Raw genomic sequence first — 144,179 nt, 5'->3', positions numbered from 1 at the left:
AGCACACTTTGTGCATTTAACACTTGGTGCTTTTAACCACAGCTGCCCCAATACTAAATATAAAGGAATGGTATCCTTGATTAAGACAGGCTACATCTGAGTCAATTGGTCTGCTGATCAAAGCAGATAACTTGCTCTGAGTTGGAACAAAAACCAGGCCAGATATATACCATAATCTATGCTTCACTGAAAAATATAGACTATACAGGTAAAAACAAATCTATGCAAGATATTAAGTTACATACATTTAAAACTGCACATGATTACATGAAGGTCTAGATGCAGAGTATAGATGCAGTAAGTAGGATGAGATATTAAGTCACATAATGAGGGATGAAATGAAATAAACAGATGATTAGTCCATATTCATGCAGGATAATACCACTTTTACACCTAAATTCCGGGTCTGACCCTGAGTTGGAACAGGGTTCCAATCTGGGTCAGACCCGGAATTTAGCAGGCACCGACCAAGGATATTTCCGAGTCGGCGCCGTTCACACCGGATCTGGGTCTGCATAGACCCGGCTTTTCCAGCGTTGAAGTGGACGCTTGGTGATGACGTCATCTCCAAGCGCCATTGAAGCCAGACCAATCAGCCAGCATGCGGCGCGCTCCAGGTCATCGTGACCCAGAGCGCGCAGTTCACACTGCATGGTAACGATAGTGGATCACAACCTCTATACACTCCTTCCTATACCTTCTAATATCCTGCCTATACCTTCTAAGGATGACGCTAATTTGCGTACGCAGTCATACAGTAAATAAAGACTTAAGACCTGGAATCTGTGGTTCCAAAGCACAAGTATTATTCAAGCAAAAGTACAGTCAGTTACACGCTATTGATCCAGACACAATTCGGCGCAAAGGAATTATACAGACCCAAGTACAGTATACATACGCAGCGCTTCCGGACCAGATGTTAGGCATCAGCAAGAAACACCTCGTCTATCAGCATTCAGCACGAAGACTAAAGGCCAGTGTTGGAGCACACATATTTATACCCCCCAGGAATAGACAACACAATACGGAAGTTTGTTGCTGATGCTATAGGTTCCCAAGGGGGATCCATCTGTTACAGAGCATTTAACAGGCTGATACAAATAGACACAATCCAGCCTCCAACAACTGAGGGTCCTTAGATTCCCACCACATGCAACATCCTAATAGTTATTCATTTCATATATACATTTTGTTGCTTGAAGTCTCTGAGGTCCATAAGTCGAGAATGTATGATGCGATCTCCCCACCGATAACACCGGAATACTGTGGAAAGAGTACGCATCAGTACAAAACCAAACATGGCTTACTTATCATGTATAAAACCTTAGTTACCAAACAATCTTTATTTCATAGCATTTATACTAAATGAACAAACTTAAATCTTATACCTTAAAGCTTATGAAACCTTGTATGTGAATATGTAATGTGTGAGTATGCTGGGTTTGATATAAAGACTCTAGTTAACTTGGTGCGGATGCATGCGCATTTAGCTACTAAACAGTGTTTTCATATAGGATCTTATGCATTTGCTAATATATGACTAGTTAACAGCGCAATTGTGCGTATTACTGTGTATATGAGAAATGATGAAAGATGCAATCACATGATGCTATTAGTAATATCGCCATATGTACTTAAATGTGAGTTTATCTAAAATGGCGCTTGGGTGGCCATTTGCAAAATGGCATCTTGCGATCTCATTTCCAAGATGGCGTCTTGCGGTCAGTCACAAGATGGCGTCGCCGCGATTAAATTTTAAACTGATCTTGTCTCAGCCAATTATTCAGCTTCGATAGTCCACCCTTTGATAGCAAACAACATGCTATCACAATCTACTCTTTGAGTTTAATTTAGGCTTACATTTACATATTATTTAGTGTTATTGTGGGATGGCACAAGGTGGTTCTTAATCCATCAATAATGTGTCTCTGGGTGGGGACATAAAACTACTATTATATGCACACCGCGGATCTTGGAAGATCATGTGAAATGTGCGGGAATGCACCAGTCTTATAAAAGCAGTCTTGAAGGAGAATTGAGACTTTACATTATCTGAGGTGTTCTAAAAATAACATTTCAATAATACATTCTATGCACGCCTAAATATAATACATCAAATGATGGTATTTCCTAGTTCAGGGTTGTAATGCAGTTCTATATTTACCTCGGTATTCATATTGTCATTACTGACCACAATCATAGTTTCGTTCTTGCGTTTTACTCTATTTTTATATTTTCCACACTTCAACACAATAGGAACACACCGGATGCATATGCCAATTATTATGATGACAATTAGTATAAGGATCAAGAATTTGCCTATGCTAGCGATCACTTCCTGGACCCATTCCCCTAGACCTGAGAACCATTTTACTGGGTTCAGCCATGAAACCCATCCCTCTATCTTTTTCCCTACTTCAGCCACTGAAGCATTATGGTTCTTACGAAACTCCCATTTTAGCTGCAGAATTTCATCCATCTTTCGGTCTATCACCTCCTTGGGGTCACTGGTATCATTGGTGACATAGGTGCAACATTTTACTCCAAATTGGGTGGCCAAAGTTACGCAATACCCTCCATTAACAGCAGTTAAATAATTCAACACTAGCCTGTGTTGCACCAGTTCTTTCTTGTACGCTTGCAATTCTCTCCCTGTATACCTGAATGTGTCATAGTACATCTCGGTGATATTATCTATCAATTTAGCAAGTTCCTGAATATACCTAAAATTTAATGTACCCCGAGCAATCCTGGTGGGATCCAGTGCAACTAAAACTTGAAAGCCAGTTGTCTCACTGATTAACTGAGTGGCTTTATGCACGTCACCAGGTATCATATTTCTTTTGCCTCTGTGTTCATATTGTGTGTGAAGATATGGTGACGGTGTGTTTTTATGTATACCAAGCATTTCAACATGTGTGAGGGTCATAACTTCTGGGACTACTCTTCCCAGGTAACACAAGCCTTCGGAACTCGAGGAGAGCCATTTATACGCTTTTCTTCCACATATGAAATATACATTATCAGGGAGAACATAAGGAATGGTATGCATCATTATCATTAAGCACATTTCCCTTGCAAACAATCCTATTTCTGGGTCTTCCATCTGGTACATGCAAGTTTCTGGCTGTATTATTTTAGCACAATAACCATTTGGCACCTTACCAATAATTTCTTTGGTGGAACTCAATGTATACCGATACCTAAAATGTTTACCACCAGACTTAATTGAGCGTAACAGATCATGGTTTATGGACTCATTATCAGCTCTTTGTGAGAAGGTCATTGTCTGATTATTCCCCGTCACTTCCCAACTCCCGGGTTTATTGGGGTTGGTTATGTTTAAACACAAAAGTGATCTATCTACTTGGAATTGGTTGAGTTTGAAATGAGGTGGTTTGGATGAGAGGAATTTTCCATCCAATGTTTTCCCTTTCTGTAATTCTAAAATTTCTGTGATATTCAGCGGAATTGGCACCAACCCAACGTTATGCTGTCCCTGTGGCACATGTGAACACACCCAGCAATCAGTTTGATTTAACACTTTGCCTACCATGCTATGATAATCCTCTAAAGGATACCCACCCCAGTACGGGTTATATTTAGGTTGGCACCGTTGGATACAGTTCTCATCAACTAGGGACCCACAAAGCTCACAAATACAGGAATCTTCAGACGATAAACCTCCGCACTTTCCCCGAGTATCCGGAATGATAGCTCTCTTAACAATAACAGTACTAAGATTGGTCAGACACTCCCCTGATTGGCATTGCACTCCTCCTGACTCCACTCCATCAGCACTGCCATCAGCTCCCATTTACTCGATCGGTCTCCCATCACAGAAACTGGATATTCCCGAACTGACCAAGATGGTGAACACTCTAAAAGAGAATATGAAAATGAACACAGCAGGCCCGTCCATTGTCACAACAAAACCTGCAAGTTTCTTTTAGTTCAGGTATCTCACTACAACCTTTTCAATCCTCCCGGAACAAGCTCGCGAGCGACAGGTCCACATTATCAGCCTTGTCTCCGACTTGTTTCTCTACCGGTTGATTGACCTTTTTACAGTGAGTGGAATGGACCCAGGTATCTCTCTTGGCCACCTTCAAAGATGTAGTACTTGTCAGCAGCACCTGGTACGGACCATCCCACCGATCAAACAACCTGAACGCAAGAAATTTCTGATCATTACATATTCTCCTGGTTCAACATCATGACAGTTAGTTTCAGGCATATCATGGGACAACAATTTCAGTTTCTGCTGCTGTTGCTTTAACTGCTTACTCATTGATATAAGATACTTTACAGTTACCTCGTTGTTACCCTTCAGGTCTTCCTGTGGACTTATAATCAAATGAGGTTGTCTACCAAACAATATTTCAAATGGGGACAGATTTAGAGGAGGTCTAGGAGTGGTCCTTATGCTATGTAGGACCAAAGGTAACGCTTCTGGCCATCCTAGTCCAGTCTCTGCCATGATTTTACTTAACTTATTTTTAATAGTCCCATTCATCCTCTCTACCTTGGCACTGGCTTGCAGTCGGTAGGGGGTATGAAGTCGGCTATTAATACCCATCAGCTTACACATATTTTGAAAAACATCACCTGTGAAATGAGTACCCCTGTCACTCTCAATGATTTTAGGGATACCGTACCTGCATACAAATTCCTGAACTATTTTCTTAGCAGTAAACGCAGCAGTATTAGTGGCCGCTGGGTAGGCCTCAACCTAGTTAGAAAATACGTCTGTGCACACTAATACATACTTAAGGTTCCTGCAGGGTGGTAATTGGATGAAATCAATTTGTATCACCTGGAAAGGTCCATCAGTCGGTGGAATGTGGGACGGTCCGGTAGGGATCGCTTTCCCTATGTTCTTTCTCAACCAGGTCAGACAGGACATTGCTATCTTTTCTGCTTGTGAAGAAAAACCTGGTGCGCACCACTATGCCCTCACCAACTTGCACATAACTTGTTTACCCAGATGAGTCAGACCGTGTGCTGCCTCAGCCAGGCTGGGGTAATATGCCTTGGGGGCTACTGGATTACCTTGTCCGTCCCTCCAGAGCCCGGGGGACTCTTGCCCACATCCCTTGCACTTCCAAATGGATTTTTCCTGAATTGAACACAAATTTTGCATCTCAATTAATTTCAGCATATCAATTGTTTGGAAAGACAAATTTTTTTCAGTTGGAGAAAACATTTTCAACCCTGCTGCCCATTTTGCAGCTTCATTGGCTCTGTTGTTGCCCAGTGACACCGGATCATCCTCACATGTATGGGCTTTACATTTAATTACTGCCACCGCTTTGGGCAGTTGGATTGCTTCTAAAAGATGTTTTATGTGTCGGGAATGTGCAACTGGTGTGCCTGCTGCTGTCATAAAATTTCTCAGACGCCATAGAGCCCCAAAATCGTGCACCACCCCGAACGCATACCTCGAGTCAGTGTAAATGTTAGCAGATTTGCCTGCTGCCAGTTCACACTCTCTAGTTAGTGCTACTAACTCTGCCACCTGGGCTGAGTGAGGAGGACCAAGAGGCTTAGCTTCTATGATGTCTGTGTCATTTACAACAGCATAACCTGTACATAATTCACCTGTGTCTGTTTGTCTATGACCACTCCCATCCGTATAAAAAGTCACATCCACATTCTCTAAAGGTGTGTCATGTATGTCAGGTCTAGCAGTAAAGGTCTGATTCAGATATGTCATACAATCATGCGTATCATTATGTCTGCTGAACTCACCTAGAGCGGTAGCTGCTACACTTCTCAAACAGGTGGGGAGTGATCTCACCACAGTGTCCAATTGGGCACTGTAGTATACTACGGGCCTACTGGCATCACCAGGTTTTTGTGTAAGGACACCTGCAGCACAACCATCGTCTTCCGTACAATACAAATCAAAAGGTTTTTCATAATCAGGTATTCCCAATGCAGGAGCTTTTGTCAGACTATCCTTAAAATTAAGGAAAGCCTGCTCTGATTCCTCTGTGTGTACGACATGATGGGCTTTGAGGAAGAGACTAATTCCTGTAAAGGTAAGGCCAAAATAGAAAAACCTGGGATCCACATTCTACAGTATCCACACATTCCCAAGAAGGTACGAATTTGCTGTTGATTCTGCGGCAGTGTCATATTTTGTATGGCCTGGATTCTATCCATTGTAAGATGTCGTAAACCCTGGGTTAGGCAGTGTCCCAAATATTTTACTCTGGATTGGCACGGCTGTAGTTTGTCCTTAGCCACCTTGTGTCCTGTATGCGAGAGATGAGGTAACAAAAGTTTAGTATCATTTAAACATGACATAAACGAGTCAGAACATAGCAATAAATCATGCACATATTGAATTAGAACAGATCCATTGGCAGGTTGAAAAGATTGTAAACAGTCATGCAATGCCTGGGAGAAGATACTGGGGCTGTCTATGAAACCTTGGGGTAACCGTGTCCATGTGTATTGTAAACCTCTGTATGTAAATGCGAATAGATACTGACAGTCAGGGTGGAGAGGCACAGAGAAGAAAGCAGAACAGAGGTCAATGACAGTGAAATGGGTTGCATTTGGTGGGATTTGCATCAGAATGACAGCTGGATTTGGCACTACAGGGAATTGGCTCTCTACCACCTTATTAACACCTCTAAGGTCTCGTACCAGCCTATAACCCCTCCCACCACTCTTTTTCACTGGAAAAATGGGACTGTTGGCTATACTAGCTATATGAACTGTTGCAATAATCGCTCAATTATTGGAAAAACTCCTAATTCTACCTCCTGCTTTAGTGGGTACTGGGGAATTTTTGGAGCTTGCCTACCGCCTTTTAAATTTACCATTACAGGGCTTACGTTTGCCATTAACCAGTGTCCTGTCCATCTTTAGTCCAAAGTGAATCTGGAATTTAGGATAACATTTCATCTACCTGGGATGGATTTTCATTTAGACTTGTAGAGTGATACATTATCCTTTGGGGAGTGTTCAATATATCCCGCACCTCGTGTGCAACTCCATCTGGTATATCTAAAAATACACCATCAGGGGTGCAGTATATAACACATCCCATCTTTTTTTTTTTTTAAACTCTTTATTGAACAGCAAAAGAGAAAAGTCACATATTGTATGAACGTACATCTCCACCAATCGGGATTTTACATAAACACATACAAACAATGTTAGTTGTAAAGACAAATACAATAATTACTGTCCCTTTTTTTTTTACAATAGAATGGAAATAGAGGTGATAAAAGTAACCAGAAAATAAGATAATAAAATAAAAGAATAGAAGAAAAATAAAATAAGATCAATAAAATATAATAAAACGACATGTGTATCACATAATAATATTTCGGTTGATACAACAAGGTTTACATTCCTGTGAGAATTAAGTATTTCCAGCAGGGTTATCCGAAAAATTCCCACGCCACGCTCGGGCCAAAACTTATAATATCAGAAAGTGCATTTACAAGTCTAAGCACCTAAACTCTCAAACCAGGCACCTAATCATATAAGAGGTAGAGAGGAAGAAGTGGTGAAAGTGTAATTAAACAGGTATCTAAACAATTTGTCTTCGTAAAAACCAATCCGTATGTTCGAACACCTTCCAGATGTTATCTTGTAAATGATCTGGCAACTGTGCAATATATATTTCCCACTTTTTGGAGAAGATCAGAACACCTCTTTCTATATCATACGTAGCCATCCGCCTCTCGTGATATAACACTTCCAGCATAGCAGACTTCCACTCAGTTAATGTAGGTGCTGAACTAGAAATCCAATGTTTGAGGATCAAATGCTTAGCCACTGTGACCATAACAGTCAACAGGGATTTCCAAGGTTGCAAAGAATGGATAGTCTCCCAAGAGGAGAATTCCGCAAATATGAACGGCGCAGCTGTTTTGGGTAATCGTGCATGTAACATGGAATTTATGTATTCTAATAGTTTATTCCAAAATTTAGCAACTTTACCACAGTGCCAGAAATTGTGCGATAGCGAAGCTTCAGACTGACCACATTTAACACAGTTGCCCGAATCAGAGGGAACAAAATACTTTCTTTGGATAGGAGCTATATAAGTACGGTTTAGGGTACGGATGTGCACTTCCTGTAAACGAGCAGATTTAAGGGCTGGCAAAATCTTGTCTAAACAATTGAGAATGGATTTGAAATCCGGTAAGTCAGTTAATTCTAATTGCCATGCCTGAATGGTGGATGACCACGTATGAGGAGATGCTTCAACCAGATGGGAGTACAGGTGTCTGATACGAAATTTAATTAGTTTACACGAAGACAATATTGATAACAATACATCTGGAGAGCCAAAAGTAATCAGAGGAGAATCCAAGGATTGAATGTAATGGCGATTTGTAAAAACATGAAAAAGTGCGTTTGGGGAATATCATACTTTTCCCGCAAATCTGAAAAGGAAAGGAGATGACCACCTGGGTCAAATACTTTTGATAGACATTATGCCTTTCTGATACCAGGCTCGAAAATTCGGATTAGCGAGGGAGGGGGTGAAAGATGGATTGCCCCAGAAGGGTATATAGGGAGATGAGAAGGGGCACCTCTTTAGACTTTTATTTATGTTAATCCACGCTCTATAGGTGTCCCTAAATAATATATTAGATTTAATCCCTGAGGGGATTTGTGCAATAGGGGTGTGAAGTAGAGCTGCCGGTGCATACGGATGGAAAAGGGCCTCCTCTAGAACAGGATCAGTGAAGTTACTAGTGTGTAACAGCCAATCTGTTATATAACGGAAGAGGGCAGATCTGGCAAACCCCTCAATATGTGGCACCCCGAGTCCACCTCTAGTTTTGGATAAATAAGTACGAGATCGACACATCCTAGGTTTACGATAGTGCCAAATAAATTTAGAAAAGACCTGCGTGCATAATAGAGCATCAGCCTTCGTGATCATAATAGGTAGCATTTGTAGCAGATACGCCAACTTGGGAAATATCATATTTTTAACCACTACCACTCGGCCTAATAATTTAAGGTCTTTCCAGTGTAGTAATTGGGACCGGATTTTTTGAATAACAGGTGAGAAATTATAACTATATAATGATGAAATTGTTTTTGGTATAAAGATACCCAGATATTTAAGTTTATGCGGTACAACTGTAAATAATGAAGCAACATGAGGATGGGAAGTCAGGAAGGAGGGTGCATTAATTGGAAGCAGTTCTGACTTATCTATGTTAATTCGGTAGCCTGCAAAGGAGCCAAACATATCAACAATTTTCAGTATGGCAGGGATAGAGTGTAATGGTCTTGAAATAAAAAGCAACATATCGTCCGCAAATAAGGACAACTTGCATTCCTGGTTTCTGGTTCTTATGCCAGTGAAGTCTTGGCTTTGTCACAAGGCTATGGCCAATGGCTCGAGGGCAGCTGCAAATAAGAGAGGGGAAAGGGGGCACCCCTGTCTCGTACCCCTTTGTATGAGAAAGGAAGGGGATAGGTATTTATTGGTTAAGATTTGCGTTTTAGGGGAAGAGTATACAGAGGAAATTAAATGGATAAAAGCGGAGGGCATGCCGGACCTTTTAAGAGTCTCGAACAGATGATCCCACGTCACCAAGTCAAAAGCTTTTTCAGCATCTAATGAAAGAAGAAACCCGGGATCATCCGTCAGAGAGTCGTGGAGGAACTGCAATACAGCAAGAACTTTCCTGATATTAGTGGCTGAGCTACGGCCCCATATGAAGCCGGTCTGATCCGGGTGTATAATAGAGGGGAGTATAATTTTAAGTCTATCTGCCAATAGTTTAGTAAAGATTTTGTAATGTACATTAAGTAGCGATATGGGCCTGTAGGATGAAGGGAGAAGTAAGTCTCTACCAGGTTTTGGGAGTACTTTCACTATAGCTGAATTAAAATGTTGCGGAAGAGGGTCCCCGGCTAGTAAAGAGTTATAAAAGTCAGTTAACGTTTGTACGATATGCGGACGGAGTATTTTGTAAAACTCCCCACTAAGACCGTCCGGGCCCGGTGACTTCATGGGTTTAAGCATTTTTATAGCTTGATCGACTTCATCAGTAGTGAAATTATTAGTTAAATGCTCCATTTGTGTTAGTGATAACTGCGGAAGAGATACTCCGTTCCAGAAAGATTGTTTCTGCGAATCAGATATGGGTTCCTGAGAATATAACTTCTGATAGTATTTGAAAAAGATATCTGCTATCTTATCTCCTTTGAATTGGGTGTTTGAGTGTTCACCTCTAAGTGCTGCTAACACATCCCATCTTACATAACAAGTCTCTTCCCAGCAGGTTAGTAGGAGCCGCAGCAGCCAGAAGAATGGCTGATATGCAATGGCCCAATAGTAACCTCTGTGGACTTTGTTAAAGGATAATGTTCCACTTTACCTGTTACACCCATTGTTGGTACTGTCTCATTGGTCACCTGTAAATTAACGGGAGATTTTATCACTGACTTGCTCGCCCCTGTGTCTACAAGAAAAGGATATTCAGTACCAGCTACATCAACCATCATGACCGGTTCTTCCCTAGTACTTCCCGTTAACCTGACTATCTGTAGACTACAGGTATGACCTGACCCCTAGCGTTGGCTACCATTCTCCAATAAAGCATTTACGGCCACAATTGGAGCTGGTGCCTGCTGGACATTTGCTGGTCTCTGTGCATATCCCTTATGGGGATATCCAGGTCTTCCCTGACTTGGGGTTCCTACTCTTTTTACTGTACAGTTTCTACTTAAGTGTCCTGTTTGTTTACAGTTAAAACATGTTTGTGGATCGGGTGAAGACATGTGTTGTTGTGAGGTTTGAGCAGAGGGTAAAGGTGGTGGATATGGGTAAGGATAGGGAGGGTAAGGGTATTGTGGGGGATAAGAAGTTTGTGAGTAGTATGAGACCTGTGGTTGTATCGGGTTAGTGGGATAGAGTTGTGTTTGTTGTTGCGTGGGGTTAGTGAGGGCACATACTTGTTCAGATGTAAGTGTGTGTGCAAGTGCAAGTGTGTCTGTTGGCTGTGATGTTACCATCAATCCCTCCAGAGCTTGGATACTGACAGCCATTAGTTTTTCGCTTTGGGCTTCTCTCTTCTTTGAGATGTTTTTATCATGTTTGATGGCGGTTTTTATGAGGGTATCTATTGTGAGTCCCCGCCAGCCAGGCTGTGAGGTCTGAACCCGAGTCTTTAAATAATCTTTCAGACCGTCCATTAGTACCGTGACTATCATTCCCCTGTGGTGAGTGCTATCTTTAATATCTTCTATCCCAGTGTACTGGGTGATAGCCTGCAGAGCCCGATCGCAATAATCTTCTGCAGTTTCACTCTCCTTTTGCTTAATGGTGAAAATTTTATTCCAGTTAACTACTACTGGAAAATATATACCCAATTGAGTTACAATGTGGGAAATGTTACCTTGGTTTACTTGGTCTGTTAAGGGAATGTCACCATCCAATACACAATCCGTGATAAATTTTGTCACGTCGGTATTGCGTGGTAGACAGGCCTTTAACACCACACGCCAATCTTTATTAGTTGACTCATGTGAACTACCCAAATTTCTCAAAAATCTTTGACATTTGGCTAATTCTAGTTCTAGTTCTAGTTCTGCTCTTGTCCAAGGACAATGCATTACCACGTCCCTCGTGGGCACTATATCATTCGCATCTGCATTTCCATTAGGAACGGTTATTGTCCGAATGGGATGCAGACCGGTAGCGCTGCTACCTTTGACCTGGTTACCTGGCTGGGGGTTTAGTCTGCTGCTGCTACGTATGGTATGAACAACTTCCAATACGGGTGCAGCGGGTGTTAACACTTCCCTTGCTGTTACTGATGGAGATGGCGGCACCACTCGTGATTGTGGTGATGCAGCATCTATCATCTGCACAGCATGGGAAATGGAAGACATTACAATAGGCTCATCATCCACATCATAAACATTTTCTTTATGGTTGCTTAAGAGAGGGTACAAATTGCTTGTTACATTTTTATGAGTATTTTTGGTACCTGTACTTGCACCTTCATCCACATAAGGTGGGGGAGGTGAGCATGAACTGCTGGCAATACTCTCCACAACGCTACCTTGTCGCACATGCGCGCCATTTTGCGGCTCGCCCGTATTGCAATGTATTCTCTGGCAATGTGCTCGTGACGCTAGTTTGCGTCGTTTGCACATTTTTAAGCCACGCATCCCCTTCATGCTGCCACAGTTTTAAACATTCATAATATTTTACATTTTTCTCTCGGGAGCGCATCAGACTGATGTGATCCCGGACATTATCTAAAACATTTTTATCAAAACTACCAATTCTGGGAAACGGTCTAACATTCTGCAACGTCATTTTAAACCATACATCACAATACCTTATCGCATAAGTACCGTACTTAGTACGCATAATATGACGAGCCGATCCGATCGGCGCCTCCATTAGCAGCACATCATTGTCTAACATCTCTACTGTTTGCGCGGCTCCCATTCTGAGACAAAATCATACGCTTTTCAATGAAGATTTAAACTGGTGAAATACAATCAAGACACTTTCACTTACCTGTGGACGATTTAAGTCGGCGGCGCCCACACACCTGGATAAGATTTGAAAAAGGCAACTTCCACACCCGGATAAGATTTAGTAAGGCAACTTCCACACCTATGGAAGTTTGTATGTCGGCCACTTTCACGCACCTCTCTACAACAAAGACAACATGTACACCTGCTACTGTGTATAGAACGGTAAAGCAGCTTACCGAGTGACTAGCACTTAGCCCTTAAAGGTCATATGGTACCTTTAACTGTAGGGAACAAGTTACCACTACCAACAAACACTCAATGTTACACACTTTTCCTGCGCAGAAAAATACACGTTAACCCAGATATTGGTAATAATTGAAAAATGTAAACCTCAACGGCTTTATTTAAACATGTGGCAGCACAACCAGAAGTATGTATACGCTATTCTGCGACCAGTCGCATACACAATAATGCGACTACCACACAACCGTATGACAACCTTTTAGCTGCGTACTCAAAAGTGCATCTTTGCTGTGCGCAAACCTGCGACTCAGCCACGTACTTAGTACTGCGGTACCCCTTTAAACGTTAGGTTCTATCAACAGAGGAAAACAAACTTTTTCCTCTCTTGTCCCTGGATTCTAGTCAGCTTCCTTGATTCACACAGAGACGGATAGCGATCTTTCAGCACAAAGTGGTTGCAGGTAAACCCTGCATGTGGCCACTCCACCCTTTGCTGAAATATCGATAGTCGTATGTACCGTGTGAGCAGGTAAGTGACTTCACTACAAGCCCCCAACTAACGATACTGGATCAGAACCTCTATACAGTCCTTCCTATACCTTCTAATATCCTGCCTATACCTTCTAATATCCTGCCTATACCTTCTAAGGATAACACTAATTTGCATACGCAGTCATACAGTAAATAAAGACTTAAGACCTGGAATCTGTGGTTCCAAAGCACAAGTATTATTCAAGCAAAAGTACAGTCAGTTACACGCTATTGATCCAGACACAATTCGGCACAAAGGAATTATACAGACCCAAGTACAGTATACATATGCAGTGCTTCCGGACCAGATATTAGGCATCAGCAAGAAACCCCTCGTCTATCAGCATTCAGCACGAAGACTAAAGACCCAGTGTTGGAGCACACATATTTATACCCCCCAGGAATAGACAACACAATACGGAAATTTGTTGCTGATGCTATAGGTTCCCAAGGGGGATCCATCTGTTACAGAGCATTTAACTCTCCTTCCACCCTTTGTACATCATGTTGTACATATGGTAAATACATTGCTGGATTCAGCGTGCTGCAACGTTTAACAGTAATGTTTGCGGGTGTGATTAGTGCTAGTTCCCATTTGGTAAACCTAGCTGAAGAGACGTGTCTGGTTTGAGCTGAGTTCAACAGAGCAGATACAGCATGGGGAGTGTAGACAATCATATCATGACCCAATACTACGTCCTCACTTTTACTCACCAATAGAGCGGTAGCTGCTACACTTCTCAAACAGGTGGGGTGTGATCTCGCCACAGTGTCCAATTGGGCACTGTAGTATGCTACGGGCCTACTGGCATCACCATGTTTTTGTGTAAGGACACCTGCAGCACAACCATCGCCTTCCATACAATACAAATCAAAAGGTTTTTCATAATCAGGTATTCCCAATGCAGGAGCTTTTGTCAGATTATCCTTAAGATTAAGGAAAGCCTGCTCTGATTCTTCTGTGTGTACGACACGATCGGGCTTTGAGGAAGAGACTAATTCCTGTAAAGGTAAGGCCAAAATAGAAAAACCTGGGATCCACATTCTACAGTATCCACACATTCCCAAAAAGGTACGAATTTGCTGTTGATTCTGCGGCAGTGTCATATTTTGTATGGCCTAGATTCTATCCGTTGTAAGATGTCGTAAACCCTGGGTTAAGCAGTGTCCCAAATATTTGACTCTGGATTGATACTGGGGCTGTCTATGAAACCTTGGGGTAACCGTGTCCATGTGTATTATTAACCTCTGTATGTAAATGCGAATAGATACTGACAGTCAGGGTGGAGAGGCACAGAGAAGAAAGCAGAACAGAGGTCAATGACAGTGAAATGGGTTGCATTTGGTGGGATTTGCATCAGAATGACAGCTGGATTTGGCACTACAGGGAATTGGCTCTCTACCACCTTATTAACACCTCTAAGGTCTTGTACCAGCCTATAACCCCTCCCACCACTCTTTTTCACTGGAAAAACGGGACTGTTAGCTATACTAGCTATATGAACTAAAATTCCCTGTTGCAATAATCGCTCAATTATTGGAAAAACTCCTAATTCTACCTCCAGTGGCACAGGCATTATTTAGAACAGTAGCTATTAATAACAAAATTTAATTGCAGGAACCTGTATGCAGATACTATATCCCTAGAATTATTAAAAATGATAGGGGGACTTATTTTACAGGTGACGTTTTCAAGAACATGTGTAAGATGATGGGTAACAACACTAAGATTATCCCAGACTGTCTTTTCCTTTATTTTCCCCCCTTTGAGATACTGTCCAAACAGGCAGCCTCATGTGAAAAATTGATAATGAGGTTACTGTGCAGGGTCTCACAAAGATGAATGAGAATAACCGAAATTGAAAGTGTTATTAACTCACATGTCTAATGCAACCTGTCATGATGTCAAATCTGGAAGAATTTGTTATGATCCAAAAAATTTTTTAGCTCAGGTTGTTTGACTGATCGGTGGAAAGGTCCGTATCTGACGATACAGCATCCTCAAAGGGTGGCCGGGGAAGATACGTGGGTCCATTCCACTCACTATAGGGACGTTAACCAACCGGTGGAGATACAAAGCAGAGACAAGGCCGATAAAATGGACCTGTCGATTGCGAGCTTGTGCCAGAAGGATTAAAAAGGTGACGGTGAGATATCTGAGCTAAAGAAATGTGTAGATCAGTGCTTCCATCAATGGAGTAGTCTGCTGTGGTCTTACTAGTTCTTTTTCTTTCCAGAGTTTTTTTTTGTCATGATGATCTGCTTGGGGATACTCAGTGTCTGTGATGGGGGACCGATAAAGGAGATGTGAGCTGATGGCGGAGCTGATGGAGTGGAGTCAGGAGGAGAAGTGCAATGCCAATCAGGGGAGTTTCTGACCAATTTTAGTATTGTAATTGTTATGTTATTTGGGAAAAATACTTCCAAAAGTTATGACCCTCACACATGTTGAAATGCTGGGTATAAATAAAAACACACCATCACCATATCTTCACACACAATATGAACACAGAGGCAAGAGAAATATGATACCTGGTGATATGCATAAAGCCGCTCAATTAATCAGTGAGACAACTGGCTTCCAAGTTTTAGTCACCCTGGATCCCACCAGGATTGCTCGGGGTACATTAAATTTTAGATATATCCAGGAACTTGCTAAATTAATAGATAATATCACCGAGATGTAAGATGACACATTCAGGTATACAGGGAGAAAATTGCAAGCGTACAAGAAAGAACTAGTGCAACACAGGCTAGTGTTGAATTATTTAACTGCTGTTACTGGAGGGTATTGCGTAACGTTAGCCACCCAATTTGGAGTAAAATGTTGCACTTATGTCACCAATGATACCAGCGACCCTAAGTAGGTGATAGACCAGAAGATGGATGAGATTCTGCAGCTAAAGTGGGAATTGCGTAAGAACCATAATGCATCAGTGGCTGAAGCAGGGGAAAAGATAGAGGGATGGGTGTCATGGCTGAACCCAGTGAAATGGTTCTCAGGTCTAGGGGAATGGGTCCAGGAAGTGATCGCCAGCATAGGCAAATTCTTGATCCTTATACTGATTGTCCTCATAGTAATTGGCATATGCGTCCGGTGTGTTCCTATTGTGCTGAAGTGTGGAAAATGTAAAAACAGAGTGAAATGAAAGAATGAAACTATGATGGTGGTCAGAAATGATAATGTGTATACCGAGGTAGATACAGAACTGCATTACAACCCTGAGCTAGGAAGTACCATCATTTAAATGTATAATATTTAGAAATGCATAGAATATATTATTGAAATGTTATTTATAGAACACCTCAGACAATGTAAAGTCTCAAATTCCCCTTCAAGACTGCTGTTATAAGACTAGTGCATTCCCACACCTGTCACATGATCTTCCAAGATCTGCGGTGTGCGTATAATAGTAGTTTTATGTTCCCACCTAGAGACACATTATTGATGGATTAAGAACCACCTTGTGCCATCCCATAATAACACTAAATAATATGTAAATGTAAGCCTAAATTAAATTTTAATAGCAGATTGTGATAGCATGCTGTTTGCTATCAAAGTGTGGACTGTCGAAGCTGAATAATTGGCTGAGACAAGTTCAGCTTAAAATTGAATCGCAGCGACACCATCTGGCGACTGGCCGCAAGACGCCATTTTGCGAAATAGCTGCCTAAGCGCCATTTTAGATAAACTCACATTTTAGTACATGTGGCGATAATACCATTAGCATCATGCGAATGCATCTGTGACCATTATCATATGTTACGGTGATTCACTAAAAGCCTATTTCATTACTTTACGTATTATAAAGGATATATTCCAGAAATGGCTTTATAGTATTGATAAGCAAGTGGCCAGCTGACAACTGGCTTGTGTAGATAAGTTTCCTGCATAGTGTTTGCTCACTACGGGTGGTCTGGCTAGAATAAATAAGCAAGCATCCTGCAATTACATGATTTCAAAGGCTGGAGTGTCACTTAGGTCTGTTTCTTGTAGTTGGGATATTTAGCATTTTCACACAAGAGACCGACAGAGGTATTTTCCCTTTGAACACAGGAAAGGTGGGGGGGGCTGCTGACAGGACATGTAGAACTATCTAACCCAGCATGCCACACTGCTAAAATGTTCACTCAGTTAGAGACAAATGCATTCATCTTCATACACACATTAAATATGTCTTTATACCAAACCCCGAATACCCACACATTTCATATTCACACATAAGGTTCCATAAGCTGTAAAGTGTATGATTCAAGAAGGCTCAGTTAGTTTAAATGCTAAGAAATAAAGATATTTGTTAACTAAGGAATTATACAAGATAAACACGTCATTCTTGGAGTTGTTCTGATGCGTACTCTTTCGACAGTTTCCCGGTGCTATCGGTGAGGAGATCGCATCATGTATTCTCGCGTTATGGACCGCAGAACCTACAAGCAACCAAAATGTATATTTTAGATTCAACTGTTAGGATGCTGACGAAGGCGTGAGGAGGAAGACCCCTAGCTGTTAGAGGCAGGGAAAGTCTGTTTGAACCAGCCTGTTAGATGCACTGTAACAGACGCTTCACCTCTGAGAACCAATGACATCAGCAACAGACATACCTTTTGTCTTGTTTATACTGGGGGGGTATAAGTATGGGTGCACGGACACTATTTGGGAGTATTCGTGCTGAATGCTGAATGACGAGGGGTCTCTTGCTGAAGCCTATCTCTGGGTCCAGAAGCGCCTGGGTACGTATACTGTACTTGTGGTCTGTATGATTTACTTTTGCGCCTATATTGTGTCTTGATCAATTGCGTGTAACTGTCTGAATTTTTTTCTGAATATCACTTGTGCTTTGGAACCACAGGTTCTATGTTTAAGTCTTTATTTATGGTGTGACTGCGTACGCAAACTAGCGTCAACCTTAGAAGGTATAGGAAGGTGTGTATAGAGGTTCTGATCCAATATTGTTAGCTGCTACCTTTGACCTGGTTACCTGGCTGGAGGTTTAGTCTGCTGCTGCTACGTATGGTATGAACAACTTCCTCTACGGGTGCAGCGGGTGTTAACACTTCCCTTGCTGTTACCGATGGAGATGGCGGCACCACTCGTGATTGTGGTGATGCAGCATCTATCATCTGCACAGCATGGGAAATGGCAGACATTACAATAGGCTCATCATCCACATCATAAACATTTTCTTTATGGTTGCTTAAGAGAGGGTACAAATTGCTTGTTACATTTTTATGAGTTTTTTTGGTAACTGTACTTGCACCTCCCTCCACATAAGGTGGGGGAGGTGAGCGTGAACTGCTGGCAATACTCTCCACAATGCTACCTTGCCGCACGTGCGCGCCATTTTGCGGCTCGCCCGTATTGCAATTTAGCGTCGCGGATTTATTCTCTGGCAATGTGCTTGTGACGCTAGTTTGCGTCGTTTGCACATTTTTAAGCCACGCATCCCCTTCATGCTGCCATAGTTTTAAACATTCATAATATTTAACCTTTTTCTCTCGTGAGCGCATCAGACTGATGTGATCCCGGACATTATCTAATACATTTTTATCAAAACTACCAATTCTGGGAAACGGTCTAACACTCTTCATCGTCATTTTAAACCATACATCACAATACCTTATCGCATAAGTACCGTACTTAGTATGCATAATACGACGAGCCGATCTGATCGGTGCCTCCATTAGCAGCACATCATTGTCTAACATCTCTACTGTTTGCGCGGCTCCCATTCTGAGACAAAATCCTACGCTTTTCAATGAAGATTTAAACTGGTGAAATACAATCAAGATACTTTCACTTACCTGTGGACGATTTAAGTCGGAGGCGCCCACACACCTGGATAAGATTTGAAAAAGGCAACTTCCACACCCGGATAAGATTTAGTAAGGCAACTTCCACACCTATGGAAGTTTGTATGTCGGCCACTTCCACGCACCTCTCTGCAACAAAGACAACATGTACACCTGCTACTGTGTATAGAACGGTAAAGCTGCTTACCGAGTGACTAGCACTTAGCCCTTAAAGGTCATACGGTACCTTTAACGGTAGGGAACAAGTTACCCCTACCAACAAACACTCACTGTTACACACTTTTTCCTGCGCAGAAAAATACACGTTAACCCAGATATTGGTAATAATTGAAAAATGTAAACCTCAACGGCTTTATTTAAACATGTGGCAGCACAACCAGAAGTACGTATACGCTATTGTGCGACCAGTCGCATACACAATAATGCGACTAACACACAACCGTATGACAACCTTTTAGCTGCGTACACAAAAGTGCATCTTTGCTGTGCACAAACCTGCGACTCAGCTGCGTACTTAGTACTGCGGTACCCCTTTAAACGTTAGGTTCTATCAACAGAGGAAAACAAACTTTTTCCTCTCTTGTCCCTGGATTCTAGTCAGCTTCCTTGATTCACACGGAAACGGATAGCGATCTTTCAGCACAAAGTGGTTGCAGGTAAACCCTGCATGTGGCCACTCCACCCTTTGCTGAAATATCGATAGTCGTATGTACCGTGTGAGCAGGTAAGTGACTTCACTACAAGCCCCCAACTAACGATACTGGATCAGAACCTCTATACAGTCCTTCCTATACCTTCTAATATCCTGCCTATACCTTCTAATATCCTGCCTATACCTTCTAAGGATGATGCTAATTTGCGTACGCAGTCATACAGTAAATAAAGACTTAAGACCTGGAATCTGTGGTTCCAAAGCACAAGTATTATTCAAGCAAAAGTACAGTCAGTTACACGCTATTGATCCAGACACAATTCGGTGCAAAGGAATTATACAGACCCAAGTACAGTATACATACGCAGCGCTTCCGGACCAGATGTTAGGCATCAGCAAGAAACCCCTCGTCTATCAGCATTCAGCACGAAGACTAAAGACCCAGTGTTGGAGCACACATATTTATACCCCCTAGGAATAGACAACACAATAGGGAAGTTTGTTGCTGATGCTATTGGTTCCCAAGGGGGATCCATCTTTTACAGAGCATTTAACAGGCTGATTCAAATAGACACAACCCAGCCTCCAATAACTGAGGGTACCTAGATTCCCACCACATGCAAAATCCTAACAGTTATTCATATCATATACATTTTGTTGCTTGAAGTCTCTGAGGTCCATAAGTCGAGAATGCATGATGCGATCTCCCCACCGATAACACCAGAATACTGTGGAAAGAGTACGCATCAGTACAAAACCAAACATGGCTTACTTATCATGTATGAAACCTTAGCTACCAAACAATCTTTATTCCATAGCATTTATACTAAATGAACAAACTTAAATCTTATACCTTAAAGCTTATGAAACCTTGTATGTGAATATGTAATGTGTGAGTATGCGGGGTTTGATATAAAGACGCTAGTTAACTTGGTGCGGATGCATGCGCATTTAGCTACTAAACGGTGTTTTCATATAGGATCTTATGCATTCGCTAATATGCGACTAGTTAACAGCGCAATTGTGCGTATTACTGTGTATATGAGAAATGATGAAAGATGCAATCACATGATGCTATTAGTAATAACGCCATATGTACTTAAATGTCAGTTTATCTAAAATGGCGCTTGGGCGGCCATTTGCAAAATGGCGTCTTGCAATCTCATTTCCAAGATGGCGTCTTGCGGCCAGTCGCAAGATGGCGTCGCCGCAATTCAATTTTAAACTGATCTTGTCTCAGCCAATTATTCAGCTTCGACAAGGGTTTCACAGGTTATTCCCGTGTTAAACCCTGCTAGTTACCTGGGTTGGATTGCCGGGTCACTCGACCCGGAGATCCAACCCTCTCCCCTTTTACACCAAGGAGCTACCTGGGTTAACCCTGCAATAACCCGGGTTTTAGCTCTGGTGTATAACTGTTTGAACAACTGTTATGTTAGCACACGTTGTGCATTTAACACTGAGCAAGTTAGGCCGGACCAAGGGACTATACCAGCATGCATTGATGAGCCCGGGGGCAGCATTTCATCATCTTATGTGGTGAATACAGAGTAGGAAGGCAGGTCAAGTAAAGTCTCATTCAGAGATACTGTACCTACCCTTTTTTCCTATTTTATCCTGCCCAAACCCAATTACTTTTAAATATTATCATACCATTTTATTTAGAACAGTGGTTCTCAAACTCGGGCCTCAGGACCCCACACAGTTCATGTTTTGCAGGTCACCCAGCAGGTGCACAGGTGTATTCATTAATCACTAACACATTTTAAAAGATCCACAGGTGGAGCTAATTATTTCACTTGCGATTCTGTGAGGAGACCTGGAAAACATGCACTGTTTGGGGTCCTGAGGACCGAGTTTGAGAACCTGTGGTTTAGAACAACCATGCTGATTTCAGGAAACTTTGGTGAAGTGTGTGGACCAACCTTTCAACCCATTACTAATGGTAAGTGTGCTATATGATAAAACAATATTACAGGTTGAGTCTCCCATATCCAAAATGCTTGGGACCAGGGGTATTTTGGATATCGGGATATTCCGTATTTTGGAATATTTGCAGATATATTGTAGATATCCTGGGAATGGGAACCAAATCTAAACACAGAAAGCATTTATGTTTTAAGGTGCATACACACGTAACGATTTTGTAACCAACGATTTTCTGTCAGATATTCTGTCAGATTTTCCCTTTAAAAAGTGAACGTTTTTTTGAAGTGTAATGAACGATTTTTTGAACGATGAACAAATAATGTTCCTTCCCTTAATCAAAATCGTCATGTTGGACAGTCTGAAATGGACGATGAACGATAACTACAAATGGGAGTGCGCATTTGTGATTATCGTTCATTGTTATAACTCATAAACTGAATGATTTTTTTGAATGATTTAACGATAACGGCGTCGTTATAGACAAATCGTTCAAGAAATCGTTACGTGTGTATGTACCTTTATATACACCTTATACAAATTTTAGTCAATTTTATACAATATTTTTAATAATTTTGTGGCTCAAACTAAGGCCCTCATTCAGAGCCACTCGCTAGCGGCAGTACGCTCGTTCCGAGCGATGTTCGCACATCTGCGCATGCGTACGGATCGTTATACGCATGCGCGCACCAGTCAGTGCGGCCGAAATTCATGTGCTCGCAATATAGCGAATGCCTGCTATTTTGAGTGACAGAATGAGGCGTATGTGGGTGGTAACAGGGGAAGGTGCTTGAAAATGGGGAGTGGAGATCCGAACGCAGGCGTGCTTAAAGGTCAAAACGGGCGTTTTATGGGTGTGCATAATTAATACAGCAGCGTCATTGACCACGTCACTGGGTTATTTTATAGCCAGAACTGCTCGCAAGATTGTGGTAGCAAAAACCAACCACAAGAATAGCGAGCAGTTCATACGCTGGTCGATGTACTCGATTAATCTAATAAATAGCGGACATGACGTATGGTGCGAGCGGCCAGGGGGCGTTTTTAACAAATAAACGAGCGTATGTTTTGCTCGCTCGTTCAAACTTAGAGGTGTGAACAGACTGCAATTTGCGAATGGATCATTTGAATAGCCACCCCTTGTTTTTGAACGAACGACCGCAAATAGCGAACGGCTCTGAATCAGGCCCTAAGTTTGTGTACATACATGAAATTAACTTATGTTTCATATAAACCTTATACACAAAGCCTGAAGGTAATTTTATACTTTATTTTTAATAATTTGGTACCTTAAACAAAGAATGTGTACATTGAACCATCAAAAAGCAATTGTTTCACTATCTCAGTCATGCTAAAAATATTCCGTATTTCGAAATATGTGGATATGGGAGACTCAACCTGTACAATGATTTTTTTTGTTAATTGCAATTAAAATGGGTGAATTGTTTCTTTTGATCCACCATAAAATTAAATTGTAAATTACAGAAGTCTTGCAAGCAGCCATACCTATTGTCCCTTGGTCAGCTTGTGGTTGTTGTGGGGGGTTGGTTATGGCTGGGGGGCTGCTTGTGGTTATTGCTGGGGGCTTGTGGCTGTGGATGGGGGGCCGCTTGTGATTATGTTGGTTGGTTAGTTTAATGTGCCACACTCTCACCCAATGTTTCATCAACAGGAGTGTCTTCTGGAATAAAGATTAGAACATCTTGTTTATCCTGTTGTGTTTGCGTTGGCGGCTGATACTTATGTGAAGGACCTACAGTAAGAAAAAAACACATCAATTAACTTTTGATTCTGTTTGTGTCAATAATTCTGAGTAGAAAAAGCAAGAGAGTAAATTAAATGTTTGCTTCTTTTTGAAAGTGAGCTGTAGTTTTTCTTCAATTAATTACACCAACATATGTGAAAAAATGTGGTTATTAAATACAGACTTCTAGCATAAGTACCACTGAGAGTAGGATCCGCAAAAAATGTTGTTAGTTTGTCACATGGTCCCCAAAGTATTCCTGATTTTTAGTAAATAATAGGCCCAATATTTGTGAAATTAGGAAGTAGGCTGTTTATTCACAACTTGGTGACTTGCAGCATGCCTTATTTATCTATACTTATAAGAAAGTTGTATCTGTTTGTTTATTACACGTTGGCACAAAAACTACTCAACTAACTCCAAGAAACAACCTGCACTATGTTTCTCGACAAGTCAAGTTTAAGCTGAGCAATAACAAAAACAAAATTTATTGATATCATCAATGCAAGAGATAGGTGTGGTCCCATGCGCATGGCCGATAAGGGGTGGGGGGAGAGGTGCTTTGGGCCATCTCTCCAAAAATAAACTGGTAGGTTAATTGGCTCCCAACAAAAATCAATCCTAGTTTGTATGAGTGTGTGCCTGTACATGTGATAGGGAATATAGAGTGTAAGCTCCACTGGGGCAGGGACTGATGTGAATGGACAAATATTCTCTGTAAAGCGCTGCGGAATATGTGTGCACTATATAAATAACTGGTAATAAATTAATCTTGTGCAAAGCCGCGGGCAACAGCTACTATGTTAATAATCTTAATGTGTTTCTATTATTTTGATGCTAATGTACTCCTCCCTCCCCCTTTGTTTTTTCTTGTATTACTCCCTGGCTATCTCTCCATCTCGTTCCTAAGATTGGACTCTTGTGGACGCAGCTTTACGCCTTTTTGCAGCAACAGTGAATTGAAACAGTCTAAGAAGCTGAAAATTGTGTATCAAGAGTCTCGTTAAACACCAACAGCAAAATACTATTAACATAAAGGACTACCGTGAATGCTGCAAATTAATAGTCTATGTGAATATCTAACAGCATTTTGTTGCTATGTTATTTGGTGCAAAAGATATGCCTCCAAACAGGCTTCTGTCCACCCCATTACAAGCCAGCACCACTTCTTCGATTTTATGTCATGATACAATTGAAATGTATACGACTGCAATGCTCGTACTTCTGTGTGCCCATTTCTGAGCATTCGCAGTGTGAATTCACGCAAAATTACTGCCACTTTGTTCCAGTTAAACCAAACTTGTCCAAATCTACTGTATGTTAATTTTTGGTTCAGGTAAAAGATTTAATTCATACAATCCTCCAAACTATCCTCCCCCTAACCCCAAAGTACTTCTCACCAGGGCCGTAACTAGGGTGGTGCGACCTGTGCCATGGCACAGGGCACCGCAGGGCAGGGGGTGCTGTTTGGGTCTGTCAATTTTCTGTTTATCATCATTCTCACTTGTAGCTTTATTTTCTTTTATCCCCAGCATCTACTGGCCTCCCCTATCTCTTCCCTGGCTCTTCCCCATGAGGCCATGGACCTTTTTCGGGTGCGTGTCTTATGTCCCTGTTTGAAAAATGGGGAGGGGGCGGCGCCAATGCTCTTTCTGGCACAGGGCACCAAAATGTCTAGTTATGGCTCTGCTTCTAGCTCACTCTTGCTGTTCCCAAGGCGATTCGCTGTTAAACTAAACTATTACAACATGTCATTGGTGCTGTCATCTGCCAGTTAGAGCTACAATTTTCTTAACAGTATTAAACAGACTACCATATATACATCCAATGAAACACATGACAAGCATTAATCTTTCTGTAAAGTATGGTCACTCACTCTAAGGCTGGGGACACACGTAAAGATTTTCTGTCCAACTATCCAACTAGTTGATTGGTTGGAATGGAAATCTGGTAACGTATGGGAGTAAATGATGATCAGCAATTTGCTCCTAAATGCCAGAACACAGAGGAAAATGGTCGTCAGACAAGTTTATTAAATGTTTGAGCTAAACAATTTGTTCAAACAACAGTTTTTGTCCATTTTCCGGCATTTGGGAGCAAATTGCTGATTGTCATTTGCTTTCATACCTTACCAGATTTTCACTCCAACCAACTAGTTGGATGGTTGGACAGAAAGTCTTTACGTGTGTATGCACCTTAAGGTCTCAATGTCTTATGATCAACATCTGAAGGGCTCTCCCCTACACCCAACCTCTATCCTCTTCTCCAAATTCCCCTATGTCCACCTTGGCTGAGGGTTTCCATCATGTCTGTAAATCTGTATTATGACATGTACTTACTGTATCAAGCCTTTTGTTTACTGTCATTGGGAATGAGTACTGTAGTACTCATTCGCAAAAGTACTGTAGCTCTACAACCATCTCACCTTTCTAATTGATAAAAAAAATTTATGTAATACAATACAAACATCCCAATATCCATTGTTTATCCCTTTAAAAATTCAATGAGAACCTTCTTTCGATCAGTTATCTAAAAGGAAAAGAGAAATAAGAATTCTGAATGTATGGGTGTTAGTTTATATAATATAGCCGCAATGGTGGTGAATGAATACCAGTTGTTGGGGTGAGAAGTGGCTATATAGTACTGTGTATGTCATCAGCACCATTTACATTTACACCAGGCCTCCAGTTACTGCAAAAATACTTATCTTACAGAAGGATTTCCACAGCTCTGCACGGTAATGTCCAGACTTTTCTCTTCTTGGGTAAGGGACTCGCTTAATAGTCGAACAGGCTCTCCCAAAAGACAGCTAGTTCAATCCGATTGCTCGTGACTACTTGGATTTGAGAATCAGTCTCTGTTATTGATGATGACATGGAGTTTGAGGCATAAGATTGATCCAAGTGATGTGCATCGGATTTGGGTTTCCTGCCAAAACATTGGAGGAGTAACCTTAAGGTGGTTTCTTATTCTTCTGAGAAATATTATAATGGAGACCACTTCTTCAAGATAGAGCAGGGGAGAGGTATAGCACAAACTCCTCAACACAATACAGGAGCCCACACGATCCTGGGATGTTATGTTGTTACATTTGTATTCATATCATACTTGCTTACTTTTGAACAGCATGTCAGCGACTCCGGGAAAGCAACATCTATGTGTGAAGTGCTGAGAAGAGACAGCTTTGATGTTTCTTTATTTTCAACATTATATAACAGCTACATAACGTGTATAAAGTGCACATGTAGTAAGGGACTGTGCTTTAAATCAAGTATTTGAGTTTTACAAACCATGTGAGAAAGCGGGACACCCCTGTCATTGCTGATTGACTTCGCATGTCCCCTTGATGAGTGAGGTAGGCCACAGCCGTGGGGTTGTTGGACTGTACTTGTACTAGCCTGTTTTTCTGAATATTCTGAGCCAGAATGAGAGCTCTGTAGTTGGCTTGAAGTTCCAGGATGTTGATTGGCAACATTGTCTCGACTGGGGACCATCAGCCCTGGAAGGAGTGTTGGCCGATCACTGCGCCCCACCCTTGGTGGCTTGTGTCCGTGGTGAGGAGAGCCCAGTCTGGGATCCAAAAGGAACGAACTTGGTTCAAATGGGGAGTCTGTAGCCACCAGAGTAGGGACAGGCAAACCTTTGGGGGGAGGTTTCACCTGGAGAGGATCAGGTGTTGCAAGGGCTTGGAGTGAAACTGGGCGAACTCCACCATGTCGAAGGTGGATACCATTGATCCCAAGGCCTGAATTGCAGAGTGAATCGACACTCTGTGATTGTGAAGCAGCCTGCATTGTCTGTACTGTAGTATTGAAATCTTGTCTGTCGTCAGGAATATTCTCTGAACTCGAGAGTCTAGGAGGGCTCCCAAATGTACCATCCTTTGAGAAGGTGTCAGGGAAGACTTCTTCCAGTTGATCAGCCAACCGTGCATTTGCAGAAAGGTAATGGTTATCTGCAGGTGGCGTTGAAAAGTCTCTGGGGAGCTTGCCAACAGCAAAAGATCATCCAATTATGGGAGCAGTCTGAACCCTTGACGATGAAGAGAAGCCACCGTAACTGCCATGATCTTAGTAAGGACCTCAGAGGCCGTTGAGAGGCCAAATGGTAGAGCCTGAAATTGGTAATGGTGCTGTGGTATAGCAAATCGAAGATATTGTTGATGAGAAGGCGCTAGTGATACATGTAGGTAAGCGTCCTGAATGTCCAGAGACACCATGAAATCCCCAGGCTCCATAGCTAGGATAATAAAACGGAGAGTTTTCATACAAAACGTGGGCACCCTGATAAACTTGTTCAGAGATCTGAGATTGAGGATAGGCCGATGAGACCCAATGGGCTTCTGAACTAAGAAAAGGGTAGAACAATAGCACTTGCCCCGTTGGGAGGAGGGGACCCGGATTATTACTCCTGAATTCAGTAAGGACTGAATGGCTTTGTGGAGCAGTAGGGCCTTTGTTGAGTCCGATGGAGGTCCTGTGCAAAAGACCTGTTGGGGGGGTTGCCTCTTGAAGGAGAGCGCGTATCCATGGGAGACTTCTTCTCTTACCAGGCATCCGACGTGGTTTGATGCCAAACCGATGCAAATTGAAGAAGTAGGACTCCCATCCTGGGATACCCCAGGGAGAGGCCCTCCCTGTCAGGCTGCAGGCTTGTCCGTAGACTTGGCTGGTGGATGTCTAGTAGCCCAGGCCTGTTTGGCCGTAGGCTTGGAGGCCTTGGCTGACGCCTGGTGCGTGGAAAAGACTGACCTTTGGCTTTCCTTGAGGGCAAAAGGACCGAAAGGATGATGGCCAAGGCTTTGTATTATATGCAGAGTGCAGGAACGTTATCTTGTTAGCCACCAAGGTGGTCACGATTTTATCTAGCTCTGGACCAAATAGGATGTTCCCCAAATAAGGGAGAGATTCCAGAGCCCGTTTTGAGTCTGAATCTGCTTTCCAGGAACAGAGCCAAATGATACGGTGCACCACTACCAAAGTGGCAGATATCCTAGAGGCCAGGAGAGCCATATCCATAGCTGCCTCACCTAAGTAGGAGGCTGCATCCCTAATGTGAGATACTGTACATTAGAGAGTTGCACTCTTGAAGCATCAGTGGGAAGTGTTTAGGGTTTCTGCCCAACTCTCTATGGCTTTCGCCACCCAGGCCGTAGCACTAGCAGGACGAGTAATAGCTCCTGTAAGAGAGTAAATAGATTTATGACAAGCTTCTATACGTCTATCTGTAGTCTCCTTCAAGGAGGTAGCAGTATGAATGGGTAAGGTGGCATTTTTAACCAAACGAGTTACATGAGAATCCACTGCTGGGGGAACTCCCCATTTAGTGCAATCAATAGCTGGAAGAGGGTAACATGAACTGAATAGTTTTGGAATTTTAAACCTTTTACCAGGCATGATCCATGCTTCACTCATGTTATCAGATAGCTGGTTTGATTGAGGGAACTCTGGTAAAACTACCTTTTGTCATTTAAAAAGTGTATTCTTTTTCTTAGGAGCGGGTTTATCCACTTCTATTTGCAAAATGGATTTTACAGCTCTGACAAGACCAAGTATATCTAGCTTAGAGGGTGGCTCCTCTTCTCCAGAGACGGAGTCAGAGTGAGAGAGGTCTGCGTCTTCTGCGTCCCCAGATGATATGTCAGAAATTGAATCAGATAACTGAGTGGACTGGGAAGAAAACAGAGCACGTTTAGAGGGTTTAGTAGGTAAAGGCTTTTCCTTGTGTAGCATTTGCTGCAAGGCTGTAGAGGTAGTGGCCAAACTCTGTACTGATGTAGACATCATGTCTACCCATGGAGGAGGCAAAGGATTTGCAGGGAGTACCTGCTGTGGCCATCCCATAGGGGGAGCCACTACGGGGACCGCTCTCGGTTCCGTAATTTTTTTCAGCATCTGTGAAAAGGCCGCCCAGGGAGGGTCCTGAGTGAGAGACACTGGGGCTGAGGGACATGGGGCTGTGTAACAATTAGTGCAAAGCCCATCCTGAATAAAGTTCCCCTGGGGCCAAACCCGCTGAGCAGGTTTTACAGGACAACAGAATAGGGGCAGGATCCTGAGGCTGTTTATTATTCTTTCCTCTGCCAGCCATAGTAATCATACACGGTAGTGAACACCCTGCAGTATGGCATAATGTAGTGTGCAAACGCGCTATATATGACTCAATATCATATGAATCAGCGCTAAATATGGCACCATGTAGTATGCAACAGCGCTAAAAATGATAGCATGTAGTATGCAACAACGCTATAAATGGCACAAGGTAATGTGCAACAGCGCAATATACGTATATATACATGTGTATATATTGCACAATATAGTGTGCAACTGCGCTACTGGTGGCCTCCCTGGAGTGACAGTGCTATATATGGCATAAGTTAGTGTGCAGTAGCACTACATATGATACCAGGGAGCGTGCAACCACGTTAGATATGGCACAATGCAGTGTGCAACGCGGTAAGAAGTATGTGATAGCCCTCACAAATGTGAGGTATAATAACCCTCTATACCTTAGTATGACAGGGTATAGTGAAAGAATGGGATAGATATAACTGACAGTATAGAAATAAAACAGAGATTAGCGCTAGCACAAATCACATACAAATCAGAAAGGAATATTACATTTCTGCAATGGGCACTATTATCAACTACACAGACCACAGTGGCTGGTAGGTAAACAGGGAGACTGGACTCAGCGATTCCCGGAGACTGATTGCCTAAAATGGCTACCATGCATCTCTGAGGGGGTGGAGAGTGAGGGAGGAGCAGCCCAGGGAACACCAGGACCAATAGTGGAACGGCGCCCTGAGTTGGGGGAGGGGCTACAGGGAGAGCACCTTTTCCCCTGGCTGACATTAACCACCGGGTCCCCTGATCTTAATAATATGCCTCTGTGCCAGTATGTTATTGTAGTGGAGTAGTGGGCGAGCCAGTGTCGACATCAGTGCCTCCGGTCTGTCTCCTGAGGTAAGACTCCACTATTACGGGGTTCCCCGCGAATGGAGTTCCACCTTTGCCTGTCCCCTGGATTCCGGGATGCAGTCTGGGGGTCCGGGGAGCCTGCTAGCTAGTCCCCTTTGGAGCCCCGCTGGGAGTACTTAGCACAGGCTTGGAGTCACAGCGCCACGGAGGGGTGATGGGTTGGCAGCACTAGGCAGCTTAGGTTGCATAAAGCACCCCGTTATAATGGTGGTCCAGCTCCCGCCGGACACCAACGAAACTGAAGTGCCCTCAGGCTGTGGGTGGTGTATAAAGGGAGTCTCTTTATAAAGGGAGCATCCTGGGATTGAAAAGCTTTGCTGTTGGTGTCCGGTCCTCCAGGTCCCACCTACACCCCCATGTCTACCTGTGGAGCCCTATGGACCCTGAAGAAGAAAAGTGTCTTCCATTGCAAAGTTCAATAATCAGTCTCTGCATGCAAGATTGGCTTGTCAGAATCTTACAAAAATGTAAACGTAGATGCAATAATCACTGAACACCTCATGAGGGCAGCAACACCTCACAGACATTCTGTTTGTACAATAAGTTGGAGCTTTAAGATTTTACCGCAGAAAAGTTTAACAACTGTTGAAGGGCTGAGAGCAGATTCTGGTCACGTGGCCACACTTCAGAGCTGCGGCAGAGAGATGGAACTCCGTATGTTTAGGTAACAGTGGTAAGTGGTCTGGTGCCTTGTTGGAAAAAATGTAAACTGCTAAGTCTCGCCCTCTTTTGAGGAAATTTTCTCTATCCATTGCATTCAAAATAAATTAATGAAAGTTTGGTATGGGGAAGACCAGTAAGAAAAGAGTTGCAATAGTGTGAAGTATATGCATATTCTGGATAGATAAAGGAGGTGGATATAGAGTAGCAAATTCTAAGAGAGCAATTTGATTTTGTAATAGAGAACCAGGATAGGACCGTGTCCTGAAGTGTTTACCCAGCTTTAGCCATACTTGCCAACTCTCCCTCATTGTCAGGGAGACTCCCTGAAATAGCAGCAATCTCCCTGTTTCCCTGAAGAGTCTAGTAATCTCCCTGATTGCACCTTACCTCCATTATGTAGCGGTTATATTTAAAAAAAAACAGAGATATATACATTCAAATGGGATCATTAGTATCATTTCCCTGCATTGGTTATAAGGCACAATGATCCCTATGCATTTTCTGAACAGTATTAAGTGTGTTTTCATCAACAAATAGATCTTACTAACTGCTTTTGGGCTCATTTACATTTGGATGTAAGTCAGGTTTATGACATGCCTCTCAGATGTAGCAGTACACGTCCACTGTAACACGCGCCCATAGGTGTTGCTTTCATAATCTCCATGAAATGCTTTTCCAAAAGTAGGCAAGTATGGCTTTAGGCATACCTCCCAACATATGGGAATATGGAAGCTGGACCTCCTGAGCATACCATCGGCGTGCACCTGAAAAAGGGTTGTGGCCTTGCAACAAGCCCCCATTTTTCTCACGCTGGGGGCATGCGCACGGCAGGATAGTGCCCGAAAAGTAGAACTGTCCCGCCAAACGTTGGACAGTTGGGGGGGAAAGGACTGGGAATGGGAATGAAAAGGTGAGTGTTCACCAGTCATTGGCCACCTTAATAACTTATTATTGCAATTTAACAAATAAATATCAGCTGAACAATGTTCAGCTGCCTCGACAATACTTACCCAGAAAAGTAAGAGTTAACTTGCCACTTTGTTGAACCAGTCATTTGCAAATGTGCTTATACGTAAGCTATCTACCAGTCTCAATAACAGACAGTAGAACTAATGTGGAAAAGAACTAAATAAAAAAAAAATAGATGAAATATTTGCCTAATCTTTCCGAATGTCAGGAAATTTTCCAATCTTCCTGGAGTTCCCCTGCATTACCGAGAGAGTAGATCAGCCTCCCATATGCGACCCAGTTCACTAGTGGGGAAAGTGGGAAATTTGTGTCACCATGGTCCCTCAATATGCATCTTTTTGGCCCACCCCTGTTGCCACAATCTATGGCAGCAACGGTGACACAATTCTCATGAACACTTCCTAAACTGCATAAGTCTCCATCCTGGTCGGAACCACCCAATCTCCCTCCCCACCCCACCACCACTTCTCTGCTTTTCCCTGCCTCCCACCCACTTCATAAGCAAATAAAGTATTTTTAGTTATACTAATCTCCAACATGGGTGTAGCTATAGTGGGTGCAGGAAGTGCCATTGCTATGGGACCCAGAGGCTTAGGGGCCCACCTCTGTCGTCTGACTCAATTGCACCAGGTCAGAAAGCTGTCTACCAGGTTCCTGGATTGCCTCATTAAGCACTGTGTGGCATAAGGGGCACTGTGTGGTATAATGTGAACTAGGGCACTACTATGGGGCATAACATTACCTAGGGCACCACTAGTGTTCATAAAATTAACTAGGACTTGCCTGCCTTTCCGGGGGGGCGAGATTTTCAGGAGGCTCCCGGCCTAATCTTGAGGGTACGCAAGTACTTTTGTAAATTGTACGTGTCAGGGTCATTCTGTATAAAGCAGGAGATATCACTGATATAGTTACAATTCTCCCCTGAGTTTTTCGGAACTTGTGAGTGTTACTGTTACATAATGAATATGCCCCTTGGATAGTATGGTGATAACAGAATAAATGTCGTACTGCCCAATGCTTGTTAAACAGACTTCCCCATGCAAAGGGAAGCTATCAACTGGGAAATGTCACCACTGTTAGGGTTTACCACCAGCAATATTTGCCCTATAGTAAAAAGGCTCCATAGAGTGCTACAGGACATGAAAAGACTGCATATGTACTGTGCATAGCATAATGGCACAGTTGGTACATAGAGGCAGACTCAGAGCTGCGATGACCACTTTAGAGTCTTCTGCTGTAGTCTGCGACTTTATGTTAATGCTAGTATCAGCCCTTCCCCCGGTATACAAGCAAGGACTGAGACGCCCACTTTGCGCCTCTTTAGATGCAACAATCCCGCTTGTTGCGTCCTTAGACGTTGCCATCAGACACATCATCGAAACTTACTTATACCATATGCTAGGTGCAGATTCTCTGTCAGAGTATGGCCTCCAATGCAAGCGATTAAGCATCTGAGTTCACAAGCACTTCTGAGACACACCTGCAACATGTCCATAATTCAGTACATCTCAATGTACATCCTGTACATTCACTACATCTGAATAGCCACCTCCCAGTCACCACCAGGGATGCCCAGCACATTTCCAAGACACTTTAGATATCATGCATACCTCCCAACTGTCCCGCATCCAGCGGGACAGTCCCGTTTTTCTGGGACTGTCCCACCCCCGGGCCGCAGTGTCCCGTGGCAGGGGGGAAGTTGGGGGTAGCACAAACCACTGCTCTGCATAGCAGAGCAGCGGGTGTGCAGGAGAACAGATGCCGTGCGCATGCACATGGCATGTGTTCACTCGTGTAGGGTGAGCCTGGGGAGTGCTGGGTACGCCCCCATAGTTACGAAAACGGGGACAGCTGTGAGGCTCCACCCCGTTTCCATAGGCTAAGCCCATTTTCCAGATGCCACACCCCCTTTTTGGGCGCGCACGCCTTCGGCGCCCAAACTGCCCCTCCCCAGGATGACTAAATGTTGGGAGGTATGCTTTATGTGCTAATGTATGTTGAATGATTTGTAAGTGACTGTCCAGCACTGCTGACTTTTGTGGCATCTTGCAAATAATTGATGATACATTATACAAAAAGACTCAAATGTTGAAAATTGATATGGCCCCTGGATATCATGGACAGTGTCAGTGTCTTTGTAAATGTATGTTGAAATGTTGCTCTACGGGTAAACAAGTAACATTAGTCCTGTGGTCACTCAGCTGATCCTCTGATTCGATGACCAGCTACCCAGGGGTATTTTAGTCTTACTCCAGGAACAGAAAACTGCTGTTCAACTTCGCTGTTCCAGTGACTGTGATAGTCACCAGTGTTGCTCTGTGTTATTCCCTTATTCTCCATTATTTCTTGTATTAGCTTCCATGCTATTGCTCAGTCTGAGACTTTAGCTCTCTTTCTCTCAGAACTCCAGTGTTTTATGTTATTTTTCCTGTGTGTCTTGTAGTGTGCTGCTAGCTCTGCTGCAGCTTCCCTGTGTTACTGAGGTGTCAGGTTTCCTGCTAATTTCTAGTTAGCTCTCAGCTGGATCTATAGCAATCCCCAGTACATGCCTGTCTCCACTTCTCTCTGTGCAAATCAGCACCTGAATCTGTTGCAGTTCCCAGAGCATTTCCCTGTTTTCAAGCAAGCCTGTGACTAGGATCTCTAAAGTCTTAAGTTCATCACCAGTGTTCAAGTATTTCGTTCATCACCAGTGTTCAAGTATTTAGTCCATATCCAGTGTTCGTGTCCAGTGCATTTCCAGTCTTCAAGTATTCTGAGAATCTCCAATATTCAAGTATCCAGCTCATCTTTAGTATTCCAGTATTAGTTTATATACTATTCATTTAATCTAGATCCGGTCTTTCTACCAATCCCAGGTACCTGTCCAGAGGGCCGCGACCTGCCCACTTGGTGCAGCAAAACCCTGACTGGAGTCACTGGTGAAGACCACCAAGTGGGTTAGACTCCGCGCCTCTGGGCAGGTCTAGCCAAACCTGGGTTTGGCCGCAATAGGGAGACCTAGCTGTCACTCACCTTCTTGTTCCCTAGTCATCCGAACCCCCCGGCTCACCGTCCTCCACAGAGGAACTCTTGCACCAGATCGTGACACTTGCCTACTCTCCCGGAACGGCCGGGAGATACGTGTGTGTTTTGTGGTTGTTTTAAATATTTATTTTGCAGGTGAACTAGAGGTACCAGTGAGCCCTTAATGCCATGCATTCTGGTAATTGTGGTTCTCCAAGTACCAAAATGCAGGGGAGGCTTGCTGGGATCTATAGTTCTTCAATAAAAGACAATATTTTTTACAGAATCAACTCGGCTCCCCCATCCCCCACAAGCATAACCAGCCCCTGGCTCTGTTGAAAAATGGGGAAAAATGCATAGGGTTCCCCTGTATTTTAAGAACCAGCACCAGGCTCTGTTGAGCCGATCCTGGTGGAGAAAATACGTGGATGCGTGAGAATACGTGGATGCGTGAGAAAACTTCTGGATGCGTGTTTTATCATTGCGAGTTGCGGGGGTGTGAGAAACATGCGAGTTTGCATAAGGTGAGTTTTATCAATGTGCAGGTATAGCTCTGTACTGGCATATTTTCTAAACTCTGACCCTATTACATTTTGCCCCTGGTTGGGCTATGTATTTTATACTGGGTGGAGGGGACCATTTAGGGGGATGTATTCTGTACTTTGGGCCTGATTCAGAGATGGACGTAAATGCTGGAGCTGCAGCGATCACATATACGCAGACGCTGTGCGAAAATATGTTGTAGCAGCTGGAAATTGTATTGACACTCTTACTAGCGGCGTCTCAGGTCTGATGCTTGCGTTCAAGAACACTACCAACAGATTCACTGCAGTCGATCATCCGACTTCTAAACAACCCTATGGCTGCGTAGAAAGGCCGACAAAACTAAGACGCTGAAGACATAATACCTGTGTATGGGATCACATCGCAGGCTGTGTCACGCCCCCAAAACGGTCACGACATGCTGCGTTTGACTTACCACCTCCCGTTACCAGCCCCTGACTGTCAATCACTTTGTGAATAAATCCACTCTGCGACCACCATTGCCAGACCATTGCGGCACCTGCGCAGTGCGACTCCTATGCATGCGCAGTAGAAAAAACATCGGACATTTGCGAAAACATCGCATTGCGTCCATTTCTGAATCAGGGCCATTGTCTTAATTTTGAACTCTGCAGTAATTGTCTGCTAATGAACTTAGGTCCTGATTCAGGGAAGGATAATAATGTGATCGCAGGTGCGATCTTGTACACAACATAGCTACAAATATATGCTAATGTTTGCAAAGATCACCCGAGCATAAAGACGCCTTCTTCTCTGCGTGCAACGACACATAGCTGCGCAAATATCGGTAACATCGTTGCCTATCTTGTCCAGCCTTAGGAGCTTATCTGACACTCTGTGGCTAATTTATGCAGGCCCACGTAATGGCGTTCAAACGGGCAGACACGCCTGGGTTTTTCAGACCATCCCCCTGTCACCCCCCCAAACGCTAACAACCTGTCACTTACTCTGCAATGGATTCCAAAGTGCTGGGGCTCTGGAATCTGTGCTAGGTGGAAGGATCAGGTTGGGGTAGAGAAGATTATTTGGGGGTCTGTATTCTCTTCTGGATAGAGGGGGTCTGTTGTGGTCTGCATTTGGTTCTAGGTAGATGGGATGAGGTGGGAGTCTGTATTCTGTTCTCAGTAGAGTAAATCACACTAAGGTCTATATACTATACTGTAGGGGAGCCTTTTGGGTATGTATCCAGTATTGGGTGTACGGGATCATATGTGAATCTATATTCTGTTCTTGGTGGAGAGCATCAGGTTTGTGATCTGTATTCTGAACAGACAGGGCAGTATCAGTGGAGGAAATCAGACTGGACATTCTGCACTAAGTGAGGGGGAGCAGGTTCCGACTGTGGGCCTGATTCAGAGCCGGATGCTATTTGCGCTCGCTCGTTCAGAAAAAGTGTTAATTATACACACCCTTAAAACGCCCGTTTTGACCTTTTGGCACGCCTGCGTTCGGATCACCATTCCCCGTTTTCAAGCACCTTCCCCTGTTACCACCCACAAACGCCTCATCCTGTCACTCAAATTAGCAGGCACTCGCTATTTTGCGAGCGCTTGATTTCCGACTGCAATGACTGGTTGGCGCATGCACATTACTACCCATACGCATGCGCAGATGTGCGAACATTGCTCGGAGCAAACGAGCGGCCGCTTACGAGCGGCTCTGAATCAGGCCCTGTATTCTGTTCTGGGTAGAGGGGAATGGGTTGTATTATTTACTGAGTGGAGGGGATCAGTTTGAGATCTGTATTCTGTTTAGGGTTCATGGAATTAGGTTGGTTCTGGAAAAAGTGGGATTGTATTCTGTGCGCAGTGGAAGGGATCAACTCGATGGTCTGTATTCTTTTCTGAGTATAGGGCTTTCCGGTAGGGTATATGTATTACGTTCTTGGTGGGGGGATCCGGTTGAGCTCTGTATTCATTCTATGCAGAGGGGATAAGGTTGGTTGTCTGTATTCTGTACTTAATGGAGGGGATCCGGTCTGTATTCTTTTTAGAGTAGAGGGGAAAAGGTTGTGTATGTGTATTCTGTTCTGTATGGATAGTGTCAGGATCATATGTCTCTATCCTGTTGTGTATAGAGGGGATTTAGGTTGGGGTCTGTATTCTGTACTCAGTGGAGGTAATGACTCTGCACTGTGTGAGAGGGAGCAGAATAGGGGGTCTGTAGAGTGTTATGGGCAGATGGGATCAGGTTTAGTGTCTATTTTTTTCTGAATAGAGGGCATCAAGTTTGGGAGTGGGGGGGAGGTCTCCATCCTGAAGTTTAGATGGGATTAGGACTAGGTTAAGGTATGTGTCTGGGTGGAAAGGATCATTTATTCAGAAGAAATTGCCTCCATCCTTTCTCCATCATAAGAAATCGTAGCACACTAGTCTCTGCAGTCTGCAGCTATCACTCACATCCTGGCCCTTAGTGAAAGGAAGGAAAGGATACAGAAGCACTCTGCATCTTAGCCAATCAACGCCGTGCACGGTGAGAGCGAGGCGCGGCACGCAAGCACGGTCTCCTGCAGGCTGAGTAATCAGGCACCGAGGAGACGGATCGGCCGATCGGAGAGAGATTGGCTATGACTGCTGCTTGTTAGGCGGCCCTTGGCAGAGACCGGAGACACCGGCGGGGCTGCTGGCGGCGGGGACATGAGAAACGGAGGCGGTAAGTTACATCCCGATACACATACTCACGGGCAGACAACCCAATAGCACGTTCTAGAGGTGTCACCCTATGCTGTGCATTGTCTTCCCCTGTGTCCTAGAGGTCCACACAGGTCCTGTCCTATCTGCTCTGGCATCACATGTTGTAGTCAGTCTGTTGTCATGTTACACGTATGTTATTACATGTTTCTGAGTGGCTGAGACGCTGCATGTGTTATAGTTGGGGCCTTATATATGTCATGTTTCTGTGTGATACATACTTTACTTGTATCATGGCCAGGCTCTTATATTCTAATGTTTCATGTCAGTGTCATAGTTCGGATATTCCTTGTGTCTGTGTGTTGTAGAAGCTGTCACCCTCTTCTGGTAACCTGCCTGCATGTTCTTCCCCCAAATGCATCACACACATCCAACATATGAAATGTGACAGTGTTGACATTTTGCATTGTGTATGTGTACCAGGTAACATGCCAGGAATAACTCAGGGGACAGGCACTGATATTTGTTGATCGCTTTTATTGATATTTCAGCCCTGCTAAGGTGTAATATGTTAGCCGATGTGCGTGATATTTATCATTTGAATAGATTCTGCCTTTACACACAAATATATATCCAGGAAGGCGGCACTCAGAGACTTGAAATGTAGAAAAACTCCAGTTTTATTGATCGACGTTTCGGAGGACATACCACCTTTCTCAAGACACTGACATATGTACGTCTTCCGAAACGTTGATCAATAAAACTGGAGTTTTTGTACATTTCAAGTCTCTTGAGTGCCGCCTTCCTGGATCTGTATTTGGGACACGCTGATGTTACCCTATAGGAGGGCACCAGAGCCATTTATGAGTATGTATAGCCTGTGGAGTGCCGGTCTGTGGACTAATATATATATATATATATATATATATATTTCCAGCCATTCAACTGCTTTTTGCTTCCCCACTTCTCTACTGTATCTGTTTGGTGCTGTATGGCTCTCTGGGAGGCTGAAAGTCTATAAAAGAAGCCAAGACCTGGACAACCTATGGCTCTCCAGCTGTTGTGAAACTACAAGTCCCAGCATACCATCCCACCACTCAGCTGGTAAAACATGTTGGGACTTGTATTTTCACAACAGCTGGAGTACCACAGTTTGGTCAGGCCTATATGCTGCCTCAGAGCAGCAGTCCTGAACGAGACGTAGTGCAGATTGCCACTACACATGCATATTGATTATTATTAAAAATTATGTTAATATTGATATTTTTTTAATCTGTATAAATTCCTATATGCCATTCCCATATGCATTTGGAATATTGATAAGGGATCTTCGTTTGGTGATCCCTAGAATAACTCTTGCCAATGTGCTGATATATCTCTGGGTTCAGTCACCCTCTCTGTCATCAGTGGTGTCCAAGGGGGGTAACTGAGCTGCCCTAAGTGTTGTGTTGAACATACACCTATATAACAACAGGAGTTATACACCAATCAGCAATACCATCAAAACAACTGATCAGTGAAGTGAATAACACTGATTAATATGTTACAATGGCATCTGTCTAGGGCAGGGATGGGGAACCTCAGGCCTGGGGGGCGTATAAGGCACCCGGAATCATTTGGTCTGGCCCACTGAGCTTTTTTTTGCTAGCCTGGATAGCAGGGTGTCTATAATGGCACCTTGCAGCCAGAATCTATGCAGCAGTGCCGCCTGGAGCGTCCTTAGGATGCTTGAGATGGTCACACCGCTGCCCTTACAGCTCCCCGGAGCATCCTCCGGATGCTCCAGGCATTGCTATAATCACTGGCAATTATGTCCCCGCCCCGTGTGGCGTCGCACTGAGGGGGCATGGCCTGCACCAGGCCTGCAAATAATGTTACATATATCACAATGGCCCTCGGCAGAAAAAAGGTTCCCCAACCCTGGTCTAGGGGATTTCTATACTAGACAGCAAGTGAAAATTCAGTTCTTGAAGATGATGTGTTGGAAGCAAGACAAATGGGCAAGCATAAGGATTTGATTGACTTTGAGAAGGGCCAAATTGTGATGGCTAGACGACCGGATCAGAGAATCTCCATAACGGCAGTGTTCAAGGTATGCAGTGGTTAGTTACTACCAAGGATGGACAACCAGTGAACCAGCGCCAAGACTCATTGATTCACGTGGGGAGCGAAGGCTAACCCGTCTGATCATATACCACAGAAGAGCTGCTGTTGCAGATATTGCAGAAAAAGTCTATGTTGGCTTTGATAGAAAGGTGTCAGAACACACAGTGCATTGCAGCTTGCTGCGTAGCCGCAGACCGGCCAGTGTGCCAATGCTGATGCCTATCAACCACACACAAGCACCTACAATGGGCACATGTGTGTCAGAACAGGACCATGTAGCAATGTAAGAAGGTGGCCTGGTCTGATGAATCACATTTCTTTTACACTGTGTGTACGGCCAGGTGTGTGTGCATCGTTTGCCTGGGGAAGAGATGGCACTAAGATGCACTGTGGGAAGAAGACAATCGCGGAGGCAGTGCTCTGGGCAATGTCCTGCTGGGAAACCCTGGGTCCTGGCATTCATGGGGATATTACTTTGACACCGCCTACCTAAACATTGTTGCAGACCAAGTACACCCCTTCATGACAACGTTATTCCCTGATGGCAGTGGCATCTTTCGGCGGGATGTGTGCCCTGCTGAACTGCAAAACTTGTTCAGGAATGAGTTTAGGAACATGACAAAGAGTTCAAGGTGTTGACTCTAAATTCCACAGATCTCAATTCGATCAAGCATCTGTGGGATGTGTTGGGAAAACAAGTTTGAGGAGTTAAAGGATTTGCTGGTAACGTCTTGGTGCCAGATACCACAGGACACCTTCAGATGTCTTATGGAGTCCATGACTCGATGGCTCAGAGCTGTTTTGGCAGCACAAGGGGTACCTACACAATATTAGGCAGGTGGTTTTAATGTTATGGCTGATGGGTGTATATGCAACAGATCATGCTGTTTGCCGGCCACGCCAGGCTTGCATGCTGGGTGCCCTGGGCCAGGATGCTTATGCTTGCAATACACCAAAGAGGGTCACTCCCAATAATTGTAATTTATGTATGTACTCATTTTTATTTTACCCACTTCCGTACATGAGTCACTATAAGGAGCACTTATTACTGTACTGTCATATTAAATAAACACGATCAGGAGAATTACTAATTAGCTTTCAATGCTTCATGGGATTGCTACTGGCATTTCCAAATGAACTTCAATCATTTGGCTTTTAAAGTCATTTAACCTGAGATGTTATCCTACACGTAACAGACTTCCTGTTCGTAATCCCATTGAAGGACACTACAGCCTGCCTGTCCCCAGCCTAACATGGATTGTAACAGACAGCAATAGCTTGTACTAAGCTGCACATCAAATAACATTTATTTTTTTACTTAAACTTCTTTATTGAAGCAGTTCCAAATGAAAAAGTACATACATGAGTAGAAATAAATACTGTCAGCAGCAATATTTTACTCATAAGGAAACTATTTACATTTTTAAGATTTGAAGATCTGTCACAGTATGTCAACGTTTACATGTATTTCCGGGAATGGTACTTACTGTACATTCTATTTTAGGGTTAGTGGCCTTTACCTAACATGCCATTGAAACTGAACTGTTATGTTGGGTACACACTGGCCGATCAATTGATTGGCCAATATATCTGCTGGCCGTCGGCCAGTGTGTACAGGCGATATGTCTGTGAACCGCGTCATTCACAGACACATCGTATTGGCTGTGCTGCACAGGTATGTACCCACCTTTACGTATACCCTGTCACTGAGATTAGACTGCAACGTGCAGTGTTGCAGACAGTGCCTAACCCTCCCCCTAGTGCCTAACTCTAACCATCTCCCCAACCCCACTACTTTCCTTCAGGATGTCGGTGTCAGTATTCTTAGCGCTGGCATCCCCTGTGTTGGGATACTGAACGTATCCTCATTGCGATATTTGTACAGTAAATTCTCATTTATCTTTACACCAATAACTCATTATGGGAATGTTGCTTTAAATGCAGAGTTTGCTTTATACTAGATTGTAAGAATTCATCAATAGCTGATTAATTAACTAAGTGTATGATATAATCAGTAGCAATATAGTGTAAATGTAAAAATTTTTCCCATTATTTAAAGTTCTGGTGAGGAGAAACCTATCTGACTAAATTACACTAATGCTGGATACACACTGGCCGATATGTTGGCCGATCAATTGATCGGCCAATATATCTGCTGGCCATCGGCCAGTGTGTACAGACGATCTGTCTGTGAACCGCGTCGTTCAGACATAATCGCATTGGCTGTGCTGCACAGTCGATGGAAAGATGTCTGCAGACCGCCCGCACACACACAGAGGCAGCATTAGACTTTGATAGCCCTGTGTTATTACCCAGCCATTGTCTGATAAATATACTGCTGCAGCCGCTGGGTGGGATGAATGGTCTTTGTGGTAATTACAAAGTACATGTGTTTTCTAAAGCTGATTAAATCTCAAACCAAACATGTATAACCAGATAAGGCAGCTTGTTTTCTATGGTGTGTAGCCCAAACTCCTCAGTGGGCTGTAATATTCTTATAATTCACACCAGTGGTATATTATCCATTATATACTATGCAACTTGTATTCAAGGTCTATCAACGACTTGGAAAATGTTTCTCATGAATGAGCCTTTACTTCTCTCAGTTGGGGCTCTTACATCATAAACAGAATTTGAATCATAAATATATATGGCCATTTGCACTGGTCAGAGTCACTAGTCGCTATAGTGTGTTATGTAAGGGCCAAAGTCCACTGCAGATTAAATCATACTGGGATTTAACCATTTGTGGTGCCAGAGAGATTTACCCATAATGCATCATTCTGCCAGAGATTAGACTTCACCCCTGTGATAACACAAATATATGAGAGCCACATGATCTTGCTGCTGGTTAAACAACACGCGTTATAATCAAACATCTTATCCAGGCATGTGGCAGGTACTTTCAGGCATATGACGGTGGTTGGTGAAGGTATGTATCTGGGTCTACACATTATCATAGGCTATTATTTTGTACTTTACAGTTCTAAATACAATAAGATATGTCATATATATATATAGTTGAAAAATGTGTTGTTACTGAGCATTAACCATCATTGTTACAGAAGTGTGCTCCTTGTAGTATGTACAGTATGTTAGGTATTATTTTTTGTACAGTATATCCTGTTACGTTTTAATAAAGGCATATTGTAGAAACTAATAATGATGTAATTCTAGGTCCATAATTTGCTGACATTTTTATGTTTATTATAAACAGAGCTGGGTGATCGGTTATCTCAGAACCGTATTCTGCTGTAACAATACTGCTGCCTAATATTTAGGGAAAGATACTCCACTACCTATCCCTGGCTGCATTTATTGTCCAACTGGTTCCTAATCCTGTTTGCTTTACTAAATCTACTGTCACAGATCAGAATTGCCAACATCGAGGCTTTATAAAGATGTTACATTCTATATTTATAATCACTTTATACAAATAAACCAAACCTTTTTCTTTGCTATTAGATTTCCCTGTTTCAGATTGGGGAAAACCTGATTATATAACTTGACAGTGAAACTCCAGATTATAAAAATAATGGTAGATGGTTATCTGTTCTGACTTTTTATGACTGAGAGAAATTCAGCAGACATTCTAGTAGTGTAAAAGAAAGATGACCCCTTACACTGCATGTAAGTAAGAGGGAGGAAACAAGTTCAGCAGACATTCTAGTAGTGTAAAAGAAAGATGAGCCCTTACACTGCATGTAAGTAAGAGGGAGGAAACAAGTTCAGCAGACATTCTAGTAGTGTAAAAGAAAGATGACCCCTTACACTGCATGTAAGTAAGAGGGAGGAAACAAGATCAGCAGACATTCTAGTAGTGTAAAAGAAAGATGACCCCTTACACTGCATGTAAGTAAGAGGGAGGAAACAAGTTCAGCAGACATTCTAGTAGTGTAAAAGAAAGATGACCCCTTACACTGCATGTAAGTAAGAGGGAGGAAACAAGTTCAGCAGACATTCTAGTAGTGTAAAAGAAAGATGACCCCTTACACTGCATGTAAGTAAGAGGGAGGAAACAAGTTCAGCAGACATTCTAGTAGTGTAAAAGAAAGATGAGCCCTTACACTGCATGTAAGTAAGGGTGGAAACTAGTTCAGCAGACATTCTAGTAGTGTAAAAGAAAGATGAGCCCTTACACTGCATGTAAGTAAGAGGGAGGAAACAAGTTCAGCAGACATTCTAGTAGTGTAAAAGAAAGATGAGCCCTTACACTGCATGTAAGTAAGAGGGAGGAAACAAGATCAGCAGACATTCTAGTAGTGTAAAAGAAAGATGACCCCTTACACTGCATGTAAGTAAGAGGGAGGAAACAAGTTCAGCAGACATTCTAGTAGTGTAATGGTGCATACACACGGTCAGATATGTCAGATGAACGATATGACCAACGATTTGAAGGATTTTAGACTGTATTAAAATGAATGGAATCGTCCAAATCTGACTGCAAACACATCAGATGTCAGATATTGTTATCTGACAAGCGGGAACGCGCATCTTTCATCGTTGCAGGGACGAATGTCAGATTTTCTTTCAGATATGAACGATTTTTAAAATCGTTATCGTTCAGATCTGACAGAAAATCTGACCGTGTGTATGCACCATAAAAGAAAGATGACCCCTTACACTGCATGTAAATAAGAGGGAGGAGACGCATTCAGCAGACATTCTAGTAGTTTTATTTAGTTGTAGAGTACATATGTTTACTCATATAATCAGTAGTTGCTTGCTAAACTATGGGCCTGATTCAGCAGCCGACGCAAATGCAATAAAAACTGCAACGCTAACGGATCGCAGTTGCTAAAATATGCTACTGCTTCCAAAGCTTACCCAAGCATAGGGACGCCCACTGCTGCCTTCTCACATCCGTACAACGACGTGCAACAGCGTAAACATCGGTAACATCGACGCACAGCAGGCAGCCATGCTTCATATGCAGCAGGTCTGACCAGCCGCAGACTATGCAGCTCTCCTGACACGCAGTGCGCTCTCGTGCTGCTAAAGGGTTAGCAGTGCCTAATTTATGCATGCCCATGAATCGGTGTGTAAATGGTCAGACACGTCTGCGTTTACCTAACTACCTCCTCCAAACACTGACCACAAGACACTCACTTTGCGAATGTGTCTTCTGTGCATACGTAATTGCAATGCACGTGTGCAGTGCGACTTGCATGCACAATGGCAAGTAATCGCTCAAACTGCGTAAACATCGGCATTGCGTCCGATGCTGAATCAGGCCCTATGTCCCTGTTCTGAGAGAGTCCATCCCACATATCAAGATTCTGACTTGTGTCACTGTTTCCTCTAGGAGCATTGCACTGTATGCTACAGCACAATATAAAACACTGTACTACTCAGACTCCTTCTGTTGTGTCAGTGAGTAACTAACATACAGAGCTGTATACACAGTATTATATTGTGACATGCTGCACTCAGTGTACACAAGTGTTTGCACAGCTTATAGCTGCGACAGTCACATTACCCGGCACAGGGTGGAGGCGTCATTCCTCTCAGCCTTCATTAAGCACAATTTATGTTGGCAATTGTTGACCCTCAATCCACCATCCAGCACATTAAATTGCTTGTCTCAGATTAATGCCAACAAAAGCCGTGTTTCTAACCAGAATTGCAATGACTACTTCTGGGTCGTGTGATTACTCATAACAAGAAAAACTCTAGACTGCTGCTTCTAAAAGAGGATTATTATTATTTATTATATGTGAAATAGCTCTTTGTAACATTTGTATTGTGCTGAAACCAATTTTCTTGTGTACTCTACTTTTTGACTCTGGTAGTGTCCTGCTGTTGTCTGAAAAGCTGATGACACACTACTCTCCTCTACACCATGTCTGAGTAACAGAGGATTTATATTATTTCCCTGTATTGATTGTAAGCTTAGTGGTAAAGGAGGTCATAGAGCAAAGCTGCAGATGGCTTCAGCACCAGGATAGTGCTTTCTGACGGAGATGACCACGATAGAAACATTCATTCTTCTGTTTGGCAGATAGTACGTATGATTTATCAAAAATGTATTCATTCTATATATTGCACTCTGTACGTGCAGAGCAGATTTTTTATATAATGAATTTTAAAAAAGCACCTGTCTCATTGACAAGCCCAGTATTTCTGTCTGTATAGAATGCAGAACATTTATTTCATTTCTCCTTCTCCTCCATTATACTCTCCTTAATGTAGTGTTCACTCTAGGTGCAGAGTGCTGACCAGTGAGGAGGGCATATTTTAATTTTTAAAGGAAATATTTTTAGACTTAATGAATCGCTACAGCCGCTGTAGCGATACGTTACGTCTAAAATTTTGCCCGTCAAAATTAACTATGCCCTCCTCACTGGTCAGCACCCTGCATGATCACTATTAATATCCGTGACATTTATTCAAAATGAGGGGAAGAACATGGATTCCAAATTCTATTAGTGTAAAAAAAAAAAAAAACCCTGGCCCCTTGACAATGTATACAGATGAGAACCCGGAAACCGACTCACCAGACATTCTAGTACCTCTGTAAAAAGATTGCTTCTGACATCAAATGATTTAGAGGAGACAGATTCATCAGACATACTTGTGGTATAAAAGTATTGATGGCTCATGAAATTGTGAATGGAGGAGACAGATTCAGAAGTCATTTTAGTAGTGTAAAATGACAGATGACCCCCTGACATTGTGTTTAAATGAGGGAAGAGACCTGTTTTGGTGGCAGTGTAAAAAGAAAGATGACCTCCCCCTGATTATGTATGTAAATAAGATGGTGGGGACAGATTCAGGAAACATTTTAATAGTGTAAAAAAGAAAGACGTGTGCCATGGCAAGTGGGTTTTGCGAGGGAAACAGATTATTACATATGGTTCATTTGTTCTCTGTCCACATTAATTCATTATCTATGTTTAGTTATGTTTTATGATGGACATGTCATAATTACCTTGCAGCATTCAGCTGTAGTTGAAGGAGCTGCAGGAAGTGGCAAAGTCCTGTATGTACTGAATGAAATTGAGTAACCTCTGCCCTGGCTTGCACACTGCAGTCCACAGGTGGTATCCTCCTGGGGAAGAGGGTGCCGATGCCCGGCTACATTTTTCAGCAACTTAATATATTGTGAAGGAGAGACATGATTGGTTAGCTATAGTTGGAGGGCTGTAATGTTAATAATTATTTATTTATTTTTATTTTTTGTAGCTTTGATCATCAGTACAAAAGCTCCCACCCCAGTGTCTGAGCAGTTCCAAAGTTGTGGACTTGCTGATAACACAGGCCTGAAATATACTGATATTCTAGTATGGGATGATCCCCACAACAGTCATTCCACAAAAGTGGTGTGTCTGAGGCAAGTTAGAAAATGCATATTAGAGAAGGATGTTTATAATCACAGTATGTTACATTTTTTCCAGTAATTGTATTGGACATCTTGTCTTTTAACAATGAATATTATTAATGCTGGGCATACACGGCAAGATAAAATGTCTGTCAGACCGACAGACATTTTATCTGGCCGGCTGCCAGCCGCAGATGTCCGCAGCATACACTGTGAGAGAAATCTCACAGTGTATAGCCCGACATCTACGCTCCGCCCCCGGGGGAGGAGACATTTCCCTGTTCCTTCCATAGGAAGGAACACAGGAAATGTCTGTCTGTCGGCCGCGCTGGGCATACACTGCCCGATGCGGCCGACAGTTACCGGGTAAATATCGCATCGGACAGGCATGCTGGACAATCCAGCATGCCCGACCGAGGAATATTTAACCCTCGGTCGCCCCCCCCCCCCACGCTACAATTATCGCGGCGATCCGCCGATATCGGGCGGATCGTCCCGATAATTGCAGCATGTATGGCCAGCATTAGTAATGCTATCCTCTGAAATATTGTCTAACGGGTATATTTAAGGTTGATTTTAATTGATTTTAAATTTAAAATCAATGAAAATCAATCAACATCGATGTTGACTTCCTGGAGCTAAATCACACATTTTAACACTTGAAAAAACAAATCAAAAATTGTCTGTTAGTAAATGTGTGATTTAGCCCCAGAAAGTCAACATTGATGTTAATCAATTTGAAAGTGAACTTTAGTAAATATACCCCTAAAAATCTCATACACCGCTGTGACTATTAGTCCAAGTACACAGACGATATATTGTTCCAACGCAGATTGGAACGATATATCATCCATATCGTTCAGTGTGTAACCTCAATCACGCGTCGTCAGCGACGCCGTCCCATCTGATGCGCTGCACTTCAGATGGGACGAGGTCACTGACGACGGCATGCGTGTGAATGTGGGATGGAAGAGTATATCGCGCGGCCGTATACCCAATATATGCTTCCATCCGGCGTCAGGTCGGCTGGGATACACGTCGTTCTGATGTGTACCCTGCACTCTAATCTGCATTGCTACAGAATTTCTTTATGCTAAATTGTGCTGTTTTATCATGTTAGGTTCCAATTCTTGCTTTCTCCTGAAACAAGTGGTGTGACAGGTAACTTATCTGACTAGCATCTCTTCCTCAATGTGATATGATGTGTCACTGTCCAAGAATAACCATCCGGCTTACCTCTGTAAGAACTGAATTTTATGTAGTCTTATCCTTTGCTGGTTGGAAGCCGCCATGATAAAGTGTAGTTCTGTTTTTTTTGGCCAGGCATTTTATATGTAAGCTATCTTTATTGATCTATCTCTGTACCTCTGGGAATTCTTTATAATGGAGAAAAGAGGAATGCATTGAGAAATGCGATATTGCGCGCACGGAAATGGAATACCAATAAAATGTAACTCTGCTAGTACACGGTTGACCTCGCCCAGCACATGTCTGTCTCCAGCGCTGCTGGGAATGGGGGAGAGCGGCGTTATTTTCCTCCAAATTAACTCCTTCCTATGACGCAGGACACTTCTGTCTGTTTCATTAATTATTCATACTGCTGAGAGAGAGAGCATTCAAGCTGGGTCAGAAATCTGAACGCTTCTAATGTGTTTCTCGCTGTACATCTCAGATCCAGGGTGATGCTTTGCCTCTCATAGAATTACGAAGGTGTAGATCAGTGCTTCTTCCTAGGTGGAAATTCTATTCATATTGTGCGAGTAGCTGGGAGAGGTTCCTCATTTCTAAAGCTAGGTTCCCACTATACAATTATTGGGCCGATTAGACAATGATCAGCCTGTTTTCTCATGTAGTGTGTAGGCACGAGCGGTTTGGCCAAACGCCAATAAAACAGCGAAAGTTGGTCAGAAGCGCTCAGCTTTGATTATCGAATCGGTCAGACTGGCCAGAAGATATTGTCCAAAAGGTCCCGAAATCGTACTGTGTGTGGGCATACACCATAATCTAAACATATTTACTACAATTTTTCATGTTTACCTCATCATCCTTGTGGGCGGACATATGCAAATTTACAATCCGCGTGCCAGAAAATCAACACGTTTTTAAAATAAGTGTGCACCGTCCATACTGCTTGCTTCCACTTGCAGAATAATCGTTCTGATTGTCAGTTCTACAGAAAAATCGCATTGTGTGTACCTAGCTTTAGTATTGCTTCTATATGGATAAACATTCAGAAGAACGTTTGGGAATAAACTATTTATAGTGCTTGTATAACTAATATGAAGAGTCTTGCTGCTTATCTTCATACAGAATAGGTAGCAGGCAAATAGTCCTGAACACTGGGAAATGTTACTTACATAACATTGCTAAGCATTTGTGAACAAAGCTTCACTCAGAAATGGGGGTGCCAGTGTTTGTTGGGCATATACATTCATATTTGACAAAATAATGTGTGCCACTTCATTAGGTAGAAATCGCTTAAATCAAAGTGACACATCTGAGACACTGATTATAATGAAGGTAAATGTAGTTTTAGGTGGAGTTGAAAGAGGCACAGATGACAGGGCCCGCAGTGAACACTGATGGTTGGAATAGTACAGTGTTTTCCCATACTACTTTTGAATTTTTTTTTTAAACCACTTCCCTCCCCCAGCTTATGCCACGTGTGCCTTGTCTGCTGGTCCTTCCCCTGGCTCATGCCTAATGCGCTGCAGGTGTTCAGTAAACATCATCTTAGCTCTTCACTGTGACTTGGGATTTAACCAGTCCAACCTGTTCTGACATAGAGGAAATTTAGGAGTGATCTGGGGAGCTGGTCTCCTCCACACCGCCCGTTGTTTTCCCACTATCACATGTTCCTGCTCACATATACTGCCTGTCCTCAGTCAGCCCCAAAGCTCTCTCTGATTTACTAAATCTGAAGAGCAATCAGTCATTTTCCTATTTCCATTTCTTTTTCTTTCATAGACATATTTTCATTCTCTGTTATTGTAGTGAGATAGAGGGCACAGGTTTATTTCTGGTTAGATTAGCACCTGTGCCTGCCTTAGAATGATATCTATAGGACAGTGCTATTGTAGGAAGCAGGTGACGCTGATATGTAGTGGCCAAATAGAATCACTGGGCAGGGGAAGTGTGCTGGTATTTCTAAGATTTAGGGGTTTTGCAACCGGTCACCAAGCAGACGACTGTCACGGGCTCTGTTCTGTGTACACAAATGATGAAATCTGGATGGCTTGTCCATATACTGAGAGAGCTCTGTTACATAGAAACCTTAAACCCACATAAAGAAGAGCAGAGACGGCCTGTCTGTTTATGTAAGGGTGTGATTGGTATCGTCTAGTGTGGTATTAACTTGGACAACCTTATATAAAAGAGCTGCTAATAGTAACTATTTACAAGTTATGTAAAAGTATCCATACGATGACAGATCTGCAGACGTGAGATATTGTGGGTACAGCCATTGTTCTCTTGTGTTCACCCACATCCCATCTAGAATGTAAGCTCTTGTGAGCTGGGCCCTCTTCCCATGTTTTCTCTACATAATTATGCAATCTGCATATAGTAATTGTGTATGTATGTAAATTTGTGATCTAGTCTGTATTTTTACATATGCTACACAGTGTTTCCCTTTCCCAATGGCATCCTTTGTGGTGTCTTATAAATAAAAGATAATAATAATAATATTAGCCATATCATATAGCAAACATTGCTCTCTCCTTTCCCACCATCACAGATTTGGTAAACATCTCTTCCTTTTAGGTGGTCTTCTAATACTATTAGAGCTTGTTCACACACGTGCTCTGGGAATATGGTTAGAAACATATGCACGTTATTCACGTGTTGATAACCTGTTTTCCAAGAACTTTTTATGTACTTTGCTATTACCAACACAAATGATTGCACTTGTTACACTCACCAATTTATGCCAAGTAAGTCATGTCTGGTTCTAAAATCTTAATTGCAGCATTAACATGTTACATTGTAGTGGGAACTGCACCACTGAACTCTTATTTCTATGTTCATGTGTTTGTTAACGTGTGAAGAGCTCAAAAAAATAATTTTGGTGTGAGCAATCCCTTGCATGTGAATGTTATTGGTAGCTACTTAAAAACAGGGGTGTATCTACCCATTGGCCAGGATGGCACTCACCAGGTGCGCCGGCCGAGGGAGAGGCGCCACCCAGCCGTGTTACCAGCGGCCAGGGAGTAAAATGACAGCAACCACCAGCTGATCATCAGGGAACGCCTGAACCCGCTACCCCCTCCTCCCCTCTCCTCTGTGCAGTCCCGAAGTACCGAGTAACTGGCTGTTGCGGTGTCTATGGCTACAGAGATGCACGTTAACGTGCTGACATCCGGACGTCGGGAATGGGTGGAGTAACTGTGTGCAGGCGGCAGCAAGAGCGTTACTCGTGGGGACATCACACAGCGCAGGTTACTGGGTGGTGTTGTCACTAATGTCTGAACGGCTGATACGAAATCATAGTGAGTCTATGCAGGTGTACTCTGGCATGCTGGCCGTTCTGGGTAATGCAGCTTATGTGCCTGAGCTGCACCACTCCAGAGCAGATGAGCCCGTTTGAGGGCATTTGAAAATATTGGGCCTGATCCTGAATTCGACTGAAAGAAGCAAAAAAAAAGTTAGTGATTTTATTATTATATCCTTTTTTTTTTTAATCTTTTTTTTTATATTAAAGTAATCTTTAGTTTAATTTTTTTGTGTTTCCAAAAATATGGGGCATGGGGGGTACTATTCCCTTACATTGCCAGGGGTGCTCAGACCCCTAGATACACCCCTGCTTAAAAACAAAAAATAAAATTAGATTTTACATTGCCACTCCCACTCCCGATGCTGTTGATGTTCTCTGCCATCCAGCTTTTACTGTGTTGTGCTATAGAATTGTATCTACTACCTCTAAGTGTTTGTCAAGTCTTCAGTGATGTTTCATAATTGAGTTTGTTTGAAAAGAATTGTTATTGTGACCAACATATCAAGCATGTTATTACCATACACCGATCAGCCATAACATGAAAGCCACCTGCCTAATATTGTGCAGGTCCCCACCCTTATGCCGCCAAAATAGCTGTGACCTGTTCTCCTGTTATATCTGGCAACAAGACGGTAGCAGCAGATCCTTTAAGTTGTGAGGTGGGGCCTCCATGGCTCAGACTTGTTTTTCCAGCACATCCCGCAGATACTCAATTAGATTGAGATCTGGGGAATGTGGAGGCCACGTCAACACCTCAAACTTTTTTTTTTTTTTTTTACATGTTCATTAAACTATTCCTGAATAATTTTTGCAGTATGACAGGACACATTATCCTGCTGAAAGAGGACACTGCTATCAGGCAATACCATTTCCATGATGGGGTGTACTTGGTCTGCAACAATGTTCAGGTAGGTGGTACATGCCAAAGTAACATCCACATGAATGCCAGGACCCAAAGTTTCCCAACAGAACATTGCCCAGAGCATCACATTGCCTCCACCGGCTTGCCTTCTTCCCATAGCAGGGGCGGATCCAGGGGTTATGAGCCGCAGCTGATTTATATAGCAGGTCAGCCTCAGCGGCACATCATATAGTGAGAGAGCGGCACACTGTTGTTTGCTGAGCTGCGGAGAGTCCAGGGGAGGGTCCTGCCGCTGAGCAGCAGCAATCTCCTCTCTCACCCTGCATGATGTGAGGCTGTGCTGCTATACAGTGGCCAGCATTACTGGACAGGTGAGAAATGTTATAGGGAGGTGGGACGATCGCACTGACAAACCTCCTGTATCTGCCCTTGTCCCAAAGTACAGTGGTGCTCAAACGTTCATGTTTTCCAAGTCACCTGTGGATCTTTAATATGTGAGAGATGAAAATACAATTGTGCACCTGCTTGGTGGTGACCTGGAAAACAAGAACTGTTTGTAGTCTTGAGGACAGAGTTTGAGAACCACTGCCCTAGTGTATCCCGGTACCATCTCTTCCCAGGTAAACGACGCACACGCACTTGGCCGACCACATGATGTAAAAGAAAATGTGATTCATCAGACCAGGCCACCTTCTTCCATTGCTCTATGGTCCAGTTCTGATGCTCACATGCCCATTGTAAAGCTGCGTACCCTCTTGCCGATTAAACAGAGTGATCGAACGATTACGACATCGTAATCGTTCAATCACTCATTAATCGTGCATAAATCAGGCAGTATAATGTCGGAAACGACCAGCGATGCGCGATCCCGCCGGTCATTTCCGACATCAATCATCGCCTGAACATGACGGTAAATCTGCCGATAACAACAGATTGGCCATGTTCAGGGATGAGGGAGGGTGCCTGCACTGAACGACATATCATGCTAGAGTAACTCTGGGGAATAGGACCAGATGGGCTAGTCTTCGCTACCCATCTGAATCAATAAGCCTTGGGCACCCATGACCCTGTCACTGGTTCACTGGTTGTGCTTACTTGGACCACTTTTGGTAGATAACGCTGCATACTGGGAAGACCTCCAGTTTTGGAGATGATCTGACCCAGTCGTGTAGCCATCACAATTTGGCCCTTTATCCAACACTTCAACTTCAAGAACTGAGTGTTCACTTGCTGCCTAATATTTCCCACCCCTTGATAGGTGCCATTGTAACAAGATAATCAATTTTATTTACTTCACCTGTCTGTGGTTTTAATGCTGTGGCTGATCGGTGTATATGTTAAGTGAATAGTGAAACTGATGTAACAATATGCACTCTGTAAACTAGCGTGACACTTTATTGGTATTCAGGAAACAAATATTGCAGAAATAAACCTCACCTCCTTTAGGCAAGTTTATTAAATTCCAGAACCACCCTGGTAACCTAATGTACCCGAGTGCCACGTCCTCGTCACAGTTCACATAGCCCCACTAAGCATGTTTTCACATTGCAGTCAGTGGCATTTAATTTCATATAACAAACTACTATTATTCCTATATGTTATAAACTTGTTGTGATCAAAATCCTCTTTGTCTGACTGTTGACGTAAGATGGCCCTTTAAATTTGAACTTGTATTGTCACAGAATGTGTATGACTTCAGATTTAGACCTGTATATTATTCCTATCAGGCATTTTACATGCCAGTAAATATGATTTACACTTTAGCTGATCATGGAAATAACAAAGAGACCTATATCTATATGAATATGAAGGCTGGAGGGTTCCATATGCAGCCTTGAAGTAGTGTTATAGCTGTAAACCCGTAATATACCTGTCAGTATTTGGCTGCATCTGTATTTGTTTGAATTTCGTGACGGATAAGTCCCAGCAGCAGACTCCTGCTTCTTATGCCAGGGACGTGGCCTCAGCTGAGGAATGCTGTGCTCTCCACCGTCTTCCAGCTGACCTGAATTGAATTGGTTACACAAACAGATTACTGTGTTACCCAAACATTAATCGCTCTAGCCTGTGAAAAAAATCTTTCATCAGATTAAACTGATTCCTTTCTGCAGCGAGCAAAGAGGAGGGGACAACACGTGGAGCGACCTGTGCTCCTGAGCTAGGACGTCACTGCATCCACTCCTACTGCTTCATGTGAGCCATACATGGGGAGCTCATGGTCTGTTAGCAGGTACCGTAAGTTGCAGAGTTCAGCTATGCTGTGTATATTGCTCTGTTCTGACCCTGGGTCCATATTGGAGACCAATAAAGGACTACAGTGCAATGTTTATAATGGGAATAACCTACAACTGCACCGCTACGCATGTTATTCTGACTCTGCTGTTTTTCAGTCCCAATGTATTATTTGTACATTTATTACTGTAATTCTAATGCATTCATCTAATTTTCTAGGTATATGAGAAAACATAATTGTTCAGAGTGCAGCCATGTTCATAACTCTTCAACTGCCCCCCACCCCCATAATGCTTACATGTACCTATGAGAGACAAACGATAACAGTGGAATGACTCAAGACCTAGGGGGTCATTTTGCCTCCTGCAGCATCATTGCGGCAGCTATTCCATTGTTCCTGCAGACGGGGGTGATAGCATGATTTGTGCTCACAGCCTCCTGAGGTGGCGGGCAGGAGTCTGCAAAGTCCTGGTTTTGGATGCACTAACCAGGACTTTAGACGGGCTGACATGCGCTGCAAAACAACCAATTGAATAGGGAGGTGAAAGCGTATTGCATGCTTTAAAATGTGGTGTAAATGATTGAAGTATAATTCTTTATTTAGAGGACACCGTGCCTGATTCAGAGTTGTATGCTAATGCCATTGCAGCTGCGAATTAGTATACAGCGGCTATACGATAATATGCAAATTTCGCAGCCGCCAGGATATGTATTGAGACGCCCACCTGCGGCTTTGCAAATCCAATTGCATCTACGCACAAAGTAAAAAGGGGGGGATGGGCTGCACAACCTAATTACAACATTATCAGAGGTGCTACCATGCTGAGACATGTAGTTCTGTTGCAGTACACACATGATGCAGCCCTGAGTGAGTCTATGCTCCCGCAGAATGGGCGTGGGAATTGAGATGCCTGAGCCATATTCCTTGGTTACGGGATCGCAGTCGCAGGATGTGACATACCCCCAAAACAGTCACGCCTGCATTCTTTGCTGCTGCTCCCCGTTACCTTCCCGAAGGCTCCCTGACTGCCAATCACACTGCAAGTAAATAGTCGGTGTGAACGACTATGATAATGTACCTTGACACATGCGCTGTGTGACTTGGATGCATGTGCAGATTGCCGATTATCGCTCAACTCCAAAAACATTGACATAGCGTATAACTAAATCACGTCCCCAGTACAGATTCTACTCTTTACTGTGTTCCATCGCATCCTAATATTCTTTGGTGCCAGTATATGACCTGAAGTTCATAGTCACTAAGTTGCACTGAGGCGTCATTATTGGATGTACCCGTGGTGTTTACTTAATGGCTGATGCTGTCATGAGGTTAACACCCTGTGTTGTGTACACAGGCTGATTGCACAGCCAGATAGATCATCCATTGCATCTTCAAGGACCTGTACATTTAAATGAACTTAATTTTTATCTAAATCCCTCATTACCCCTTATTCTCCTTGCTGTGCAGTGTTTGTCTGAAATGTATGTTCTCCACTCATAGCCTACTCCACCTTCTGCTTATCAGCTTTGCCAGCTCACCCTAGCACAGCTGACATCCATAAGCAAGTATCACGCAGTGCTGTGTAACATCATAATTTTGCTTTTCTTACATGGTCAGTAGTCCATTTTATTTAATGCAGGAACCATATTAACGGGATACAGCTATAGATCACACTACGTAGTTACACTCTGGTTATAGTGTCACTAACATTACTGGTGGCTGCCCCATGTTGTATTTAGAAGGGTGAGTAACTTCTTGTGTAATCTTGTCAAAAAATAACTAATTATTCCCAATGCTTTTTCTGAAAATTGAAACCTACAGTTCCCTTTCTAACTTTAAAATGAACTTCGACAAAAAGCAGATTTTGACACTCAACGCCCCCACTCCTCTACTCTTTTTCACTAGAAAGAGACTTACAGATGTAGGTGGCAGACAGACAGTCTGAAATATCTGGGGACCTTTCTGACCTCCTTTGACCGCCTTTAGGTCGCTAGGTTTCCTTAAGCTGGGTACACACTGCACAGATATATCTGCAGATAATGGTTGTTCATACATACTGACCAACCATCATCTGTGTTCTATGTGTTGGAGAGGGGCGGGTCCCACTGGCCTGAGGCAGGTCCCGCCCTCCTCCCCGTGGCTGCCGCTGCAAGTGTACGGGCGGTCGGCTGACCGCCCGTACACACGGAGCGATGCCCCAATATATATGCAGATATATTGGGTATTGGCTGTACAACACAGCCAACACGATATGTCTGTGAATGACATCATGTTTTATTTGGTTTGGGAGGGAGCCCCGGGTCCTCCTACACATATTATGTTAACATCAGAGAGAGAGAAGAGCCTTGGTTTGCGGAATCTGCACAAGTACTGTATGACTCCTCACCTCCTCGCCATACGAGGCAGGTCTTGAGGCCAATATCATTGGCTTTCTTTCTCTGTATACTCTATTCTGGCTTAGCCCCACAGATAGGCCCTCAACTGCACATAGAGCAGCAGACGGGCGACCGCCAAATGACACAGCTGCGACTGCGTATGCGTCCACCTCTGAATCAGCCCCTCTGTATCTTTGCAGATTGAACTCCAAAAATCTTATCTCAGCACTATATCGCACCCTACTGGTACATAACCAACCGCCAAAAGGACCTAAACGATTTAAAGTGGTAGGAAATCGGGGAGACTGTAGACCAAGAGGAATGGGAAAAGATCCATGAATGTCTGTGAATCTTTGATCTGCACTAAGACTAAAGGAGGTGCTTATATGCTATATTAGGCACAATGTCCCATGTGTAGTGGCCTTGTCTCTACATTGCAGGCTTTTGGGCCACAACCTCTTCTCTGAAGTGACGAGTATTCATATGCCTGCTTGCCTATCTCACTGCTTGCTTCCCTGCACACTCCCTAATGTGCCTGCCCACATGGCCCAATTCATTAGTCCTAGCCTACAACAGAAAATCTGACCAAAAGAAAGACTTTTAGTTACTTTTATATTTAATGAAATATTTTATCAATCATTGTATATGATGTGCATACTTTTGACTTGATTTTACATGTTTATTGTTTATAAAGTAATATTAAATTAACCTATATATAATACTATTACAAAGTATATGTTTGTTTTAATTTGATTACTGTCACAGGTTTCAACATATCAGTCTTTCTACAGCTGACAGTTTAATCATACATGTTTAACACTGATACATATGGTAATAGGGGCTGTTCTGTTTTGCACCTGATACACTATAGTATATCTTACAACAGCGTTCAGTTATGTGCTATAGCGCGTATTTTATTCAGATATGGCGGTTTGGGACTCATTCAAACTGAGCCGAGTTAAGCAGGACCCACTGTAGCCAATAGGATTTTCTCTCCTCTCCAGTCCTTGCCAGTCAATGAATCATCTGTATAGAAGGAGAAGAAAAGCTCATTGGTGACGTTCTTTTTCATGGTGTTCTGGGACCTGGCTGCTAGACTACTATTTTGAGTCCACATTGAATTATATTATAGCATGGAAGAGCTGCAGTAATGTCAGTGGCTGCTGCAGCGAGGGGGCTCCACTTAGCACCTTGATGTGTGTCTAAGAACTGAATACCTTCCCACACCCACAATGAGGGGTCATGGAGCTTGATCCAGGGACCTAGAGCAGAGCACATGGAGAAAGGATTCCAAGGAATTCGGAAAGGCTTTGCGAACTGTTGCTGCTGTAGCTCGCTAAGGTGAGTACCGTGGGCCCTTCCATACATGCACAACCTGTATGAAGGAGTGGCAGGCAGACGAGGGGGTTATGTAGTGGCGTGCTGGGATATGTGTTCCTGGGAGCAGATCACTGAGTGTGTATGAGGGCTGCCATGGAGTGTTGCTTGCCAAGAACCCCCAGCTGCTGTAGGTGGAGGATGGTCTCCAGCAGGTGTGCTTTCTGGGACGTGGGTTATGTTGCTTTTTGTTCTCTCCTGTGGAGTTCAATACACCCCCTTCCTGGCTGTGCAGGGATTCCAGGGTCATTATTGGGGGTGTTATTTTGCTAATCTCTTCTGTATATCATTAATTTTATGTATTTGATATCAGTGGGACTATCAGAGGGTAAAGTAAGGTGTTATGGAAACATTTTCTTGGATTTATACCTATCTTAATGTACGTATCACATACTAAGGGGATACCATACATAGGACCTGATTCTGAGTTGGGAATAACGCAAAATAAAGCAACTAATTGTGCACTTGGATAAACCATGGTGCAATGCAAGGGGTACAAATACTATTTATTTTGCATCCAGGACACGCAAAAGGGCCCCGTAAAGTTGTCCATGAGAAAAACCGTCTCCACTCAGGTCAACTCCAGCCACTTTAAGTGTCTGTCCCTGTGCTTTATATATTTTTATACCAAAGCACACTCTTACTGGGAATTGGACTCGTTTGAAATTAAAGAATCGTTTTTCACATAAATTTAATGAAAAACACAATTTCATCTCTTTTTGTAGATTAGTAACCAGGGCTTTCATCAATAAAAGTCCATCGTTGTGATATATCTTTAACGGTTTCGAAATTGTAAGCCAAGAGAGTTCTCTGATGTCTGTTTTTTCATTGACTTGCTTCACAAAAATCGTCACTGCTCGGCTCCCTTTTGTCATACATTAATGTTTCATACACCTAAACCTTCCTCGACAACTGCTCCATAGAACAGTGCATAGAAAGTGGTTCTCGAGATTAGCCCGAACGGACAGATGCCTATTTTGTACTGTCTGACGAAAGGAAGCTGAGCAGTGACGATATTGGTGAAGCAAGTGACAGAAAAAAATCTTGCACCAAGCTGCTGTTTATGAGCTGGCCTGGGTGCTGAAACCGCAAGAGAGCATCTGAAAAATAGGCTTGAAATTAAGCAAGACCCAGAAAAAACTGGTTTGCTGTGCGAGTAACTAGCTGCACACTGAACGGCTCTCTGAGACAGTGAGAGCCATTCAGAAATAACAATTTGCCCTGTTGCTTAGCAGCTGTCTAGAGAGTGGAGGGAGTTGGGAACTGAGCAGGGTCACGTCTAAAGGCAAATATTGAGACACAGTAACTAGGAAGCAGCCAGGGGAGGATTAGCTATCAGGAATTTTTAAAAAAACAAAAACCATCAGAACACAATGATTTCTATTCGATGGTGACAAACATCGGAACGCCACCATCAAATGGTAAAAACACTACCATTGGAACAAAAACATTGGTGGTTAGTAACCATCGGATTGCGATATCCATCCCTACGCTGAACCTACAGGAGGACACCGGCCAAAACTCTTTCACCATGAAGTGCTCCCTCTCCAGCGTGATGTTCCCGCTCAGCCACATTCCCTCGGTGAACAGGTGGCACCTCCCATGGAAGTAAGCGCTGCTTCCGGACAGCTGCACCATGGCGAGGAACTTCAACAGGAATCTCAGTAGATACATGGTGTATTGTGCATAGAGGACAATGATTATAGCTATGTTCGGCAGCTGGGGAGGGGTGCACATGGAGGCTGCGGAAATATGCACAGGTGCCCCAGCCCCGGGGACATTCTGCTGATAATGCTCACGGTAGCGGCAGTACAAATCTCTCATCCATGATCCTCCTGTCCTTCCCAGCACATCCCAGTGACCGAGCCACAGCCAGTTACACGACAGAAACATGGGGGGGTTGTGGTGACACTGGTGAGATGCAGGGGGCAGGAGTAAGAAGCAGGGGTTGTGGTAAGAAGCAGGAGTGAGAAGCAGGGGACTGGTGAGATGCAAGGGGCTGTGGTGAAATATAGGATGCTATGGTGAGATGCAGGAGGCTGTTGTAAGAGTTGCAGGGGGCTGTGGTGAAATGGTATAGGTTGTTATGAGAAGCAGGGGGCTGTGCGAGATGAAATTGCTCTCATGCAAAGTCAGGGCAGGTTGCTAAAAAAAAAATATATATATATATAATATAATAAACAGTGCAGATAAGGGCGTACAATAGTGAAAGTACTTCAAGAAAGTTTTATCCTCTTTTCTTGTAAAAGTGCATAAAGCACGCTTATAGAACTATTTTTGAATTCCCCCCAGGTCTCACCTGATGAAAGTGCCATATCAATAAAAAGGCACTGAAACGTTGTCAATTACGCTGATGAGTCTGTGATCATTTTGGGCCAGGAGTGCTGCATCAGCTGATTTTATATATATATATATATATATATATATTTTTTTTTTTTTTTTTTTTTTTTTTTCGCGCCAATTCAGCACTCCCGTACTGGTGCCCTCCACAGGTATTTTTAAATTATATAAGCAGGATGGTGGTAATTTAATAATATCTAAATATAGAAAAAGGGACAGCGTAAAATATAGTGGAAATCTAAATTGCTGCACGTAATGGTTCAAACTTGTAGGTTTATTTTAGCAATAACAAAATATGACATAATAAAACATACAAATGATGAATAAAATTCTAATTTAGTCTGAGCAATAAATTATGTATATACTGTATACACAGGAGTATAAGAATACTCATATGGTTAAGTCTGTGGTATATGAAAAGAATTGGACCTGTCCCGCAGGTCTGCATATATCTCTGTTCAAAGTGTAATATCCATACCATCCATAGAGAGTGTTCCTTAGAAAGTGGTGGATCCCTGCAGCTCTGTGCAGTCCCTGCTGAGGGGAGAGGTTGTGGTGATGATAAAATTCCAGCAACTTCGTGCTGTCCCGCCTGGGGTGTAGATGGTAATTCTTATGGGATATTCAAATTTCCTTAGAAGATGTAAGAAAAGAAAGACAATTCATAAAGTATTTTTTTGTATGATGCTAACAACAGATGACGCGGTATCACGTTGGTATGAGTAATCCACGTAACCGGATTGGTAAATATTTTCTTATGAATGCAATCAGCTGAAAAGCGCTTATACTTATAAGTGAACTCACTTAATACTAGAATCGGAACTTTTGAAGGTAATACTTTGAATTGTCTTTCTTTTCTTACATCTTCTAAGGAAATTTTCCTAGATTAACTTAGCTGATAATTTGAGCAGCAGCAATATTGTGGTCTTACAGATTTCTATCAACTATTATTATAATTTATACTGTGTCTACTGGATTGGTTAGCTTAGCGCTAGTCTTTATTTTTCTACCATTGTATCTGCAGTGAAAAAAAAGTTCAGTTTAATACATACAAGTTGTCAGAATAGCAATTGAATGGAGTTTAGTCTAATATCAGCACAGCAATACGTAGCTTAAAGTATAGTCTACATTTCGAACTCTTTAGTGTCCTTTTTCATGTCCAGCTTACATGCCTGAGAAGGAGAGCATGCATGTATTAAATAGAACTGTATGCATTGCAAGCTTGGTACGATCACTGCTACAAGCAGCGCGTGCTTACTGGAAGGACCCATCCCATCTGTTTATCTCCACTCTTTATTAATAAGGTGTGTCAAATTTACAGCTTGGACTCCATTATCAGCAGATTTCTAGCATCTGTTCTCCCCGAGTAGGCCATTATCTCTGCCAATAGGCCCTACCCTTCACCATCACTTTTTTCCCCAACTAACCTCCCCGCCTTTCCTACCTACCCTATTCTTAACTCCACAACTACTATTGGCAATCACATTTTTAGATATTTTGTAGTGTTGAATATTCTTTTGTATCGTATAAGTTTGATCCAACTAATTTCACATTTTTATCGATATCACATAATGATTATTGTTGAAATTCCTGGTGATATGCTTCCTTCCCCCTCCCTTTTTATATTTTGTGTCCCCCTATAACTTTAAAATCCAATTACATTTCTATAAAAAGAATAATAATTATTGAGAAAACATTAAAATGTCAGCTCTGCAGCCACTATAGCATTTGTTATACTAACACAGAATAAATAGTGTGGAGTAGTAAACAATAATAATTTGTTTTTCTTTAAAATTCATATTCCCCCTGCTAACCCTTCCTTTTGTAAGATACAGATTTCAGTTTCATAAAATAGATGTCTAGATATCAGATACCCCCATTTGGGAAAGGTAACCAGTCTACTGACAATGTTATATTTTATTTATTACAATGTTGTAGCTTTCTGAGACTGGTAAATTTACATGTAGTTTATCAAATCTGAGGTTACTGAGGGTAAATACACCATTTGTAGGTTAAATTATTTTCTTTATTGGGGAAAACAGTCGACCAGAGTTCCCCTGTAACTCTGCCCAGCTCAGCACTTCCTGCGCTTGGATTTAGAATGCGGGGCAGTAATCTCAGTACAAATATGCAGTCCCATAAATAAAATGCTGAATATCCATATTATATCAGTGGTGTTGGTAATCCATAGCTTCTGTATATTGTGTATTCCAGGGTGTGACAATCTCTCAGTGTACAAACCCAAGTGTCAGTTACAAAGTCATTTGTTCAGTGTTTAAGCCCCCGGATTTATTTTCACCTGTTAGACATTACTTTTACATGAAGTACATCGGTAATTAACTGACTACACATCTACAAATGGCTCCTGCATAGTCAGTGTCACATTACAGCACAAAGGACAAGGTATTAATAATGAACAGCTGGTGACAGGTTACTCCGATTGGAAGTCATCAGCATTGTGACAACGCTGTACGCCACCTTAGCTCTCTAGTGTACCGCACAATTTATGTTCACATTTTATGGCGCAATTTTACCATTACACTAAAAACGCGATAAATTAAATTAAGATAGTCCCAATGTCCTCTCACTATGGCATAATTAAGAGCAGTATTTAAAGAGTAAAGTGGAAAAGTTTAATTACGCAGTGGTCCTAAAGTTAGGGTAGTCAGGATGTAAAGTGATGTTTTTAACCTTTTCTATCATGCAAATTCCCATCTATTCCCAGGATCATGTCCAAGTACACACCATCACTTCTAAGGTAGGACATTGGGTACATCTATGATGAGAGAGACAGGTAAATGGGCACATTGACACAAAACTGCAAGCATCCCGTACCCAAACCAACTGCACTGCATGTCTGCATATGTGGTACTTACAAGTAAAATACTATAACGTGCAAAATATATATCTCTTGGCTATTAGATATGCATAGTGTTCTGTATTTTCCTTTCTTTATAGTGAAACTGATTTCCCAGGTCTTGCTGAGGGTCTGAGTCACCAGTGTTTGGTGCGTATGGAGGTCAGCCTCGCAGAACCCTCCCTGTCCCCCTCCTTACATAATTTCTAATATTTCCATCAGCCTGAATCAGGCTCTGAAATCTCTCTATCTGTCCTGACATACAGTATATATAGGAATTTAGGGATTGCATTATGTAGTCGCACAAATAATTATAACACTGAGGCAGGCAGTGGGATTTTATGATTAATTGTCTTTAAAAATGTTAAACCTAGTGGAGGATTATTTGGGATGTAGGAAACTCCCAGATTCATTGAAGAGTTTCTGTTTTGGGTTCTTCCACTTCTACAATATTGCAGCATGTTTTAGCAGATGTGCAACTACAAAAGGTTTATTTAAATTGTTGCTATTTTCTCATGTGACAGACTAGAAAATTTAATCTGGATTGGGTAAAACGCAGGGAGGTAACTTGTTCAGTTCTACATATGTTCATTTCTTATATGAATCTGGAGGATAGTTTTAACTCCTTTCACTAGCTGTACAGCTGGATACCTCTGAGACGTGAGCTTTACAAACTAAAACACCCCATAACTACCCAACCATTATACTGCTTATGTTTGAAGTAACTGTGACAATTACATTAATATACTACGATCTTTTAGCAGCATAAATATACAAAAATTTTAGAGGTTATGTGAAATAAAATGTTCATGTATTGTGTCCTATATTTCATGGAATGACATATATAATATATGTGATATAGTCGGGGTAGGGGTCCCTCTCCTGGGGTAGATGGACACCTCCTTACACACAGCAGCCAGGTAACAGCACACCAGTCCAGGGTTTTCGTGTAAGATGGTCGGAACCAGTTTTATTGTGCAACATAAACAACAAAATAAACAAAACATAAAACTAAATCCTAGCCTGTCTGGGCACTAACTAGACAGGTTATTCCCTCTCTACAAGTAGCAGGGCCTACTGCCTTAACACAAACACAGCACTTTCAAATATCACAGTGTCTCTGAACAAACCTAAGTGTCTGTTCACCCCAGGGTATGTGAGACACTCAACCAAAACCCTAACACAGCTATATGAACCACTTGCAGGTGCAACTACTAATCTGCCTGCTCTCAGACTGAAAGGCCCAACCCCTGGAATGGCCTGTGGATGGAGCCCTCCCTTCTCATCTCTTACATCCACACCCCTAGGACCCATTATCCGGCTTCTGGTCTGTTTGGCATAACAGACTTCCTGGGGTTTTTAAAACACATATGATAGGAATCTGGGACACACATATCCTAGACTTCTCGAGTGCAGCCCCCAAACAATGAACACGCGACAAAGCACCTGTATTGGCCAGCTGGCTTCCTGGCCTGTGTTCGACTGTAAACTTAAAGTTTTGCAGTGCCAAGAACCACCTTGTTGTTCTCCCATTGCTCTCTTTGTTCTATGACATCCATTTTAAAGGGGCATGGTCAGTGATCAGCCTGAACTTCCTTCCCATCAAGTAGTACCTGAGAGTTTCTAATGCCCATTTTATGGCCAACGCTTCTTTTTCGACCGTAGCATAGTTTCTCTCATGTACATTCAATTTCTTGCTTAAGTAACAAATAGGGTGTTCTTCACCTTCTTTGTCCCCTGACAGGATCACTCCTATGCCTACATCTGATGCATCAGTTTGCACAACAAACTACTGTCAAAATCAGGGGTCATCAGAACTGGTTGGGTACACAATGCAATTTTTAACTCCTGAAAAGCCTTCTCTGCTTCAGGACTCCATTTAACCATGTCTTCCTGTTTGCCTTTGGTAAGGTCAGTCAGTGGGACTGCAATGATGGCAAAATTGGGTATAAATATCCTATAATACCCAGTAATGCCTAAGAAGGTTCTCACCTGCTTCTTATTCAGGGGTTGTGGCCAGTTTTGTATTGCCTCAATTTTATTAAGCTGTGGTTTTACCAAACCTCTGCCAATGGTGTATCCAAGATACTTTACTTCTTCCATCCCTAGGCAACATTTTTTTGGGTTGGCTGTCAATCCTGCCTTATAGATGGAGTCCAACACTGCTTGTACTATGGGCAAGTGAGACTGCCAATCAGGACTATGAATGACCACATGACCTAGATAAGCAGCAACACGGTCTATGGGGCCTTAGAATTCTATCCATCATCCTTTGAAAGGTAGCTGGTGCCCCATGTAACCCAAAGGGCAACATCTTGTATTGGAACAACCCTTCTGGTACAGAAAAGGCTGCCTTTTCTTTGGCATTCTCAGTTAACGGCACTTGTCAATACCCTTTGGTTAAGTATAGAGTGGTTAAATACCTGGCTGTTCCTAGTTATTCAATTAGTTAATCCATCCTAGGCATAGGGTAGGCATTGAACTTTGACACACTGTTCAATTTTTGGAAATTGTTGCATAAACGCACACTCCCGTCAGGCTTTGGAATAAGCACAATGGGACTTGACCACTCACTATGCAATTCTTCAATTACACCCAATTCCAACATTTTTTTATTTCTTTAGATACAAATTTTCTTTGGGCTTCTGGTAACTTATAGGGCTTTAGGTTAATCTTAACCCCTGGGTCAGTGATTATGTCATGTTTAATGACTGTGGGTTTTGCCCAGTTTACCTGAAAACAAATCCTATTTCTGCTAAGAAATTCCTTAACTTCCTGCTGTTGAACTGCCGACAGGGTTTTAGCTACTGTCACTTCGGGAACCAAGGGCCCTGGGTTTACTGGAGGGGCTGACAGAGCTGCTCTATCCTTCCAAGGTTTTATAAGATTTACATGGTATATCTTCTGACTTTCTTTTCCCAGGAGCAAAGACGCGTAACTGAGCATTGCGGTTGTACACCCTCTGCTGTGCCTGTTGGGCCTGTTCCAAGTGCTCTCTCACTATCGGGACACCACAGCAGCAATTCTTTCCTGCATTTGGGAAACATGCTCAATAACCGTTTTATACGGATTATCAGGGTCCACTGATTTACCATCAATCACTTTTACATTTTCCCTATCTTTTACCAGATTAGCGTCATTTAACTGCTCCACGACAAAGACCTCTTTTCTGACTTCAAGATCAGGCAGACGACCAGCTGGCTCAATAACACTTCCCATCTCAGTAGGAGGCACATCACTTGGTGAGCCACCATCATTCTCAGACTCTGAAGAAACTCCCTCTGCTACTGCATTAGTAATCTTCTCAAATGGGTCGGGGTTATTTACTTCTATAACAAATCGACTTTCCAACAACTTCCAGAAGTAAGCAAAGTCTCTCCCCAATATTGCATCATACATCAAGCCATGCACCAAACCCACAGAGACTATCGCAGAACCACATTGTGTTTCTATGTTCACCTCTGCAGTAACATAATAGCGAGTATCCCCATGTATGCCGGTCACACCAACAGTTTTTCCCTTACGCTTCAAGGGGTTCACCAGTTCAGCTTTCACAAGTGTAACCAGGCTACCAGAATCTAACAGAGCCTCTACTCGGTTGCCTGCTACAGTAACTATACACATTTGCTTATCTGTCTCAGCCTGTCGGTCAGCAGTACAGGCTGGCTATGCAAAGAAAGACATTCTGCGATTGACGTAAGCAGTATCACATTGCATAGGTTCAGAGGTAAGTGAATAATTAGCAGAAATATGGCCCAAACCACCACATCAGAAACATTGAATCATATTGTTATCAAGTCTTTTACAGGGTAGGAAGATTCCTGGCCCTGCTGGTCTATTTCCAGATTCCAAACCCACAGTCTTAAGTACATCCCATCGCCCAGCACCCTTCTCCCTTGGAACAGTCTTACCAGTGATCACTGGAGATCCCCGTTGCGGAATCGGGGCTCGGTGGGGCACACTCAACAGTTCCTCAGCCGCCACATACCTCTCCACCAGTTCAACCAATTGGTCTCCTGTTTTAGGGTCTGCATGGCTCACCCACTTGTGCAGAGTTGCAGGTAGAGACCACAGATATCGATCCATAATGACCCTTTCCACGGTCTGTGGTCCCGATAGAGTCTCTGGCTGCAGCCATTTTGTGGTAAGATGGACGAGGTCATGCATTTACGAGTGTGGAGGCTTTTCTGTTTGGAACTCCCAGCGGTGGACTCGGGTGCGAACAAATACTGTGACTCCCAATCGAGTTAAGATTTCCTGCTTCAGTTTAACATAGTTTTTCGCATCAGCCAGGCACAAGTCATAGTATGCTTTCTGTGGTTCTCCAGACAGGAAGGGTGCCACAAGACTTGCCCACTGCTCTTTAGGCCAATTCTCTCCGCAGTTCTTTCAAAGGCTATATCATTCTGGGTCATCTTTTGCAGAGAGTGACTGACCCGTATGGTGTGAGTGTTAGTTGGAAGAGCAGGGGAAGCATCTCCAGACCGGACTACTAGCTGTTGTACCACCTCTCTTAAGGCCTGGTGGGTTTCCTCTATGGCGACCTGCTGAGTTCTGGTAGCTTCTTGCTGAATTTTGTTAGTTTCCTGCTGAGCTCTGGTAGCTTGGAGCAAGGCTTTAACAATGTCCTCCATGTTGTCTTTAGGTGTAGGTTGGAAGCGGAATCTGGCTTCTCTAATCATCTACCGACGCCACCTTCGTGGATTTCATAAAACACAGGTTGACATCCAAACAACAAATTGGTGTCTGTCTCTTTAAATTTTCAATGCAAAACTTTTACTCTTGCTGCAGTTTTCCGAGTGTCAACCCACATTCTCCACCACTTGTGATATAGTCGGGGTAGGGGTCACAGCACTTTCAAGTCACAGTGTCTCTGAACAAACCTCAGTGTCTGTTCTCCCCAGGGTATGTGAGACACTCAACCAAAACCCTAACACAGCTATATGAACCACTTGCAGGTGCAACTACTAATCTGCCTGCTCTCAGACTGAAAGGCCCAACCCCTGGAATGGCCTGTGGATGGAGCCCTCCCTTAACTCCTCACATCCACACCCCTAGGACCCATTATCCGGCTTTTACCAAAAGCCAACACTTCTGGTCTGTTTGGCATAACAGACTTCCTGGGGTTTTTAAAACACATATGATAGGAATCTGGGACACACATATATGCTATCCTAGACTTCTCCAGTGCTTCTATCACAATATATATATATATCAGTACATCCGGAAAGTATTCACAGCGCTTCACTTTTTCCACATTTTGTTATGTTACAGCCTTATTCTAAAATGAAATAAATTAATTTTTGTCCTCAAAATTCTGCACACAATACCCCATAATGACAACGTGTAAAAAGTTTTTTTTGAGATTTTTGCGATGAATCATACTGTTTCCGTAAAATGACCCTCCTCTGCTTGTGTGTGGTTATGTAGCTGCTCTAAGAGAGCCTTGTGATCTGGTCGCTCCAATGCTATGCGTAATCACCTTATCTGTCCTTGGACAGGTGTACATAGGAAGTTATTAATTTATTATTGTCAGTGTGACCGTAGATGATGGTATTGTGTTAGAAAGGGGAAGCAAACATAGGGTTAGATGTGATCTGGGTAATTCCTTACCCTTTGTATATTCATCTGATTCTAACTTGTGACACTTTTCTGTGAGTAATATTTCTAGGTCTACATATATTACTGATACTGAATTTTATTAGATTGTATATGATTGGCATTGTAAATTTAAATCGCAAAGTAAAAAGCAAAAAGAATCAGTAGCTTTATATCAAATGTACATACTGAGCCTGATTCACTACGGATTGCGATTGCAGCTTCGATTACACATTCAGGTTTGCTGCGAAAATATGCTAATGAATGCGATCGCAAAGACATTGCACAGCCAGCATAGAGACGCCCACTACCGTTTTCTCACATCCGTAATACCTCCTGCATATACATTGGGAACATCGAGTAACATCAGCCCCTCACACAATTACAAAAGGTCTGACCATACTCAGAAATTGCTATCCTCGTCACACGCAGTGAGTACTCAAGCTGCCTATGCCGTTGCAGTGGCTAATTTATACACGCCCAAGTAACTGCGTTCAAAGCCTGTGTTTCTCCGCCCACTCTCCCGTCACCACCCCCATACGCTGACGTCCCGTCCCACTATCTGCAATTGTTTTTGTATCTGCGTTGGTGATCGCAAAGCCAACTCATGCCATACGCACCATTGCCCGATCTGCGTATGCTGTTGCAGTTGCGATCCATAGGGGTGTGTTGAATACCAATAAACATTACAAATTATTAATTTAATATAGTTAAGTCTCAAAAACTAAATTATTCTGCTCATTGGTGCATGGGGCCCAGACTAGAAAGTATAGTAGAATGCCCCAACTATAATCTTCTGCTGAAAAGGGACAAGTTGTGATGTCTCAATGGTTTGCCAAGACCCCTTTGAATGCTTATATGAAATAAAGATAACTATTCCTTTGTGATTGAGAAAGTAATAAATGGGTAAATGAGGATGTATGGGGGGAGTGTTTATATAATAAAATTATTTTTTTTTCTATGGTGTCTGTACTGTCTTACTTTTAAAATAGTGTTTTACAGGTGGACACCAGGTGCCAGCGGGCCCTAGATGCCCAAGCATGCTGGCACTTTTAGTTCTCTATATGCCATGATGCCCTGGCAGGCTTGCTGGAGCCACCTGTAAAGCACAATATTATTTATTATATTAACTATTACCTCTCTACCCATCAGCACCAGGGGTGCGAAGAAGAGCGCTAGTGCTGTTGGCACTAGGGTGGTTGGATCCAAGAGTGGGCGCATACGGGTTTTTTTTTTTTACGGCATCACTTTCCTGTGGGATCCAGTCCTATTTCCAACTGGCCTAGGGCTTGTGGAATCATGGTGTGGGACCCCCTACAATGCGGATCTCCCCTCTATGCTTCTACAAGCCCTGGCTGGTCAAGCCTAGTGCTGGTAAAAGAGAAATTGTGGGGACCCCACGCACTTTTCCACCCAGATTTTTTCATAGTGGGGGACCCCACTTTTTTAATTTAATTATTTTTAATTGTATTTGATCATATAGAGAGCACAGCAAGAAGAGAACTGCATTAGCATCTATTATTCAGCTACTTTATTCTTGTGCAATTCGGCTATTTAACAACTCATCCACTATTACATCCTGTGACTTGTACTATAAATATCTGGAGGTGTGTTGTGTTGTACTGAGAATGGTGGGGTAAAATCTCTGGCGAGTTATGCTTTACTCATTCTATTACATATGATGCTAGAAAATCATGATTTTCACATACTTGCAACCAATTCCCAGATTTAGAAGTGAAGAGATGGAAATGATGGCAGGCAGTAACTTTTATGTCAGTTTATGAACAAGGTAACGCTGGTCTGTTACACTTCAGACAAATGATTTTAAATACACCAAAGGTTTTCTGCACAAACAACCTGGCTACAGGTGACTGCATGATCTCCACTCCATATTCAGAGCTGCGAAGATGAAAATTCCCCCATTCCTTGCTTGGTCCAAGCCTTGGAGCTTCCTCTGTTTGGGGTAACAAGATTAAACATTCTCATGAAAATCATGCCCACCTGTCTATAGGTATTATGATGGGGTGATGGGAATGTTTTGGTCTGTTGATGTGTTTAACAATAAGGAATATTGCAATTGGATGTAAACTGAATATTTCCATTATGGCAATCAATGAAATAAATCTATATACCTACTTACAGTGAGCATGAGCAGAGCATCTGAAAATCAAATACACTTCACAGCACACCATCTCTCATGGTTTATTATGGTGATTGCAGGAGATAACTTTCATAAGTTCTAGTTTCCATAATGATAACGTTATAACCCATTACAGACTGACAGTGCTGCAGACACACCAAGGAAAGTGACAATCTGCAAATATCTGGTGTGTGAGCCATCCGGCTCCCTTTGGTAACTTGTAAATTGCATAGGACTTAAGCTGGGTGCACACCTTACAGCTATATCTGCAGATCGAGTGATCTGCAGATGATGGTTGTTCATACACACTGATCATCATCTGGCCGCGGGTCCCGCTGGCCGGGGGGAGTGTCGTGCCCCCCTCCCCACGGCCTCTGCTGCAAGTGTACAGGAGGTGGGCTGAACGCCTATACACACAGCACGATTTACAGATATATCTGCAGATATATTGGGCATCGGCTGTGCAGCAGAGCCGGCGCGATATGTCTGTGAACGACATTGTTCACAGACGTATCGTTGGTACACACTGGCCGATGCTTACAAGATATATTTGCCAATCAAGTGTACCCAGCATTAATATGAGTACATTGACCATATTACTCACTACAACCACTAGGTCTGACCAGTCTGTGACAGGTTACACCACTCCAGGAGCCAGGACAAAGACATTAAAGTAATGTAAGAACATTCTATGTTGCATGAATAGCGATATATGCATTAATTCTAGAAGACCTATTCTTGTCTTTCCTTTCAGCAGTCTGTGAGCATGTGTTTGGCCTAAATCACCGTACTTCTGTGGTCAGTTAAGACACAGTTATCACCTTAGATCTCAGCGGCAGGCAGCATTCTTTGACCACGGCTTCACTTCAGATTGTGGGCAAAGGTGGGGTTTGCAAAGGTACACATACCCCAATCTACACCACCATAAATGGGCTGGTGCCAAGGCAACTTTTTTCCCCTTAACACAAGTATTCCGTGGAACCCATTACTACTGGCAAGAGACTAAGGGGTCCATTAATTTTTTTAATTATCGGGTAACGGGAGACCCCCAATAATTAGATATCCAACTCCCTGCGAACAGCAGTGGTGGATACAAAGCCACCTGACCAATTCAACATTTCTCCGGTGCAGAGGCAGATGGGGGGTCTATTCATCAGCAGGTGAAAATTGACATGTCACCAACTTTTGTGTAAATTAAGAGTCAGGGCTATTCATCATAAAGGTAATGCAGGAGATATCACAGATCTCTCTTGCTTACCTTTCAGCCCAGATGTGGCCCGCTGTCCCCATATAGTAGTATGGGGACCTAAATTCATCAAATTCCGAAAATAATATATTTTCTGAGTCTGACTGACCACAGCTCCTTCATATGGGAAAGAGTCCCGGGCTGCAAGAGATCCCTCCGCCCCCGTGCGGCTCCTTTCACCGGAGGTCGCACATGTGTGAAACGACGTTCACACATGCATAGTAGCACTACCGAGTCAGACTTGGCAGTGCTAATTTTCACTGCTCTGGGAAGCAGTAGTGAAGGACATCACGGAGACTGCTGATATTCGGATCAGCTATCTCCGAACCAGAGCACTGTTGAATTGCTCCGATGGCTGTGTAGCCACTGTTACTGCTCGTAGCGAGCTGGATACCTAATTATCTGGGGTCGCCGATAATTGGATATTTAAGGCACAAAACCACATATCCTCCTATTGACAGTGTGTTAATAACAGGTGTTGATATTATTATTTCTGAAAGCCAAAAATTGCATGCCTGTATTGCAAATGATGTTTCATTTTGTCTTGTACCCTTTTTTTAAACTAATGTGCTCACCATTGCAGGACATGCATGAAGTTTTCATATGACGATGACTGCATCTGCAGGGGTGTGCCATTTAACATATTCTGATGGCAGGAGCTGTACGATTCGGTCTGCTGAAAGTGATTTGCGGTCCTCATTTTACCTCAACATTCCAAAAAACACATTTAGAAGGAGGAGATATTAATTTTATGAGCATACATTTATAGTGGGGTCCTCTATTTCTGGAGGATGTAGAGCACTTTTTCTGGCATGTGAATGAATAGGGAGTGTTGCATTGCAGTACCACAATGTAGTCTAGTGCTAGATACACCTGCTCAGTAGTTTGGTCATTGCCATACTGGTTGGGGTATACCTATCTCCCCTCTCTGTGGGACTATCCCACTGGCTAAATGTTGACCATCAGGCCCTGCTCATTGTATTTTTTCAATCCAGTCATTTAGTAATCCATTTCATAATGTCTGTGTATTAAATGGCTGCTCTGTATAATGTAACTGTGACTGTTGATGAATATATGTAATACCTTCTATTTTATAAATACATTGACTGCAATGTATTGTATAGATAATATAGAGCAACCCTGCACAACCTGCGTCCCACGGGCCACATGTGGTCTTAACTCTCATTATATGCGGAGCTCTAGCGGGAGCTCCAGACCAGGCCACCAACCTGGTGGTATCTACTTATTTTCTCTTCCTCATTAAGATTTTTTTTAACCATTTTTTCTCTTTCATCCACTAGGGGACATTGGACGTGCTTACGCTGGGGTATAGAGGCGTGGATAACTGGAGCCGGCACTTGAAATAATTTAGAAGTGTGAAGCGCCTCCCCCTCTATGCCCCATCAGCCCTCAGTTTAGAAAATGTGCCTCTAGGAGCTGGTCACAATCCGTGTGCTCCAGCAACACATCTATTTTATTTATTTAGGTTATTTTATTTTATAGCATCATTTTGACACTTTTAGGTACCCTTCGCCACCTCTCTAAAGGTGGGGTCTGGGTACCTGGCGCCCTGTCCTTTATAGAAGGCAGGAAGGAGTGCACAGCGCTTATACTAAAAGCACTGACAGCTCCTTACCGCTTATCAACAAGAAGAAGAGAAGTGCTGACTGCAGAGAGACTTCTATGGGGGACCACGCAGTGAGTAACCACCTGCGCATCCCCCGGCTCCCAGCCCCGCCGCTGCCCAGCGTTGTACAAACTTAGTGTGCTGGGCAGCTTATGCAGAGCGCTACACGCGGCTCCCCTCCTCTCCCTGCTCCTGCTATTACAGGAGACGCTGGGCTGTTTATGAAGCGCGCTACAGCGCAGCACCCGGATCTTCCTCCACCCGCTGCTCAGCGCGGCTCACTGCTGTCCCTCCTCCCGCTGATTAGCGCGGCACCAGGTCTCCCTCTCCCCGCTGCTACAGTGGCGCGGGGCAGCAGGTTAAGTGCGCTACAAGCTCGGCCACCTGCTCTAACTCTCCTCGCTGTACACGCGGGGTGAGGCGTACGGGGGGGAGGGTAATTGCCACAGAAGCCATCTTGTGTAGCCCTTCAGGGCATAAAGAAGGGGGCGGAGCTTAAAGGAGCGCAGGTCTCTATGTGGCAAGCGGCTGTATAACAGCAGGGCTGCCGTTCTTTATTACACAGCAGCTCATCCTGCATCTCTGTAAAGGGGATTGCAGTGTAAGACACAGAAGGATGGATTCCTCTGCTGCCATTCCTGTGCTGCACAAGTACATCTCCTGATTACATCCCTGGTAGAGAGGCTGTAAGTAACTGGGGTGTAAGTGCAGGGGAATCTGATCTGTGGGAGGGGGTTTCTCCTCTGTGTCCCACAGCCTTCTTGTTTATCTTGTCTGTGTCTTTTCTGTTTTATGCTGTGTTTCTCTGGGTAACTGTGTGTACCAGGTCCAATAGAACCAAGGCCTCTCAAAAGCTGTTTGTCTGTTTCAAGTGTAACAATAAACAGACTAAGCCACATGCCACTGGGTCCACGTTATGTGATGCTTGTATAACAACGGGTTCACAGATGGCGATTACTAGCTCTTCTGCTCCGCCATGGGCAGGAGACACCCTGGTTCAGAGTAAAACGGTGCCTGCACCCTCCACTTCCTACCAAAAAAAAAAGTCACAAGAGCGTACTTTTACTGTTCTCCAGTCAGAAGAGTCGGATGAACAATTCCTCGCTACAGAGGATACCGTAGATGGTGATTTGGAATAAGTTTTACAAGAAACCCCTCAGGAGTCAGAGTCCGCCTCCCCCGGGGCGGAATCTCTAATCTTGGCAGTCAGAAAGGTCCTTAATTTGCCTGAGGAGATAGTTACTGCATCCCAGGAGTGGGAACTATTTCACGAACAACATAAGAGTTCAGCGTTTTTTTTGTTTTTTTTTCCATTCTCACAACAAGTTCAACAACAGTTATCAGTGGCCTGGAAACAGCCGGATAAGCGGTTCCAAATTCCACGCAGGTTTCCCCCTAGCTACCTTTTCCATCATCCATTTTGGAGAGCTAGGAAACACCTCCTCCTGTAGATGCGTCTGATTTCAGTCTCTCTAAGAAAACAGCATTTCCGGTGCAGGGAGCTACTGTTTTGAAGGACCCTTCGGATCGTAAGTTTGACACAACACTATGATCTATATATACCGCAGCCGGAGCTCAGCTTTGACCTACCCTTGTTATTGCCTGGGTTAACAAGGCTGTGGTTTGCTGGGTTGACCAGTTGATTACACTCGGGTACTTCCAGAGCAGAATTAAGTCTACTAGCAGAACACATCTGTGAGTCTGCAGTTTACTTAGGAGAAGTTTCTAAGGATATCAGTCAGATTAGTGCCTGCATACCTGCATCTGCTATTTCTGAACGCAGAGCTCTGTGGTTGCGCGCTTGGCAGGCAGATGCAGAGTCCAAGCGTGCGGTTGAGGGTTTACCATTCACGGGTGATATGCTTTTTGGCCCGGAATTGGACAAGTGGATATCCTAGGCCAGGGGGGGTAAGTCCTCTTTCCTCCCGTCTACTGCACCGGCTTCCAGAAGACCTTATACTGGACCTTCGTTTCATTCCTTTCGAGCACCTCATTCCTTTTGTGGTAGAGCCAGAGGTGCTTCCACGCAACCGAGAGGCTGCAGAGGTAGAGGTTGTCCACACACGGTTGCATGTAGACCAGAGCCTAAACCAGCTGAGAAACGGGTGGCTTGACGGTCTTCCGTCCCACCTGGGGTTTCCTACGGTGGGAGCACGCTTGCAAAAATTTCAAGTTCTACATGAGGCTATCAAGTCTCTAGTAGTTTCATCTGTGCTAGTTCCGGTTCCGGAGCATCAGCGAGGTATGGGGTTTTACTCAAACCTGTTTGTAGTGCCCAAACTGAATGGTGCGGTCAGACCCATCTTAAACCTCAGGTCCTTAAAATCTGTCTCTGAAGATGTATCATTTCAAAATGGAACATCTGCAGTCCGTCATTGCGAGCTTGGAACCAGGGGGGTTCTTATTATCCCTGGATATCAAGGAGGCTTATCTCCATGTTCCCATTGGGAACCACACCAAGCTTTTCTGCGTTTTGCCATATTGAAAGATCATTAACAGTTTCGGGCATTGCCGTTCGGGTTATCCTCGGCTCCCCACATATTCACCAAAATCATGTCAGTCATGATCGCTCTCCTTCGGTCATCAGGAGTGAACATAGGGCCTGATTCAGAGCTGAACGCTCTGACCAGAGCGCTCGCTCTGAATCAGGGCCCTCCTCCATGAAAATGGAGCGGCCTCCTGGCTGCTCGTATAGCTGTGGGTGACCACCCACAGCATATGCGAGCGGCCAAAAAGATGGTCGCGATGGTCTTGACCATCGCGACCATCGGACTTGTGACGGAGACCCTGCGGTAGGGCCTCCCTGCCACAAGCCCTGGAGTGATTTTGGCTCTATCAGAGCCAAAATCACTCCCACTGACATCACTAGTGATGTCAGTGGGGCCGGCTTCAGACGGTAGGCGTTCCCATGGGAACGCCTCCATCTGGCAGGCACGCCCACCAAAGGGGGCGTGCTGTCAATCAACATCGACAGCACGCCCCCTTTGGTGCGAGACCCAGAGCGATGGAAAGCCCATCGCTCCTCGGGTCTCGCGCATGCGCACGACGGAGCTCCATCCGTCGTGCGCATGCGCAGTGGGGAACATCGACCCGCTTGCGAGCGTCCTGACGCTCACGAGCGGGTCTGAATGACCCCCATAATCCATTATTTGGACTATCTGTTGCTCAAGGCTCCATCGGTATCTCTTCAATCAGATCATGCCTTACTGACCTATCACGCTCTAACCCAACACGGTTGGATAATCAGCTTCAAGAAATCAAATCTCAATCTGTCCCAGAAGCTTCTATTTCTGGGTATGATAGTGGATATGGAATCACAGAGGATTTTTCTTCCAACAGCCAAGGCCAGGGATATCCGGTGGTTAGTTCAGCTAGTCCTCAGTCCAAAGAAGGTGTTAATGCTTCTTTGTCTGCATCTCTTAGGAAAGAGGGTAGCTGCTTTCAAGGCACTACAGTTCGGCCGATTTCACTCCAAGGTTTTTCAGCTGGACCTGTTGGCATAGGGGCAGGGTCTCATCTGCTTCTACATCAACAGATCCGTCTGAGCCCGATTACCAGAATGGCCCTTCTCTGGTGGACGTAATTCACAAATCTTTTAGCGGGCCGGAGATTCGGTGTGTGGGACTGGATCATTGTAACAACGGATGCCAGCCTCCGAGATGGGGAGCAGTACTCCTCGATTACCAATTTTAGAGGGTCCCCTCTAGAACAGAGATGGCCCATAAATGCATTGGATGTCAGAGTGCTTTACAATGCTCTGATAGAGGCAACCGAGTTTCTAAAGGCTCATCCGGTAAGAGTTCAGTCCGACAACGCGACGGCCGTCGCTTACATCAACCACCAAGGAGAAACTCTGAGTCGCATGGCTATGCGAGAAGTAACTCTGATCCTCCGGTGGGCCGAGAACCATTCAGTAATTCTGTCGGCGGTATTCATCCTGGGTGTGGACAACTGGGAAGCAGATTACCTAAATTGACAGGATATCCATTCCGGGGAATGGAAGCTTCATCCAGACGTGTTCAACGTGCTGATACGCCGATGGGGATGTCCTCAGGTGGACCTCATGGTGTCACGACTGAATTGTCAGCTACCAGTATACGTGTCAATAACTCGAGATCCGCAGGTGGAAGCAGTAGACGCGCTGACAAATCAGTGGATCTACGACTTTGTTACCTTTTTTCCTCCGATTCCGCTTCTTCCTTGTCTTCTATAAAAGGATAAGACAAGCGACAGCCTCTGTAATTCTCGTGGCTCCGAACTGGCCTTGGAGAAGTTGGTTCTCGGACCTTCGATCCCTATTGTCAGACGATCAGTGGTCCCTTCCTCTGCGCCCGGATCTTCTACAGCAGGCCCTTTCATACACCCCAACCTAGCACAACTGCGTTTACCGGGGTGGCTCTTTCGCCAGTTTCGGCTGCGCATTATCGCATCTGGCGTGCTCATATCTCACCCGGTTTCTGCTTTTCCTTCAGACAGGCCTGGATTCTGGCCTTCGTCTGGGAACCTTAAGGGTGCAGGTCTCTGCCTTTTCCATTTTCTTTCAAGGGAAATTGAAAATTGGCCCTCATTCCTGAGGTGCAGACGTTTCTTCAAGGGGTCTTGCGCGTGCAGCCCATTTTTGTACCTCCAATAGCTTCCTGGGATCTAAACTTAGTGCTTCTGTTTCTTCAGTCGCCCATGTTTGAACCTTTTGGAGGAGGTTGATCTTAAGTACCTGTCTTGGAAGACGGTTCTCTTCCTGGCTCTCACTTCGGCTCGTAGAGTTTCAGAAGTGGGTGCTCTGTCTTATAAGCCCGACGGCAGCCGCTTTCCTTGCCAAGGTTGTGTCGGCTTTTCTTATCAATCGGCCTATGGTGGTACCGTTGTTGGTGGAGGACTCTGCTGTTTCTTCTACCTTGGATGTGGTTAGGGCTCTCCGCATCTATGTTGCCAGGACCACGTCCATCCGTAAGGCTTAGTCGCTTTTTGTCCTCTATGATGCTGTTCAGAGGGGTTGGCCATCGTCTAACCAGACTTTGGCATGTTGAATTCGGCTGACTATTCATCAGTCTTATGTTAGTGTCGACTGTCGGCCTCCTTCGTCCATTAGGCTCATTCCACACGTTCTGTGGGAGCGTCATGGGCGGCCACTAGAGGAGCCTCCACGTCACAATTGTGCCGTGCGGCCACTTGGTCTTCAGTTCACAGGTTTGTCAAGTTTTATAACTTTGATACGTTTGCTACTTCGGCATCCCGTTTTGGCCGCCTAGTTCTGCAGGTGCCGCAGTCGCTCCCGCCCGTGGGGAAAACTTTGGGACGTCCCCAGCGTAAGCACCTCCAGTGTCCCCTAGTGGATGAAAGAGAAAATGGGATTTTGGTACCTAACGGTAAATCCTTTTCTCTGATTCCACAGGGGACACTGGACGCCCACCTCAGCGCTCTTAGCCTACCTGTTCGGCTTGTTCTGTATGTTGTATGATATATTGTGTGTTATTCTCTCCTTTTCTTACTCCGCTTGTTCTCCATCTCCTCTCGGTCTTCATTTTCTAAACTGAGGGCTGATGGGGCATAGAGGGTGAGAAGCTTCACACTTCTAAATTATTTAAAGTGCCGGCTCCAGTTATCCACGCCTCTATACCCCAGGCTTCCAGTGTCCCCTGTGGAATCAGAGAAAAGGATTTACCGGTAGGTACCAAAATCCCATTTTTTCTGACCTGACACTGGGGAGAGGGGTAGTAATTCCGCATTGGCGCAGGACTTGGTAGAGACATGCCTGTGACAGGCAGCCAATCAATTTAGCTACAATGCATCTGCAGAAGTGGCCGCGGAGCTCTCAGTCTCACATATGTAATCATTATATAGCTAGGTTGCCAAGGAAGTGCTTTTCCACTCATTGCTTTAGTTCTACTCCAACATTATCATTATTAAAGTTATGATACATTGCGTTATGGAATAAGCCAAAAATGTTGACATTAATTTAGCAATGATATATATTTAAACCGATAGTAAAGGAATTACCGAAAATAATTAAATTGCCTACTAACAACAAATGACTGGTTTCTGCTGCATTTTAGACAATGTTGTATAATTTATTCCCATATTCAGAGCCAGACTTGAGACTCTAAAGTAAACTTTTGCATGCCCATATTTATTTACATGTCTGAAGAAAAATAAATCATCCCAGCTGGGATACACATCTGAGCGATTTATCTGCAGATCGACCGATCTCACAATTGATCTGACGATAGAGCATAATCGAAGTTGTTCATACACCCTAAACAGCCATCGTTGTTACCGAAAGCTATATCTGTTCTGAGAATATCGGCAAATTAATCTTTTACTCTGTAACCCTATGGCGTGGTAGGCCGGTTGTCCGAGCACACTGGCAGATGTACAGATATATCTGCAAAATATATTGTCATCGGCTGTGCAGAAGGGCCGACCTGATATGTCTGTGAACAACGGCCTAGGATCAGCCCTTACTCACCTCAGCATCGGCTTCTCCTGACCTCTCGAGCGGTCAGACGCCAGGTGCGGCAGCGAGTGACTCACTGGGGTTTATTCCTGGGATCTGCTTGGACATCCATGTGCTGCTCCGTCATTTGGTTCCTGCGGTTACAGTCATGTAGGCTGCCATGGCTGCCTCCATCACCTGATTAGCCATTTACCCAATGGTAGCATTGGTTGCTGTACGCTGACACTATCCTCCAATGGACTGCTGCCTTAGGATATTTAGCCGGGCACTGGATAACAGAAAGTTGCCTTTACAACGTTGTTACTTCCAGTGAATACTTGCTGTTGCAGCGTTCCAGGTTCCTAGCGCCTTTCTTCTAGTGATATATTCCTAGTGTTAATCCACGGTGTGCGTACTCAGTACGTTATCAGAGTATATCTCCTAAGTGTCAACTTCTTGTGCCAGTTTTGCGTCTGGATCCACAGTGTGTGTACTCAGAACATCATCCGATTATTATCTCCTAAGTGCCATTCTCCTGTACCAGCTCTGCGTCTGGATCAACAGTGTGTGTACTCAGTACATCACCCAAGTGCAAACTCCCAGTGTCGTTCTCCTGTGCTTTCCCTGCGATTGATTTCTTCTGTTTCCCACTTGTGCTGGATACCTGACCTGCTTTCTGGGTGCAGCTTAAACCCAAATCCCAATTAGAGGGGCCACTGGTGAAAACCTCCCAGTAAGTTAGACTTTTCCAGTACTTGTGGAATGAGGAATGCATATATCCAGGCCCCTCGCCTCCGGTTCCTTCCCCAACCTGAGACCCCGACTTCCAATCCCTCAGTAGAGGATGTCCATAACCCAAACGTGAATGACATATCGCATAGCACACTGATTATCAAACTCTGTCCTCAGGACCCCAAACAGTGCATGTTTTCCAGGTCTCCTCGCAGAATCACAAGTGATATAATTAGCTCCATCTGTGGATCTGTTAAAATGTGCCAGTGAGTAATTAATACACCTGTGAACTTGCCAGGAGACCTGGAAAATGTAAACTATGTGGGGGCTCCTGAGGACTGAGTTTGAGAACCACTGGCATAGTGTGTATCCAGCCTTAATCTAATGTCACAAGGAGCCTCAGGATTGCACCTGTGTGATGGCACTACTACTGACCCTACAGTAGTGGGAGCTACACGGAGAGAGTACAGTGGCAGTGCAGGAGGATGTGTTGCTATGGGTTGTGATGGTGATGCTGCAGAGGTGAGGAAATGTGTTGTTACTGGGAAAAGGGGAATGTGTTGCTACATGGGATGGCCTCACCCCGGTAGTGGCGCATCCTGATTTTGCGGCATTGCACATACTTCTCCATAGGGACCTTTAAAATAATGCTGCAAGACATTTTGCACTAGTAAATTGTATGTATTTTACACGTTTAAGCAAGGCCCCTTCAATGAGTGCAATCTCCCAATGAAGCATTCTGACTGGAAAAGGTTGTGCACCACTCATATAGAGGGTTATAGAAGTAGCTCGTAAAGTCATTGTCTCTAACATAAAATCTGATCTTCAGCCTTCTGGGATATTCTTAATAGTCTCCTTATGTCTTATATAGATTTTCTGTCAGTAATGTAGACAAATCAACTGGATGGTTTGCTCAGTATCCATCATGCCCTATCCAGATTTGTATGCAGTTTAGTACCGCCACACATCACATGCAGTTTTCAGAACCAAACCTAATCTGCAGTGGGAAGACTGAAGATTCCTAGCATATTTTATATGAGGTGGTTTCCAAAGTCCCAAACTGCATGATAGGGGTACCATTTATGGTGCTCACTTGTGACACTGCATTGGGGCAACTACATGATGTATATCAAATAGTATTTTCCCCGTAATAAAATAATTATTATTGCCTATTTAATAAAATAAAACATTAATTCTGCCTTCTTTAGAATTTTTTATTGCCCCATAATTAATAAGTCAGTATTGACTCCTTCATTAATAATTACTGGTTTAAAAAAAATTATATATAAAATTCTGTTGACAGGCTGGATAGCTCAAATAGCATGCGGTTTGAGCTATCTTGCCTGCCAGAACCACATCTCAAAAGCCTGCCTTTTTTAATGGTGGCTTTGACTTGCAGTTTTGCATACCACAGCTTGATACATTGCACAATTTGTATTCTTCTTTTCATGTGTAATAAGGGAAGATGTTTAGCAAAGCCACACTTTATTAAAGTGTATCCCAAACTGGTTGCCATGGCACCCTAGAGTGCCGTGGGGCACTTGCAGTGGTGCCATAGGTTGGTGGTCCAGAATCAAATAAAATTTGTATGGTCCGTGTGATAGGCAAATCCAGTGCTGGTGGCTGCAAAACATTATATATGTGGACAAACACAAGCACAACCCTTTCCACCACCACGTAACTGAACCTAAGGATGACAAGTAAGCAAAATTTACTTCATTTAATAATTTTTAAAATAAGAAACTTTGGCTTAGGGGCGCCGTGATTCATGAAAGTTTGGGAACCAACTGCTTTAGTAAATCTTACCCTTGAACTCCTCTGGTCTAATTTTTTGAGTATGGTCCCATTACGGGGTCTTCTCTGATCATATATGTTTCAGTGGAGCTTGACATAAGGAAATTTTTCTTTGAATGAATTGTCACCAGGGTTGGACAGGGGTACAGGATAATCCCCCGGTGGGCCCCACTGTCTGAGGGCCCACCCCCTCCTCTAGGGATCAGGTCCATGACTGTTCACTTGAACTATGCATTATACATACTGTATGTATTACATTTACAGTATGTATAATGGCTTACATTTACATACTGCACAGTACTGTGGTGTATTTTCTACTATTAATCTGGTACATTATCGTGCATGCACTAGCAGTATTTACTATATATATGTTTTTAAGGGGCCCACTCCATGCACTCTCTAATGGTTAGCCACACCCCCTCTGGAGGCGAGCCACACCCCTAAGAATGGGCCCCTGTCACTGCATTCCCCCGGTGGGCCCTTCATGCCCCAGTCTGACATGAATGTGACCTTTATATTTTTTTTCTCTTGACCTAATCTAGTTTCTGTAGATTGATTTAATATAGAAACTAATCATTTCCTCCTAACTAGTAAACATGTCTGAAATTTCAGGAGGTTAATGGATTGAGCAGGTTATGTGATGGAGGAGATGAGCTTAGATCATTATTACGCTTCTGACCTTACAGCTGACTCCAGGACACTATTTTAGAATATTTGCAGTTTGAATATAAACCTCTCCTGTAAACTGTAGTGTTAACCCTTCAATACCAGTATAGTAGGTGTGGATAAAATAATGTAGAGTGTAGACACCCACTTGCGCTCTAATGAAGCCCGTAAAAGAGTTAAGCTGGGTACACAGTAGGCGATGTGTACCCAGCACGACATCGTTCGCGACGGAACGGGCAGGGTGCTGCAACGGCAAGTGCATACACCGTTGCCAATGCCAGAAGCGATGGTGGGGGGGTAGCGGGGTCCATGCTGCAGGACATCGCTAGCAACATCCTCAGATCTTTCTGCATGTACAAAAGATCTGAGGATGCGACGGACGACCCACGGGCAGGCGCTTCGGCACCATGTGCGTACATAATGCTTCGGAATCGGCGAAATATCTACTATTATCATATTTCCATCTACTAAAGGGTTACTGCTGGCAATTACTTATGCAGTCCTCTCATTGCTATTGCTATCTCAGAATGTGACTGCAGAAAAATACTTTATTTACATAAAGCATTTTTTTCTAAAACAAATTATACATTTACATTTTTTTTATTATTTTTTTTTTTATTATTTATTTTCAAAAGTGAAACTGAAGGCCCAAGCATGTAGGACTGACTAGAGAAGTGGTAAGACTCCTCCTTCCACTGGCAGACCGTACCACTGGGGAGCTCCATATTACTCATATTACTTAGTAAATTGCAGCTCTAACTGATTGCGATGATGGAAAATTGCTGCATCTTTACACATATGTCTGTTATCCTGGCCACTTCTTGTCTTTCAGCCCTTATGTTTATGATGATTTAGCATAAACATTCCACTGTACTTTTCCATGATACAAGACCCCCAAAATAAGACATAGGCCCAGATGTAATAGACTCTGATTTGCTGGCCCCCGGTGTGATATAACTGCTATCTTTAATGCAGCTATTTGTTTTAAAGCAAAACCTGGTTATTTTTTTGCCTTAAAACTAAATGGCACGTTAAATGTAACAGCTATATTGCCAGATTCGAGCCATGACCAGCAAATCGGAGCCTATTAAATTTGGGCTATAAATACTCTTTGTTTACAATGACAAATAATGCTCCATCTCTGCTCCATGTCTTGAAATTTGTGCACTATTATTGCAAAACAAACCGGACAATATTAGCATTAGTCTGTGGTCTCCATCTCTTTGGATTATTGTAGAAGTGTTTGTTTTCATTATTTATTTATTTTTATTTATTTTTTTGAAGGTCCTGAAACACTTTTGAGACTGCAATGACAAGTCTGGACAGCAGCAATGCAGAGAAAACACGGCAAACCACTTCCAAAGCAACAGCTCCAAAAGTGGAGGTCCAGCGTTCCATTTCCAGAGAGACAATCACCATTCGCTTCTCAGCTATTGGGAAGGAAGAGGAAGAAGAGGAAGAAAAACTTAGCGAAGACTTGGATGACCAAAGCATTGTAACAGCAGTAGAAGCCAAGGAAGATCTCTGCTTCGAAACTGGTACACACTTGATAAGTCCAGCTACCTCCCCCAGCATGGCCATACTAGATTCTTCATCGTCAACACCACTATCTGCCACTATGCCAACCGGAAACACTGTCAAAACATCTGAAGCTATTCTCCAATCCAAAGCATTCAGTGCTGTGCCATTATCTTTGTCAACATCTGCATCACAGCAAAGTCTCGAAGCAGTTGCTGCCAATGTCTCAACTCCTACTGAACAGAGGCCATTGCTGGCCTCTTCCCCATCCAAAACTATTGCTTTGTCCACGGCTTCATCATTGCCTGCCATCTCCGGCCCAAAGCCTTTTCTGAGCTTAGTGAAGTCCTTTTCTACCGAGGTGGAGCCAAAAGAGACCACACCACCCATACGGCACAGACATTTAATGAAAACACTGGTAAAATCATTGTCAACAGATACTTCTAAGCAGGACCCGGAGGCCACCTTACACAAGCCATCTGACTCAAAATTAAACTTACATTTGTTTAAGCAATTTACACAGCCCCGCGTTACAGGTGGAGACTCCAAAACTGCCCCTTCTTCTCCGATCACCTCCCCCTCAGATGGCCGCTCTTTTTTCAAAGTTACAGAAGTGGAAGCTAAAATTGAAGATACTAAGAGGCGCTTCTCAGAAGTCATCTATGAGCCTTTCCAGCTTCTCAGTAAAATTATGGGAGATGAGTCTTCAAGCTACAGGCCTAAAGCCTTATCTTCAAGTGCTTCAGAGCTCTCCAGCCTTTCCAGTCTTAATGGTCACCTGGAGAGCAATAACAACTACAGCATCAAGGAAGAAGAAGGAGATTCTGAGGCTGATTATCTTACAAGTGAGCCCAATCTGTTGTTTGCAGAGAAAATTAAAACTCCAGAACATAAAAAGGATTTCTCAACCACACAGTCTACAAAAGATACAGCCTTTAAATCCTCTACCTTGGCACTTGAGAAGTGTTCCCTTTCTGCGCTGGCAAGTAAAGAGGAAGATGAGTTCACCGAGCTATACTCTGAAGACTTTGAGTTTGAAGATCTGAATGAGGAGCATCTTGTTGATGTATCAGAAGAACAGGCCAGGGCTGACTCTTTTTCGGAAGATGAAGTTGATTTGTATGTGGAACATTATGATATACCTGTAATAACCCTATATTTCCTTGTAATATTAGTATATGGATATTTTCTAATCCCCCTCCCTAGTTATGTAGCTGGACTCTGTTTGGGAATTGGTTTTGGATTCATGGCTGCTATTGCTATCATTTGGCTTTTTGCATCTCCTCGTTCTCACCGACGGAAACTTAATCCATTTCACCGAGACTCCCATGTGGAACCTCTCAAAATCAGTGAGCCTGACATACAGAAGGTAAGTCATATATTCTGAGTGTTTAATTAACTATGTAGTTCTTGAACTGTAAAGCCGTCTTGTGTTTACTGACAAATGATCACTTTGCTGAAAAATATGATCATTCTTTGTGAAATAAAAGCAAATGTCTATAAATCTAATTTCCCAGCAAGATAATTTTGTTTTAAAACCAAAGACTTGGCGGTCTATGTATTAATAATCGCGGAACTGCTGCTATTATTAAGTATCCATCTAACAGGGATATTTTAATTTTTAAAGAAAATATCCCTGCTTCACTTTTAGGAGTTTGGTACATAGGCGTCAGATCGTAGTCCCCATGAATAATAATGGGGACTGCGATCTGCAGTGCTAATTAGCACTTTGCCGGAGATTTCTGTAAAATCCCCTGCATTGTGCCATTAGTACATAGCTACAATATAAAATGATGCAGAGACTGCACTTTCTGCATGATTTTATGTAACAAACAGCTTGATATATAGGCTCCTTGGTGTGTAAATATCCAACATTACTCTGGATATTTTTGGGGAGTTTCTGTGTTAGCTGGTGGCCACAGAGTCTCATTTCTCCAACAAGATGGCCTTGCCTTGTATGTCTGCATGTTCTGCTGTTATTAAATGACCCTTATTGTGTAACTCTGCATCCCCACCAATCTCACTCTCCTCTTTGTTATCATGCAAGTATGGGTAGCTAATCTAAAGAATTTAAATATAGTGTGCCCACTCAACAAAGTGTATAAGATGGCTGCTCACCAAACAGTATTATCAATCCCTTTTACACAAATTCTTGCTCCAAATAAATAAGAAAAATGTAGCACCTGTATTCTAACACTCTGGATACAATAGTTTAAATTCAGCTCTAATGTTCTCAAAATGGATTATTTCATAAACAAATATTTCAACATATACAGTGCCTTGCAAAAGTATTCACGCCCTTTAAATGGAATTAAAATGGATTGTTTGAATTTTTTTTATATTGTGAATCAAACAACATTTAGGACAACATAACCGAAAACTTCAGCGTGCATAACTGTTCACCCCCCCCTAAAGTCAGTACTTTGTCGAGCCACCTTTTGTGGCAATTACAGCTGCAAGTCGCTTTGGATAAGTCTCTATGAGCTTGCCACATCTTGCCCCTGGGATTTTTGCTCATTCCTCAAGGCAAAACTGCTCCAGCTCCTTCATGTTGGATGGTTTCCGCTTGTGAACAGCAATCTTCAAGTCTGACCACAGATTCTCAATTGGATTGAGATCTGGGCTTTGACTAGGCCATTCTAACACTTTTAAATATTTCCCCTTAAACCACTCGAGTGTTGCTTTAGCAGTATGCTTCGGGTCATTGTCCTGCTGGAAAGTGAACCTCCGTCCCAGTCTCGAATCACAGGCAGACTGAAACAGGTTTTGCTCAAGAATATCCCTGTATTTAGCACCATCCATTTTTCCCTCGACTCGAATCAGTTTTCCATTCCTGCTGCTGAAAAACATCCCCATAGCATGATGCTGCCACCACCATGTTTCACTGTGGGGATGGTGTTCGTGGGGTGATGGGATGTGTTGGGTTTGCGCCAGACATAGCGTTTTCCTTGGTGGGAGAAAAGTTCCATTTTAGTCTCATCTGACCAGAGCACCTTCCTCCATACATTTGGGGAGTCGCCCACATGCCTTTTGGCAAACTCAAATCGTGTCTTCTTATTGTTATCACTAAGTAATGGCTTTTTTCTGGCCACTCTTCCATAAAGCCCAGCTCTATGGAGTGTACGGCTTATTGTGGTCACATGCACAGATACACCAGTCTCTGCTGTGGAACTCTGCAGCTCCTTCAGGGTTACCTTTTGGTCTCTGTGCTGCCTCTCTGATTAATGCTCCCCTTACCCGGTCTGTGAGTTTTGGTGGGCGGCCCTCTCTTGGCAGATTTGTTGTGGTACCATGTTCTTTCCATTTGATGATGATGGATTTGATGGTGCTCCGGGGATCATCAAAGATTTGGATATTTTATTTTATAACGCAACCCAGAATTGTACTTCTCAACAACTTTGTCCCTGACTTGTTTGGAGAGCTCCTTGATCTTCCTGGTGTGATGCCTCTTGCTTAGTGGTGTTGTAGCCTCTGGGGCCTTTCAGAAAAGGTGTGTTTATACTGACAGATCATGTGACACTTAGATTTCACACAGGTGGACTTCATTTCACTAATTATGTGACTTCTGAAGGTAATTGGTTTCACCAGAACTTTTGAGGGACTTCATAGCAAAGGGGGTGATTACATATGCACATGCCAATTTTCAGATTTTTATTTATAAAGATACTTTTTTTTAATATATGTTTTTCTCATTTCACTTCAAGAAATTAGACTATTTTGTGCAGATCCATCACATAAAATTCAGATAAAAAAAATTACAGGTTGTAATGTAACATAAAAGGGAAAAAGCCGATGGATGTGAATACTTTTGCAAGGTAGTGTAAATACATAAAATATCAATCCATTGTCACAATAAAATATAAGGATAATAGGAATTATCCTTAGGAATTATAGTATAACACCTGTTTTCTCAAAATTATATACCAATTGTAGTTTAAGAGTTTAGTTACTAGATATAAACAAATAGTAACTATAATATACATAATATTTCTCTTAAAAGGCAGTGAATAAAACAGTCACAAAATAAAAGCTTTAGCTGGGTACACACTAGGCCAGTGGTCTCCAACCTGTAGCTCGCGAGCTACTGGTAGCTCGCAGGCTTAATTTTGGTAGCTCTCCTAGCTGCAGTACTGCAGAGTTAGCTAGGAGCCCACTAGGTGGAAGTTACCTTGATGCATGCTCCCCTGTGGCATCGACGCCATGGGTGGAGCCACGAGGAAGCGAGTCAAGTGATTGCCATAGCCTCTACGATCACCTGGCGCGCTTCCCTGTGGTTCCACCCACAGCATCTACGCTACAGTGGAGCAGCACAATGTGTGACAAACACCGCGAGTGACTCCTGCCCAACACTCCCGGAAAATCAGACCGCAACCCTGCCTATATCTTTTGCTCCTCTACTGCACTTACCGCCTTGGAGCCGGTAATTAACAGTGAAATGTGTCTGTTCTTAAACTTTATTTACAAATTGCAATGATATCACTGTATTCATTAAATGCATTGTTGCTTTCTATGACAGATTTTTAATTTTCATTAAATTACCTTCAATTGTTCGGTTAGTAGCCAGATTTTTTTTTCTATAATTTTAGTAGCTCTTCAGGAGATATAATTTGTCTCAATCAAGGTTGGAGACCACTGCACTAAGCGATGTGTTCCCAGCCGTTATGTTGACCCAACAGGCCAACATATGGGATCCTGGGTACTCATCAGAACGATGTAATGAACGACCACTTGTTCCATCCTTCATTACACTACATGGCACCGCATGCAATATCATCAGGTTTGATGTGCAATACAGCAAATTTGACAACATCGCATGCGACCTCAGGAGCGCGTATATCATGCATACACACTGCACAATATGCACGATTCGTCATTCTTATTTGACCAAATCGGAACAACATCGCTCCAGTGTGTACCCACCATAGGGGGTCCACAGGGTTGACCTTGGAGTATAGGTTGGGAACCAAATCCGGGCAGCATGCAGTTAAAGCTTTTAGCTCCCAGGATGCACTGGGCCCACTCTCCCTATAACCCTGCCCCCAAGCCAGAGGCAACTCAGTTTAAGTTGGTGCCCAGCCGGAGTCGGTCACCGTTATCGCAGGAGGGCTGATTAGCAGCCCCTAAGCTTAATTTTATTTATGAGTTTTTATTTTATTTTTAGAACTCGTCAGAACTCACCTGTCAGTGTATATCTATCCCTTTTCTTTACAATCTGCCCTTATACAGATGTACCTAGGGTGGTCCTGAGACCTCACATATATATACTTGTCAATATTTGTGAGGTTGGTCACATACTGTTGCGTGCTGCATGTTGCCATATTTTAGATGGAACTGTGTGTTGCATACGCTGATAATGGGTCCCTGCAGCTAATCTTAGCGTCAGTCAGGACCAGTATAGCGCTGCTTGATATTTCCACGATGATTGTTAGTCAGATATGTCTGACCAGAAAATAGAGCACGATACTGTACCCATTTTTGCTATCCTGCAAGTCATGTACTGCAGGTATGAGTACGGAGGATTTGACTTAGAAAGGGTTATGTATACGGTGCCATCAGGTGCCAGGCCCCTTACAAGTCCCTGGTCTCCATTGCGGATCGCCTGGCGGCCCCCATTGTTATGACTCACTTGGGGTTACTTCAACATGCTATCCTTTCATCTCAGGGTATCGCGCAGTTTCTTGCGGTTTACCCCTGTGACACAGACTATCGCTCGCTACTGGGGTTTTTCTCAGTACATGCAATTCCCTCAGGTACCACAAGAGTCTGTCATTTCCCCTGCAGGGATTACCACAACAGCCACTCTAGGTGGACGTCGTTTCTACGAAACACAAAGTGGTGTAATAAACGCCCTGTGGTTATTTCCCAGTCTGCACTGCTGTCTAACATATATCGTCAGCCAAGCGTGAACTGGATGATGTATCGGACTCCTATCCCTCTCACATGAGGGGGAGCCTAAATCAAGTATTATTATCCCTACTTTGGTGCTGGCGGTCTATCCATTCTAGTTATAGAGGATGTCGTGCCTGCACCTAAATCAAATCACCCTCAGTTTAAGCATTAATGTGTCTTCGGCTGTTTTCCCCTTCTCTGACCAGCGGGTGGATCACATGGCGGGGGTCTGGCTATCGCCAGGTGAGAGGTATCACAAAAGCATTTGGCCTCATGTTTCTCATTGCAAGTAATAGGAATCACCTCCTGGGGTGGATTTTCATGTTACTCGTCTAAGAGCGCCACTATGCCTCACATCCCTGCCCGGACGGATTTTACGGATCCGTAGGTGGTAACTTTGCCTGAAATCAACATACTCGCTTTCAGGGGCTGTTGCCCGTCCAACCATGGCTATCGCATGGGTGGCTAATGCTATTGAGTGCTGGGCTGATGCATTTGTGGAGCTTTTTCCCTCAAAAACTTCTGGGAATCAGCTGCCTTTTGTTGATCACATTCAAAATGCAGTTTCATATGTTGGCGTAACTACATTGGATGCCAGTCTCCTAACCTTCAGGGTTTCAGCTGCGACTGTATCCACCGCCATACCTTATGGCTGCGCTCGTGGAAGGCAGAGGTGGACTCCCAAGATAGGCCTTAAAATGGATACCCTATATTGGGGAAATCTTGTTTGGTCCTGACCTTGACAAGATTGTAGCAACATTGGCAGTATCACTAACGGCAAATTTCTGTCTTCAGCTACTCCCACTACAAGGCCTCGGACTAAATCTGTTGAGTCTTTTGGTCCTCAAGGACAGCTTAAAGGCCAGTCTTTTCCTAGGCTTTCTGCCTCCAAGAGGGCCGCCATACCCGGTGCCGAGCAGATCTGGACATCCAGATGCCTTGCTTCTAAACCTAAGGATAAACCTTCAGCTGACGGGACAGTTCTTCATCTGGGGGATCCCAGAGTGAGAGTCCAACTTTTTCAGTTCGCCCAGTGCTGGTGTCAAGTCACCACGGATGCTTGGGTAAGAGCTGAAGTCTCTCACGGGTACGCGCACTCATTGCTCAGACGGCCTCCCCACATGTTTTGCTACACAGGCCCTTCTTCAGACCCGAACAAGGCCTTACAAATCCAGAAAGCTATACAGTCCTTGGGGTAAGCAGGGGTAATTATGCCAGCCCCACTATCTCAGCGAGGGACTGGTTATTCTACTTTCTTTCTGGTGCAGAGGCTGAATGGTCCTCATTGGACTATCCTCTTTTCTAAATCCCTGAACCAATTCCTAAAGGTGCCTAGGTTCAGGAGTTAACCCCTACGCTCCATCATCCGAGCTATGGAACCTGGGTACTTTATGGTATCGCTGGATATTCAGAACGCGTACCTACAGGTACCTATAGAGCCCTCTCATCAGCGTTAGCTCAGGTTTGCTGTGCCACAGCAACACTTCCAATTTTCGGGCTCTGCCCTTTGGACTATCCACAGCCCCACTGTGGTTTACCAGATTTATGGCTTTTATGACAGCCCACCTACTCAGGGTGTCCGACTGCTCCTGTATCTGGAAGGCTTCCTGCTCTTAGCAGGATCACCAAAGTACTTTAAAGCCATTTCCAGTTAACCATTGCTTTCCTTCACAAGCACGAATGGTTAATCAACTGGGGAAAAGTCCTCCCTGAATCCCTCACAGGGTATGATTCATCTGGTAGCCCTGCTGGATCTCAAAATCAGAGAATCCTTCTGACATCAGACAAGATCTCCACTCTTCAACTGCAAGTGCGCAGATGTTTCCCCATTCGACAAGTGTCATTACACTCTGTAATGCGGGTTCTGGAATCCAGGGTGTCTACCTTTGGAAAAGTGGAATGTGCTCAGTTCCATTCCAGGCCTTTCCAAAAACTGATCCTCTCCAGAGGAAACGGGTTTCTCCATCAGATCACTGTTCAGACAATGATGCTCTCTCCGGAGGTGCGTCTTTCTCTATCTGGGTGGCTATGGCTTTCTCATCTAGGGTACTCCTTACAACGGGCCAGTTTCTTGGGCGCAGTGACCAGACCGCACTCCTTTCGGGGCAGTTGGACATCTGTCGTTTCCGCCCTGCCAATCAACTTATTGGAACTTCAAGCTGTCTTGGACCCTAGCTCTGGCCTAACACATACTTTACGGTAAACCTGTAAAGGTTCAGTCCGACTATGTCACAAAAGTGGCTTACGTCTAGGAGACACTCGTAGTTGGGCAGCATTGACAGAGGTGTCACACATTCTGATATAGACCAAGGGTCTCCTCCTGGCCATCTCTGCAGGGTTCATTCCGGGAGTTCTCCATTGGGAAGTGGACCTGCTCAGCCGTCACGACGTGCATTCCGGGGACTGGTCTATTCTCCAAGAGAGGTTTCAACTCCTAGTGAGCAGAGAGGGCCTCTCAGGGGTGGGCCTCCTGACTCAACACACTGCCGGTGTTAGGGTCCAGAACTAGAGGTACTGAAGCAACCTTTGGTGACGCGTTGTCAGTGAAGTGGTCCTTCAAATTTGTTTACCCGTTTCCTCCGGTCTCCCTTCTTCCTCAAGTTCTTCGGAAGTTCAATCAAGACGGAGGTACTGTCCTGCTGGTGGCTCCAGATTGACCCAGACGTCACTGGTACTTAGAATGTCGGAGTCTCTCCATCCACACTCCGTTCCTGCTGCCTCAATATCCGGACCTGTTGTCTCAGGGTCTTTGCCTTTCCCTGGACCTGGATCATTTGTCTTTGACTGCGTCCCTACTGTGGTCCTAAGGCTTCCCTGGCTCTGTCATCATTGGGATGTTTAGAGCGTGTAGGCCAGCTTTTGCTGGGATCTACCACAGCATGTGGCATACATAATTCTTATGGCATCATACCTGTAGCTACGATCCTCAGGTGTTTCGGATTTCCAGAAGTTCTGGCATTCCTTCCAGCTGGCTTGGGTCTTGCCCTCCACCTAGCTTCCCTGATGGTGTGGGTCTCTGCACTGTCAGTATGGTTAGTATGTGGAATTGCTCCACTCCCGCGTATCCAGTCCCTCCTTGAGGGTATTTTCCAGATTTTGCCTCCCTTTATCCCCCCTAGGGGCTCCTTGGGAGTTGGTAGTGGTTCTTCGTGCCCTCCTAGGGCCTCCATTTGAACCACTAGCTTTGATAGTCCTTACGTGGTCTATAGCTTAGACTCTCTTATGGCGTTGGCATCTGCCAGGAGAGTGTCGGAATTGGGAGCGAACTCATGTGGCTCCCTCTTCTGCATAATTCACCAAGACAGGGTGGTGAGTTGCACTCGCCCTATGTTTCTTCCATATTATTCAGGAACTTATGGTACAGACATTTCAGTCACCAGTCCTCTCGGCTGGTGCAGCCTCATTGACTGTGGTCGGCATCTCAGGATTTACGTGGTCCATTCTAGTTCCTTACAGAAATCAGACTCCTTATTTGTGCTCTATAGATTTCACAGGAAGGATGACCGGCCAATAAACAAACATTGGCTAGATGGCTTCGTATGACTATCTCAGGGGCCTCAACATTGGAGGGCCTTTCGGTTTCTGTTGATGCTTATTCTGCTCGGGCTGTGGACCCCTCGTGGGTGGCTCGCTGTGACGCTTCGGCTGTTCAGCCTTACAAGGTGGCCACGTGGTCTTCTCTGCAGACCTTTTTAAGATTCTATGCATTGGATTCCTTTGCCTCTCAGGATGCTTCCTTTGGGCGACGGATTCTCCTCTCAGCACAGGAGCATCCCCACCCTTACAAGGACATCCCCAAAGTCAACCCTATGGACCCTGAAGAAGACAATGAGAGATATGGTAAGAACTTACCCTTGTTATCTCTTTCTTCGGTCCATACGGTCCACAGGGCACCCACCCTGACGCACCGGGCTTCATATGGGCTGTGTTGCTGGTCACCGGTTTCCCGTCTCCTTCTCTGTGAGTATGGTTTTTGTGTGTTCCAGTCTTCTCTCTTTCTTTCCTCCTCCGGCCTTTGGCTACTTACAAAGTGAGGTGCTTCTGGCTTGGGGGCGGGGTTATAGGGAGAGTGGACCCAATGTATCCTGGGAGCTGAAAGCTTTAACTGTGTGGTGCCCGGATTTGGTTCCCATCCTATACCCCAAGGTCAACCCTGTGGACCCTATGGACTTCGAAGAAAGAGAGATAACAAGGGTAAGTTCTTACCATATTTCTCATTTTCGTCAAGCTTGTTATTAGTTAGCCATGTAGATTATGATAATGTCTGGATTTTATTCTGTAGATCTTCTGTGTAGGACAATACGTCTTGCTGTTAATTAAGCCGTAATTACCGTATAATTGGGGCTCCACATTGTCCGATATATTCCCATTAAATCATGTAGAGAAGCCACACTTTGTAGGAGGGCTCCGGTTAAGGTACATAAGGCAACAAACCAACCATTCACTCCACTGGCTGCAAACCAACCACTCCACTGTAATTTCACGAACGGCTCAGCTGTATAAGGCACGTGGTGTGTGCACCAGACTCTTTGTTTACCTGTGAAGTAGTTGTGCGCTCACCGGTTGCTATGTAATTACCGCTTCATTAACAGCAAGACCTATTGTCCTACACTGGAAATCGACTGAATAAAATCCAGGCATTATCACAATCTACATGGCTAATTTATAACAAGCTTGAATAAGATTTTTTCTGTGACTGATGTATTGACTGCTTTTTAAGAGCTACATTGTGTATATTATATTTTCAACTTGGTTATACCGAGTAACTTAGGCTGGGTACACCCAGGAGCGTTCAGCAATCGTTACGACTTTACAGACGATTTCCCTTGAGCCCGTTACAAGCGATATTGAGCCTGTACTTCAATCTTGTGAATGACCAAACGATATATATCGTATCATTTGGTCACTAGCGATTTATCATTGCTCCTGTACACATTAGAACAACCGTCATTAGGATGAAGGTGACGTCAAATCAGTCCGACATATCATTTGTCGTCCGGTTTGCCGTACATCATGCACGATAGGCAGAAAATTGCTAGAGATATCGCTAGGTTTTTATGTGCAGCACAGACGATCAGCGACAGTCCCTAGCGACCAGCGGGAACGCGCAATCATGCGTACACACTGAGCAATGTAGGCAATATGTTGTTACGAAACAGCATATCGGCCCGACATCGCTCCAGTGTGTACCCAGTTTAAATTCTGCAATCAGTATATAATTTTGAGAAAATAGGTATTCTACTGAATTCCTAAGGCACTGTTCTTATTCTTATATTTTATTGTGACAATGGATTGATATTGAAATATTTTTATTAAAATAATTCATTTTGAGAACACATGAGCTGAATTTACACTATTGTATTGAGATTTTTAGAATACAGGTGCTCCCTTTTTCTCTTATATATTTGGAGCAACTAATCTAAAGTTTATCCACCTTTCTGACAAAAGCAATAGCACAAACAAAACTACTGGAAGTGATTGCAAGAGCATAAAGGAAGTGGCACTGGTAACTGGGGCTGGCAAGTTATCAGATATCCTGTGTGAGGGGGAAGCAGAAGCAATGATTAGCACCTATTTCCACACAAGGTGCAGTAGCATGCCTGATTTATGGCTGCTCTCATTTACTGGGAGACATCTAAAGGCTTATTATCATCATTTCATAAAAACAACGTCATCGGTGATTAGTGAATTATTCTATTTACAAAGGTCAATGTGTAGGAGGTTGTATTGATCCATAAGATCACGTATACATTTTCCTCAATGACGTCTTATTGGCGTACACGTTGGTGATATCTCATAATATTCCAATATCCTCTCTTATGATGATCTTGTGAAATATGGAGAATATTTGAAGCGTTTTGTCCCTTTACAGTCAAGACTGTATTGTGCCTTGGGGTTGTACTTCCTGCCCACACCTGAATATGTAATATATTTGGTAGTGCAACCTGGAGATCTGTAATAATCTAGGAGGGAACGTATGTTGATGATAACCCAGTGATCAGACACTGACCATCTGTTTGGACTGGCCAGGCTTTGATAGTCACCTTATGTGTAATCCATTTTATATTATTAGTGCCTACCAGATGGTCAAGCAAAGACACTTCGCTATCAGTAGCTCTGTTCATTTTGCAGTGATATCCAGTGGGTCATCGCACACTGACTGGAATGCCCCCCCCCTAATATGTAAAGTTCAGAGACTTGTGAGAGTCTCTGCCATATATGTTTTTCCCATATACAATGAGGGACATTTCTAAAATAAAAACTGTCACCATGCAAAATCCTCCACATTTTATGTATAAATGTTGCCATTTTGCTTTGAGTAAGTGTGTTACTTTTGAATAAAATAGTTTTTCTGTCACTTATCACATTGGCATTGTCTGTGTTTCTGCTAATAAGGCGCAGAAGGAGCCCCCTGTATGCTGGAGTTCAGGTCAACTTGAACTCCAGCATACAGATTACTATATTTTGTCGGAATCGGCATGATATCCCCAAAGCCCAATCGTCCAGGATCCTGACAGGGGCGATAAGTACCCTACCTCCCCCCTCCCTTCCCCTAACCCTCCCTTGGTGGTGCCTAACCCTAACATTGACAATTGGAAAGCATATTTACAGTGCAGCACTGTGATCAAGATGGAAGAGCTCCAATTTAGTGACTGAAATAACTATTTTATAATGTGTCTGTGCACCCCATTCAGTACCCTCTAGCAGTGTCCTGGAATCCAGATTATTACTAAATAAAATCTGCATGTTTCCAACAACATTAATGAAGATAATGGATGAGATACAGTGATGAACCCTGCTGGCAGCTGACATTTATCAGTGCGGTTGGATCCTCCGCACTGTGCTCTAGATTCTCCAGACACTGATCACAGAAAATTCTCACAAAGCTACAAAAGTGAAATCATTTACTGCTGATGGACTTCATTTCCAACCCCACAATGGATTTTGCCTTGAATACAATTGTCAGAAAATCGTCAAATTGGCCCAACACAGTGGTTCCCAAACTGTATTGAATCACGGCGCCCTAGAGTATCAGTATTGTTTTCATGGCACCCCTAAGCCAAATGTTTGTTATTGAGAAATGCAGAAAAAAATGTAGTAAAGTAAATTGAGCTTACCTGTCATCTTTAGGTTCAGTTATGTGGTGTTGGCAGGTTTGCGCTTCTGTTTGTGCACATATTTACATTACATAAATAACTTGATTTTGTGCGAGACCACCAACCTGAGACACCTCTGCAAGTGTCCCTAGGCATCCCAGTGTGCCTAGGCACCCAGTTTGGGAACCACTGGCCTAACAGCAACTTGATACATTTTGCCCCCAGTCTATTATAGGGATACTAACACTTTCTTTTCCTATTTTCTTTTCCCTTTGTAGTTGTTATCTAAACAATGGAATGTAGAAAAATATTCTTATCAGACTTATTTCATTTGGTGCTAGTAAATGATTTGCTTTTTCTTCCCATAATCGCATGGTTTCCTCCCTCAGATTTTCTGTCAACCTTTTGTAGTATATGATAATTCTTTTATCATATGCCATATTAGAGGGTATGTGGGAAATCATTAGGAAGAGAGTATGATGTGGCTGAGAGTCAGATACAACAGGCTCCACTCCCTGACCTTTCTCATAGAACCATGGTAGCACAGTAGTTAGCTTTGCTGTCTCAGATCATAGGTTAGATTTTGTCAGAGCACTATCTGTGTGAAGAGTGTATGTTTTTCATGTGTTTGTGTCATATTCCTCCCACAGTCCAAAAAAACATGCTGGTGGGTTTATTAGCTGCTGTCATAATGGAATGACTAATGTGAATGATGATATAATTTTCTGTAAAGAGCTGCATAAAATGCATACAGCTCATACAGACCGATACCAAAACGGTGTCTAGTATGTACATTGCCCAGGGCACAGTTAAGTGCAGAAATGTTTGAGATTACAAACCATTTAAGTTCTCCAATGTTCACAGCAAGTTTTGTTTACTTCATTACTTTATGATGTTTCTCTCCCCTAACAGGGATGGATGAATGAGATCCAGAGCTACGATCCAGAGACGTATCACGCCACCCTCACACACTCGGTCTTTGTTCGTCTGGAAGGTTCCACTCTGCGATTATCTAAGCCCAACAAAAATGTCTCCCGGAGAGCCATTTACAATGAGGCCAAGCCTGAGGTGGTCTATGTGAGCCAGAAGATCTATGATTTGGTAGATAGCAAGGTTAGTATCAGTTCAAAAGGAACATCTTCTCATCCTGATCTGTAAACTGGTTACCTTACAGTAATGTTACCGAACAGAGGGCCTGATTCAGAGATGTACGCTAACCCGATGCTTAGTGCACATCTCCGATGTTGTGTACTCTCTGCGTGTGCAGAATGGGTCCTGCGATACCGCACTGAGTTCCCTCAAGCTTCCGCCTGATTGACAGGCAGAAGTGGTGCAGGAGCGGGGACGGCCTGCGTTCCCATAAACAGGGATGTGTTGCCCCCGTTTTTGGGGAGAGCTGAGGCCAGTCTAAGTCAGGCTGCAATAAGCTTCAGCTACCGCAACCTAGCCAAAGGGACAACAATCTTGACCGATGTTCCGATGGTGATCTCAGGCTGCGACCTTGGGTGCAGAGCTAAGATCCTTTAGATGCAGCAAGGAGGTGTCTGTTTCATAGACACCTCCTGCTGCATTTGAATTTTAGATAGACGGAATTGCACAGCTGCTTGTGTCCGGCTCTGCAATTCTGTCCATCTCTGGATCAGGCCCAGAGTCTTTATATTCACTGACAAAACTTTTACAAAGTTTTTTGATTATACTAGAGATGTGCAGGTCGGTTTTCCTAAAAAAATTAACACGTACGACCGTAGGGGTTCCGAGTCGAATAGAGTAACCAGTTTGGAATAACTTTGGGGTTCCAAGTGGAACGAGTCCTGGCTCGGGTCTGCTGTAGGTTCGGAACTCCAATTTAAAAACCAAACTCAGGTTTTGGATTGCATGTACACTGGTCCAAATGACATGATTTTGTCAGTTTTTATCGGGGTTTTATTAATAATTTTTTTTTATCAAGTTTTTTTTAAAGGAATCCGAACCAAAACACTTGAGGGTAGTTTTGCCAACACCAAAACACGATAATGAATTAGAAGTTGAACCAAAACTAAAATACTGGGGTCCGCACACATCTCTAGTTTATACAGCTAAGGCTAAACAAGGCCTCTTTACTGCTGGCAGATAAAATTCATGGTTAAATGAAAATTACTTTTTCTACTTCAGGGTCCATAGGGTATCCACAGGATACCTTGGGGTATAGGCGATGGCGGCAGACATCCAGGCACCACAGAGTTAAATTTTCAGCCTCCCAGGATGCACTGGGGTCCCTCTCCTATACCCCGCCCCCGAGCCTCAGGCCACTCAGTTTTCGTAGGTGCCTGGCCGGACCAGTCGCACCGTACAGAGGGGGGTCTTTTTAAGGCCCCTGAATATTTCTTCGCAGCTGTGGCTGCACAACTAGAGTGCTCCAGCATAGGACAGTCAGTATTGACGTCCATGCTGTCACTCCTACACCCCGCCGGTACCAGAACGCCGGTACTGATCCGGGGATGCTGGTAGGTAGCTGGGGTCACAGCTAGCGGTGATCCCCGGCTACCTGGACTGTGGCCGGATGCACGGGGAACAAGGTAAGCGGCGGGGTCCCGCGGTGGGCACCCGCCGGTAACACAGTCCTGTTTGGTCCCCAGGCAGGGGGCTCCCTGGGGACCGGCTGCGCGTGGGGCCAGGTACTGATCCTGCGCCTTCCACTAGACCACCAGGGACAGCGGGCCGCAGCATGTGCGGTACAGCGCGGCGTCCCAGGGGTTAATAGCACGCCAGGGGAGAACTCCTTCCCTGTCTCACAGCCGGCGTCTCCCCCGCTGCACAGTGCCATTCCACAGCGGGCTGTGTCAGCGCTCCTCCCCCGGGCCCTGCCTTCTCTCTGCTCCTCGGTGGCAATTTTCTCACTACATGTGCTGGGGAAGGCAAACGCTGCTGGAAGCTGATACAGATGCCATTGCGGTCCGGGTCCCCCGCATACCTCTCCTTCAATTAAGGTCAGTGTATGCAGCACTGTTTCCTACCAGGCTCTGGTCTGTGTAGTTGATCGCAGTGCTTGTAATGCAGGATGTTATCTGTGCATTGTATGTGACTTAAATGCTAGCGCTGTTTGCCTGTACTTTCATTTCTGACTGTCAGCCTTTTCCTATCCCTGTTCTTCTGCTACAGCCCTTGCGGTGCGGTGTCGCAGGGTATTTATTACCTCACAGTAAACGTGGTTTTTCTGTGTGGGAGGTCACATACGCTCCGTTCACACTCCTCATGTCGGAAAGTGAACAAGGATATCCTCTTCCAGCTATAATGTACTGATATCATGTGCAGTTAGTGGAGGGATATGTAGACGCTGAGGGTTTATGGAGGGCATGTTGTATTATATATCACGCCCCATTTCTGTCACTGTGCCTGCACAAAAAAGGGGACCGCCCTCGGCTGGCTAAGATGCTTACAGCCTTTGTGGGCGACGCCCCCTGCGTTTCCCCATAGGGGTTATCGCAGCCTGTGGTGGTCTCATCACATGCAGGGGTCCCTGGACAGTTGATGGTACCCCAGTGTATCCTGTTTTTCGCCCCCCCAGGTCTTGCAGGAGCCTGTGTGGGTGAATTTATTGTCCAAATGGCATAGCACCTGATGGACGTTTTACAGGGGGAGTCACCATTTCGGCTGACGTCTGATGACGGTGACATTATTGACTTTTTCAGACACGAGTCCCTTAGTGCAAAGGAGGCGTAGTCTGGGTCTAAAGTCTATATACCTGGCCTTCTACGGGCAGTCCGTGCGGCTTTGGTTATTACATATCCCCCGTGGCTAGATCCAAATATGCCTTCTTTAAGGATAAGGGTGTTGCCACTGTAATTCCTCTATCTGGTCAGGTGGATCATTTAGAGGTGGCGTGGAAAATCCGGGTAAGCGGATAATTACATTTGCGAATGGGAGTTACCTTTACGGGTAGATTCTCATGTTACACGCCTAGTGAGGAGTGCTACGTTGCCCATGCCCTCCAGGTCCTCTTTGAAGGATGTTCCAGATTGCAAGGTGCAAATATATCTAAAATCCAATATTCCCTTGCTGGAGGGGCTTCCAGGCCAGCTATGGCCGTGTGCTGGGGGGCCAGAGCCATGGAACACTGAGTAGGTAACTGGATCTCTGCACACTGACTCTCCAGCAGAGCAGGTGGATAGTGGCAAATTCTTAGAGACTTTGCCACGTTCATAATGAGACGGTCTTACATATAGCCTACTCCTTTTCAGAATCTCCTCGGCAGCAGTAGCGGCTTGCCGCTCCCTGTGGTTGCGCTCTTGGAAAGCGGACGCCGATTCCATTTGGAATACTTTGCCTTTTACGGGACAAGTCCTGTTTGGCCCTCGTCTGGACGCAATTGTGGACCTGCAGGCAGCAGCTACGTCTGCGTGTCTGCCATCTGCTACAGTCCCATCAGGGTCTGGGACTTTGTCTTTTCGGCCCTGTGAGGCCAGGGTAAGTCTAAAATACAGCTTTCCAAGACAGTCAGTAGCCAGGAAATCTGCTCAGCCATAAGAACAGGCTTGGAGTACAAGACGTCCTACTCCCAAGTTGGACTAAAAGCCTTCAGCCTCATGGGACGGGCCTCCTCTCGGGAGCCCTCAGAGTTGGAGGCCGGCTTCTCCAGTTCGCCCAGTGCTGGTGTCTGACCACCACGGACACTGGGGTAAGAGAAGTATTTTCTTGAAGGTATGTCCTCCTCCCGGTAAAAGCCTCCCAGACGGTTTTTCGTTACAACGGAAGTGTAGATTCGGGTTAGAGCCTTGAAAAAGCCTATGGTGAAACGCCCGTCGGCGTTTTAGACGGCTGCTATATAATGTGTATTCTCACTGTATAATATTGCACCAAAATGTTTAAATGTGTAGTGTCCGATTGAAAACAATTACATATGGTGACAGTCAATAGCCAAAATTGGGGATAAGCGCTGAGCGGAGCTAATAGTTTATCCTAATTGAAGGCAGCATGGTGACAGGCAGAAGTCAATATTGGGGATAAGCGCTGAGCGGCGCTAACAGTCTATCCTAATTGAAGGCAGCAAGTGGGACATTTACCCTGTTCCCTAGTTATAAATCATAACTTGTGCTGACCGCGATGAACAACAGCTATAACGGGAGACCAACCGCTAAGCAGCAATGATTAGTGTTACTTAAACAGAAGCCACAAGCGGAATACTATACCTGTCTCTTTATTATATGTTGTAATTCAGCGCCTATTCACTTGTACGTTCAGCATATAGAACAGATAACAATAGCATACAGCTAAAACGGGAGACCAACCGCTAAGCAGTAATGACTTGTATTATTTAAACAGAAGCCACATGCGGAATATCAAGTCTGCTTCTTTATCATATGCTGTAACACAGTGTTCATTCACGTGTATGTCTGGTAGATAGAATAAGTAATAGCAGCATAAAACTTATTATAAATAGCTGCAAGTGGGATTCTGTTTTATTTCCCCTAACATGTATTTAATATACTAATAGCAGCAGAAGAGCGGCATCACGTATTATCAAATAATCAGGTGCAAGTGGGATGCTGTTTTCCTAAATATATATTCTATACTCATAAATATTGTACTTCACCGCCAGCAATGATTAAAATATTCACTGCAGTGAGACACAGAAGAGGACAAATTAGTCAGTAATTCTATTATCCATAAATGTAATCACGGTTCATAGGATATTAGCTGCTGACCAGTGGATATATATTTATATATGAATGAATGTCAAAACCAGAAACAAGATGTATTACTAAACATTTGACATATAACTACTAGAGGACACAACACATGAGACCTAGCATATTTATTACAAAGTTCCAGTGTAGACCCATGAATAAAGATACAATAAAGTGTTGCAAACACAGTATCAGTTTATTCTGATACACTATTATAAACACAGGATCTCACTGTTAACATTACAGATCTTCTATTCATGATACTGGTGCAATTAACAGGGCAATTTAGCCTAGAAATTAAAAGATAAGTAGATACACATTGTTATATAGCAGTCGTATTATTTTAAACACTGCATTTCTTCTTTTTGCTTCACACCTAACTTTATTTTAATATTTCACCGATCCTTATATTTTAATACATACCAATAAAAATATATGTTTTAAAATTAGTTGGTTCAGAGTGCACCACACAAGATGCTTACTTTTTTCTTCTTTCTTCTGTTGAAATCAATGGTTTTTCGTTACAGGTCTTCTGTCAATTCAGGACAAGGCCCTGTAATTTTTGAGGGTGTTACACTCTATGCTCCAGGCAGGAGTTATAGTACCTATTCCGTTGCCCCAAAGGGGAACGAGGTATTACTCCATCCTCTTTCTGGTACAGACACCCAATGGGTCTTACCAGGACATTCTCAACCTCGAATCCTTCAACAAATTCTTAAGGGTTTCTCGGGTCGGGAGGGGGACCCTGCATTCCATCATTCAATGGAGCCTGGGGATTTTGTGGTGACGTTGGATATATTCAGGGTGACTACCTGAATATCCCTCTTTTCTTAGCACACCAGTGTTTTCCTCAGGTTTGCAGTGGTCGATAAGCATTTCCAGTTTCTGGCATTGCCCCTTGGTCTGGCCTCCGCGCCTCACGGTTTACCAGGGTCATGGTAGTTATGGCAGCCCACCTGCGGATGCAGGGGGTCCGCTTGTTACCCTATCCGAGTGACCTCCTGTTGTTACCACGGTCTCCAGAGATACTTCAGTGCCATATGCAACGGACAATATCTGTGTTGTTACGTTAGGGCTGACTGATAAACTGGAAATGGTCCTCTCTGATTCTTCACAGAGGATGCTCCATATCCCAACATCTGAGGATCTTTGTGATTGAGGAAAAGATCTCTGCATTACAGGCAAAGGTACACAGTTGCCTGCAGAGTCGCCGAGTGTCTATTCACTTGGCAATGTGGTTCCTGGGTTCCAGGATGTCGCTGTTCGACACGGTGGAGAGTACCCAGCCTCACTCTAAAGAACTTGATCCTCTCCGGATGGGATGGGTTGCCCCATAGGATAAAGTCAATAGGCTTTCCCCGGAGGTTTGTCTCTCTCTGGCCTGGTGGCTGCAGAAAGCTCACCTAAACAAGGGGCACCCCCTTTGGGATTGCGGACAGGGTCCTTCTGACGACGGACGCCAGTATCTGTGGCTGGGAAGCAGTGACGGGTCCACACTTGTTCCAGGGCAGGTGGACACCAGTAGTTTTTGCGCTTCCCATAAACATCTGAGAACTCTGAGCAGTATTCAAGGTTCTCCAGCATGCAGGACAGGTCCTCCACGGAAATACCGTGCAGGTACAGTCTGACAACGCCATCATGATGGCTTATGTAAACCACCTAGGAGGTTCCCGAAGTCAGGCGACACTAACAGTGGTGTCCCGAATTCTGGCTTGGGTGGAAGGCTATATCCCTGCCGTCATCGGCAGTGTTCATTCAGGAATCCTCAGATGGAAAGCAGGCTTTCTCAGCCGTCAAGACGTGCATTCAGGGAAATGTCCTCTTTATCAGGAGGTGTTCAATCTTCTGGTGAACTGTGGATACCCTATGGACCCTGAAGTAGAAAATATGAGATATGGTAAGAACTTACCCTTGTTATCTCTATTTCTACGAAGTCCATAGGGTTCCACAGGACTCCCGCCCTGTCGCACCTGTACTGCAGATGGGCTTTGATCTGGTCACCAGTTTCTCCGTCTCCTTCTGGTGAGAATGTGATTCTTGTGTGTTCCAGACTGTCTTCTCTCTCTTTTTTGCTCCTGCTCCGGCCTATGGCTTGTTACGAAACTGAGTGGCCTGAGGCTCGGGGGCGGGGTATAGGAGAGGGACCCCAGTGCATCCTGGGAGGCTGAAAATTTAACTCTGTGGTGCCTGGATGTCTGCCGCCATCGCCTATACCCCAAGGTATCCTGTGGAATCCTATGGACTTCGTAGAAATAGAGATAACAAGGGTAAGTTCTTACCATATCTCATATTATTTTCAAGAAAGAACATAAAAGTAAACTTTCCTTTAAGTAAACTTTCCTTTACAGTTATGTTAAAAAGTAAAAAAATATATAAAATAGTTCCTCACCACAAGCAAAAATAGCTTTTGATCTTGGACAAAAAACTGAAAAAGGAAGACATAGCTTGCCAGTTAACTTATGCCAAAACTTTTCTGTTGCCTTAGAAACTAGACCTCCCCTTTTTCAAAATATTGTAAGAGCCCCAAACTTATACTTGACAAAGTCTCTTTTTGGTGAGTGATATTCTCTCCTGTGGCCAATTCTGGAGGACAGTGTACCAGGTAAATCTCTAAATTCTGGGGATCGCTGTACAGTCTCTAGTAATAATGTGGGAGGAAATTAGTGGAGGTCTTTTATGAATCGCAAAATTGCAGTGGCCCATACAATAGTATTTGGCACTGTATGCCTTAATTTCCACGTAAGTGCCTACATATCAATCTCTTCTGCTGTTAACATTCTTTGTAAAGCATTGGCCTAGATCTATATTGGACTGGTAATTGTACAGCATGGTGAGTATTTTACAAACCACTAAACACCACCTTTAATGAGTACTATTTTTACCGCACAGGTGTATCTTGTCCCCAAGAGCCTGGCACGTAAGCGTTTGTGGAACAAGAAGTACCCGATCTGCCTGGAACTTGCCCAGCAAGATGACTTTATGTCAAAAGCTCAGGTGGATAAAGACAGCAGTGAGGAAAAAGCTGAGAAAGGAGACTGCCTGACCGAGGACAGCAAAAAGAACACCAGCCTGCAAGATGGCAGCAAGCCACCCGGAAACAAGGATCAGGTGCTTTATCTATTTGGGAGAACAGGCAGGGAAAAGGAAGAATGGTTTCGGAAGTTCCTTCTCGCCTCTAAAATGAAGACGGAGCTGAAAAAAACAGGCGCCACGCCAGCAATTAAATCCGGTAAAGCAGGTGTATATAATTCCAGAGTCTGATTTTATTTCTACAAGATTTAATGAGAACTATCCCTATGGAAAGCATGATTTGCTTAACCCTAAACTATACAGATGTTGTCCTTATACATACGCCACGCAGCGCGACTTGTCTGACGTGAGTGAGCCGCCAGGTACCGTGCTACTCTGCTAGAGTTGGGTGTCTTTTTTTTGCTGAAAATGCTTCTATGTCGCAATGTGATGTGACCAGGATGCACTAGCAGAACTGTGCTGATTAATTTGATATGTGACACTGTGTGCGCATATCTTATGTGTGCTCACTGATATGCGCATTACTGAGAGCACCTGAGTCTGTATATGAAGCGCAAAGAAACTTGGAATGAAAAAAGCTGCGGCCGCTACATTGTAGCACTTCTTATACAGATTCAGAGACTCAGTCGCACACAGATATACAAGTGTCACATATCAAATTAATCAGAACAGTCTGCTGGGGAGTCCTAGTCGCTAGCAGAGTCTCAAGGGACCTGGAGCACCGAGCGGAGCTTTTTAGCACGACTGCTGCAGAGATGTGTAAGGACACATCTGTATGTCATGTCTTTCATCTCCTATTTATGACATGTAAAAAGACCTATTCAGTCAGTATTTATTTTGATTGGCCAGGTGGTATGGGGTGGTGATGATGAGTGATGTTGTTAAACATATATACAGTGCCAGCCTACTACACCACAAAGTACAGCTGGGAACAAACACAGTAATAAAGCAAGACTGGATATTAACAGAGAGACAAAGCTGTGACCTGCACACAAGCTTACAATCTATAGGAAAGTACCATGTCAGATACTGCATATAGGTCCAGCCAGATTGCAGTGGGGGAAACGCTTAGTGGCACTATATTGTCCAGTCACACCACAATGATGATTCAGGGAACTGTATAGTGTGCTGGTAATCAGTAGAATGGTCAAAGTAGGCTAAGAAGGCATTTTAGGAATTTGATAAACTCAGCAAAAGTAGTGAGTTTTTTCAGAGCGCTTAAATGTTTGGAGGCTACAGGAAAGTCTTGTACAAGGAAGGGAATTCCAACGTGTGGGTGCAGGCCGAAAGAGATTGTGTCATGTCAGTCTTTGGCAATGGTGGTGGGAGGGGTATGTCTTGAAGGATTAAGAAATAAGAGATTTCCATTTAGTAAAGAGGTGTTTGGTATTTGATGCGTGAGTGGATATGAGAGATTGGAAGTTAGTGTCAAGAGCATTTTGGTGCTAGTGGTTGATAGCAGAATATTTGATGATCAGAAGAGATTTTCTCCAATGACGATCAAATTTGCTGGAGAGTTTTTAAGAGCAGTACAGATTTTTAATGTGCCATGGATGAGGTGGTGGTTGTCGTAGAGAATAGTAGCTGGAGCCAATTGATCAAGGGATGTTGCTGATTTGTGCATACGATGCATTATAGCCAGATCACGACAGAAGTATGTAGTAAATGGGGAGAGACACTGTTGCAGAGAATTTGAAAGTTATTGAACAACTGCGATTTCTGTGGGTATGAGGAGGTTTGGTTGTTTTGAATCCAGAGAGATTAATGGAGGAGATTTTACAGGTGATATTGCAAATGATTATCAGAGAGTTGGAAATTAACCTTCCCTTTCCAAGTCGGAAACATGCTTTCTTTTGTTTAAGCGTCAGCCTCATCAGCTTGCAACTTGCACCAGAGTTTGAGTGCACCTAAGTCATGTCCTTCCAAACAGATGCATTTGCCTCTTTTAAGTGGTAACCTAAAGATCCCCATACATCTGCAAGGTATTGGGCCAATTCCCCGATCCTGAGATGCCAGGGTCGGTGCACCAGTTAAAATTCTAGATTTCACTGACTTTCCGATGCCGACCAAAATATGATCTGGATCATCAAATTGGGGATTTTTTACATGGAGAATTTCACAGATTCCCAGACGAATCGGCGATCATCGATGGCTGCCGATCGGCATTTCTGACCGGCGGTTTCGGTCTGATCGGGGAAATGGCTGGCAGATGTTTAGGGCCCTTATAAGTGCAGTTTGTGTAGAAGCACCCTTACTGTACTTTGGCCCCTCACCTGTCCCAGCACCCTTGTTGTAGAGAGTAGTGAGTGCAACTTTCCAAGAAATTACATACATGCCCAAAAAAAGCCACGACTTTTCCTTATGTCCAACTCTGAATGAGTATATGTAGAGAAGGACTCGTACATTCTCCTGTGTAGCTCACAGCTATGATCTCATGAGTTTGGGGTGCTGAAATGTATGTAGGAACCGACAGTTTCCAACTACAGCTTCTATGAATTTGTGAGGCAGTAGAGATGTGATGTTGAAGAAAGATATCCCAAAGCAAGCCATCTCTGCCTATAGCATGGGGATATTTAACCATCATGTTGTGTCTTATGTCCCAGGGCTCCTGGCGCACAGCAGGCAGAACAGCCAGTCTGGGATCCTGACGCACAGCCGGAGCAGCAGTAAAGGTAGCATGGATGAAGTCATGTCCCAGCCCCGGAACAAGGAGTTACCAGGCAGCATCAAACAGAAAATGCTGCTGGAATACGATGTTTACATGGCAAAGTGTATCCCGCAAGAGGATAAGAGCCCAGATGAGAGCCCGGTACACAGTACTAACAGCAGTCCCACCGCAGCTAAAAAGGTGAGAGGGGTCTGATCTTGGTGGGTGGACAATGCGGGCAGATGGTTCGACTCCAGAGACTCATAACCCAATAAATGCATTGAGGTGTAAGCTTATTTGATAAGCATCTGGAAGACTTATTGATGTTATAAACAATGCCAAATGGTGTTGAAGATTCAGTGGTCCATATTAGCTGGACATAAAAGAGAACCCCTTATAGTAACAAGGTCTTTCAATCAATCTCTAATTTCATAATTCCACATATGGATAAATCATTATTTTTATAAATGTATCTTTTATACTCCATAACCCCAATGATAATCAGAGGACAAATTTAGAGCTCTTGCAGAATCATTTGGATATCTCACCACTTCCACATGAGCTGTTAGAAAAGATTTGGCTTCCCTGTATCATAAGAAACACTATTCCCAATGGTTTGCACTGGTCCTTAAAAAGTGCACTTTATACGTTTCATTACTATCTGACACTTCGTCCCCTTTGACAAAAAAAAACTAAGATTTTGCTTTCTAAAATGATGGAGAAGGATTGGTCTCCTTAAGGCGCTTCCTTTCCTTTTGATCTGCAACTAGTTGGTTGAGGAGAAAGTGACAGACATTTCTCTTGGCACAGATCAGCACGGTGCAAGCACTGGAGGAGCAACAAGCCTGGGTCAACGCTTTGCTTGGGAGAATGTTTTGGGACTTTCTGGGAGAGAAGTACTGGTCCGACCTGGTGTCCAAAAAGATTCAGATGAAACTTAGTAAAATAAAGGTTGGTGTTTTCTTCCTGGCAATGTACAAAATGAGTGGATGTCTGTACAGTAAATAATCTTGTGTGTTTAGTCACATATCATGATGACTGTCGAGGGCTCTGCCATCAATGGTCAATGGTATTTCTCAATCAGTAATTAGCTATCAACAGGGCACATGCGCTTAGCGGGGCTGGCGCTCACCATTGGGGAGCCGCCCCCAGTGTTTACCATAAATGGCCTCTTGTTGATGGTGAAATCACTCTCATTCAGACCCTTGATGGTTGCTAACCCTCGATGGTCAATTGCTAACCCTATTTCCACAACTACTGCCTTTCCCAGATCAGAATAAATTATGTATGGGGGTGGTCATGACCATTTCCCACCAGGGCAACTTTGGGGCTGATGCAGAGTGATCTGTACACCAGGTTGTGTAGCATATCTTGCATGAAATATGGTGTTAATGCAGAGTCGTGCGCAGCTCTTCATATGTGTAGAAACACTCTCTTTTGAATAAATTACCCCCACTTTGCTACTTGCACTGCATGAACCGTAAAGTTCTCTGTATTTTGAACTCAAGTTTTGATAGTTAAAACCTAGTCCAATCCTGTCCATTGTGAGACGAGTGCATTGTGTCCTTACAGCTGCCGTACTTTATGAATGAATTGACGTTGACAGAACTCGATATGGGTGTCTCTGTGCCGAAAATCCTCCAAGCCTTCAATCCAACCGTCGACCACAGAGGTAACTATCTGACACAGTAGGAGCTGTTTTCAGGTCAGTGACTGTTTGTTAAAAAGAAATTACAAGCAACAAAAATGGTGGTGCAAAAATGGTGGCTTCCCATTGATACAACATGGATTTGACATTGTATAAATACTTGATAGCGCTGAAGTAAGACAGATTTAAAACAATGGGTTTTCTGGATCCAAGACATGAGATAAGAATTATAAATTAAATAGTAGTGACTGGAGAGCTGATATCATAGAGGTGTTTAATTTGGGTTCCAGTCAATAGATAGACAATAAAAAGGTTGACAATGTCTAGATAGACAACAGATGTTATACAAGCAATCGGTCGACAGGGACAAAAGGTTGACACAGAAAAGGTCAACCTGGATGAGAGTCGACAGGGACAATAGATCATCACGTTTTAAGGGTTACGTTTTTGCCGGAGGTTTAGGCACTAGAAGGGACGGTTAAGATTAGGCTCTTACCCCAACGGTTAGAGTTAGGCACCAAGGGGACGGTTAGGGTGAAGATTAGGGTTTAAATAAATGTGTCGACCATTTTGGGTCAACCTTTTGACCCTGCTGACCTTTACTGTGTCGACCTTTACTGTCTCGACCTTTTGTCCATGTCAACCTATTGCCTGTCTAACATCTGATCTAGACATTTTCTATCTAGTTCCTGTCTCTTATTTTTTATTTTATTTTTTAATATATTTGTTTGATGTTCCAGAAAATAGATAATGTATACATGAATATATGGATTTAACAATGACAGTCAAAAAGAAAAAATGTAAGCCAACAACAAACTTTCATATTATAATATTCTGATCAGTTATTATTATATAGAGAGAAGCAATACATTATGTCAGTATATCTTCAAAAATCAATAGAGAAAAAGAAATAAAAAGAAAAAAACAATAAAAGAAGAGAAATTTAGAATATAGTATGCACACACCTGATAAAGTGAATCTGGTATCCCAGAATGTATTAGTGTTATGATGATACCGATAGCCTTTTATACAAAAACCAGTCTGTTTATTCAAACATTTAAAAAACCTTAGATTGATTACTCTTTTATACCAAGCCTGGTTTAATTGTGTGAATCATAATCCCACACCTGAGGAAACATGTTACACTCCACATAGGGTCAGCAAGTCTCATCCATAGTAGAATAGTAGGAGAATGGAGTCTGCCTGCAGCACAAGTTCACTGACTCTTTGCCTAGAAATAACTGAAGAAAGACAGCTAAGAAACTAATGGAGAAGTCAGTATCTGAACTATTTGATATTATAGCTTGAGGACATCATCCAATGCTATCTTGCTTTATAGGTCTCTGGACAGATCTGGAAATTTCCTACAAAGGCTCTTTCCTTATGACGTTAGAGACCAAGATGAATCTGACCAGACTGGGTAAGGAGCCACTTGGAGAAGCCTTAAAAGTAGGAGAAATCGGCAAAGAGGGGTAAGTAAAGATGTTTAATGCTCCGTCTCCGGGATTTTAGAGGTACAAAAATGCTTGGTGGAATGGATAAATTAGCAGGGAGCACAGCATGATGGCTGAAGTCCAGAATTTAGGTGGCACCAAAGCATGGTGGGTAGAGTAGAAGATTCTGCAAGAACGTATTATACAGAGTAGCGTAAAAGTTTAAGGAGAAGGCTGGGATGCTGGGGGGAGGCAGAAGTGGCAGACAGTGCTCAGGGGGTCGGAATGAAGTGTATATTAGCACTCTAAACAGGTGAGTAGAGCATAAATACGGGGGCTAGGAAATAGGCTTATATGGTGCAGACCATATTAGGGAGAAGTTTCTGAAAAACAGTGTGAAGGGATAGAGCTGAGGGTACTTGGAGAGTAAGTGGGTTGATGTTTAATGAAAGTGAACCAAAGATATTAAGGGCCTGATTCAGAATCGCATCCGAATCGGCCATGTTGTTTGCCTGAAAATAGATGCAGATTTCTGCCTGCATTCAGAGCCGGCTGCATCTACGAGACTGCACTGTGACAATACATCCACTTGTGAGAGCAGCGGTCATCATGATCAGCACACATTTGGTGTAAAAGATCTGTCTGAAATCAGCGGATCTCTGTGTACACGCACGTCTAAATAGCCCATAGGTCTATCCCCATGCCCACGACATACAAAGTCTATGTGCAAATGCCCCATTGATGACCTCATTTAGCCGCAGGTGGAGATCCATCTGACACCTATGCAACTCTCAGTAGCCTGCGGATCCGCAGAGATGCTTATCTATGTCTTTAACAATGCGGCCAGTTAAAGTGCGACTCTGAATCAGGCCTAAGTGTGTCAGGGTGGACAGTGTAGGCAGAGCATGCTGAGGTATATTGGGAGCAATGGATGCAAGAGAATGGCTGGAGGTGAGGATGTAAGGAGTGTGCTTGGGGAAGAACATGCATGAAGGTGAGTATTGTGACTGTGACTAGATGCTTTCTGATCTGAGAGATAGTCTGCTTTGTTTAATATAAAATGAGGAAACCTTACAGAAGAGCTTGTGCCCTAATCATTTAGCATTAGTACATCTGGGTATTCATTTGTCTTTCTATTTTTCCTCTTTGCTTTCACCAATGGATTTGTAAATGGTGAGTGCAACATGTACTCTAATGCTATTTTTATACATGATAGAAATAGCTGTGTTACATGTTTAACCATTAATGATTTGATACTTAATACTGTGAACTGAGCACAACAAATGTATAGATGGAGCTCAGTACTTGGCTCACTGAGCAAGACCCAGGAAAGTGCTAATATCAGGTGAACTGCAAAGAACATTAATGCATGGTGATAAATTATACATCATTCCTCTACTGAAGGCTGTGCATTAGTGTATCTCCACATCCGCACACACGTGTACCATGTACCAGCCTCTGTAACTGCTACCATGGATCCCTATCACATATTCACTGGCCTCCTTCAGCTAATTCAATTTCCTCTCATCTCCAAGTGACCCCTAGACCCACAGCATAGGATGCGGTATTCTTCCTGGAGCTTTGCTAAATGTCAAGTCCACTTTCATTATTGTCACTGGCTGTTCAGAGCATTCATCATGGTCATTAACCTGTCTAATGTGGCTGTACTGTGATATAAGTCTCTAGTTATTAATCATAATTCTATCTGGTCCTGATCATCACCTAGACAGCCACATTATTGTGGGTCAGGAAATATCACTTAGTTACCCTGGAGAAGAGATGGGACTAAGCATTACCAGGATTCTTGTTTTGCTGCACTTTCTCGAAATGCTTTGCATCTACACTTCAGTAAATATGGGCTAGTCGTACAGTGAACTTGGTATAAAAATATTGCTTGTTAGAGACACCTTGGTAAGTGTCTGTGTATCTCCTCTTATTAGTGCCAGGCCACGAGCGTACTACCTAGCGGATAGCGATGAGGAGTCATCTAGTGCTGGCTCTTCAGATGAAGAGGATGCTCCAGAGCTAACAGGGGATAGACAACTGACACCTGAAGGGTAAGAAAGATCACTTATCTGCAACAAAGAGGGGGTTTGTGTCTACGTGTAGACATTCAGCCTCTCTCAATTCTTATATTTGATTCTGATAAACTGAGCACTACCCAGATAGCCCAGAGCTGTGCTTAAGTGTGTGAAGAGGTGTCCTTTGTAAATGTTACATGGTAATCCTACCCCCTGCCCCTTTATTACTACCATTCAATATGTTACTCTCTTCAGTTTTTCTCCTAAACATTCTTGGTTTAGCTTAATTTAGGGCTTAAATGAGATTGGGAGAAAATCGGGAATGTCTTTATTACAAGTGACACTTAAGTTTGTGTGAAGATTTATACATATTGGGTAACACGCACCTAGAAACGGGGCTGAAACTAGGGGTGTGCGAGTGGTGCCATCTCCCAGGTCGCACGTCCCTGGAATCTGCACCGTCAATGCTCCACGGCACCTGCATATTTGGCTTGCCAGTAGCACTGCTGCAGAGGCGCCACTCTGGGCATGCAGCTTGTAGAGTTGTCTGGAGCGTCCTTGGAGCAGTGCTCTACTTCCTGGTACCGGTTTGTGCCCCCCCCCCCCCCACGCATGATGTCACTGGTTCGGATGACGGGGACGGCACAGAGCCCTGCCTAGAGATATACTTATTTGCTGAGGGATGCAAAATGCTTTCTGTTGATAGTATTAAATGAGATCCAATCACTGCCAGGTCTGAGCTTGTGTGCAGTGCAAGGAATACCCTTAAAATGTTACTTTTGCTGCATTTACATCATTACAATAATCAAAACTAGGCACATCTATTTATAGAGAACCATCCTTGCTTCAACCTGAATCCTCCCATCGGTCGGGGAAAATTCTGCTTCTCCATAGACACCACCATCTTGCCATTATCTGTCCTTTCGGTTAATGATTTCATAAGGCTGAAATACGAGCACGCTATATATTCTACCTTACAGGTATGTGGGACCACGGACGAGCAAGATAATGAGATTTGTGGATAAAATCACGAAGTCCAAATATTTCCAGAAAGCCACAGAGACAGAATTTATAAAGAAGAAAATTGAGGAGGTATCAAATACACCACTCCTGTTGACCGTGGAGGTACAGGAGTGCAAAGGAACACTAACTATTAACATTCCACCACCACCTACTGACCGGATATGGTAAGAGCAGCTATTCCCCATGATCTAATACTACGTTACCTTGTTCATGCACACATAATGAATATTTTATACAGCTTATATCACATTTGAAATGTGCCATTACCTAGAATGCTACGTTTTATGCAAAAAAATTAATGAACTAATAATTAGGTATTGAATATGTCTTCATTCCAGTGGGGGGGGGGGGTGTAACTGGCCATCGCTTTTGATTATTGATGATATTGCTGCAATATACAGTTGTATGGTGACCACTATAGCTTTGCATGTGTGGTCATCTATCAACTGCATTAATAGACCCCAGGGTGAGCCGCTCCAATTTTTTTCTTATTTTAAAATGTATTTTCATTCTGAGATAGAAATATGTATATTATTTATTCATTTATGAACATTTACTTACTCTGTACCAGCATATTTCATCTTGCTTTACAATTGGATATTTACACACACACCAGGGTTTGATAAAAGTGAAAATACAAAGTCCTTTAATCTATACATACATATCCAGGTCAAAGTGTCGGTCCAATGTTGGACCTTTGTCAAGAGGTACAGCAGCACAGCATGACATCAACAAAAGACCGCTACCACCTAAAAAGGCACAAATTTAGGTGGTAGCGGTCTTTTGTTGATGTCAAAAGAAATGTGTGTGTGTGTGTGTGTGTGCATATGTATTATTTATTTATATATATATATGCATATATAAAAATGTAGTATATGGACGGCACTTGTTATTCCAGCTTAATGAAAAAACGGAGACTCTCACTCCAGTGTCACGGTCAACGTTTCAGAGATTTTAATCTCTTTTATCAAGAGAGAGAGATATATATATATATATATATATATATATATATATATATATATATATATATATATATATATATATATAAATAAATAAATACCAGTCCACTGGAACTGGCACTCTCACAGGACCATGCTACGATCAAAAGAAAAACAGACAAAAAAAAGCAATAAAATGCCAAAAAACTCACATATGTTAAATCCATATATGTCACTAAAATTGATAAGCTTCAATCATAGCAGTTTAAATCTTTCTAAATTGATTTATACATTACCCTCTTGTATTGAACTGTATAATATATCCAATCTATAGAAAACTATTAAGACCTAATGATTAATTTAATCCTTTTGGAGCTAATGTGTCCAAATAAATATCCATTTTGATTCAAAGGGGTAAATTTACTTCAATGAAGTGCGGATTTTTAGAAGTGGAGATGTTGCCCATTGCAACCAATCAGATTCTAGCTATTATCTTCTGGAAGGTGCTAATTAAATGTTAAGTAGAATCTGATTGGTTGCTATGGGCAACATCTCCACTTCGAAAAACTCACACTTTAGTAAATATACCCTTAAGAGTAATAATTTATTAGATCTGTCTTTCCCACGAAGTGTAGCTGGAACCTGATCTATTATGCGATATCTCAATGAGGCTACTCCATGTTTGGCTGAGACAAAATATCTCGCTATTGGCTGTTCACTTGTGCCAGTTTTAATGGCACTGCGTATAACCGAACAATGTTGTGCCATACTTTCTTTAATTCGTTTTTCTGTCTTGCCCATGTAGTGCAGTTGAAAGACCGTATCAGGCACAACATAGAGACTGACTTACAGAACAGAAATCAGTATAGCTTCCAAAATCACTTGAGCTTCAGAAATCACTGCAGAACAGAGGGAGTGATTCAGCTGTGGACAGATATGCTACATGTTAGCAGCTGCGATAGCTGTAATATGGTAATACATGCAGGAGGCGTCACGCCTCCTGCATGTATTATTGGTCCAAGCTGCATCCAAGGACATGGCATCGGATCATCTGCAATCCCTTGGGCCGGCTGAGTAACCATGTAGTCATGCAAGTCGGTGAGTAAAAGAGGCCAGGAAATCTCCGTCAGCCGACTGAGATTCTGGCTTCTCCACTCTCCACCAGTGGTGGCCACATGCCTCTGTTTTGGGAAACTGAAGCCATTGCCGCAACCTGCCCGCCCAGAATGGCAGCAAACTGTCAATTACTGACAGTCTGCTGCCTGTGCGCAATCGCAGACTTGTACTGCACATGTGCAGATTCCTGATAATCTGTGATCCCTGTCACTGTGTCTGCAGCTGAATCATCCCCTGAAATCACTCTGAAGACCATGTCTAGCAGGGCTGTCATCATGGGGGGAATGCCAGGACTGGAGTTCCATTCCCGGACAGAAGGGAAGCCCACCTGAAGTGACACTGTGTGGCTGCGATCAATCTCCCCTGCTGTTTGTAATCTCCATATGCTAAGATTTGCCAGGATCAAAGATTGTTGATTAATTATGTTGTCTGCCACAGTCTAAATGTATCGACTGGAATGTATCAAGTGCTGAGCAGCTCATGAGCCTGCCAGAGTGTGACAGTGTGTGTATGAAGCCAGCCCTTCAGCCTTGTGTAATTTAGGAGTGTAATTATACATTTTAAATAGAGAAATTCTACAGTTGGTAGCTACAAACAGCCAGGTATTCATGTATTAAACTATTGGTTGCTTGTAGCCTCTCCCTCTGTTTCTCTGTGTATGTATGAGTATATATCTATAGATATAGAGAGAGAGGGAAGTATAATGAGGGGCACTCACCAGGGTTTTCAAACGATAAAACACTATCCTTTAATGTTCTTACACAGTGAAAGTAGTCAGGTAGTCGGTGTTTCCATCATCAGCAGGGACCTTTGTCACGACGCACAACATAGCACATGCAGTACAAACAGTACCCAGAAGAAGCAGCAGCCTACTTACCCTGCAGTTCCAACTCCTTATATACCCCATAGTCTAATCGCCAATGGCGCCCGGTATGTATGACACCTGCGCTTCTGTTGGAACACGCGCCGGGAATCACATCCCTTCATTAACCGCCCGGAACGCATCCATGTCACTTTCAGTCCTGCTAACAAAATATTGGCCAGTACTAGAAGACCTAAGACCACTACAAAAGTACCGGCACACACGTTCCAAGTAACGGGGCTGCGTCATTGCTAAGGATATAGAAAAGAAGGGATCGGTGTCTGTATACTCGATAATTGGTGTACACAATGTACACCTAAGCAGAAATGAAGATGAGATGTACAGTGAGACCATAGATAATTTTATACTACATGACCACCTCTAGTGCAGTAAAGTTTATAGACCAGCTGTATTCAACTTGCGACCCTCCAGCTGCTATGGAACAACACATCCCAGCATGCACTGCCCCCATATTGCTAATAGGGCATGCTGAGATGTGTAGTTCCACAGCAGCTGGAGGACTGCATGTTGATTGCCCATTACAGACTGTATAAAATCACATACAAGCATTCTTCCATCATTGCTTTCCTTTACACAAACTGAGCTCACGTGTTTTGGCTGCCCTATAAGGTACGGGTTCCGGACGCCGCCACACCTGGAGCTGAAAGCTCGGCCAAAGCTTGGGGAGAGAGAGGTCACGCTGGCTCATGTCACCGAGTGGATTGAAAAGAAGCTGGAGCAGGAATTCCAGGTGAGGATGCATCATCCTGTCCATGTGCCATACACTGACATTTTTAGCTGTCCACATATCACACATATGTCCATATAACATGACCATGTTAGTCTAAAGCAGACTATTTCAGCCTGACTGCAGCGTTAAAACATGGTATCCTAATAATAATTACATTCTCTCATACAATTTCCAATATGAGATAAGAGATCAACAAATGAATCATTATACTACAAAGATGCTGTTTTTATGCACTTGAAGAGGTTCTGGAGGGTATATTCATACGTGCAATGTTTCAAGCACCTCAGGGTCACCTTTTTGAATATGCTTTATCAAATGTAATAGTGTTTTTTTCTCTCTCTTCCAATTGTAGAAAATATTTGTCATGCCAAACATGGACGATGTTTATGTGACAATAATGCACTCTGCCATGGACTCCCGTTCCAGCAAAGAGTCAGAGGCGACGGACGACCCTTGAAATGTGAAGTCCCTGCTGTTTACAGTATTAGACTTTTATTTTCTATTCTGTTGTAAGCTGTGCTGTGTATCTCACATCGCCCCACTGGATCAGTGAGACAGTGTCACTGTATCGGAGCAGGATCTGTGTGACGCACATACCGCAAACACCATTGAGACGTTATTTGCCTGGGTCACCTGGTCAGACCTCAGGAGAGATGATGTCCCCAGTAACTGAACAGAGGTGTGCTGTCATCTCCTGTCATCTCCTGTCTCTATATTTATTCCAACAAGAACTGCCTTCCTGAGAAATTGAAATGGCTGCTGTTTGAAAACTGCTAAATGTCCTTAACAAGAAAATCCTATTTTAAAAATAGGTTTATAAATTACCAGCAACTTATCAGAGCAGGAAATAACGTCAAAAGTTTCCTATTTATGTCAGGTAGTTTGATTACGCCCACTTGTAGGACTAGGAAAGTCCCATAAATATATTACACTAGTTATGAGCACACTGTTTAACACTCTTCACTGGGAGTAGCATGTTTAGAGAGAACCTGCCCCATATTGTTGAGAAATCAGAAAATCCTGGAGTCTATGTTCAGCAGCTTCTTATCAAAGGTGATTTCAGCAACAACTGGCATCAAGCAGTTCAGTTGGTACTCAATAGTGAAAAGGTGGTCTTCATGCCAAATACCATCAGTGTGCATAGGTCGGGGCAGCATGTATTGCATATAATGTGCTGGAATGTTCCCCTTGTGTGTAAGGAAGGTGTTGTAAACCTGATTCCGAAGATTGTCTACTGTAGCCTTATAAAACAGTGTAAAGATTTTTTTTACTAACGCACAAAGCTGTCCACCCGACCAATGGAGGAAGAGTTCAAATGATTTGGTTTGAAACTAGAATAAAATCGAAGTGCAGGGAAGTAGCATTTTCTATTACAATGTGCCGATTCCAGGAGAAGGTTCTAAGAGGTCAAGCGGATAATTGGTGTACATACACTTAGTCGGGTTCTTTCTGTCCGAGGTATGTTGCACGAACTACAGGTTAATGCCTGCATTCTGTAGTACTGCCCAGTAACATTAGCTCATCATTCTGATCAGCACTTTCAACTGGCTCCGTGGGGCGCTGATTGCAGAATTGTGCAGATGATCCTTTTCTGTTTGGTGAATGTTGGGGCATTCGTACAAAATGAATGACCTAAAGATCTGTATGAGTAATATAGACACTCACCACACTGCTTTGACCAATAAGACAGGCACTACATTGAAGAATTAAAAATGATAAGCACTTTTTAAGGGTTTATATCAGCAAAGTTTGGCAAGTTTCCCCTGTAATTAAGGCAAGGAAACTGCTGTATAATGGATGTAAAGGCAGAAATAAAAGCCACATTAATAATTGCAGCTCGCAGGTGTCCTAGTGAATCATTAAATGTCTGCTTCACTTGATACAATGACCAAACCTTTTCCTAGGCAAAATTACAGCACTTCCTGCTTAAATTAAAACTTACATAAGATAATAAGCTGCAATTATATATAATATTTTAGTGATCTGTACCCTATGAAAAATTCAATTACACTTCTAAAATGAAGATTTAATTTCAGTTTCGAGAATTACTCTTGTAATTATTTTTATTTATTGTATAATGCTATTTTTGTGTGATATGTATAGAAAGAGCAAATAATGCTTTATATAGTGACGTACAATCGCAAAGTCTCGTGCTGAATTAAAGGTCTTCTGAAGAGTTTGTGAACGCTATCTAGCCCAGCCAGTACGAGAAAACTTTCATTTGTGGAGCTTAAAGCAGAGGACAAAATAACTCATTTTCTTGTCTCCCGACACGGGACAAAATAGCTCACTTTCTTGTCTCCAGAGTGCTCAGACACTCAATCAAAATTCTAGGAGTGCCATGTGTGTGCAACTGCATTAAATGCACGAAGCAAGATGGGCCTCCCTCTAGCCAGTCCTCCTTCCAGTTGCCATAGTGCCCCCCACCTAGAGACACACTCACATTATATATATATATATATATATATATATATATACACATATATATATATATATATATATATATATACACACATTTTCTTACAGCTTTGCACATTTGAGTTCTGGTAAAATTGCCAATTTATTTTGCGCCTGTTGGCTGACATTTTGTTTACAGTAATGTCAGATTTGAGAATAATTTTATCTGGATTTATTTTATATACTTTTTTAAATGTTTTCTAATTTTGTGTTAAAAAAATTAATTTTGTGCATCCTAATTTAGAGCTTGTGAATTTATACATATATTTTCTTGTTCTCTACATGTAATTAATATATTTATCTTGAAACCTGTTACGTTTTGCCTGTCGTTTGAGCAGATCAGCAGTACACATTTTACCGCATTTGATGCTGGATGTCTCTGTACTGTTCAGCATTCAATGGGTTAGTCGCTGTCTTTGCAGTATCCTAAAATTTGCCGTAAACTGTGGAATTTCCTTGCACGGGTGTGATCCTTTTGACACCACATCTAGTTTAAATTGTGATTGTCTGTGGGCTGTAATATGAATGGAAGGAATATAGTAAAGGCACCCCAGTTGCTAAACATGACACTTGCAACATTTCTAAATACATTTTGTACAATACCGCTTATAAATTTTAGTCTGTATAAATAACTTGCTAATTCCTACCCATGTAGGGCAATTGGTCTTCAACCAATTTTAAAAGATGCAGTATGACATGCATTCTGTCAAAATAGTGGGAAATGGGCTTTAGTAGAAAACAGCCAATTTAAAAAAATATATAAATATTTGTTAATTTTTATAATTAGTTTTAAGCAGCATATTTCATGGCAGTCCATGTTTTAAACTGCTTGATTTGTTTGTAGGTCTATCCAATAACTCCATCTCGTGGAAATTATGCCATTTTTGTCCCCAAAGTATTTACAACTCTATAGTAAGGCATACAGGGGGATATCAGCGCACGTTAGGTGCTGATACTGCTTCTCCCCAATGTATGATCAGGGGGGTTTGGCGGTAAATGACTGGTGCTACAAGATAGCAGCTGCCAATAGCCTGGGCTATGTATGAACGGTCAGTTCGCCTGCCTGTTCCACCCGCTGCAGCTATCGACATCTACAGTCTGGCGATGCCCTATCCCCCACAGCAGGGACAGCGCTGTCCCTGCTGCCGGCTCCAGGGCTGCACACAGGATCTTGCGACATTTGCGAGATGCAGCGCATGCTCATTGGAGCCGGACGTGTCTGAGACAAAGCGCATCAGCACTAGGCTGATGCACTGTGTACTCAGGAAGGGATCGCCAGATCACTGGCCAATGAGATGTTAATACATCTCATCGGTAGTGCTTCCGCTTCACCTCGGTAAAGAGGCGAAGCAGTAAGCGATATAGCGGCACTTGATATAATACATCTCCCCCACAGTTAGGTGCTGAAGATCCCACTCTGGCTGATATCACAAATGACTTCTTCCTTTTTTGGCCATATGTGCTCACCTTATAACAGTACGGGAATGTCTGAACTCCTTATGGTAGTCAAAACAAGTGCATCATGAAAAAAGTGGTTCCATTAAGGAAGAGTGAAATGAACATTTGTGGTGGTTTCACCTCCATATGATATCTCACAGTTTACAGCAAACCTATCAATGCACTATATCACAGCTTCTCAAACTCGGTCCTCAGGACCCCAAACAGTGCATGTTTTCCAGGTCTCCTCACAGAATCGCAAGTGAAATAATTAGCTCCTCCTGTAGATCTTTTAAAATGTGTAATGAATACACCTGTGCACCTGCCAGGTGACTTGGAAACCATGAACAGTGTGGGGTCCTGAGGGCAGAGTTTCAGATCCACTGCACTATATTGTATGAAGTGGATGGGCTGCTTGGACACTGCTCTTCGAGATGATGATACCACCTGGAGTGAAGGGGTTCAATTCTGACACTTGGGAAAATATGTAATAATGAAAGTGTATCCGTGTTTGTTGGTTAATAATTAATCAGCTGCTCTTCAGGTTTTTGTCAATGTTCATGTCTTGTCTGTCTCAGTTGTGCGTTTCATTGTGCGCACAGCGCCAATGACCAGTCTTCAGACTTTATGCACTAACACGGCCAGCTGTTCTGATTCTGTGTTCACGCTGCACTTGGTCAATAATTGGTGGGAAACCAAAATCTGCTTGCTGTTTTATTAAATAATTAAAAAAAATCTCCATTCTAAAGTCTTTCTTTCTACAGTAAATGTGAAATATAAACAGATATTGAGAGCATAAACCAAACATTTTCTATTAAAAAATGTGTTTAATAGGGTGACTCAGAAATGTTAAGGGGATGGTGTATGTTGACTGAAGTCTGGCAAATTCACCCTACCTACTTACATAGAATCCTTTATATTGCACAAACCAATCTTTATGGCACATGCCACCATGCTAAATACTATCCTGTCAGAGATACTTGTTCTCATTGTAAAACACATGGAGGACAATGTTAGAACAATGGACCCCAGCTTGTACATAAGGTGGGAAGGAGCTACATTTTGTTCAAAGCTTTTGTGTATTTCAGAACCACTTAAGTCCATTTGGCTGACCGTACATGTTAACGGGATGCCGGCAATCTAAATCCCAGCAGACTTAGGATACAGATACCTGTCGGTCACCTAACCCTCATCCCCACATCAACATTTTTATCGCATCTACACTTATGAAATGTAGATATTGTCAAGACTGCAGTTTTGAGGTATGCTTTACACATGTATTATGTTGAGATTTTCCAGATGTCAACATGACTGCATACAAAGTCAGTTAATGAGAAGGGACACTGAGGCCCATTTATTAATGATCGCATTTTACAATGCGATCAGGGCATGCAGTACCGCATTGCAAAATGCAAACATAGCAGCCGGATGTATTAATCAGCACATGCAGGGTGACGGGCTCCGAAAGTCCCGCAGACTGCACAAGTTGCGGCCACTGCCAGCAGAGGTATCTGCGAGATCCCTCCGCTGGCTGATATGCAGTAAGTGCCTATAGACTACAGCAGCTTATGCCATCTTCAGATGGCGTTAGCTGCTGGGGCCAATAACTGGAATGCTTTGCATTCCCAATAATGGTACATTTGGCAGCATCACTTCCCCCATAGAAACCTATTGTGGAGGCAGCAATGGAGGGATTGCAGTAGATATGAGATACCTACTGCAGTCCCTCCTTCATACATCCGGGGGATACTTAGGATCTGAGGTAAACCCCTGAAAATGTGTTTTCTGGGTATTTTACCTCAAATATTGAATGATAAAATGGGCCCCACTGTCCTGTTAACTACAGTACCAAAGGAAACACTAATCTTATGTTGGATCCATTGTTACATTTCACTTTATTAAAGTTCAAGATTTTTGTGCAAACAGTTTAAGTGGTTGGTTTTATTCATGTGCAACTAATCTACTACAGGGCTTAATTATAATTACTAAATAAGTGCCACCCACAGGCATATTAATACAGGGATCGTAAGATAGCAGAATTAGCATGATTTTAGCAAGTTCACCACTAAATGTAGAGCTTCAGTTACAAAGCAAAACCAGCCTTGTGGTTGATTGCAGCTTAAATTGCTGCAGCAAACTCCAAGATCACACTAGTTCCAATGGTGCAAAGAGCACATGGTTAAAAAAAAAAAGTTACAAACTCCAGAAAGAAGGGACCACTAAGCTGGGTACACGCCGGAAATATATCAACCCTCCCCCTGCTGGCCTGTGCAGCAAGTGTACACAGCACAATGTTAAGACTATCTGCCATCGGCTGTACTGCACAACCAAAGCAATATGGCTATGAACGTCGTCCAGACATTGTCTGTCCACACTATGTATCAGCCATCAATTTAACAGCCGATGTATAACCAGCATTAGTCAACCTAATACACCAGGCAATCAATAGCAATGCCAACTATTCAGCTATGAAGAATACATAAAGCATCTATCAAACTACAAGTTTCAGCAAAACAGTTACCAACATAAGTTGTAAGGGGCCACAAAACCACAATGGTAAAATCACCTCAATACTTTTCTCCTGGATCAGGGTCCTGCTGAAGATGTAGCTGTGTTTTAAAGGCACAACACAGGATGTAGCTATGAAGCACCAGTTATAACAAGCCACTTACTCTTGCACTGATGCTTGGCCAGTGACCCCACAGACTGGGCAAGTCACAGGTTCAAAGACAGTGCTTAGAAGACAGACACCAGGCAACGTACTTGAGAAAATCCACTTTATTCACAGAATAGACAGAAGTACATCACACAAGTCACGGGAAACAGGCTATATATACACTGCATGTAACTACTCATACAGGATCCTCACTTGTCCTCAGTCACAGAGCACAGATCATGGCCAGTCAGGTGCACACAGGACCGGGGCAGCATCCTCCACCCTAAAACAAAAAAAAAGTTTATACAAAACCCAAGATTACAGAGACTTCATACAGCATCAAAGAGCAGCATCAGTTATACAGGGTGACTTCATCAGCATCAGAAGTCTAACGCACTTAATTCATCATTATGCTGCTGACCCAGCACGCTCGTAATTCGCGACCTGTCCCCCTCCCCCCGGGACCATAATACCCAGCGACCTGTCCACCTCCCAGCACCCTCATAACACGACCTGTTCCCCCTCCCAGCACCCTCATAACACGACCTGTCCCTTTACCTCCCCCTTCTCCGGGACCATAATGCCCAGCTACCTAACCCTCCCCCAGCACCCTCGTACACCCGGGCCGCGTAGACCCTCATTCAACGGCATGGAGGGAGTTAGGGAACCTACAGACGTCTCCAGATGTCATCAGCTGCTTCTCTCACCAGACAACAGCAGCGGCCTATAGTCACAGCCGTTACACGGCACTGGCGTGCTGCACCGACTGCCTTACGTCCCCAGCAATATTACACCGCCGCCCCCTTCCCATATCGAATTTAACCGCCACCAACAGCCAATCCAGTGAGGGACCTGTGCAGCAGCCTTACATAGTACACCCCCCCACGTAATACACAGGAATTGTCCGCTTCCGCCAACCCGTAATCCCTCTTCGAACTCACCCGGGCCTTAGAAAGAGCGTGTTTCCGCCGAGAGCACACTTATATAGGCCCGACGCATGATGACAATTTCCGGTGGGCGTGTACTTAACTGTCACGTTAGTGTTGTTAAATATACATCTGACGTCATCATGAGTTCGCTCTCATTTATACAAAATGTCCCTGTTAGTAGTGGTGATTATCGACGGCTCCGCCATCTATGGTTGAGGTTTTAATTTAAACCATTGGTTAGAATTTGAAATCAAATCACTGAAGATGAGAAAGCGCCTGTGCAAAGTGCGTTTGTGTTTCACTATTGCGGGATTGGGCTCATAGATATAATGCAGACCCTCTAACACAGGGGTTCCCAACCACGGTCCTCAAGGCACACTAACAGTCCAGGTTTTGAGGATAGCCATACTGGAGCACAGGTGACTTAATTAGTACCTCAGTTATTTTGATTTAACCAGCTGTGCTCAAGCATGGATATCACCAAAACCAGGACTGTTAGTGTGCCTTGAGGACCGAGGTTGGGAATCACTGCTCTTAACATGACCCCTTCCACCAGGTACAAAACTATCTGCTCCAGGACTTTCATTTGGATTGATGATTGCTGTCACCTGTGTTAAAAATTATCTTTTTTCACCTAGTCAGTTCAACACATGTGGCTGCAATCATAGATTAAGTGGGAAGTCCAGGAGCAGAGCATTGTGTACTTGGTGGATGGGGTCATGTTGGAGGGTATGATAATGCCATCGGTGGGGCTGGTCATCTATTCAATAGTGAAACATTGTGTATAGAATCCCCTTCAGAGGACGTGACGTCGAGTGAGGGCAGAAGTGCAGTTCCATGCACTTAATAAGGCCCCCTCCAAGCCACACAGAGCCTACTCCTGAGGCCCCACATCAGTGATCAGTATCACAGACGTCATGTGTCATGTGACACTGATGAGGGGACTTGGGAGCCGCTCTGCGCTGTATGCAGCAGCGCTGATTGTGCTGCTGCATTCAGAACACAGAGCCGCAACAGCCGAGCTCCCATCCAGAAACAGGTACCATTGGACACTTGCTCTTGGCAGAGTCCAGTGACTCTGTGTGGGGGCCCCTCTGTTTGTGGGGGCCCTGGCACCCCTCCTCTTAATCCGGCCCTGCCGCTCTTAAAGATGAAACTTGTACAATTGCGGGCTCACTTCACTCGCCACGTTTCAGGCATGGTGGCTCAATCCGCTTCGCTCGCCACAGGTCCCAATCGATGTCCACAAGGATAGTAAATGATGATGTCAGGGTACATTTACTGATGGGCCATCAAAAGAAATCGGCATTTCCAATGTAATTAACATTGGGACTGATTCAGAGTTGTACGCTATACCGATGTTTCTGCAAATGGAGTGATTTTTTTTGCCACTGCACTTTACTATAGTCGTACGCTGCAAGTTTTTAATCACAATGTTATTGACAGGCAGGGAGCGTTTCGGGGTGGCAACGGAATTGTTGACTAAAAACTCGGGCGTGTCTCGACCGATTCGGCAGTGTGTTACATCCTGTGTCTGTGATCTCGTACGCAGGAAACATGGCTTCGGCGTCTCAGTTACGGTGGCTTTTCTGAGTGACCATAGACTCACTGAATGGGGGGAATTCAATTGTTTTATCACTTTGTCTTTTCCCGTGATAAACGTGTTTAGGTGTGATAAAATTTAGTCGCTATTCAATTGAACATTTTTTGTCCGTGATAATTGTGGTTTATCACTGCTAAATTTCAGCCTATCTAACATGGCCAGGGCTATTGTTGTAAATTAGGCGAGATAAAAAATATTGGTCAAGCTATTTTTCACTTTATCACCTGTCAGTTCTCACCACCCCTAAGGGGTGTGAGTTTTTAATAAAAAGTATTTAAATATTAGATTTTTATTTATATTTAACTGGTATGTAATTGTCAAGGGTTAATCAATTACTCATCAAATATTTAAAGAAAATAGGTTTTTTTTGCCTCTTTCAACCCCTTCTTTTGAGTTTGTTTTCTTACAAGAAACTGCAGCTGTGAGGAGGGTTGCGGATAATTTATTTGGGGGGGGGGGTTTGCAGATAATATTCAGACAAAGGGGATTCCTGTGGCTTAAAATACCGGCGCTGGTTACCAAAGGTAAGTATCGGGGTCTGGGGGAAGGTTTTATATATATATATATATATATAATTATTATTATTATTGACAGTTTCTTATATAGCGCAGCATATTCCGTTGCGCTTTACAATTGGAAACATTTATAGAACAAAATAGGGTAATAACAGACAGACATAGAGGTAAGAGAGCCCTGCTTGCAAGCTTACAATCTATAGATACATACATATATATATAAATATATATACACACATACATATATACACATATACTGTATGTATATATATATATATATATATACACACACATATATATATATATATATATAGCTGACAAACCTATGTGCATTAACCCTAGAAGGCCAGGTCAGGATGCCCCCTCCCAGCGCACTGGTGCACCATGTATGGTCTATAGGGGACCCATGTCCACCAAACACCGCTCTAGCACACAACAGCCTGCCTCCCCTCCTACCCGTGCTGAAGCCTGGAACTCGTCTCCTCTGGGATAATAGCAGCAGCCCGCTACGATCCCGCCCCTCCTGCTTCGCTGCTCTCTCACTGGACGGCCTGACACGTTGCTGTCACGGGCGGCCAGGGAATTGGCCGGCGCTGCTGACAGTCATCGGGGAGCATGCCCAGGGCATGTATCCTGACCCCTGGGCCACTGGAGAAGCTCCGCTGGTGGGTGGGCGTGGAGGGAAGTCGGGAAGCGCACATCGCCGCACACTAATTCTACACACCCAAATAAAATCAAAACAAAAACAATTGAATCCAGACCTGACCAGCCGGATGATTAGCCGCGATGACGGCGAAGAATACAGGGCAGAGAAATAAGACGCCCAGACACAATTGAATTCCCCCAAATGAGTTGATGTTTGCATGATCTTCGTCCGATGCTTTGTATGAGTATACAGTTGCGGGCAGCTGTGATGGCTCTGGTAGGAGACTCAGGCCCTGATTCAGAGCCGGACGCTCTGACCAGAGCGCTCGCTCTGAATCAGGGCCATCCTATTTAAATGTGGAGCGGCCTTTTGGACGCTCGCATAGCTGTGGGTTACCACCCACAGCGTATGCGAGCGTCCATGATGATGGTCGCGATGGTCAAGACCATCGGGCTTGCGACGAGACCCTGCGGTAGGGTCTCGTGGCCGCAAGCCCTGGAGTGATTTTGGCTCAGAGCCAAAATCACTCCCACTGACATCACTAGTGATGTCAGTGGGGCCGGACCCAGACGGTAGGCGTTCCCATGGGAACGCCTCCTTCTGGCAGCCACGCCCCCGGCACGCCCACCAAAAGGGGCGTGCTGTCAGTCACCATCGTCAGCACGCCCCCTTTGGTGCGAGACCCGGAGCGACAGCTTGGCTGTCGCTGTCCGTGTCTCGCGCATGCGCACGACAGCTCCCTCCGTCGTGCGCATGCGCATTGGGGTAACATCGACCCGCTTGCAAGCGTCCTGCGCTCGCGAGCGGGTCTGAATGAGACCCTCAGTACTAGTCCCGGCCATCTGCTGCATTAGCATATATTCGCACATCTTAATCACAGCTGCGGGAGCATTTGTGTACAGCTCTGAATCAGGCCCATTGGAAACATTGTTTAGTACGAAACAGTGGTTCTGGAACCGATGTTAACTAATGTTTAATTTTTTTTAGTAAACTGGCTACTTAAACATATAGGGGCTGATTCAGCAGTGGATGCTGATGGGGCTAACTTATGCAGATTCCCGATTATCGGGAATCTGCGAATGCGCAGGACCCCATCTGTGCATGTGCAGAACGGGTCCTGCAAGATTGCTTGCAGGCCCCCCTATTCAAACAACAAAAAGGAAGAAAAAGTATGGCTATTATGGGGCACTCTTAATTAATACTTACAGATACATTAAAAAAACATAACTTTTATTACCAGCAGTAAAATAATCAAGTACCATAGAGTTTCAAAAGTTCAGATGGTATAAATCCATCATAAAAGAGCAGACTTCATAATTCATAATGAAATCTGAAGGCGAATTTGTAATTCATTACACACTCAAAAATTGGATGTGTTTGATTAATAGTATAAACTATAGTATTGCTTGGCCGTGTGCAGAACCACTCCCAAATATATATCTCTTTAACTACAGCACCTGGTATTCCCTGGAGGTCACCCTACCAGGTACTGACCAGGCCAAATACAGTTTAGCTTCCAAGATCAGACGAGATTGGGCAATCACGTATTGTATGGCTGTGGGTATTATAGGGAGAATTGCACAATTACTAGGTCATAGCAATATATATGTAGGACTAATAAGATTAATAGTCCATTTGTTGATAAATAACAGCTTCCAAAAAAAGAATGCACAAGCAAACTTTATTTGTACCACATGTATAATAGATAAATCAAAAATATATCACCAGATTTATTGTACAAATAATGTCATGGATTTCTAAACCCCTTGTTCAATAAAGAGGTAAACCATAAATTATAATGCAAACAATTGAAGCTGCATAAAGGACATATAAAGTTAGTCCGACAGAGTATCTTGTATTAAACTATAGTAACAGAATCAAACTGGGAACAGTATTTGTATATACCAACTAAATAAGGAGATATATGTCAGCAACTGACATACGTAATTGGTATAAAAAGCAAGATTAACACAACAGGTGTCTCCTCAGATCATCAAAGAATATAAAGAATTGTCACTCGCTATCACAGTAAACATTACTAAGGACCACATATATATTGTAGTTTGGTCAAAGAAATCCTTTGTGAAAAAATCATATATGCAAAATAAAAATCACATAATCTGTGTATATACACACATATCAAATCCAAAACAAAAAAGTGTTATTATACATACATCAATCAAACAATTGACATAATTAGATCCACCAGTGTATAAAAAATGGTGATATAATCAAACCATGTCTCTCCACTGTAAAATGTGATGAAAATTATACTGCTGTGAACTGACTTAGAAAACGGCATTCACAAAAAAGTATGAAGGGAATTAAATCACAGCCAGTCAGTAAAAGTATCAATTTACAAGTGACAATGTAAATATGACCAAAACAAAGTGCATAATGTATAAATGGACATGATTAACAATTGATCCCTGGATACGTATACAGATATTGTTGAGGTTGTGATCAGCAAGTGACACTGAATAAATCACACATGAACCAATAATTATATAGTAAAGACAGGTCCTAGAAACAAGGATCCTGCTGTGTCAATATGCAAGTAATACCTCTTTTCCACCAAAAACCCAGGTCCGACCTGGGTTTTTGGAGATGGTTGCAACCCTGGTCAGACCCAGGTCAAACCCATTTACACTGCACCTTCGATCTGGGTTACTCCCAGGTCAGCCCTGTGCACACTGAACTCAGGTCTGCCCTGCTAAACCTGTGAGGTCATAAAAAGTGGGTGGTGACTGCCCCACAACCACCAATCAGCTCATTTTAGGCATGACCCAGGTCAGATAACCCGGGTTGCACCGTTTACACTGCACCATTACCCGGGTCCATCCTGGGTCCAACCCTGGTAGCTACCTGGGTTGGATTGCTGGGTCACTTGACCTGGGTTATTTTTCAGGAACCCTTTTACACTGAGCTGCGACCCGGGTAGACCCAGCAAAAACCCAGGTTTTTGCTCTGGTGTAAAAGGGGTATAAGTTGCACTCTTGTATCAAAAAATCCCCGCAATATAGCGGGTTCTAGGACACAGAGGTCCTGCTAGATCAGTGTGTGCAAAATACAATACCACTGTTACATCCAAATCACTGAGGCATCCTGCACTGGCTGGAAGTCCAAACGGTGTGTAAATAAGTGAGGCCCCCCTATTTCTCAGAATGATTGACAGGCAGAAGCATTTGCGGTGTGGGGGTGGGGACGGCCTGCGTTCCCAGAAATGGGGCGTGTCGTCCCCGTTATCTAGAAGGTGTGAGGCCATGGTCTACGTCCATGGACGCATACTTCCTGGCCTCGCAAGCCAACCAGCCTGCATAAGCTGAGGTTTACTCAGCTGGCTGGTTCTGCACAGCATAGCGACGGTTACGATACTGATCCCAGACTTCAACCTCAGTCACAGCGCTGGGATCGCAGATGCTGACAGGAGACGTCTCTTCACTTCAGACGCCTCCTGCAGCATTTCAATTTTAGCAGGACGAAATTGCAAAACTAGTTTGGTTGAGGCTTTGCAATTCCAGTCACTGCTGAATCAGCCTCATAATACACTAATAAACTTCTGAAATCATCCTTATAGAAACATACATAGAAACATAAAATTTGACGGCAGAATAAAACCACTTGGCCCTTGTTACCTGTTGGTAACCTCAACCCTATGTGATCCTTAGTTCTTTGTAAGGATATTCTTATACCTATCCCAAGCATGTTATAATAGTTCTACTACATCCCAAGCATATTTAAATTGGCAAGAGAGGCGGCATGCATTTATGGAGTGAAGTGGGCGGGCTGGAGTGTGTAGGGACATAAGGTCAGAGCTGTAATGGGAGAGGATTGGGTGAGGGCTTTGTAAGTGAGTTTGAGAAGCTTAGATTTGGTTCTAAAAGGGAAGGGGGCCAGTGAAGGCTTGCAGGAGAGGGGATGCAGATGTAGTAAGTTTGGAGAGGGAGATGAGTTAGGCAGCAGCATTGAGGACTGATTGGAGTGGAGAGAGGTGGGAGTTACGGAGGCCAGATAGGAGGTTAGTCCAATCTCGAGATGACTAGTGAATGAATGAGGGTCTTAGTTGCCTCCAGGGGGAGAAAGGGTCTTATATTAGAGATATTTCTGAGATGGAAATGGCAGGACTGCGATAAGTATTGAATGTGTGGTTTGAAGGAGAAGGAGGAGTCAAGGATAACTCCAAGACAGCGCACTTGGCGGCTAGAGAAGATGGTTGTGCTGCCAATAGATAATGAAATTGTGGAAAGTCAGATTATGCGGGAGGGGGTGGTCCTAGTTGTGAAAATACGGGGGTGGGGGAGACATAGATATGACTTACATTGTCTCCTGTGCTATCATGATTCCCATCCCTGCCACTCCTCCCTCTTAATCCACTGACTTGATTTATAGACTGTTGTTCCAATCTGTATAACCTGCACTATATTGATACCTTTATGTATTGAAACTGTATTGATCTTCATCATATAGCCTAAGGTGTACTGCCTCTTTTGTACCATATTTCTTTGCATTGTATTGTACATTTCCAAACTCCTGTCATGCCTCCCTATTCCAACTCTCTCCCACCCTGCAGTCACTTCACATTTTGCTCTCACATTGCCCCAACACACACTCACTTCACCTCCACAGTTCTGTCCCAACAACACCCCTTGTGGTTTCCCTTTCTCTTTTCACCCTTTCTCTCAACATACTTATTGTCCCCTTCCTCTATTTCATGCCCTATACCTGTCATTCATTTTCTGCTTAGACTACTGTAATCGCCTCATCTATGCCCCTGTTATCTGTCCTAACCACCAGTGGCGTAACTATAGAGGGTGCAATGGGTGCGCTTGCTATGGGGCCCGGCAGCTTACGGTACCCGCCGGCCCAGCAAGCAACCCCCTGCACCCATAGGCAAAACAACGGGGTGGTCCTGGTGTGCACCAGACCACCCATTAGAATCAACGTCGCTGCTGCTTTTTTATTGTAAATATGGGTGGCAATGTGCTCCGCCTCAGACAATAAGATGTTCAGGCTGCTCAGCGCTGTCAGCGGAAACGCACACAGCATGACGTGACATCATCGCACCCGCCTACTCTAGTATAAAGAGGAGCTGAGGACGGAACAGCAATGGCTGCAGCAGCCAGAGAGCAGCAAGAGGTTGCTGCCAGTTACAGACAGCTACTGCTGCTGGAGGAGACAATTATCCCCGACATATGATTTTGCAAGACTCCAAATCATAGATGGGTTGAACTCTCTCTTACTAGTTACCCCACAATAACTAGTTGACCACAAGTGGTGATTTTATTTTATTATTCCCTCTGCATCAGCCGCTTAGGAGTGCCCCAATAACTGGACTATATACGTGTATGTGTACAGTCAGGTGCATAAATATTGGGACATTGTCTGAATTTTCATATTTTGGCCTCTATTCACCACCACAATGGCTTTGACATGAAACAAACAAGATGTGCTTTAACTGCAGACTTTCAGATTTAATTTGAGGGTAATTACATCCAAATCAGGTGAACGGTGTAGGAATTACAACGGTTTGTATATGTGCCTCCCACTTTTTAAGGGGCCAAAAGTAATGGGACTATCAACTCAAAAGCTATTTCATGGACAGGTGTGGGCTATTCCCTCGTTATTTCATTAGCAATTAAGCAGGTAAAAGGTCTGGAGTTGATTCTAGGTGTGACATTTGCATTTGGAATCAGTTGCTGTCGACTCTCAATATGAGATCCAAAGAGCTGTTACTATCAGTGAAGGAAGCCATCATTAGGCTGAAAAATCAAAACAAACCTATCAGAGAGATAGCAAAAACATTAGGTGTGGCCAAATCAACTGTTTGGGACATTCTTAAAAAGAAAGAACGCGCCGAAGAGCTCAGCAACACCAAAAGACCCGGAAGACCACGGAAAACAACTGTGGTGGATGACAAAATAATTATTTCCCTGGTGAAGAAAAACCCCTTCACAACAGTTGGCCAAATCAAGAACACTCTCCAGGAGGTAGGTGTATATGTGTCAAAGTCAACAATCAAGAGAAGACTTCACAAGTGTGGATATAGAGGGTTCACCGCAAGATGTAAACCATTGGTCAGCCACAAAAACAGGAAGACCAGATTAGAGTTTGCCAAACAACATCTAAAAAAGCTATAACAGTTCTGGAACAACATCCTAATGACAGATGAGACAAAGATCAACTTGTACCAGAGTGATGAGAAGAGAATGGAGAAGGAAAGGAACTGCTCATGATCCAAAACATACCACCTCATCAGTGATGCATGGTTGTGGTAGTGTCATGGCGTGGGCATGTATGGCTGCCAATGGAACTGTTTCCCTTGTATTTATTGACGATGTGACTGCTGACAAAAGCAGCAGAATGAATTCTGAAGTGCTTCAGGCAATATTATATGCTCATATTCAGTCAAATGCTTCAGAACTCATTGGACGGTGCTTCACAGTGCAGATGGACAATGACCCGAAGTATACTGCAAAAGCAACCAAAGAGTTTTTTAAGGCTAAAAAGTGGAATGTTATGTAATGGCCAAGTCAATCCCCTGACCTGAATCCGATTGAGCATGCATTTCACTTGATGAAGACAAAACTGAAGGGAAAATGCCCCAAGAACAAGCAGGAACCGAAGACATTTGCAGTAGAGGCCTGGCAGAGCATCACCAGGGATGAAACCCATCGTCTGGTGATGTCTATGCGTTCCAGACTTCAGGCTGTAATTGCCTGCAAAGGATTTGTAACAAAGTATTAAAAAGTGAAAGTTAGATTTAGGATTGTTTAGTTTGTCCCATTACTTTTGGCCCCTTAAAAAGTGGGAGGCACATATAGAAACCGTTGTAATTCCTACACCGTTCACCTGATTTGAATGTAATTACCCTCAAATGAAATCTGAAAGTCTGCAGTTAAAGCACATCTTGTTTGTTTCATTTCAAAGCCATTGTGGTGGTGAATAGAGGCCAAAATATGAAAATTTTGTCAATGTCCCAATATTTATGCACCTGACTGTGTATATATATATATATATACAGTATATATACATGTATACACACACATTTATATATATGTATACACTCTGGTAGAGACCTGAGTTAGGAGGTCCCTTAAAAATGTTGCTATGGGGCCCACAAAGTTCTAGTTATACCCCTGCTAACCACCATCCTATTGTGGTGTTATGTTAATGTTTATTACTTATGCTATGGTCTACCTATCTTTTTCTATGTTTACCCTCTATGGCGCTGCAGACACAGTTGTTGTTCTCAATTATTTGTTTGAAACTAATAACTAGAAGCTGACACGGAATTGGTATTTAATGCCGACAGCGGAACCTCAACGGACCTAATTCCCGACTGGGGCTGGTAAATAACGGAAGAAGCCTAGTGTGCCCGCAATTTTATTGAATAATTCGTTATTTGCATAGTTGCCTACTTCTGGCCTGGTCGGGACAGGTCTTGCTTGGGACAGGTCGTCAAGGCAGGGGGCGGGGTTCGGAAGAAGTGTGGGGGGTGGCAGCGCAATTGTGTCATTGTGGCCCCGACCCTTGCTATACAATGCCACGATTACCTGCACTGTAAAGGAAGAGTGGGGCCATAATGATGTAATTCAACACAATTCACATCATCGACTGCCAGGACCACCAACTTCACTCTGGAGACTTAAATATTCTTCTGAGAGACTTAAATATTCTTCTTTGGAGAGCCACCCGAGATTCAGGGGCCTCCCGGATGTTGTGTGGTTATTTGCAGAAAGTACAGTACCTATGGTTATGTAGATTGTCCACCTCTTCCATCCTGGAAGAGCATATGGAGCAGTCTCTCCAGAAAATAATACTATAGGTTCATTTAGGACATGGGCCAGTATGTCTATCTCCTACTGTTATTTTCCTGCCCTTTGTTCTCCCCAAATGGTCCTTCCTTTGATCCGTTCGAGCTCCCTCATACTGCCCAGAGACACCCCGCCCCCTCTCCCACTCGATCAGCAGGCACACAATGTGACTGGGAAATGTTATCCAAAGCTGGCCCTACTGATGTCACACCATGTAAACCACACCAGGTTCAGAAGGGGACATTCACACCAGTGCTCTCTATCTCATTCCCTTCATGACTGGCAGAGGAGTGTACAAGGTCTCAGTGATCGGGACATCGCTCTAAGGGAATTGGTCCCTCTGTGATAGGCCCTTGGCCTGGTTAACCCTCAGGCTTATATTACTTGTAACACTGTTGTATATATATATATATAGAGAGAGAGAGACAAGGGAGTGTTCATGATGCGCCACATCAATGGAGTACTAATAATGTAAACAGACATACTAAAAACCATAGCTTATTATGGGGCCCATTTATCAATGATTTCTTTTGCAATGCAATCAGGGCATGCCAGTAACATCCATGATCGCATTGCAAAAAGCGATCCTATCGGTCGGATGTATCATCCGGGACATGCAGGGACACGGGCTCCGAAAGGAGCCTGTCCCTGCGATGTCTCCGGAGACCTGCCGGCCAGTGAAGGGGGAGCTGCGCATGCGCAGTCCCATGGACTGCACATGCACATCCGCCATAGCTGGGGAGGGTTCCGGTGGATCCCTCCGCCAGCTAATAGTGCACTAGCCCATAGGCTACACCGGCTAACGACATCTCCAATATCTGGAATGCTTACGGGGGATACTTAGTATTTGAGGTAAACCCCCGAACTGTTGTTTTTCGGGGGATTTTACCTCAAATACACTTTGATAAATGGGCCCCAAGTCTTGATAGTAATGCTTATTTTTTTTACCAAAGTGCTTTTCCTCCAAACGTCAACCAGGATGCTATATTTCATCTGGCAAATAAATGTCCTACTGGTGCATTATTCTCAATAGAATCTTCATTTATTTAAAATTCCAATTTAAATATGCTCACAAAAATTAAACAGTATCAGGCTTATCTCCTTGAAAAACTTGGATACTGCAACCAGGGCTTCCCACAACATACTAAACCACAATGATCCAAAAGTTCCACCTTCAAAACTACAGACTGACTTGTATATTTTAAATAATAAAGTACAAGTATACCTTCCCACTAGTTTGCCTAAGTGTTTACTTACAAACCTCTAGAGGAACCAAGTAATCTCAGCAAATACATAATTTGGCTTCAGGCTGAGCAACTGTCACTCAATGGCAAACTAGATAATTCTAAAATGAGTATCTCAGCGTCCGGCTCTGAATCAGGGCGTTTTTTATTTTTTGTGCGGCCTCCTGGCCGCTCGCATAGCTGTGGGTGACCACCCACAGCTATTGCGAGCGGCCAGGATGATGATCGCGATGGTCAAGACCATCGCGACCATCGGGCTTGCGATGAGACCCTTGCAGTAGGGTCTTGTGGCCGCAAGCCCCAGAGAGCTTCTGGCTGTAATGTCACTTGTGATGTCAGTGGGGCCGCCCACAAATGGCAGGCGTTCGCTTGGGAATGCCTCCGTTTGTGAAGCCACTCCCCGGCCACGCCTACCAAATGGGGCGAGCTGTGAATCACCATCGACAGCTCACCCCCTTTGGTGCGAGATCCGGAGCGGCGGAGCACCCGTCGCTAGCCGGGTCTCGCGCATGCGCACGGCGGAGCTGGCTCCATCGTGCGCATGCCCAGTGGGCAAACATCGACCCAGTTGCAAGCGCTCAGCGCTTGCGACCGGGTCTAAATCAGGCCCTGAATTCAATCAATTAAGAGTTACAGAACCACCTACTTCATACTGCCAGTTGTTATAAAGAGTGTGTCTAATAATTGCATTACAGTAATACAGTATATGTAATCGAACTTTTCTGCATAGAGTATACCATTCAAACCCATAGTCAAGCGTGTTAGGCCTAATAGGAAATTTGTTCAGGTTTGGCCAGAATGGATTGGAGAGACTGCAAGATAGTCTAGAATTTTTTTAAATTGAGTATTTTTTATTGAAAATGTTTTCCAATTGAACAATACAGTATAGCAATAAAACAAACAAACAAACAAAAAAATACTTATCACACATCAAAATCGTAAAACATATCCATCGCGAATATAATATATATAGAACACCTAATATAAATAACACATTCACAAACTGCAGAGCATAGAGAAAAAAAAAACTACAGCCTATATAAACATATTATATAAGTATATGAAAAGAGAATAATAGACTCAGTGCAGAATAGTATCAAAATCATCTAGTACAGAATATACAATATATTTTACGCTACAGCATTAACACTTAAATGCTAGGGCACATAATATAGAAACCTCCATTTCTAATATGCATTAGATAATCATATATTCACAGCAGTGACGTGCGGTCAGCCTTTCCTGTCATACTTAGGTATACTCCACAGTTTTTACTATAAAAAAGCATAAGAAAAATTTAAAGAAAATATTATAAATATCTTCTTTGTATCATTCTAATCATTTTTATAGTCAAAACTCTGGAGTAAAAAGTGTATGACAGGTGAGGCATTGCCTCCTCTGTCTACCTGATCAAAACACACCAGATTTCCAGCTCTATATACTGCTGCACCTTTGTATAATGCCCACATGAACCTCAGGTTCATATATGTATCTGTAAATCTGTCTCTGATACTATCCAGTGCCTCCTCCACACGTCACTGATACACAGCATTGAGCAAGATCCAACCATAGTCTGACTCCCAATCAATAAACATAACATTAAATTTAGAGTCTAGATAAAGTATACTGATCCGGCAGTAATTTAGCATATGTAGATTGTAACCATCTCTGCCAAATTCGGTCAAACTTGGATTCAGCATTATGAGTAGTATATATATACCGCTCATGAGATATTGTGGTATTAACAAGCAACCCACATTTGAAACTCAGGACCCATAGAAGCCATCGATGCTCTCGCTATACAAACTTTGGCTAAGGTACATAAATTAAGAATGTATTGTCTAGTGTACCTATCAAAAACTTCCTCGGCCAAAGTACCAAGAGTCAAAGCAGATTGGGGTATATTTGATGATGCAATCACTCCAATTACCTGGCCCCAGAAACTGTGCACTTTTGGGCAGGAGTCCAAAAGGTTCCTTGGGAACACCCACATTTAGGACAAATATCATCAGCACGCCACCCAAATTGAAGGAGACGCACAGGGGTGAGGTAAGTCCTGTGTAGTATAAATAATTGAATTTTCTGGAATCTAATTGCCGCCGATGATTTTCTTGAACTACCAAGGGCCAGAGACCAGTATTCATCAAACATTGGGCCTACCTCCATTTCCCACTTTTGTTTAAGACTTGGAAGGTTAGATGAATGGTGAGTATTCTATTGATTCCTACCTATCTATACACTCTAAAATGTCGCTATTTAGCGTTATAAGTCTAACAAGAAATAATTGCTTTCAGAGTTTGATTGTGGTTCCAAAGCACAAAAAGATATTATTCACCAATAATAGCAGATGGTTACACGCTGTGATCTAAATACAGTTAGCGCAAACAAATTATACAGTCACAAGGTACAGTCGTTACATACGCATGCGCTCTGGATCCAGATCCCGGCATCAAAGATGAAACCTCCATCAATAGCAAAGAAAGGATGACTGGCATCTAGTTTCAGAGAGCTTGCATATATACCCTTACAGAGATAGGCAATACAATAGAACAGGCTGGCATGATTCCATTGGTTCTTCTTCCTGGTTCTTCTGTTACAGTACAGTTCATAGGTCAGTTTGTAAGATCACAGTCTAGCCTCCAACAGCTCTTTGTGTCCATTTTCCAGCTGAACAACAAGTCTGAACTGGCTGCATTACAGAGTACATTTTAATGCCTCTCTATGATCCATCATTTGCAGACATATGTTGCCATTTCCTCACAGATGAAACCGGAAATCTGCAAATACACAGTAATTTAGAATGACACCAAACACAGTCTGCTTATCATGTACTAAACCTCAGATATCAAATAACATGTATTCCACAACATTGCTGATAATGAATAAAACCTTAAATATTAACCTTAATGCTAGGGAACCTTTTTATGTAAGTGTGCAGTGTGTAAGTATTGGGGTATTAAGAAAAGACGCTAATTAGCGTTGTGCGTCTACGTGTTTGTGAAGTGCACCGTGGTACGTGTTTTGCAGGATTGGTCATATTATATGTTTTAGTAAATGTCTGTATTTATATAATGAGGACTTTTAACATTGTTCTATTGCGTGGGAATCGCACAACGCTAAATAATAGCATTGCCGTATGTACTTATAATGTGTGAGATTCGCTAAAATGGCACTGAGCGACCATTCACAAAATGGCGTTGTGCAGATTTTAATTTTGACAGATTCTGGGGCCTATTCATCAACACTAAAATAACGTTTTTAAGGACATTTTCCTTAAATAACGTTATTTTGGTATTCATGAACAGACTTAGCACAGGAGATATCACAGATATCTCCTTGCTAAGTTCCCCTGCGTTAATTTCCACACTCCCCATACATTTCTTGTCCCCAGCAGAGCACAAGAAAGTTTAGAAAAAAAAAAGGGGGGGGGGGGTTTTCTAATCTGTCATGTGGTCTGCTGGGAAACCACATGACAGACCAGCAGGACAGAGCCGGAGGCTGCTGCGCGGACAGGTAAGTCGGGGGGGGAGGTGAGCGGAGGGGGGAGGGGGGTGGGGGGGGTCGGGGGTACACAAACTTAACACATCTGGTTTTACAGATGTGACAGCGCATGCGCAGCACTGTTTCCAGATGCGATAAAGTAGTGTAGGCAGGGAAAAGTATCTATTTCCCGAAAAGCTGTCATCGCAAAAATTACAGCTTTTCGGAATAGATACTTATGGAGAGGTAGAATGATGAATTCCACCTATAATTAGGTAGAACTCCACGCGAGTTCTAAACCTAATTATCTCTAGAGAATTTTTAGGTTTAATTAATAGGCCCCCCTGTCTCAGCCAATTATCCGGCTTCGACATTTCATAATAAAGGAGTAGACAAATGAGACAGCTCTACGAGCATTTAGGGACAATAGGAACAACTTGAGCACAGAATCCTGTAACATCAGAGGTGCACCCGCAAATTGTGTATCTAAAGCGTGTCTAAGCTGTAAATATCTGAAAAATAATGTATGGGGAATATTAAATCCACTACATAATTGGGTAAATTATTTTAGAACATTATCGCCATAGACCTCTCTCAACACAGTTATTCCTCTGCTATCCCATACTGCTTCCGACTCTAAGGGGCCTATTCATCAACACTAAAATAACGTTTTTAAGGACATTTTCCTTAAATAACGTTATTTTGGTATTCATGTAGCCACTTAGCACAGGAGATATCACAGATATCTCCTTGCTAAGTTCCCCTGCGTTAATTTCCACACTCCCAATACATTAGTATGGGGATGTGGAAATTATAGTATTCATCAAATTCCGAAAATTATACATTTTCGGAATTTGATGCAGTTACTATTCGCCACTGTGAGGTGGCGAATAGCAGGTGAAACTTACCTGTATCCACGTGTGCAGGTCCCCCGACGAGTCCCTCCGGCGCTCTGCTCCGTCCTCAGGCTCCGGAGGCTGGTCGGACATGTGTGCTCCCCAGCAGAGCACAAGAAAGTTTAGACCAAAAAAAAAAGTTTTTTTTTACTTCTAATCTGTCATGTGGTCTGCTGGGAAACCACATGACAGACCAGCAGGACGGAGCCGGAGGCTGCTGCGCGGACAGGTAAGTCGGGGGGGGGGGAAGGTGAGCGGAGGGGGGTGGGGGGGATCGGGGGGGGGTACGAAACTTAACGCATCTGTAGGCAGTGCTGTGCATGCGCTGGTTTTACAGATGTAACAGCGCATGCGCAGCACTGTTTCCAGATGCGATAAGGTAGTGTAGGCAGGGAAAAGTATCTATTTCCCGAAAAGCTGTCATCGCAAAAATGACAGCTTTTCGGAATAGATACTTAT

At 43.4% G+C, this 144,179-nt stretch overlaps 1 protein-coding gene, 1 long non-coding RNA gene, 1 other non-coding gene and 1 pseudogene across 4 annotated transcripts; 1 reads left to right on the top strand and 3 right to left on the bottom strand.

Moving 5' to 3' along the window:
• Window positions 1–38,101: 38,101 nt before the first annotated feature.
• On the top strand, window positions 38,102–125,014 carry TEX2 (testis expressed 2). 2 transcript variants are annotated; one of them, XM_088468582.1, is made up of 12 exons: window positions 38,102–38,230; window positions 85,692–87,294; window positions 99,824–100,024; window positions 107,464–107,803; window positions 110,208–110,452; window positions 111,062–111,202; window positions 111,824–111,923; window positions 113,239–113,371; window positions 115,273–115,389; window positions 116,334–116,540; window positions 119,923–120,043; window positions 120,396–125,014. In XM_088468582.1, the coding sequence occupies exons 2-12, from the start codon at window positions 85,717–85,719 to the stop codon at window positions 120,498–120,500; spliced, it is 3,288 nt and encodes a 1,095-aa protein (XP_088324708.1). In that variant the 5' UTR covers window positions 38,102–38,230; window positions 85,692–85,716; the 3' UTR covers window positions 120,501–125,014. The 2 variants fall into 2 exon arrangements, with proteins under 2 accessions (XP_088324708.1, XP_088324707.1); XM_088468581.1 differs by having other exon boundaries at window positions 107,464–107,812.
• Window positions 125,015–126,538: 1,524 nt separating this feature from the next.
• On the bottom strand, window positions 126,539–126,675 carry LOC148542424 (small nucleolar RNA SNORA50). The gene has a single exon (XR_015877930.1). It is a non-coding gene; the product is annotated as a small nucleolar RNA SNORA50 (small nucleolar RNA).
• A 22-nt stretch (window positions 126,676–126,697) lies between these two features.
• On the bottom strand, window positions 126,698–127,528 carry LOC148542423 (uncharacterized). Its single transcript, XR_015877820.1, has 2 exons — window positions 127,266–127,528; window positions 126,698–126,876 (listed from the first exon to the last, which is right to left on the bottom strand). It is a non-coding gene; the product is annotated as an uncharacterized LOC148542423 (long non-coding RNA).
• A 4,203-nt stretch (window positions 127,529–131,731) lies between these two features.
• On the bottom strand, window positions 131,732–131,849 carry LOC148542422 (5S ribosomal RNA; annotated as a pseudogene).
• Window positions 131,850–144,179: the final 12,330 nt, after the last annotated feature.

Source organism: Taudactylus pleione, unplaced genomic scaffold (assembly GCF_031769625.1).
Source record: "Taudactylus pleione unplaced genomic scaffold, aTauple2 ptg000012l, whole genome shotgun sequence".
NCBI classification, from domain to species: domain Eukaryota; kingdom Metazoa; phylum Chordata; class Amphibia; order Anura; family Myobatrachidae; genus Taudactylus; species Taudactylus pleione.
Note: the sequence above shows the minus strand (reverse complement) of the source record. Positions and strands in the feature narration are given on the sequence as shown.

Excerpts from the sequence above, each read along its gene's own strand:
- TEX2 (XM_088468581.1), top strand. The coding sequence starts at position 85,717 with ATGACAAGTCTGGACAGCAGCAATGCAGAGAAAACACGGCAAACCACT. Across the intron at positions 107,813-110,207 it reads AATTAAATCCGGTAAAGCAG|GGCTCCTGGCGCACAGCAGG; the intron begins GTGTATATAATT and ends CTTATGTCCCAG. Across the intron at positions 115,390-116,333 it reads AGACAACTGACACCTGAAGG|GTATGTGGGACCACGGACGA; the intron begins GTAAGAAAGATC and ends TCTACCTTACAG.